This window comes from Hypanus sabinus, chromosome 32 (genome assembly GCF_030144855.1).
Source record: "Hypanus sabinus isolate sHypSab1 chromosome 32, sHypSab1.hap1, whole genome shotgun sequence".
Lineage (NCBI taxonomy): Eukaryota > Metazoa > Chordata > Chondrichthyes > Myliobatiformes > Dasyatidae > Hypanus > Hypanus sabinus.
In genome coordinates, this window is record NC_082737.1 from 977,138 (window position 1) to 1,121,316 (window position 144,179).

The 144,179-nt window shown below is 46.7% G+C and overlaps 1 long non-coding RNA gene across 1 annotated transcript; it reads left to right on the forward strand.

The window, feature by feature from the left end:
* Positions 1–37,192: 37,192 nt before the first annotated feature.
* Positions 37,193–110,916, forward strand: LOC132384398 (uncharacterized). Its single transcript, XR_009508868.1, has 3 exons — positions 37,193–37,272; positions 37,656–37,712; positions 108,769–110,916. It is a non-coding gene; the product is annotated as an uncharacterized LOC132384398 (long non-coding RNA).
* The last annotated feature ends 33,263 nt before the right edge of the window (positions 110,917–144,179 follow it).

Here is a 144,179-nt window from a genome sequence, read left to right on the forward strand (position 1 = left end):
CTTCCCCACACGAGGCCAGCACCAGGACCTTCCCCACACGAGGCCAGCACAGGACCTTCCCCACACGAGGCCAGCACAGGACCTTCCCCACACGAGGCCAGCACAGGACCTTCCCCACACGAGGCCAGCACAGGACCTTCTGTTCGCCCCACACGAGGCCAGCACAGGACCTTCCCCGCACGAGGCCAGCACAGGACCTTCCCCGCACGAGGCCAGCACAGGACCTTCCCCGCACGAGGCCAGCACAGGACCTTCCCCACACGAGGCCAGCACAGGACCTTCCCCGCACGAGGCCAGCACAGGACCTTCCCCACACGAGGCCAGCGCCAGGACTTTCCCCACACGAGGCCAGCACAGGACCTTCCCCACACGAGGCCAGCACAGGACCTTCCCCACACGAGGCCAGCACAGGACCTTCCCCGCACGAGGCCAGCACAGGACCTTCCCCGCACGAGGCCAGCACAGGTCCTTCCCCACACGAGGCCAGCACAGGACCTTCCCCACACGAGGCCAGCACAGGACCTTCCCCACACGAGGCCAGCACAGGACCTTCTGTTTGCCCCGCACGAGGCCAGCACAGGACCTTCCCCGCACGAGGCCAGCACAGGACCTTCCCCACACCAGGCCAGCACAGGACCTTTCCCACACGAGGCCAGCACAGGACCTTCCCCGGACGAGGCCAGCACAGGACCTACTGTTCGCCCCACACGAGGCCAGCACAGGACCTACTGTTCGCCCCACACGAGGCCAGCACAGGACCTTCCGCACACGAGGCCAGCACAGGACCTTCCCCGCACGAGGCCAGCACAGGACCTTCTGTTCGCCCCACACGAGGCCAGCACAGGACCTTCCCCGCACGAGGCCAGCACAGGACCTTCCCCGCACGAGGCCAGCACAGGACCTTCCCCACACGAGGCCAGCACAGGACCTTCCCCGCACGAGGCCAGCACAGGACCTTCCCCACACGAGGCCAGCACAGGACCTTCCCCGCACGAGGCCAGCACAGGACCTTCCCCGCACGAGGCCAGCACAGGACCTTCCCCACACGAGGCCAGCACAGGACCTTCCCCACACGAGGCCAGCACAGGACCTTCCCCACACGAGGCCAGCACAGGACCTTCCCCACACGAGGCCAGCACAGGACCTTCCCCGCACGAGGCCAGCACAGGACCTTCTGTTCGCCCCGCACGAGGCCAGCACAGGACCTTCCCCGCACGAGGCCAGCACAGGACCTTCCCCACACGAGGCCAGCACAGGACCTTCCCCGCACGAGGCCAGCACAGGACCTACTGTTCGCCCCACACGAGGCCAGCACAGGACCTTCCGCACACGAGGCCAGCACAGGACCTTCCCCACACGAGGCCAGCACAGGAGCTTCCCCACACGAGGCCAGCACAGGAGCTTCCCCGCACGAGGCCAGCACAGGACCCTCTGTTCGCCCCACACGAGGCCAGCACAGGACCTTCCCCACACGAGGCCAGCACAGTACCTTCCCCGCACGAGGCCAGCACAGGACCTTCCCCGCACGAGGCCAGCACAGGACCTTCCCCACACGAGGCCAGCACAGGACCTTCCCCGCACGAGGCCAGCACAGGACCTTCCCCGCACGAGGCCAGCACAGGACCTTCCCCGCACGAGGCCAGCACAGGACCTTCTGTTCGCCCCACACGAGGCCAGCACAGGACCTTCCCCACACGAGGCCAGCACAGGACCTTCCCCACACGAGGCCAGCACAGGACCTTCCCCACACGAGGCCAGCACAGGACCTTCTGTTCGCCCCGCACGAGGCCAGCACAGGACCTTCCCCACACGAGGCCAGCACAGGACCTTCCCCGCACGAGGCCAGCACAGGACCTTCTGTTCGCCCCATACGAGGCCAGCACAGGACCTTCCCCACACGAGGCCAGCACAGGACCTTCTGTTCGCCCCACACGAGGCCAGCACAGGACCTTCCCCACACGAGGCCAGCACAGGACCTTCTGTTCGCCCCGCACGAGGCCAGCACAGGACCTTCCCCGCACGAGGCCAGCACAGGACCTTCCCCGCACGAGGCCAGCACAGGACCTTCTGTTCGCCCCACACGAGGCCAGCACAGGACCTTCCCCACACGAGGCCAGCACAGGACCTTCCCCACACGAGGCCAGCACAGGACCTTCCGCACACGAGGCCAGCACAGGACCTTCCCCACACGAGGCCAGCACAGGACATTCCCCACACGAGGCCAGCACAGGACCTTCCCCACATGAGGCCAGCACAGGACCTTCCCCACACGAGGCCAGCACAGGACCTTCCCCACACGAGGCCAGCACAGGACCTTCCCCGCATGAGGCCAGCACAGGACCTTCCCCACACGAGGCCAGCACAGGACCTTCCCCACACGAGGCCAGCACAGGACCTTCCCCACACGAGGCCAGCACCAGGACCTTCCCCACACGAGGCCAGCACAGGACCTTCCCCACACGAGGCCAGCACAGGACCTTCCCCACACGAGGCCAGCACAGGACCTTCTGTTCGCCCCACACGAGGCCAGCACAGGACCTTCCCCGCACGAGGCCAGCACAGGACCTTCCCCGCACGAGGCCAGCACAGGACCTTCCCCACACGAGGCCAGCACAGGACCTTCTGTTCGCCCCACACGAGGCCAGCACAGGACCTTCCCCGCACGAGGCCAGCACAGGACCTTCCCCGCACGAGGCCAGCACAGGACCTTCCCCACACGAGGCCAGCACAGGACCTTCCCCACACGTGGCCAGCACAGGACCTTCCCCACACGAGGCCAGCACAGGACCTTCCCCACACGAGGCCAGCACAGGACCTTCTGTTCGCCCCGCACGAGGCCAGCACAGGACCTTCCCCGCACGAGGCCAGCACAGGACCTTCCCCACACGAGGCCAGCGCCAGGACTTTCCCCACACGAGGCCAGCACAGGACCTTCCCCACACGAGGCCAGCACAGGACCTTCCCCACACGAAGCCAGCACAGGACCTTCCCCGCACGAGGCCAGCACAGGACCTTCCCCGCACGAGGCCAGCACAGGACCTTCCCCACACGAGGCCAGCACAGGACCTTCCCCACACGAGGCCAGCACAGGACCTTCCCCACACGAGGCCAGCACAGGACCTTCTGTTCGCCCCGCACGAGGCCAGCACAGGACCTTCTGTTCGCCCCGCACGAGGCCAGCACAGGACCTTCCCCGCACGAGGCCAGCACAGGACCTTCCCCACACGAGGCCAGCACAGGACCTACTGTTCGCCCCACACGAGGCCAGCACAGGACCTACTGTTCGCCCCACACGAGGCCAGCACAGGACCTTCCGCACACGAGGCCAGCACAGGACCTTCCCCACACGAGGCCAGCACAGGACCTTCCCCGCACGAGGCCAGCACAGGACCTTCCCCGCACGAGGCCAGCACAGGACCTTCCCCACACGAGGCCAGCACAGGACCTTCCCCGCACGAGGCCAGCACAGGACCTTCCCCACACGAGGCCAGCACAGGACCTTCCCCGCACGAGGCCAGCACAGGACCTTCGCCGCACGAGGCCAGCACAGGACCTTCCCCACACGAGGCCAGCACTGGACCTTCCCCACACGAGGCCAGCACAGGACCTTCCCCACACGAGGCCAGCACAGGACCTTCCCCGCACGAGGCCAGCACAGGACCTTCTGTTCGCCCCGCACGAGGCCAGCACAGGACCTTCCCCGCACGAGGCCAGCACAGGACCTTCCCCACACGAGGCAAGCACAGGACCTTCCCCGCACGAGGCCAGCACAGGACCTACTGTTCGCCCCACACGAGGCCAGCACAGGACCTTCCGCACACGAGGCCAGCACAGGACCTTCCCCACACGAGGCCAGCACAGGACCTTCCCCGCACGAGGCCAGCACAGGACCTTCTGTTCGCCCCACACGAGGCCAGCACAGGACCTTCCCCACACGAGGCCAGCACAGGACCTTCCCCGCACGAGGCCAGCACAGGATCTTCCCCGCACGAGGCCAGCACAGGACCTTCCCCACACGAGGCCAGCACAGGACCTTCCCCACACGAGGCCAGCACAGGACCTTCCCCGCACGAGGCCAGCACAGGACCTTCTGTTCGCCCCACACGAGGCCAGCACAGGACCTTCCCCGCACGAGGCCAGCACAGGACCTTCCCCACACGAGGCCAGCACAGGACCTTCCCCGCACGAGGCCAGCACAGGACCTTCTGTTCGCCCCACACGAGGCCAGCACAGGACCTTCCCCACACGAGGCCAGCACAGGACCTTCCCCGCACGAGGCCAGCACAGGATCTTCCCCGCACGAGGCCAGCACAGGACCTTCCCCACACGAGGCCAGCACAGGACCTTCCCCACACGAGGCCAGCACAGGACCTTCCCCGCACGAGGCCAGCCAAGGACCTTCCCCACACGAGGCCAGCACAGGACCTTCCCCGCACGAGGCCAGCCAAGGACCTTCCCCACACGAGGCCAGCACAGGACCTTCCCCGCACGATGCCAGCACAGGACATTCCCCACACGAGGCCAGCACAGGACCTTCCCCACACGAGGCCAGCACAGGACCTTCCCCGCACGAGGCCAGCACAGGACCTTCCCCACAAGAGGCCAGCACAGGACCTTCCCCACACGAGGCCAGCACAGGACCTTCCCCACACGAGGGCAGCACAGGACCTTCCCCGCACGAGGCCAGCACAGGACCTTCCCCACACGAGGCCAGCACACGACCTTCCCCACACGAGGCCAGCACAGGACCTTCTGTTCGCCCCACACGAGGCCAGCACAGGACGTTCTGTTCGCCCCACACGAGGCCAGCACAGGACCTTCCCCACACGAGGCCAGCACAGGACCTTCCCCACACGAGGCCAGCACAGGACCTTCCCCACACGAGGCCAGCACAGGACCTTCCCCACACGAGGCCAGCACAGGACCTTCCCCACATGAGGCCAGCACAGGACCTTCCCCACACGTGGCCAGCACAGGACCTTCCCCACACGAGGCCAGCACAGGACCTTCCCCACATGAGGCCAGCACAGGACCTTCCCCACATGAGGCCAGCACAGGACCTTCCCCACACGAGGCCAGCACAGGACCTTCCCCACACGAGGCCAGCACAGGACCTTCCCCACACGAGGCCAGCACAGGACCTTCCCCACACGAGGCCAGCACAGGACCTTCCCCAAATGAGGCCAGCACAGGACCTTCCCCACACGAGGCCAGCACAGGACCTTCTGTTCGCCCCACACGAGGCCAGCACAGGACCTTCCCCGCACGAGGCCAGCACAGGACCTTCCCCACACGAGGCCAGCACAGGACCTTCCCCACACGAGGCCAGCACAGGACCTTCCCCGCACGAGGCCAGCACAGGACCTTCTGTTCGCCCCACACGAGGCCAGCACAGGACCTTCCCCATACGAGGCCAGCACAGGACCTTCCCCACACGAGGCCAGCACAGGACCTTCCGCACACGAGGCCAGCACAGGACCTTCCGCACACGAGGCCAGCACAGGACCTTCCCAACACGAGGCCAGCACAGGACCTTCCCCACACGAGGCCAGCACAGGACCTTCCCCACATGAGGCCAGCACAGGACCTTCCCCACACGAGGGCAGCGCCAGGACTTTCCCCATACGAGGCCAGCACAGGACCTTCCCCACACGAGGCCAGCACAGGACCTTCCCCGCACGAGGCCAGCACAGGATCTTCCCCGCACGAGGCCAGCACAGGACCTTCCCCACATGAGGCCAGCACAGGACCTTCCCCACACGAGGCCAGCACAGGACCTTCACCACACGAGGCCAGCACAGGACCTTCCCCGCACGAGGCCAGCACAGGACATTCCCCACATGAGGCCAGCACAGGACCTTCCCCACACGAGGCCAGCACAGGACCTTCCCCGCACGAGGCCAGCACAGGACATTCCCCACATGAGGCCAGCACAGGACCTTCTGTTCGCCCCACGCGTTGCCCTTACCATCGCTGGTTCAATGACACCCGCTCCTTTGTTTTGCTAATGCACACATCACGAGTGTGAGGAAGTGGGTGTAAAACATTGCAAATCCTCCTCCCCATAGGGAACAATGTTCACTGGCAGTAAATTCCAGGAGGATTTGCAATATTCCCGCCTTTCCTGATGTGTATGTGCTCCTGGATTACTTAGTAATATAGCATTCTGCCAGACCTGTTTAACCTGCTTAGAAATGAAGGGAATGCCTTCATTTCAGAGACTGGCCGCATTAGGTTAGATGTCATGCTTAGACATGAAGTAACAAGGTCAAGCCCTGATCCTTGAGTGGGTTATATGAACTCATTTGTTTCTGAAGATGGCAGACACTGGCCATTCACCGCCGATTTATTTTATAACTGCTCATCACTTTTCCAAACCCTCTGGTGAGATTTGAACCTGTGTTGTGCTTGAGGTCTATGGAACTGCACAGCCAAAACAACACCACTGTATCCCCTATGTAAAACTCTTCACATCTCTCTTCTCCTTTCAGCTGTATTTTACTCCTTTGACCCAAGTTTCTCCCTGGTCCTAATGTGCCTGGATATCAAAAAGCTGCCAGTCCTCGGACGATGTTTCTCAACACAAGTAGAGCTTGACCAACAGCAGTAACAAACCTGCGTATTTCCAACATAACCTCTCCGTAAACATGACTATCACCACCATTACCTCTGTCCCTTAAAAGCCATCTAAAGACCAGTTGGCTGTGTGTCTGATAGCTACAGGATCACAGGTCTCCACAAAGGATTGGTTCAAGAGGCTTCGCAAGGAGACCTGTGGTCTTGAACCAATCCCAGGGTACTGAAAGAAATGGCAGAGGTTATAGTAGCGGCTTTGGTGATAATTTACCAAAATTCTCTGGTCTCCGGGGAGCTCCCGGCAGATTGGAAAATGGCAAATGTCACGTCACTGTTCAAAAAAGAAGGATGTAGGCAAAAGGTAGGTAACTATAGGCCAGGTAGTTTAACATCTGTAGTGGGGAAAATGCTTGATGCTTGGGAAAATGTATCTAAAGAAGAAATAGCGAGGCATCTGGTAAGAAATCGATCCATTCAGGCAGATGGAGCATGGAATCAGTAAAGGCAGGACCTGTTTGACAAACTTACTGGAGTTCGTTGAGCACATAACAGGTGCAGGGGAACAGATGGATGTTATTTATGTGAATTTCCAGAAGGCATTCGATAAGGTGCCACATAAAAGACTTACCCATAACATAAGGATGCATAGAGTTGGGGGTGATGTATTGGCATGGATAGAGGATTGATTAACCAATAGAAAGCAGAGAGTTGGGACACATGGGTGTTACCCTCATTGGCAATCAGTGGTGAGTTGCAGAGGTCAATACTGGGACCACAACTGTTCATGATATACATTAACGATCTGGAAGTGCGGACCGACTGTAGTGTAACTAAGTTTGCTGATGATACCAAATTGAGTAGAAAAGCAATTCATGCAGAACATACAGAGAGCCTGCAGAGAGACAGGTTAAGTGACTAGTTGGACAGATGGAGTACAATACTGGTAAATGAAGGCCATCCACTCGGAAGGAAAACTGAAAGAGCAGATTATTATATAACTGGTTAAAAAATTGCAGCATGCTGCTGTACGGAGGGACTCGGGAGTGCTGGTGCAGCAATCACAACAGGTTGGTTTGCAGTTGCAGTAGGCTATCAAGGTGGCAAATGGGATGTTGGTCTTCATTGCTGGAGGGATTGAACTTAAGAGCAGGAGGATTTGCTGCAATTATACAGGGTACTGGTGGGGCCGCACCTGGTGTACTGTCTGCAGTTCTTGCCTCCTTACTTGAAGAAGGACCATAAGATGGAGACTGGAACGATGTTTCCACTGGTAGATGAGACGAGAACTAGGGGACATAGCCTCAAGATTCGGGGGAGTAGATTTGGGACGGAACTGAGGAGGAACTGCTTTTCCCAGAGAGTAGTGAATCTGTGGAATTCCCTGCACAATGCAGCAGTGGAGACCACCTCAGAAAACACATTTAAGACAAAGCTGGAGAGTTTATTGCTAAATAGGGGAATCAAGGATTATGGGGATAAGTCAGGTAGGTGGAGATCGGCAATGATCTTAATGAATGGCAGAACAGGCTCGACGGGCCAGATGGCCAGCTCCTGCTCCTATTTCATACGTTCTTTGTTTCTCTGCAGTGTTGCTCTTCCACCCTGAGGGAGTCTCATCCTGTCAGTGGAGGAGGCTGTGGACAGTCATGTCAGACTGGAAATGGGAAATAGAGTTACAATGAGTAGCCACCAGAACAACAAGTTTACAAAGAGGTCGTTCATTTGAAAAGAAACCAAAACCATCCAACTTAAGTAATCTGTCTCCCAAAACTTTTAGAACCAGACACTTCCCTCAGACAAAGCCCAGATGAATATTGAGTACTAAAGGAGGGAAAAATTGTCTCTCAAATCCGTCTCCTCGCATCTGCCCCCTCAGCATTCACTGTCTGCATCACTCTCTTGTTGTTCTCCCCTTCCTTCTCTCCAGTATGAGCATCACTCTGCCCAACTCTCCGTACAGTCGTCAGTCTCTCTTCATTCGTTACATTACTCCAACTCCAGCATTCCACCTCACTCCAGCTCTCTCCCGTGTGTTTTCACAAAGTTCATTCTGGCCACATACTGAATTACTCCAATCTCTCTTCGATGCCTCATCAGTCACCATGTGTGTCCGCACAGCCAATCCTCCCTTCTGAGTTCTCCGTTCTCACCGTTCTCCGTTCTCACCTCCATCACTCTCTCCTGTCACTCTCAGTCACTCCACCCCTCTCTGCACATTTCTCCCACCGAAACCTATCATTCACTCTACCCACAATGCACTGTACATCCAGTAGGTCAACTGGTCCATGGGAGGTTCAACCCCACAGAGTGAGAGAGACTGAATGAACACAGAGAGACATGCGTCTTGGTACCTGTGGATATGTCTCCTGCTGGGACAGAGTGCAGTTTCTGTTCTCCAATAGAATCTCCTTCAGACTGTTTCACTGTGGGACTCTCCAGGCCTGGGACAAAGTAACGGAGACATGAAAGATTGTCAGACATTAAGCAACACAACACAACACGGACAATTATTCAGAAAGACAGGAGATTCTGTAGATGCTGGAAACCCAGAGCAACACAGTCAAAATGCTGGAGGAACTCGGCAGCTCAGGCAGCATCTGTGGAGGGGAATAAAGAGTTAATGTTGTGGGCCAAATCACTTCACCAGGACTGGAAGGCAAGTAAACAAGAGGCAGAATAAGAAGGTGGGGAGAGTACAAGCTGACAGTCACAGATGAAGCCAGGCGAGTGAAAAGATGTCTGAGTGAGCGAGTGAGATGACACGAGAAGCTGGGAGGTATATGTATTAAAGCTAAAGGGCTGAAGAAGAAGAAATCCATTGAGACAAAGAAGAGACCATGGATTAAATAGATGGAGGAGTGGGTCCAGTTGAGAAGAGGAGAAGGGCGAAGATGGGAGCCAGAATGGGAATAGAAAAAGAGAGAAGTGCAAGGAAGCACAAACTACCAGAATTTGGAGAAATCAATAAAAATGACGTCAGGTTTATTGATTGATTTTATTGAGACACAGCCTGGAGTAGGCCCTTCTGATGCAGTGGAATATTTTCAAAGATATTTTTCACTGTGCTCAACAAAAGTATATGCCAGTTAAAAACCCAGAGAGCAAGGGTGGGCAGAGCCAGCCTTGGAAAACCAAGGTTGCAAAATAAGTCATCAAACTAAAAGTGTGTGCATGTGTCCAAGTGGAAAACTGAAAGACTGGGAAACTTCAAAAGCAACGAAGAACCACTAAGCAAGCAAATAAGAAAGGAAAGCTGGATGATGAAAATAAACTAGCAGAAAATATAAAAATGTAGGTCCCTTGGAGGACGAGAAGGGGGAATTGACAGTGAGTAATGAGGAAATGATAGAAATACTGAAAGATTATTCTTGTGTCATTCTTCATGGTGGAGGACATGCCTAACATGTCAAAGTGAGATGTTATGGATGCAATGGGAAGTGTGGACCCAGCAGCAATCCTGGAAGTACACCAGGTACAGGCCTCCAGTCATAACTAGCCATCTACTATCACTATCTGGCTTCTCCCACACATCCAGTGTAAAATCCATTTTGAATGCCAAGTGGCTGAACCTTCTTGGCTCATCTCCCGTGAGATGAAAAAAGGCCAAAATCCAAGTGGAAAACTTTCGGTGCCTTTCTTTCATCAACTTTCCTCGTTCTTCCTCAAACAACTCTATAAAACTGGATAGAAAGGACACACCCCCACACAGCCACGTTGTCCATCCTGAATCAATCCATTTCTATCAAAATTCCAACGCTTAGAATACCTTTCAATAACTTACCCCATACTGATGTCACCACCACCATCCTATAATGTCTCAGATTACTTTTAAAGCCTTCACAAACAAAGGAGTAACATCGTGGACCCCACAGTAGCGCGACACCATTGCTGCTTAGGGTGTAGCAGCTTGGAGCCCAGTTACGGTGTCCTCTGTGAGCAAATGTGTACTTTTCTACCCGTGTGGGCATGGGTTTCCTCCAGTTCCTTCCCAGTCCAAAGACGTACCCGTAGCTGGTTTAATTGATCATTGTAAATTGCCCCGTGATTGGGTTCGGGTTAAGTCAATGAGTTACTGGTGGCTCAATGTACCTGAACACACTTGAGAAACTCTATCCCATCCAGCCCTTTTACAGCACGGGAATCCCAGTCAATGTTGTCAAACCCTCTCAACTAGTGCCTGCGCTTAACATACAGGTGTTAACTCTCTCTTGCTCAGCCCTTGCTTCTTTCCTCTATGTTTGTGAAAACCACGCCAAGGTATTAAATATGGAGCTGATGTCAATTCAAAATTTATGCTTGACAGTATTCTGGGGTTTACAACATGTGGGCTGTCTGCTGTAAACAGAGTGGGAGTCCGTTGATAATCATCAAAAGGAAAACACCGCTTTGTGATCTGCCGGTTCCTCATCTGCAAAACTACCCTCGGTTGGTGGGGGACAGAGACAGGCCCCTCAGCCCATCATGCACGTACTGACCATTCAATTACTTTCCATTTGTACAATTCCTGCAACGCCTTGGTGATTCTGTTACACATCAGAATCAAATCAGGTATAATATCACCGGCATATGTCACAAAATTGGTAACTGCGACAGCAGAAGAATGCAATATATAATAATAGAGTAAAAAAATCTGAATTACAGAGGTAGTCACACCAAAAAATCAGGAGGTAGGCAAATGGGTGACAGTCAAGAGAGGCAGGGGGAGCAGACAGAGAGAGCAGAGCACCCCTGTGGCCATTCCCATCAACAATAATTATACCGTTTTGGATACTGTTGGTGGGGATGACCCACCAGGAACAAGCTGTAGTGGTCCTGTCTCTGGCACTGAGGTTGGACCCTCGACTAAGAAGGAGAGGAGGGAAGAGAAGAGAGTGGTAGTGATGGGGGATTCTATAGTCGGGGGACGGATAGGAGATTTTGTGGGAAGATTGGGAGTCTCAGATGGTATGTTGCTTCCCTGGTGCCGGGATCTGAGACATCTCAGATTGGGTGCAGGTTATTCTCGCGAGGGAGGGCAAGAACCCAGATGTTGTGGTCCATGTAGGGACCAACGATGTGGGTAGGATGAGTGAGGGGGTCCTGCGTAGCGAGTTCAGGGAGTTAGGTGCGAAGCTAAAGAGCAGGACCTCCAGGCTAACAATCTCAGGATTGCTACCTGTGCCACGTGCGAGTGAGGCAAGGAACAGAAAGATTATACAGATTAATACGTGGCTGAGAGGATGGTGCAGGAGGGAGGGCTTCAGGATTTTAGATAATTGGGCTTTGTTCCAGGGAAGGTGGGATCTGTTCCGAAGGGATGGTTTACACCTGAACTGGAGCGGTACTAACATTCTTGCAGGGAAGTTTGCTAGTGCTTCTTGGGGGGTTTAAACTAAATTTGCAGGGGGCGGAGATCCAGAATGTGAGAGAGGATAGCGAGATGAAGAATAAAGGACCGGTGGGGACTATACGGTTCCGGAATATTAAGTGTGTATAGAGAAAGGTGAGGCGGAACAAGTGATAAGGAGGACACATGTACAGAGGGATGGTCTGATGGAACATGGAGTTAAATGTGCAGAAAGAATAAATAAATTTAGGAAGGACAACAAAATTCTAGGGGCGTATAGCCTGATGGGAGTTCGGGGAGCTGGGTTAAGCACAATTGGCAGCGATTCAAACAGAGAGGGGAGAAATGGGCTAAAAATTCTATATCTGAATGCACGGTGTCAGAAATAAGGCAGATAAGCTTGAAGCTCAGGTGCGAATGGGTAACTATGATGTTGTTGGGATAACGGAGACATGGCTGCAGGGAGATCAGACCTGGGAAATGAATGTACAAGGGTATACGTGGTATCGTAGGGACAGAAATGTGGGTAGAGGGGGTGGGATGGCCCTGTTGGTGAGGAATGAGGTTCAGTCCTTTGCAAGGGGGGGACATAGGATCAGGAGAAGTGGAGCCTGTGTGGATAGAACTGAGGAACAGTAAGGGCAAAAGGACCCATATGGGCGTTGTCTACAGGCCACCAAACAGTAGCATGGATATTGGATGCAAGTTGAATAGGGAGTTAACATTGGCATGTGGCAAAGGTAATGTCGCAGTAGTTATGGGGGATTTCAACTTGCAGGTGAACTGGGAGAATCAGGTTGGTGCTGGACCCCAGGGTAGGGAGTTTGTAGAGTGCCGAAGGGATGCATTCTTGGAACAGCTTGTACGAGAGCCGACCAGCGACAAGGCTATTCTGGAATTAGTGTTATGTAATGAACAGGATTTGATAAGCGATCTTGAAGTAAAGGAGCCATTAGGAGGTAGTGATCATAATATGATAAGTTTTTATCTGCAATTTGAGAAGGATAAGGACAGATCGGAGGTGTCAGTGTTGCAGATGAACAGGGGAAACCATGGAGCCATGAGGGAGGAGCTGGATAAAGATAACTGGATGGATAGCTTAGCAGAAAAGACAGTGGAACAGCAATGGCAGGTATTCTTGGGAATAATGCACAAGGTGCAAAATCAGTTCATCCCCCGGAGAAGGAAGGATTCAAAGGGGGGGAAAAGGGGTCACAGTGGTTGACAAAGGAAGTCAGAGATTGCATAGCATTAAAAAAAAGGAAGTATGACAGAGCTAAGGTGAGTGGGAGGACAGATAATTGGAAAATTTTTAAGGAACAACAGAACTTAACTAAAAAGGCAATACGTGGAGAAAAAAAGGTACGAACGCAAGCTAGCCAGGAATATAAAGGAGGATAGCAAAAGCTTTTTTAGGTATGTGAAGAGAAAGAAGATAGTTAAGAACAATGTTGGGCCCTTGAAGAATGAATTGGGTGAAATTGTTATGGGAAACAGAAAAATGGCAGAAGAATTTAATAAGTACTTTAGATCTGTCTTCACTAAGGAAGACACAAGCAATCTCCCAGATGTATGGATGGGCCATACAGAGGAAATGAAACATCTTGACATTAGGAAGGAAACGGTGTTGAGTAGACTGATGGGACTGAAGGCTGACAAATCCCCAGGTCCAGATGGTCTGCATCCTAGGGCACTAAAGGAGGTGGCCCTGGAAATTTGCAGATGCATTGGTAATCATTTTCCAATGTTCCTTAGATTCAGGATCAGTTCCTGAGGATTGGAGAGTGGCTAATGTTATCCCACTTTTTAAGAAAGGAGGGAGGGAGGGAGGGAGAAAACAGAGAACTATCGACCTGTCAGCCTAACATCAGTAGTGGGGAAGATGCTAGAGTCCATTATTAAAGATGAAATAGTGGCATATCTAGAAGGCAGTGATAGGATTGGGCCGAGCCAGCATGGATTTACCAAGGGTAAATCATGCTTGACTAATCTATTGGAGTTTTTCGAGGATGTAACCAGGAAGTTAGAGAAGGGAGATCCAGTGGATGTAGTGTACCTCGATTTTCAGAAGGCATTTGATAAGGCCCCACATAGGAGATTCGTGGGGAAAATCAAAGCTCAGGGCATCGGGGGGAAGACATTGACATGGATAGAAAACTGGTTGGCAGATAGAAAGCAAAGGGTAATGGTGAATGAGTGTTTCTCAGAATGGCAGGTGGTGACTAGTGGGGTGCCACAGGGCTCGGTATTAGGACCACAGCTGTTTACAATTTACATCAACGATTTCAATGAAGGCATTGAGAATAACATCAGCAAGTTTGCTGATGATACTAAGCTGGGTGGCAGTGTGACATGTGATGAGGATGTTAGGAGAATTCAGGGTGACTTGGATAGGCTGGGTGAGTGGGTAGATACTTGGCAGATGATGTTTAATGTGAATAAGTGTGAGGTTATCCACTTTGGGAGTAAGAACAGGAAGGCAGATTATTATCTGAATGGTGTAGAGTTAGGTAAGGGAGAAATACAAAGAGATGTCGGTGTCCTTGTTCATCAGTCACTGAAGGTGAATGAGCAAGTGCAGCAGGCTAATGGAATGTTGGCCTTTATTACAAAGGGAATTGAATACAAGAGCAAGGAAATCCTCTTGCATTTGTACAAGGCCCTGGTGAGACCACACCTGGAGTATTGAGTACAGTTTTGGTCTCCAGGGTTAAAGAAGGACGTCCTGGCTGTAGAGGAAGTGCAGCGTAGATTCACAAGGTTAATTCCTGGGATGTCCGGACTATCTTAGGCAGAGAAGTTAGAGAGACTGGGCTTGTACACGCTGGAATTAAGGAGATTAAGAGGGGATCTGATTGCAACATATAAAATTATTAAGGGATTGGACAAGATAGAGGCAGGAAATATTTTCCAGATGCTGGGAGAGTCCAGTACCAGAGGGCATGGTTTGAGAATAAGGGGTAGGTTATTTAGGACAGAGTTAAGGAAAAACTTCTTCTCCCAGAGAGTTGTGGGGGGTTTGGAATGCACTGCCTCGGAAGGCAGTGGAGGCCAATTCTCTGGATGCTTTCAAGAAGGAGCTAGATAGGTATCTTATGGATAGGGGAATCAAGGGATATGGGGACAAGGCAGGAACCGGCTATTGAAAGTAGATAATTAGCCATGATCTCAAAATGGCGGTGCAGGCTCGAAGGGCCGAATGGTCTACTTCTGCACCTATTGTCTATTAATATATAGTAGTTTAATTAAATAAGTAGAGCAAAAATATAAATAAAATGTGAGTGAAGTGGTGTTCCTGGGTTCAATGTACTTTCAGAAATCGGATGGAAGAGGGGAAGTACCCATTCTGAATAGATGAGTGTGTGCCTTCAAGCTTCTGTTCCTCCTTCCTGATCCTAACAACGTGAAGAGGGCATGATCTGGGCGACGGGAATCCTTAATGCTTGAGGCTGCATTTTTGAAGATGTCTTGGCTGCTGCTGAGGCTATTGCCCATGATGGAGCTGACAAGATTACAACTTTCTGCTGCTGACTTTAGTTTTGCAGAGTAGCAACACCCCTCAATTCACCCACCCATCCATACCAGATGGTGATGCAGTCATTTAGAATGCTCTGCACAGTACATCTGCAGAAAATCCAGAGTGGTTTTGATAACATCCCACATCTACTCGAGCACCCAATGAAATGTAGCCACTGTCTTGCCTTCTTTATGGCCGCATCGATACATTGGGTTCAGGTTAGGCCCTCAGAGATACTGACACCCAGGAACTTGAAGCTGCTCACTCTCTCCACTTCTGATCCCTTTATGAGGACTGGTATGTGTTCCCTCATCTCACCCTTCCTGAAGTCCACAATCAGTTCATTGGTCTTACTGACATTGAGTGCAAGGTTGTTACTACGACACCAGTCAACTAGCTGGTACTTCTCGTTCCTGTATGCCCTCCCAACAGCAACTAAAATTCTACCAACAATAGTTGCATTGTCAGCAAACTTACTTATGGCATTGAGCTATCCCTCGCCACACAGGAAGTAGAGCGTTGGGCTAAGGCAGCGTTGATTGTCAGCAAAGTGGAGGTGTTATTTCCACTCTGCACAGATCGTGGTCTTCCGATTAGGAAGTCGAGGATCTAGTTACAAAGGGGGATACCAAGACCCAGGTTCTGGAGCTTTTTGATTAGCGGGTGTAGGAATGGTGATGTTAAATGCTGAGCTATAGTCAATGAACAGCAACTGAAAGGCATTTGAAATGTGCAGATGATCCGGGGCTACGTGGAAAAGCAATGAGATTGCTTCGGCCGTAGACCTATTTTGGCGACAGTCAAATTGCAGTGTGCACTGGTCTTCAGGCGGATGTTGATTCTAGCCATAACTAACCACTGAACGAACTTCTTCACCGTAGATGTGAATGCTGCTGGATGATAGCCGTTAGGGCAGCTCACCCTGCTCTTCTTGGGCACTGGTATAATTGCTGTCTTCTTCAAGCAGGTGGGATCTTCCAACTGTGGCAATGAGAGATTAAAAATGTCTTTGAACCCTTCTGCCAGTTTGTTGGCGCAGGTTTTCAGAGCCTTACCAGGTACTCCATCGGGGCCTGTCGCCCATGCCATTACTTCTCAAAAGCAGAGGGGGACATTTCATCCCCATTGGCCTTTCTGATTGCAGCAACCCTCTGCATAGTTTTTCCCCTCAAGCCCTTTCTAAACATTTTCCCCATCACTCTAAACGAGGGCTTCAGGACCTTTCAATGCAATGGGAACACTGCCTTTAACTGAGGGGTCTATGGACCCTAAGTTTTGGATCCCCTGCTCTAAACCCATGCACTTTGCTCGGTCCCATTGCTGTTCCCAAAATGGCTATCACCAGGTATCTTGCAACGAATACCCGAGAACTACGAGAGATTTACGTTCGGACCTGTCTGAGGAACAGGCTGCTTGTGTCAGTTTCTGCCCAGTGTGACAAGCCGAGAGAGGTCTGCCCCGACCTGTCCTGTACTCGTGGTCCCTTTCAACCACCTTCTGTTGGACTTCCCAGGGCACATCAGTAATTGCATCTCCCAGGACCCCACCCTACACGCTTGGTGTAACGTTACACTCACAGGCGCCACTCCCTGGGTCTCACAACGTCTTATTCCGGGCACCCTACCTTCACCGTGCCACCGACCGTCCCATCCCTCGTGACCCCACCCTCTCGGGGTCGTGCACTGTCCCAATTCTGTGACATCACCTCCCTCAGGTCAAACACTTCACACAATGATAATTGCACCACAGCTGGGAGAGTGCCTGCAATTCCACTTGCCACTCACTGCGGAGGATGCAACCGGCCTGGACAGGGTGCAAGATCCACTGTGAAATGACAAATGGATTTTAATGCAGCCGATTTTTTCAGATTTGTTTATAAGGGATTGTTTAATGTCTTTCACTCAGTTAACAGGTAAATATTTATCTAATGCACACTTTTTTTTTAGATGTTTACAAATTAGCAATCTTTACATACTTTGATTCCAAATTAACCCTCTGCTTATCCACCTAATATGATAGACACCCTTTTTCAGGTTAAACCACTTCAAAAAGGATTGATAGCTACAATTTATAAATGGTTATTGAATTTATGAATGAGATCTAATGATAACATTAAAGGTGCTCAGGAATTGGAATTTCAAGAGTTACTTTCGGATAATCAATGGAGTAAAATTTTTCATTTGGTAAATACTTCATCTATTTGTGCCCGTCATTCATTCATACAGTTCAAGGTAGTGCATGGGGCACATATGTCAAAGGATAAATTAGCCTGTATTTTTCCCAATATCAATCCTATTTACGATGGATGTAATACTGAGGTGGCCACTTTAACTCACGTGTTTTGGTCTTGCATAAAGGTGAATGAATTTTGGAAAGATGTCTTTAAAACTTTATCAGAAGTCTTGGATCTGGACCTACAACCAAATTTACTTACAGCAATTTTTGGGATTATTCCATTGGAAGCAGGATTTATTCCTGTTTCCGCTCAGCGGATGATAGCCTTTTCAACTTTATTGGCGAGGAGAGCTATTCTACTTAAATGGAAGGATCCTAATCCACCTACTGTTCTTAATTGGCTTAGTTCCATTCTGTCCTGTTTAAGTTTAGAGAAAATAAGCAGCTGGACATTTGATACATCCGTTAAATTTGGGGAAACTTGGCGACCTTTTATCCAATATTTTCATATGCTTTGAATTATGGCTCTTTCAGTTACCTTCTCTAAGTGTTGGATTTGTTCAGAAAGTTTTTCCTTTTTCTTGCTTTCACTCTCAGTTTGAGCTGCCCAGTTCGTTTTCCTTTTGAGTTGGCGTCACAGGTAGACAGTAAACATAGCTTTTCGCACATCGATCAACGTATTGAGAGCAGAAGTTGGTGTGTCATTTTGAAGTGGTGAGGCCTAACTTGGAGCAGTGTGTGAGCCAGTTGTCAATACGATTGAAAGAGAGCAGAGGAAATTTACAATGCTGCTACCTGGACTTGAGTTATGGGGAAAATAGTGTAGGGCACTAGATCGGGGCGGCATGGTGTTGTACAGCCCCAGTGACCTGCATTCAGACCCCGCCTCTGTCTACGTTACTCTGGTGACCACAGGTGTTTCTGGTCTCCCACATTCCAAGAGTGTTTGAGCTACGAGGGTAATTCCGCACATGCGTATATTTGGTGGCACCATCTTGTTGCGGCGTACTGTATGACCGAGGGAACGGAGGGAGGAGCACATTGTGTGATATGTCCAGCGGCTCCTCCTCATCTTGTTCATCAAACATGCCTGCTTGTGGCTAACGTGTCCACACATTATTTTATCTTCTCAAAAATTGCAGGGTAATTGCAGAATTACGAATGGTGATTGATAAGTTTGTGGCCTGCGGTAGAAGGAGATGAGTTATACAGCTCGTTACATGTACATGCAGTTCAACTCTTTGAGTGACCATGAAGAAAGTTTGAAGTTAATAACTTTTGTGGTATTTCTGTTTCAGATAACTGAACACAAAAATACAACTGCAGATGCTGTAGATCAAAAGGATACGTACACAACGCTGGAAGAACTCAGCAGGTCAGGCAGCATCCGTGAGAAAAGAGCAGCCAACGTTTTGGGCCGAGACTCTTTATCAGGAATGGGAACGAATCAAAACACAAAAATACAACTGCAGATGCTGTGGATCAAAAGGAAACGTACACAACGCTGGAAGAACTCACTGTCTGAGAAAATGGACCACAGGCCACGAACTTATCAATCACCCACGTAGTCAGAGTTCTTAATTAACATTTGACAAAGTATAACCTACAACCACTTGCAATCGACTAACCTGCTTCATGTTTAAAGGGTCCAGATGGTTCCGAGACATCATCTCTGTCAGGAGGTTCTTGGTGAGAAATTGCGCCTCCTTTCAATGGATCAAGGTCCAGAAGATTTCTTTGTTCACTGTCACTCGCTGTTGTGGCGTGATCAGCTTCCCTATCTGGCAACTGTTCAGACTGAGTTTTGCGGCATGAGCATATTCCTCCCATTTCAGTTGCTTCACTATCTGCAAAATGCAAATCCAGGTTAAAGAGCAATGAAGCAGGCGACCGACGCTAGTTAGAATCTGTTTGAGAACAGACTTCTGTCCCAATTAAGTGGAATAGTGCCCCAAAGAAATGAAGGAAGTTCCAGTTACTTTCTTGATTCGTTTCTGTTCCTTAAATGATGTCCCACCAAAGAAAAAGCGGCTGCAGCGATTAGTCGATGACTCGCTTAACCGGTTTTGACTATAGAGAGCCATGAAAAGGTGTGCCCCAACCCTACCGTCTGATCAATTTAACTGAGAGCTTTTACTTGTGGCATGAAAAGTATTTTGTTTTAAAACAGTACAGCACAAAAACCCCCCAGAAATTGTAAAGCATGAGAAACCAAATATTCAAAAATTGAAATGTCAGCAGTTCAGAAGCATCCATTCCCCTTTGCTCTGTGGTCAGGTGAAACACCTCTTTTAGCTATTACAGCTAGTTGTCTTTTGCATAAGCCTCTGTTGGCTTTGTACAATGCGATGGAGCATGATTTGCCCATTCCTCCTTGTGACGTTGCTCGAGCTGTGTCAGGTGGGTAGGGGAGTAGCAGTGCACTTGGCAGAGATTTTCAGCTGGGTGCGTATATATAATCAATGTCCATGTTCATCTGTGATTTCCCCAAACTGCTTAAGACACAAATCTTTTTTTTTCTTCAGCTGGTCATGATAGGACAAAGCTTGGTACATCCCTCTTGGACTGCTTTCAGTGCTGGTACATCCTTGTTTAAATCATTAGCCCAGAATACATCGCGGCAAACTGAATGTGGATGTTACGAGGATATTTTTTCCTCCTGGGGCATCTGCAGTAATGAAGGTCAGTTTGAGGAAAAGGGATCAATTTTAAGTTCTTCCCCGTCGTGACTCCAGGCCGGATTGTTTCCTACAGGAAGCCAAAACACATTCAGAGCAGAGATGGCCAGACACTGGAAACTTGGTTAAATCAAGGGAAAGAGCCATCAGGCCAAGTGCCAGCATTTGTGATCTTAATAAATGGTGCAAGAGACTCAGCATAAAATGTGGCACAAAGTTGCGTATCCTCCAGCAAACCTGGGTCCATGAGCCATCGGTTAATGGTTGCAATCCATGGCATGGAAAAGACTAAAAACCCCTGTCCTACAGCCACGGTCTCTGCCACCGAGGATAACAGGTGCAAAGGTGGTGGAAAAGCAGCACTGCTGGCAGGCAGCCCTCTGTGTCAAACACCACTTCCAGAAGTAGCCTTTCCACCCACTTGAGCGTCAAAATCATGGAACACGGAAACACTGAATTGTACAGCACAGAAACAGACTACTCGGCCCACAGTGTTCTTTGGAGCTAGCTAAAAAGCAAATAAAAGCACAGAAACGCTCATCCCTCCTACCTACACCATGTTCATATCCGCCCATCTTCCTTATATCCATGAGCCTATCCAAACCTGTCTTAAAATCCTCTATTGCATTTGTTTCTATCACACTACAATGCAGCATATCCCAGGCATGCACCACTTAATCCTTACTTTCTCCTTCCTGCTTCAATGCAAGCCCTCTGACATTTCAACCCTGGGAAATCAGATGCCCTCTGTCCACTCTATCTATGCCTCTGATAATCTTGTAAACCTCTGTCGGATCTCCCCTCAGCCTCCAACACTCCAGAGGAAACAACCCAAGTTGATCCAGTGTCCTGTGATAGCACATGCCCTCTAAACCAGGTAAATCCTTTCTGCAAAGCCTCGACATCCTTCCTATAGTAGGTGACCAGAATTGTACGCAATACTGCAGATGTGGCCGAACCAGAGTTTTATAACTTTACGTCATAATCTCTTGACGAATAAAAGCAACCATTCCATAAGCCTTCTTAACCAGCCGTATCAACCTGCGTAGCCACTTTCAAGGAGTTATGAACTTGGATCCCACGATCTCTCTGCTCAACAACACTGTTAATGATCTCACCCTTAACAGCATACTGTCTCCTTGCAGTTACCCTACTGTGATGCACTATCTGACATTCATCTTTGTTAAATTCCATTTCTCAGCCCATGTGTTCCACTAATCTATATCGTGCTGTACTATTTTCCAGTGTTCTACACTGTCCACGACTCCACCAATCTTGCTACTATCCGCAAATTTACTGATCCACCCATCTACATTTTCATCCGGGGCATTTGTGCACATCACAAACAGCAGGGGTCCCAATGTAGATCCCGGCAGAAACTTACTGATCACAAACATCCAGACTCAAATAAGTCCCTTCAACCACTACCCCCTTTCTTCTATGCGCAAGCCAGTTCTGAATCCAAACTGCCAATTCGTCAGGGACTCCATGCATCTTAATCTTTGTGAATACCCTTTGGTTATCCCGATCAGTGAAAAACTGGAACAACCAGGAAATACTGTTCTTGTCTTCACTAAAGAATACATGGGTTCACAAATTTATGACCTGTGTGCAAACCCACAAGGACTCCCTGAACCTCCACGAAGACAGAGGTTATTACCCAGGAAAAGAGTCTACGCTGATGAGACGTACCTCATGCATGGAATCCCATCTCCATATATCGGTGAGATCCTCATATTAGCATGATTGGTCTCCAGCAGTTAAAGAGTTGTTGCTGCCAATGCACCTGAAGCATCTACTTTTATTTTCATTCCCTACAAGTTGAAATGTTACGTTCAGTGCTGTTAGCTATGGGTCATCAGACTAATCTTTCACACCATCTTATTGGCTCTGATTCAAGTCACCATCTACTTCTTGTTCGCCTTCTGCAAGTGACATCGAATAACTTATGGCTGTTTGCTCTCTTTGACTCTGACTGGTTCAAAGCAGTCCAACCAGAAGAAGTTCTTTTTTGCAAACCTGTCATTGTACACAACACACAGCTTATCCAAGAAAAATCTCTAGTTTAGCAGATTACCTGGAGCTTCACTGTGTCGACTTTAAAACATGAACTTAGCCAAGCAATTTCAGCTCACAAAATGAAGGATGCAGGGCAGCTTCACAAAATGGCAGCCCCCATCTCCTTCAATCACATGGCAAGAACAAAGGCAACTGGATTGTCTCCTTCCACTGCTGTGATTCATTCCAATTCGCTGATTTGTAGATTGTGGTTCTTTCTGGCCAATGTCTCCTTCCTCTTGAGCCAAAGATATTTATTTTAGAACTATTATCCTCTCTTTCAGTGAACTACTCATAGGACTGCCATGAACCTGCAGAAGCTGTGTGGCACTGAGGTTTTATAAATTTAAATGTAGCATTTACTTAGTAAAATCACACATTCTTTATTCTGGCAATTGTCTTTACTGAATTACAAAACTATCATCCTCTCTACCTTTTGCACAAACTTCAGTCTTCCACCTTCTAAGATGATCCTCACCCACTGATGTATTTCAACATTTGATCCCCAATTGCAAAACTTATCCCAAGAGTGTGAGTCATCCAATATTTCATTTGCTTTATCAGCTATATCAGCATGAGGAATAGAGAGCGTGTCTGTAGGGTTAGTACTTTGCTCTGGGTGTCTGATCAATGGTCCGACAGTCCAACTTAATGTCAGAGAAGATACAATATACATCCTGAAATGCGTTTTCTTCACAAACATCCCCGAGAACAGAGAAATGCCCCAAAGGATGAATGAGAGTTAAACACAAAAACCCCAAAGTCCCCCTCAGCTCCCCCTCCCACGTGTAGGCGGCAGCAAGCAACGATGCCTCCTCCACCCACCGGGTGACTGTCAGGGAGGGGATGGGAAGAGCTCAGATAGTAGAGAACACCCCTGTGGCCACCCCCCTCAGTAATCACCATCTTGTTTTGGATGCCGTTGAGGGGGGGTGACCTGACAGAGGACGACCACGGCGATCGGGTCTCTGGCACTGAGCCTGGTTCCATGGTGCAGAAGGGAGAGAAGAAGATGAGGAATGCGGTAGGGGAACACACAGGAGTTTCTGTCAGCCCGAAAGGGATACCCACATGGTGTGCAGCATCCCAGGTGCAGGGTACGGGATGTTTCTGATCAGATGCAGAGTATTCTGAAGGCAGAGGATGAGCAGCCAGGAGGCTTGGTACACATCGGTACCAATGACATAGGTAGTGAAAAGGAGGAGGTCCTGAAGAGAGAATTCAGGGAGTTGGGTAGGAAGCTGAAAAGCAGGACCACCACAGTAGTAATTTTAAGATTGCTGCCTGTGCCACGTGCTAACGAGTGCACGATCAGGCATATTCATGTGTGACTGAGAGACTAGTGTAAGGGGCAGGGCTTCGGGTTCCTGGATAATTGGGGCCTCTCCTGGGGGTGGTGGGGGGGTACGACCTGTACAAGTAGGACGGGTTATACCTGAACCAAAAGAGGTCCTATATCCTAGCAGGCAGGTTTATAGAGCTGTTATGGAGGGCAAGTATGATGTTGATGCCATTTCTGAAACTTGACTAAAGGGTGACTGCCATTGGGAGCTGATCGTCCAAGGATATACGGTGTCTCAGAAAGACAGGTTAGTAGGCAGTGCAGGTGGCGTGGCTCTGTGTATAAGAAATAATATTACATCATTAGAAAGGGTTGACATAGGATCGGAAGGTGTAGAGTCTCTATGGGTTGAGTTAAGAAATGGCAAGGGTAAAAGGACCCTAATGGCAGTTGTATACAGGCCTCCAAACAGCAGCCGGGATGTGGATTACAAATTACAGCAGGAGATAGAAAAGGCGAGACAGAAGGGCAATGTCTTGATAATCATTGGTGATTTTAACGTGAAAGTGGATTGGGAAAACCAGGTCAGTACCAGACCTTAAGAGAGAAAATTTGTAGGATGTCTAAAGGATGGCTTTTTAGAACAGCTTGTTGTTGAGCCCACTAGGGGATCAGCTGTGCTGGATTGGGTGTTGTGCAATGATCCGGAGGTGATAGGAGAGGTTAAGGAACCCTTAGGGAAGAGTGATCACAATATGATCAAGTTCACTTCGAAATCTGAGAAGGAGAAACTAAATACAAATGTGTCGGTTTTTCAGTGGAATAAAGGAAATTACAATGGCACGAGAGAGGAACTGGCCAAGGTCGAGCGGAAAGGGTCACTAGCAGGAAGGATGGCAGAGCAGCAATGGCTGGAGTTTCTGCAAAAAATGAGGGAAGTGTAAGACAGATATATTCCAAATAAGAAGAACATTTTGAATGGAAGAAGGACAGAACCTTGAGTGACAAGTGAAGTCAGAGCCAAAGTAAAAGCAAAAGAGAGGGCTTACAAGGAAGTCAAAGCTAGGGGGCAGATAGAGGATTGGGAAGATCTTAAAAACTTGCAGAAGGAAACTAAGAAGGTGTGATTAGGAAGGAAAAGATGAATTATGAAAGGAAGCTGGCGACTAATATCAAAGAAGATACTAAAAGCTTTTTTAAGTACTTAAAGGGTAAAAGAGAGCTGAGAATAGATATAGGACCAATAGAAAATGATGCTGGAGATATTGTAATGAGAAATGCAGTGATGGCAGAGGAACTGAATGTATATTTTGCATCAGTCTTCACAGTGGAAGACATCTGCAGTATACCGGACATTCCAGAGTGTCAGGGAAGTGAACATTATGACTGAGAAGGTGCTCAGGAAGCTTAGTGGTCTGAGGGTGGATAAATCTCCTGAACCCTGATGGAATGCACCTTTGGATTCTGAGGAAGTAGCTGGAGAGACTGCAGAGGCATTAACAATGATCTTTCAAGAATTGATATTTCCTGGCATTGTATCGGATGACTGGAAAATTGAAAATGTCACTCCACCATTTAAGAAGGGTGGGAGTCAGCAGAAGGGAAACTATAGACCTGTTAGCCTGACATTAGTGTTTGGGAAGTTGTTGGAATCGATTTTTAAGAATGAGATTATGGAGTACCTGGAGGCACATGACAAGACAGGCCAAAGACGGCATGGTTTTCTGAAAGGAAAATCCTGCCTGACTAAGGTACTGCAATTTTTTGAGGAAATTACAAGCAGAGCAGACAAAGGACTTGGAGTAGATGTGGTGTACTTGGATTTTCAGAAGGCCTTTGACAAAGTGCTGCACATGAGGCTGCTTAGCAAGACAAGAGCCCATAGAATTACAGAGGAGTTACGAGCATGGGTGGAGCATTGGCAGTTCGGCAGAAAACAGAGAGTGGGAATAAAGGGATCCTATTCTGGCTGGCTTCCGGTTACCAGTGGAGTTCCACAGAGGTCGTGTTGGGACCGCTGCTTTTTACGATGTATATTAATGATTTGGACTATGAGATTAATGGATTTGTGTTTAAATTTGCTGATGATTCAAAGATAGGTGGAAGGGCAGGTAGTGTTAAGGAAACAGAGAGCCTGCAGAGAGACTTAATAGTCTAAGGAAATGTTTGAAGAAGTGGCAAATGAAATGCAATGTCAGAAACTGTATGTTCATGCACTTTGGTGGAAGAAATAAACAAGCAGACTATTACTTAGATGGGGAGAGAATTCAAAATACAGAGATGTAAAGGGACTTTGGAGTCCTTGCATAGGATACCCTAAAGGTTAACCTCCAGGTTGAGTTGGGAAGAAGGCGAATGTAGTTTTGGTATTCATTTCTAGAGGTATAGAATTTGAGCAGGGATGTGATGTTGAGGTTCTATAAGGCACTCGTGAGACCACACGGAGTATTGTGTGCAGTCCTGGGCACCCTTATTATAGAAAGGATATACTGACATTGGAGAGGGTTCAGAGAAACTTCACGAGAATGATTCCAGGAATGAAAGGGTTACCATATGAGGAACATCTGGCAGCTCTTGAGCTGTATTCCCTGGAGATTAGGAGAATGAGGGGCAATCTCACAGTAACAGATTAGATATGGCAAAGTCATCTCCCATGGTAGAGGAGTCTTGGACAATAGGACACGACTTCAGGACTGAAGGATATCCATTTAGAACAGAGACATGGAGAAATCACTTCAGTAAAGTAAGTCTGTGGAATTTGTTGTCACGAGTGGCTGTGGAGGCCGTCATTGGGTGTATTTAAGGCAGAGATAGATAGGTTCTCGATTAGCCAGAGCATCAGAGGGTATTTGGAGAAGGCAGGGGAGTGGAGATGACTGGAAGAATTAGATCAGCCCATGAATGATGGCAGAGCAGTCTTGATGGGCTGAATGGCCTACTTCTGCTCCAATGTTTACTATCTTCCTTGACTCTTCCACAACTCTTGTTCAGTCTGTGGTCAATTGAGAAATCGGTTGTTAACTCAGTGACAATATAGTCCCACAAATATCCACTCGTATCAGTTTTTTTGGATTGCGATATTTGAACTCTTCCCAAGGGGTAGGTTAAATTATTTTCCTATGGAATAGTGCACCTGGATAATTCATTAGATTACCATCACCACAGGTACCCAGTACTTTTGTAGGTTTTTGTAGGCTAAAAGGCATGAGTCATTTAAAGTTTAAGGAAAACCGTAACAAGTCAGAAACAGGAAAGGGGCGATAACACTACTGGGTGTTTCTTATAGACACCCAATAGTAACAGGGAATCTGCCTCCCTATCCGAGGAGTAGGTAGAGAGGCAGATTCTGGGAATGGTGCAATGATAACAGGGTTGTTGTGATGGGGGATTTTAACTCTCCTAATATTGATTACCATCTCCTTTGCGCAAGGGGTTTAGATGGGGTGGAGTTTGCTAGGTGCGTTCAGGAAAGTTTTCTGACAAAACCTGTAGATAAGCCAACTAGAGGAGAGGCTGTACCTGTTCTGGTGTTGGGAAATAAGCCTGGTCAGGTATCAGACTCTTTTGGAGGCAGTGAGCACAACTCTTATCTCCTTCACCATAGCACTGGAAAGCAATAGGAGCAGAAAATACGAGAAAACATTTAATTGGAGCTGGGGAAATATGATACTATTAGGTAGGAACGTGGGAGCATAAATTGGGAGCAGATGTTCTCAGGGAAATGCATGTCAGAAATGTGGGAAATGTTCAAGGAACGTTTGCATGGTGTTGTGCACAGGTATGTTCCATTGAGGCTAGAAAAGGATGGTAGAGTTAAAGACCCATGGTGTACAAAGTATATAGGAAATCCAGTTGAGAAGAAAAGAAACACTTATGAAAGGTTCAGTAAATTAAGTACTGTTAGAGCTCTAGAAAATTGCTAGGAAGTTAAGAATGGAATTAGGAGAGCCAGAAGGGGCCATGAGAAGGCCTTGGTCAGCAGGAATAAGGAAAATCCCAAGGTATTCTACAAGTATGTGAAGAGGAAGAGGGTGAACCATGTGAGAACGGGACCAAACAGGCGTGACAGTGGAAACCTGTTCATAGAGTTGGAGGAGGTAGCAGCGGGTGCTTCAGTATTCATCAGGGAAAAAGACCTTGGAAATGTGGGGATGACTTACAGTGGACTGAAACGCTTGTGTATATGGACATTAAGAAAGAGGATGTGCTAGAGCTTTTGAAAAGCATTAAGTTAGATAAGTCACCGGGATGTACCCCAGGCTACAGTGGGGGGGGGGGAAGATTGCTGAGCTGCTTGCGATGATCTTTGCATCATCAATAGGGACAGGAGAGGTACTGGAGGATTGGAGGTTTGCAAATGTTGTTACAAGAAAGGGAGTAGAGATAACCCAGGAAATCATAGATCGGTGAGTCTGACTTTAGTGATGGGAAAGCTGTTGGAGAAGGTATTGAGAGGCAGGATTTTAATGAGCATTTGGAGAGACATAATTTGATTAGGGACAGTCAGCACGGCTTTGTCAAGGGCAGGTCGTGCCTTATGAGCCTGATCGAATTCTTTGAGGATGTAACACAACACATTGATGAAGGAACAGCAGTGGATGTAATGTGTTTGGATTTCAGCAAGGCATTTGATACGGTTCCCCATGCAAGGCTCCTTCAGTAAGTAAGAAGGCATGGGGTCCAAGGGGACCTTGCTTTGTGGATCCAGAATTGGCTTGCCCACAGAAGGAAAAGTGTGGTTGTAGACGGGTCATATTTTGCATGGATGTGGGTGACCAGTGAAAGGGCGACAAGGAAACTGAACATTGACGTGGAGCAGCGTCCCGGAAGGTGCGAATACTCTGTTTAACTTTCCTCATCAGCGAGAACAGGCCGAATGGCCGCTTCCCCGTCCTGGAATTATGTAAAACAATTATCGACTCCGGGTAGATCCTAGCGAAGTTTGGTTCCGTAACCGGGCCGGGTGATGGAGGTTAAAGTTCCCCAAGTACAAATCATCAGGTGTGTAGTCCTGGTACCACTCCCTCATTCAGCTTACAGGGCCAGAACACCAGGGGCTGAGCGGCGGCTCACCTCAGGGGGTTCGCCGTGGAGTTCGCACAACCCGGACAGACCCGGGCAGGTTCTATCTAGGAAGCCGGGCGAGGCTGACAGATGGAGAAAGTTATTGGAACTCACTGCCCAGCATCAGACCTCCTCGCTCGGGACTGGCCTCAAGATAGCTAAATAGATACTTTATTCATCCCAAAGGAAATTACTCAGTCACGGTAGTATTACAAGTGCACAGATATTGAAGAGAAGTAAAAAATAATTTAAAAAAAGTTACCTCCAACAGTCTGATATCACTTCCCCGGCTCATTGTGGAGCGTCATGGACGAGGGTAAGAGTGACCTGATACAGCGTTCTTTGGGGCAGGCAGTTGTCTTCGTCTGTTACTAAAAATTCTCCTCTGTTCAGCGAAGAGAGGGGGAAACAATGTCTGGAACTGCCCGGACTATCCGTAGGCTCAGTGTGTCCAGTTTGACTCCTATCGCAGAGCCAGCCTTCCCAATCAGGCTATTGGTCCTGTGGGCATCAGCCGTGTTGATGTCAATACTCACCGAATGGAAAAGGGGATCGCGTCCCGCCGACTCCCTCTCCCGGCTCCAATCCCGCCGACGAACGACCAACACCGTCCATCCCGGGACGGAGCATGCGTACTGTGATGGTCTCGGCATCGGAGCGGGAGAGGGGCCGCCCATCCCGGGGCTGCGCATGCGCAATGTGAGGGGTCTGGCATGGGAGCCGGGGAGGGGAGGGGCCTCGAAAACAAACCCGCGGATCGGCCGTAAATCGGATCACGTGACCGGTGGGCGCACCTTCCATATGACAACAGAATCAGGTTTAATATCACCAGCAAATGTCATGAAATTCGTTGTCTTTACAGCAGCAGTACAATATAATGCATAATAATGTTACAAAAAACTGAATTATAGTAACTTTAATTAAATAAGCAGTGCAAAATTAAAATAAAGGACTAATAAACCAATTCCTTGGCTTGATTGCGAGGAAATAGTTGACAGCCGAGTTGCTGCTTTGGAACTACTGGAGGGAGCCCTAACTGAAGTGTACAATTTTTTGAGAACCTCAGCTCCTGAGTTTGGTCAGCTCCTGTTGAAGTTATTGCCAAGTGCGCAAGTGCGGGAAGTTGAAGGGACTGAGAAGCACCGACCTGTAGCAGCACCACAGGCAAGTACATTCAGATAACACACCGCACATAAATCATACAATTCTCTGTCATTAACAATATATACATATGGATTTTGTGTTAAATTTGGTCCCTCAGCCAAACTGTTGACTGAGAGAATCAGCCCTATACTGTCCACTCCTCACTGTCAATGGGCTCCAACCCGGTCACCCACTGGGACAGCCATCCTCTCAGACGCTATCCTGTCCGGCCCCTCTGACACAACTTTATCCTCTCTCGTTCTTCCGCCACAATCCCTCCCCGGTGAGCCGGCTTGAAGCCGATGGGCCAAGCCGTCCCCTCTCACCATACATCGGGCTCCAGCCGTAGGAGACTCTTCACAAGAGCTCCCAACTTCCCTCGCAGGAAAATAGAAACAAATCAAAAAGCGAGACATTTGGGGTTTGTCCGAGTTTGACGTGAATTTCGGGACGGGAGCGGAAGACCAGTTCAGCGGGGTAACGCCCATTCGACTGGTCCACCTCCGCTATTGGGTATAGCCAGTGATTGACATCACTTGGCATCAATGGAAATAGCGTGTCTCGTCGATCCAGCGGGGGTGGGTCACTGACTGTTGGCCCAATCGTTAAATCGTCTCCGCGCTAGCAGCCCGTGTGTGGAGTTGGAGGTGCATGTGTGAATGTGGTTTGGAACTTGTTGAGGGGAAGAGAGTGGGGAAGGAGCGGGAATTGCTGGGAGGGGGTTGCCTGGGTCTGGTAATGGCAGACAAGGTGAGAGGAGGGACTGAGGGAAAGAGAGTGGAGAGGGAGCGGGGTAGGGATTTGGGATCAGAGGTAGGCGGCTGGGGAGAAATGGATTGTTGTGAAGGGAGAAATAAAGGGAATAAGGAGATAGTGAGGGGATGGATGAATGAAAACCGAGTCAAAGGGAATAAAAGAATAAGAAATGACAGTGGAGAGACTTCTGAAAGTGAGGAAGATGAACAAGTTCAGAGAGGAGGTGTTGTCATAATTAGATTTAATGAGAAGGCGCAAGGACACATGAAGAAAATTAACCCGTTTGTGCTAACAACAATTGGCAAATAAGACAGGGGAAATAGTATTTGCAAAAGTCCTTAATGATGGCAATCTGTTGGTAAGATGTGCGAATGAAGAACAACTTGAGAAAACACTCAAGCTAAAAGAGATAGGAAAATGCAAGGTGGAATATACAGGGAGGGCGGGACCACGAAATGGTGGTTGTAAAGGAGTGATCACGGGTGCACCAATGAGTATAAACATGGAGGAGTTAAAGAGGAATATCAAAGGGGGGAAAGTAATTAATGTCCTAAGTGAAAACAACAAAGGAGGGAATGAAAAAGGAAAGTGAATCAGTATTGATTAAATTTGAAGAAGAAAGAGTGCCAAGGAAAGTGTTCCTGGGTTTAATGAGTTATCCAGTAAGGGTATATGTGCCAAAGCCATTGAGGTGCTATAACTATCAAAGGTTTGGACACCTAGCTAAAAACTGTAAAAGGCAGAGGAGATGTGCTAGATGTGGGGATGATCATGAATATGGAAAGTGCGGAACAGGAGTGCAACCAAAATGCTGTAATTATGGAGGAGCTCATAATGTGGCATATAGTGAGTTATGAGACGGGAGAATAAAATTCAAGAAAGAAGATTGAAAAAAAAAGATCACTTATGCAGAAGCTGTAAGAATGTCAAGAGAACAGAATAATGGTCCTAATGAACAGGGAGCAATAGGTATGCGAGAGATGCAGCAAAGAAGAAATGACAGGATTTATATAGACAAAAAGGCTCTGGTAACATTCATTGCAGGAATGATTAATAGTACAGCTGAGGTAAAGTCAAAAAGTGACAAAATTCAGCTGGTGGTCAAAGCAGCAGTAAACCATTTAGGGTTTAGGGATTGACATGGGAAGAAGTGAGGGAGAACCTCACTAATCAGTCAAGCCAGGAAGTGTCATAGGTTGGTTAGTACTCATTATCGTGATTCTTTTGCAATGGAATATAAGGAGCTTACTGGTCAATGGCCAGGAATTTAAGGAATTTATTAAGGAAATGGTTGTAAAACTGGATGTAGTGTGTATCCAGGAAACTTGGCTGAAAGCAGTTTTAGAATTTGTAGTATATGGGTATACAATGTTAAGGAAAGATAGAAATCTAGGGGGAGGAGAGGGTTGTGCTATGTTAATCAAGCAAGACCATATAGGGTACTGGAAAAAGGAGATGATCAGGAACACATAGTGGTGGAAATGTGGGAGAGAAGGGAGGGAGTGGTTATAATTAACTACTACAATCCATGTAAAAGGTTGGATTTGGACAGCCTATTAAGGATACAAGGACAAAACAGACATAAAGTAGTGTGGTGTGCAGATTTCAATGCTCACAGCACAATATGGGGGATCCGATTCAAACGGAAAGGTAATTGAAGATTTGATGGAAGAAAGGGAGTTGGTGTGTATGAATGATGGCAGAGGAACAAGGATAAACACAACAGCAGGAACTGAAATTACGTAAGTGTCTAATGTCTTGGCTGTCATTAGTAACTGGGGAGTCTGGACTGCTTCAACAGTCAGCAGTGATCACTACCCAGTTTTATGTTCAGTGGGTGAAAGAGTTGAAGTAAGACCAGGTGGGGGAATCCCAAAGAGGGTGTTTGGAAAAGCAGATTGGGGTAAGTTCCAGAAGTTAAGTGAAGAAGCATTGACAAAGATCGACATTTCTGCAGATATAGATGAATTAAACAGTCAGGTGACTTCAGCAATTATTATGGCAGCGAAAGGATCTATACCCAGGAGTAAAAATAGGATGAATAGAAAACTGGTACCATGGTGGACAGAAGAATGTTGTCAGGCTGTAAAAAACAGAAACAGAGCATTCTGAGCTAGTTAAAAGAACCCATAATATGCAACATTTGATTCAATATAAGAAGGCACAGGCAGTGGTGAGAAGAACTATACGTCAAGCTAAAAGGGCAAGTTGGAGGAGTTTTTGCAACAAAATAGGAAGAACATCGCCTGTGGGAGAGGTATGGGGAATGATTAAGAGGATGGGGGGAGATAGAAGGTATTGGGAGTATCCAGTAATGATATCTGAGGAGGAAACAGCAGTCTCCAGCAGGGATAAGGCTGAGATCATGGCCAAGTCATTTGTAAAGATACATAGTTCAGAAAATTTGTCTGAAGAAAGGAGAAGGAGAAGGGAAAAAACAATGAGTCAATACCCAGGTGTGTTAAACAGGAGGGAAGAAACAGGTGATATAATTGATGATCCATTTACTTTGGCAGAAATGGTGAGAGCAATAAAGAGATCGAGACCAACCTCCCCAGGGAAGGATCTAATATGCTATGTTATGCTAAAAAATCTAGGAGGAGGAACACTCTTGAAGTTACTACATTTTTACAACAGAGTGTGGGAGGAGGGAAGATTACCAAGTGCATGGAAAGAAGCAGTAGTCATTCCAATAAGGAAACCTGGCAAGGATCCATCAAAACCCACTAGCTACAGGTCAATAGCACTAACATCAAATATATGTAAGGTAACGGAAAGGATGATAACAGAAAGGTTATCGTATGATCTTGAGAAGAGAGGAATGCTGGCAAGTTATCAGTGGTTTTAGGAAGGGAAGGAATTCCATGGACTCAGTGAGAAGGTTAGAGACTGAAATAAGAAAGGCCCAGGCAAATAAAGAATCAGTAGTTGCAGTGTTTTTTGACATTGAAAAAGCCTATGGCATGATGTGGAAGGAAGGATTATTAATTAAACTGCACAAGATGGGGGTTGGGGGGAGAGTTTTTAATTGGATTAAAGATTTTTTGTTTGGTAGAAAAATTCAAGTTTGGATTGGATCAGAATTATCAAAGCAGTACACAGTGGGACATGGCACACCTCAGGGTAGTGTGATTAGCCCGTTACTTTTCATCATTATGATCAATGATGTCTTCACAAAGATACCAGTGGATATAGGTAGGTTACTGTTTGCAGATGATGGGGCCTCGTGGAAAAGAGGCAGGAACATGGAGCATATTATCAGGAAACTACAAGGAGCAATTGATGAAGTGGTAGAGAGGGGTTATGATTGGGCATGCAGATTTTCAGTGAAAAAAACTCAAACTGTATTTTTCACCAGGAAAAGAATTGAGATAGGGAAGAAGTTAAGGATGTATGGGATTGAATTAGAAAGGGTTGGATCATCTAAATTTCTGGGAGTTGTATTTGATTCACGATTAACATGGGCAGACCATATCAGGAAGGTTGAGGAGAAATGTAAAAAAGTAATAAACACGATGAGATGTTTGACTGGTAGGAAATGGGGAGCAAGTTGTTCAGCAATGAAGAGAATGTGTGTGACTTTAGTTGTGTTGGATTATGGAAGTGTAGCACATGGATCAGCAGCTAGGTCTCTTATAAGGAAACTGGACGTGATTCAGGCTCAGGTTTTGAGAGTGTGCAGTGGGGCTTTTAAAACATCACCAGTATCAGCCCTGCAGGTAGAAATGGGAATAATGCCTTTGGAATTAAGAAGGATGCAATTAATGGTAAACTACTGAGTTAATTTGCAGGGACACAATGATTCTCACCCTGCTAAAGGAGTATTGCAGGAGTCCTGGGAAAATGGGAGTTTTCAGAGGGAAAACTTTAGTCAGGTAGGGAATGATGTTGCTGGATCATGTGGAGTGTTTGATCTAAGGATAAGTCCTTCAGTATTTTATCCGGTTGTAGCTCCATGGAAGCTGGTATGGCCTGACGTAGACTGGCATTAAGTGCATTTAACTGTCATGTGATGGAAAAGTATAGTGATTATACTCAGGTCTATACAGATGATGCTAAGGAACCTGAGACAGGAATGACAGGGTTTGGGGTGGATATACCAGCAAAAGCAATTGCAATCAGCAGAAGAACATCTGATAAGTTAGCGGTGTATACAGTGGAGATGATGGCAGTGTTGGTTGCGTTGCGTTGGGTGGAGAAAACTAAACTAGTGAAAGCGTTGCTTAAACTAGCAAGTTTAAGGTCTTCTCACTCAAACAGACGGCAAGATGTACTTCATGAAGTCCTTCAGTCAGTCACAGAAGTTGCAAATCAGGGAGGTCAGGTTAAATTTCTATGGGTTCCAGCTCATGTAGGGGTGAAGGGCAATGAAAGGGTGGATGAGTTGGCAAAGAGGGCAATAAAGAAAGAAAATATAGAAACGCACATTAGTATTAGTAAAGCAGAGGTTAAGTGTGTAATCTGGGAAAAAATTAACCAAATGTGGCAAGAAAGATGGGACAGGGAGGGGAAAGGGAGGCATTTATATCAAATACAAAAAAGTGTTGCACGTTTTAGGGTAGGTAGTAGATACAGAAGAGAGGAAATTGTGCGGACTAGGTTAAGGCTGGGGCATTGTGCACTAAACAAAACACTGAAATTGATAGGGAAACACCAGAGGAATGTCAGGAAGAGGAGTCAGTAGATCATGTAGTTCTGAGTTGCAGGAAATATGGGATACAGAGAGAGATGATGAGAATTAATCAAAGGGAATTGGGGGTGCAGGAATTCACATTAAAAGGGTTGCTGGGCATGGGTGAGAGAACACAGGTCAGGGTATTTTTAACTTTCTTAAGGGGTACAGGGTTTTTTTTAATAGGATATGATGGATAAACAGAAATAGAGTACTAGGATGGGGAGGATAAAGTGTAGGTTAGAGTATGTGTATGTGTGCGATTGGGTGAAGGGATTTAGAATGAGTCCATCGCATACTCCGGAGCAGAGGGTGGCGGTAATGCTGGGTGCCAACCACCATAAAACAAGACGGAGAGAGAGGGAGAGAGGGAGAGGGAGAGGGAGAGGGAGAGGGAGAGGGAGAGAGAGAGAGACCCCTTGTGTGACTACAAAGTACACTGCAGATGCTCCAATTTCCGGTAATTCCCTCCCTCTCCCTTCCCCCATCCCAATTTCACTCTGCCTCCTCTTCCAGCTGCCGATCATCCCTCTCATGATTCTGTCTTCTTCTACTACCCATAGTACTTTCCCCTTACATCCCTTCTTCACCTTTCCTGCCTATCCCCTCCCCTACTCCCTGATCTTTCCCCTTCCTTGTTTTTCACCTGGTACCTACCAGCCTTCTCCTTCCCACCCTCCCCCTACCTTCTTTATAGGGCCCCTGCCCCCTCCCTCTTCAGTCCTGACGAAGGGCCTCGGCCCGAAACGTTGACCGCTCGTTTCTGCGGATGCTGCCCGACCTGCTGAGTTCCTGCAGCTTGTAGCCCGTGTGTGAGTCAGATCCCGGTGCGGAGAACCCATGCGTGATGGCCAATTCCTCCACAACAGATGACAGGGGAAGATCCACTGAAGAGCAGCTTCGGGGAACACCTAACCATCTCCACAGGTGCTTGTTGGTTTTCCTCTCGATGTCCTCCCAATTCCTCTCGATGTCCTCCCAATTCCTCTCGATGTCCTCCCAATTCCTCCACAACAGATGACAGGGGAAGATCCACTGAAGAGCAGCTTCGGGGAACACCTAACCATCTCCTCTCGATGTCCTCTACGGCGGTCATGGGGAACTCGTCAAGTGTGAAGAGCCCGAGAAGCCTGGGCAGAAGGCTGTATTGGTACACCCAGGTCTTGAATTTACTGGGAAGTCCGGATTTCTCGATCTTCTTCAGCCATTCGTCTGTCTGCTTCACAGCAATGGCGACATTGGCCCCATCTGTCAGTGACGCATTAAACCACTTCCCCAAGCATTTTATCGTGTTATCTTCCACGGAAGGGATGACCTCACCCTAAACTTGGAGTCTAAACCTGCCAGTTACTTTGCCCTTTCTGATCACCATACACCTGGACTTCTTGGCCATGAAGGACATCCTCGCTCAAGCGGCTACTTTGTCCCGGGTTTCCAATACCCATCTTGCTTGGACATGTGTCACAGCTGTTACAGTGATATCGTCCATGAACCCTCCTAGAGACGGCTGGGCAATGCCCGACTCCAGAGTAGGGCCACGGATTACGTCTTCTGCTGCTGATATTAGGAGGTTCGTCCCATAATAAATAGGGTGGGGGAGATGGCGCACCCTGTTGGAATCCCCTTCCGGAGGTCCTGCCAACTCGTTGTGAATTGCGCTGATGTAAATCTGAGTTTGAATCCTCACCAGGTAGCTGGTGATCATGTCTCGGATAGCTGCAAAATTACCTCTCGGCTCCTAGATTCAATTCCACGATTGATGAAGGCCAATACACCGTAGCCTTCTTAACCAGAGTCAACCTGCGCAGCTGCTTTGAGTGTCCTATGATGTGGAGGTCGACGGCGTCCTAGTGAAAGCGGCAGGCGTTCTTTCTCCGGCCGCGGGATGTGGCGCTATGGGGACCTCCGGCCACGGGTGGCGCTGTGGACGCCTCTGACCAAGCGTGGCGCCGCGGGTTCCCTTCCTGACGCGCAAGCGCGGTGCTGTTCCTGTTCGGGCGGCCTTGAGGACGGGGGTGATTTCGGGTCAGTGTTAATACGGGACCGGTTGCAGTGGGACGGGGCCGGCGTTGAGCTCTGCCGGAGCCTTCGGGCAGCCCCGGTTTTAGTTTTTGCACTCGTGCCGGGGCTGTGGGATCGGTTAGTTGTGTTTCCCTGAGCTGGGAGAGAGAGAGGGCGAAAATGATCATTGTCTGTGAGCAGGGAGAGGTTAAGGTGTGGGTGGGGGTGTGGCCGGAGTGGGAGGGAGGATGGCAAAAAGTGGGGCACGGTGACCCGGGGAGAATGGGTCCCGGCATTAATTAAAGTTGTAAACAAGGGAGGATTTGATCCCGTGGATCAGGAAGCAACGATTCTCCCTTCGTCTCAATTACTGTCTAATCTTGCTGTTAACATTGTGTTTGTTACAGAGCCCCAGAGTCTGGGAACAACTGTCATCTTCAGGGCTGCGAGTGCAGATTGGGAAGGTAGGGTGTGTGGGGGGCGGGGAGGTCAGTGAAAGACTCGCGTTTGTACAACCTTTTGTGAGATCAAATTTCCTTAGAGTGGATTCAGATCTCGTGTTACATCTGGAGTTGACAAAGCAAATGGGCAGAGGGCTGTGGAGAGACATAGTTTTAAATGGGGAAGCTTGTTCAGGGGTGAAGGGGTACAGGAGCTCTCTAAAAGACCATATGAACCTGCTTCACTTTGTCCTCACAAAAGTCAAGATCCCTCTCAGTCAGCAGTTCCCAACCTTTAACCGAGAGGTCTGTGAGCCCCACGTTGTGAATCGTGAAGTAAAAGCTTCTTTAAGGACCGGACGTACCTCCCCCAACTCCAGAAACATGTTTTCTATCGCTGACTGGTTCTCCCCTCACTCTGCCTGTCCTCTTCTTCTCTGCATACATCCAGAACACTCTGGGGCTTTAAGGCCCGCCTAATTCTGCTCTTTAGTTCCATCCTGCCTACCTTATAACTCTTCACAAGTCCTCTTCGACCCTTGCTTCCTGAATCAGCTTCTTTCTTCCTCTTCACTACATGTTCACTACGGTTCCTTCACCCTACCATCCTTTCTCAGCCCTAATTGGGCAAACCTATCCAGAACCCCACGCAAGTGCTGCTGAAAATGCCTCCACATTTCTGTTTGGGGACTGACACGAGACTCTGGGATCAGTTTGGGGACAGACACGAGACTGTGGGATTAGTTTGGGGACAGACACGAGGTTGTGGGATGAGTTTGGGGACTGTCACAAGAGTGTGGGATGAGTTTGGGGACTGACACAAGAGTGTGGGATGAGTTTGGGGACTGACACAAGAGTGTGGGATGAGTTTGGGGACTGACACAAGAGTGGGATGAGTTTGGGGACTGTCACAAGAGTGTGTGATGAGTTTGGGGACTGACACAAGAGTGTGGGATTAGTTTGGGGACTGACACAAGAGTGTGGGATGAGTTTGGGGACTGTCACAAGAGTGTGGGATGAGTTTGGGGACTGTCACAAGAGTGTGGGATGAGTTTGGGGACTGTCACAAGAGTGTGGGATGATTTTGGGGACTGACACAAGTGTGTGGGACTAATTTGGGGACTGACACAAGGCAGTGGGATCTGTTTGGGGACTGACATGGGACTGAATGATTAGTTTGTGGACTGACACGAGAATGTGGGATTTGTTTGGGGACTGACCCGAGAGTGTAAGATTAAGTTTATGACGCACACGAGACTGCGGGTGTAGTTTAGGGACGGAGAATGGACTGTCGGATTAATTTGAGGACTGACACGAGACTGTGGGAGTAGTTTGGGGACAGACAAGAGAGTGACGGATTAGTTTGGGGATTGACACGAGAGTCTGGGAATACTATGGGGTCTGACACGTGACTGGTAGATTGGGGACTGAGACGGTGAATGTCGTATCATTTTGAGGACTGACACAAGAGTGTGGGATTAGTTTGGGGACTAACACAAGGCTGTGGGAGTAGTTTGGGGACAGACAAGAGAGTGACGGATTAGCTTGGGGACTGACACGCGACTCTTGGATCAGTTAGGTGATTTTCACAAGACTGAGATTAGTTTTGGGACTGACATGAAGCTGATGGAGTAGTTTGGGGACAGATACAAGACTAGGAGTAGTTTTGGGATGGAGAATGGACTGTTGGATTAATTTGAGGACTAACACGAGACAGAGGGATCAGTTTGGGGACTTACACGAGAGTGTGAGATTAGTTTTGTGATAGACACAAGACCGTGAAATCTGTTTGGGGACTGATACGAGACCATGAGATCAGTTTGGAGACAGACACGAGACTGACAGATTAGTTTGTGGACTGAAAGTAGAGTCTGGTAAATCTGTGGAGACAGACAGGAGACTGTGGGATTAGTTTGAGGACTGACATGACACTGTTGGATTTGTTTGGAGACTGAAACGAGACTGTCGGATTAGTTTGGGGACTGACACGAGACTCTGGGGTCAGTTAAGGGATTGACACGAGACTGACAGAACAGTTTGGGGACTGACATTAGAATGTGGGATTTGTGTGGGGATTGACAGGAAAATATGCGATTAGTTTGGTGACTGACATGAGAGTCTGGGAATACTATGGGGTCTGACACGAGACTGTAGGATTAGTTTGGGGACTGACACGAGGCTGTGGGAGTAGTTTGGGGACAGACACAAGACGTTGAGTTTAGTTTTGGGACTGGCATGAGACTGAGGGATCAGTATGGCGATTTACACGAGAATGTGAGATTAGTTTCGTGATGGACATGAGAATGTGAGATGTGTTTGGGGACTGACACAAGAGTGTGGGATGAGTTTGGGGACTGTCACAAGAGTGTGGGATGATTTTGGGGAGTGACACAAGAGTGTGGGATGAGTTTGGGGACTGTCACAAGAGTGTGGGATGAGTTTGGGGACTGTCACAAGAGTGTGGGATGAGTTTGGGGACTGTCACAAGAGTGTGGGATGAGTTTGGGGACTGTCACAAGAGTGTGGGATGAGTTTGGGGACTGTCACAAGAGTATGGGATCAGTTCGGGGACTGACACGAGACTGTATGATTAGTTTGGGGACTGACACAAGAGTGTGGGATGAGTTTGGGGACTGTCACAAGAGTGTGGGATGATTTTGGGGACTGACACAAGAGTGTGGGATGAGTTTGGGGACTGTCACAAGAGTGTGGGATGAGTTTGGGGACTGTCACAAGAGTGTGGGATGAGTTTGAGGACTGACACGAGGCTGTGTGATTAGTTTGGGGACTGACACAAGAGTGTGGGATGAGTTTGGGGACTGACACGAGAGTGTGAGATGAGTGTGCGGACTGTCACAAGAGTGTGGGATGAGTTTGGGGACTGACACGAGGTTGTGGGATGAGTTTGGGGAATGACACAAGAGTGTGGGATGAGTTTGGGGACTGTCACAAGAGTGTGGGATGAGTTTGGGGACTGACACAAGTGTGTGGGATGAGTTTGGGGACTGACACGAGGTTGTGGGATGAGTTTGGGGACTGTCACAAGAGTGTGGGATGTGTTTGGGGACTGACACGAGGTTGTGGGATGAGTTTGGGGACTGACACAAGAGTGTGGGATGAGTTTGGGGACTGTCACAAGAGTGTGGGATGAGTTTGGGGACTGACACAAGTGTGTGGGACTAATTTGGGGACTGACACAAGGCAGTGGGATCTGTTTGGGGACTGACATGAGACTGAATGATCTGTTTGTGGACTGACACGAGATTGTGGGATTGGTTTGGGGACTGACCCTAGAGTGTGAGATTAATTTTATGACGCACTCGAGACTGCGGGTGTAGTTTAGGGACGGACAATGGACTGTTGGATTAATTTGAGGACTGACACGAGAGTGTGGGATCAGTTTGGGGACTGCCACAAGAGTGTGGGATCAGTTTGGGGACTGACACGAGACTGTGTGATCAGTTTGAGGACTGACTGGAGATTGTGCGATTAGTTTAGGGACTGACACGAGAGTGTGGGACTAGTTTGAGCTCTGACACAACACTGTGGGATTTGTTTGGGGACTGACAGGAAAATGTTGGATGAGTTTGGGGAATGATACGTGAGTGTGAGTCTAGTTTTGTGATGCACGTGAAACTGTGGGAGTAGTTTTGTTACGGACAATGGACAGTGTGATTATTTTGAGGACTGACACGAGGCTGTGTGATTAGTTTGGGGACTGACACAAGAGTGTGGGATGAGTTTGGGGACTGACACGAGAGTGTGAGATGAGTTTGCGGACTGTCACAAGAGTGCGGGATGAGTTTGGGGACTGACACGAGGTTGTGGGATTAGTTTGGTGACTGTCACAAGAGTGTGGGATGAGTTTGGGGACGGACACAAGAGTGTGGGATGAGTTTGGGGACTGCCACAAGAGTGTGGGATCAGTTTGGGGACTGACACGAGACTGTGTGATCAGTTTGAGGACTGACTGGAGATTGTGCGATTAGTTTAGGGACTGACACGAGAGTGTGGGACTAGTTTGAGCTCTGACACAACGCTGTGGGTTTTGTTTGGGGACTGACAGGAAAATGTTGGATGAGTTTGGGGAGTGATACGTGAGTGTGAGTCTAGTTTTGTGATGCACGTGAAACTGTGGGAGTAGTTTTGTTACGGACAATGGACAGTGTGATTATTTTGAGGACTGACACGAGGCTGTGTGATTTGTTTGGGGACTGACACAAGAGTGTGGGATGAGTTTGGGGACCGACACGAGAGTGTGAGATGAGTTTGCGGACTGTCACAAGAGTGTGGGATGAGTTTGGGGACTGACACGAGGTTGTGGGATGAGTTTGGTGACTGTCACAAGAGTGTGGGATGAGTTTGGGGACTGACACGAGGTTGTGGGATGAGTTTGGGGACTGACACAAGAGTGTGGGATGAGTTTGGGGACTGTCACAAGAATGTGGGATGAGGTTGGGGACTGACACGAGGTTGTGGGATGAGATTGGGGACTGTCACAAGAGTGTGGGATGTGTTTGGGGACTGACACGAGGTTGTGGGATGAGTTTGGGGATTGACACAAGAGTGTGGGATGAGTTTGGGGACTGTCACAAGAGTGTGGGATCAGTTTGGGGACTGACACGAGACTGTGATCAGTTTGAGGACTGACTGGAGATTGTGCGATTAGTTTAGGGACTGACACGAGAGTGTGGGACTAGTTTGAGCTCTGACACAACGCTGTGGGTTTTGTTTGGGGACTGACAGGAAAATGTTGGATGAGTTTGGGGAGTGATACGTGAGTGTGAGTCTAGTTTTGTGATGCACGTGAAACTGTGGGAGTAGTTTTGTTACGGACAATGGACAGTGTGATTATTTTGAGGACTGACACGAGGTTGTGTGATTAGTTTGAGGACTGACACAAGAGTGTGGGATGAGTTTGGGGACTGACACGAGAGTGTGAGATGAGTTTGCGGACTGTCACAAGAGTGCGGGATGAGTTTGGGGACTGACACGAGGTTGTGGGATTAGTTTGGGGACTAACACAAGGCTGTGGGATTAGTTTGGGGACAGACACGAGACTGTGGGGTAAGTTTGAGGACTGACACGTGAGTGTGGGATCAGTTTGGGGACTGCCACAAGAGTATGGGATCAGTTTGGGGACTGACACGAGAGTGTGGGATGAGTTTGGGGACTGTCACAAGAGTGTGGGATGAGTTTGGGGACTGTCACAAGAGTGTGGGATGAGTTTGGGGACTGTCACAAGAGTGTGGGATGAGTTTGGGGACTGTCACAAGAGTGTGGGATGAGTTTGGGGACTGTCACAAGAGTATGGGATCAGTTCGGGGACTGACACGAGACTGTATGATTAGTTTGGGGACTGACACAAGAGTGTGGGATGAGTTTGGGGACTGTCACAAGAGTGTGGGATGATTTTGGGGACTGACACAAGAGTGTGGGATGAGTTTGGGGACTGTCACAAGAGTGTGGGATGAGTTTGGGGACTGTCACAAGAGTGTGGGATGAGTTTGAGGACTGACACGAGGCTGTGTGATTAGTTTGGGGACTGACACAAGAGTGTGGGATGAGTTTGGGGACTGACACGAGAGTGTGAGATGAGTGCGGACTGTCACAAGAGTGTGGGATGAGTTTGGGGACTGACACGAGGTTGTGGGATGAGTTTGGGGAATGACACAAGAGTGTGGGATGAGTTTGGGGACTGTCACAAGAGTGTGGGATGAGTTTGGGGACTGACACAAGTGTGTGGGATGAGTTTGGGGACTGACACGAGGTTGTGGGATGAGTTTGGGGACTGTCACAAGAGTGTGGGATGTGTTTGGGGACTGACACGAGGTTGTGGGATGAGTTTGGGGACTGACACAAGAGTGTGGGATGAGTTTGGGGACTGTCACAAGAGTGTGGGATGAGTTTGGGGACTGACACAAGTGTGTGGGACTAATTTGGGGACTGACACAAGGCAGTGGGATCTGTTTGGGGACTGACATGAGACTGAATGATCTGTTTGTGGACTGACACGAGATTGTGGGATTGGTTTGGGGACTGACCCTAGAGTGTGAGATTAATTTTATGACGCACTCGAGACTGCGGGTGTAGTTTAGGGACGGACAATGGACTGTTGGATTAATTTGAGGACTGACACGAGAGTGTGGGATCAGTTTGGGGACTGCCACAAGAGTGTGGGATCAGTTTGGGGACTGACACGAGACTGTGTGATCAGTTTGAGGACTGACTGGAGATTGTGCGATTAGTTTAGGGACTGACACGAGAGTGTGGGACTAGTTTGAGCTCTGACACAACACTGTGGGATTTGTTTGGGGACTGACAGGAAAATGTTGGATGAGTTTGGGGAATGATACGTGAGTGTGAGTCTAGTTTTGTGATGCACGTGAAACTGTGGGAGTAGTTTTGTTACGGACAATGGACAGTGTGATTATTTTGAGGACTGACACGAGGCTGTGTGATTAGTTTGGGGACTGACACAAGAGCGTGGGATGAGTTTGGGGACTGACACGAGAGTGTGAGATGAGTTTGCGGACTGTCACAAGAGTGCGGGATGAGTTTGGGGACTGACACGAGGTTGTGGGATTAGTTTGGGGACTAACACAAGGCTGTGGGATTAGTTTGGGGACAGACACGAGACTGTGGGGTATGTTTGAGGACTGACACGAGAGTGTGGGATCAGTTTGGGGACTGCCACAAGAGTGTGGGATCAGTTTGGGGACTGACACGAGACTGTGTGATCAGTTTGAGGACTGACTGGAGATTGTGCGATTAGTTTAGGGACTGACACGAGAGTGCGGGATCAGTTTGTGGACTGCCACAGGAGTGTGGGATCAGTTTGGGGACTGACACGAGGCTGTGTGATTAGTTTGGGGACTGACACAAGAGTGTGGTATGAGTTTGGGGACTGACACGAGAGTGTGAGATGAGTTTGCGGACTGTCACAAGAGTGTGGGATGAGTTTGGGGACTGTCACAAGAGTGTGGGATGAGTTTGGGGACTGACACGAGGTTGTGGGATGAGTTTCGGGACTGACACAAGAGTGTGGGATGAGTTTGGGGACTGACACAAGTGTGTGGGACTAATTTGGGGACTGACACAAGGCAGTGGGATCTGTTTGGGGACTGACATGAGACTGAATGATCTGTTTGTGGACTGACACGAGATTGTGGGATTGGTTTGGGGAGTGACCCTAGAGTCTGAGATTAATTTTATGACGCACTCGAGACTGCGGGTGTAGTTTAGGGACGGACAATGGACTGTTGGATTAATTTGAGGACTGACACGAGAGTGTGGGATCAGTTTGGGGACTGCCACAAGAGTGTGGGATCAGTTTGGGGACTGACACGAGACTGTGTGATCAGTTTGAGGACTGACTGGAGATTGTGCGATTAGTTTAGGGACTGACACGAGAGTGTGGGACTAGTTTGAGCTCTGACACAACACTGTGGGATTTGTTTGGGGACTGACAGGAAAATGTTGGATGAGTTTTGGGAGTGATACGAGAGTGTGAGTCTAGTTTTGTGATGCACGTGAAACTGTGGGAGTAGTTTTGTTACGGACAATGGACAGTGTGATTATTTTGAGGACTGACACGAGGTTGTGTGATTAGTTTGGGGACTGACACAAGAGTGTGGGATGAGTTTGGGGACTGACACGAGAGTGTGAGATGAGTTTGCGGACTGTCACAAGAGTGCGGGATGAGTTTGGGGACTGACACGAGGTTGTGGGATTAGTTTGGGGACTAACACAAGGCTGTGGGATTAGTTTGGGGACAGACACGAGACTGTGGGGTAAGTTTGAGGACTGACACGAGAGTGTGGGATCAGTTTGGGGACTGCCACAAGAGTATGGGATCAGTTTGGGGACTGACACGAGACTGTGTGATCAGTTTGAGGACTGACTGGAGATTGTGCGATTAGTTTAGGGACTGACACGAGAGTGTGGGACTAGTTTGAGCTCTGACACAACACTGTGGGTTTTGTTTGGGGACTGACAGGAAAATGTTGGATGAGTTTGGGGAGTGATACGTGAGTGTGAGTCTAGTTTTGTGATGCACGTGAAACTGTGGGAGTAGTTTTGTTACGGACAATGGACAGAGTGATTATTTTGAGGACTGACACGAGGCTGTGTGATTAGTTTGGGGACTGACACAAGAGTGTGGGATGAGTTTGGGGACTGACACGAGAGTGTGAGATGAGTTTGCGGACTGTCACAAGAGTGTGGGATGAGTTTGGGGACTGACACGAGGTTGTGGGATGAGTTTGGGGACTGTCACAAGAGTGTGGGATGTGTTTGGGGACTGACACGAGGTTGTGGGATGAGTTTGGGGACTGTCACAAGAGTGTGGGATGAGTTTGGGGACTGACACAAGTGTGTGGGACTAATTTGGGGACTGACACAAGGCAGTGGGATCTGTTTGGGGACTGACATGAGACTGAATGATCTGTTTGTGGACTGACACGAGATTGTGGGATTGGTTTGGGGACTGACCCTAGAGTGTGAGATTAATTTTATGACGCACTCGAGACTGCGGGTGTAGTTTAGGGACGGACAATGGACTGTTGGATTAATTTGAGGACTGACACGAGAGTGTGGGATCAGTTTGGGGACTGCCACAAGAGTGTGGGATCAGTTTGGGGACTGACACGAGACTGTGTGATCAGTTTGAGGACTGACTGGAGATTGTGCGATTAGTTTAGGGACTGACACGAGAGTGTGGGACTAGTTTGAGCTCTGACACAACACTGTGGGATTTGTTTGGGGACTGACAGGAAAATGTTGGATGAGTTTGGGGAATGATAAGTGAGTGTGAGTCTAGTTTTGTGATGCACGTGAAACTGTGGGAGTAGTTTTGTTACGGACAATGGACAGTGTGATTATTTTGAGGACTGACACGAGGCTGTGTGATTAGTTTGGGGACTGACACAAGAGTGTGGGATGAGTTTGGGGACTGACACGAGAGTGTGAGATGAGTTTGCGGACTGTCACAAGAGTGCGGGATGAGTTTGGGGACTGACACGAGGTTGTGGGATTAGTTTGGTGACTGTCACAAGAGTGTGGGATGAGTTTGGGGACGGACACAAGAGTGTGGGATGAGTTTGGGGACTGCCACAAGAGTGTGGGGTCAGTTTGGGGACTGACACGAGACTGTGTGATCAGTTTGAGGACTGACTGGAGATTGTGCGATTAGTTTAGGGACTGACACGAGAGTGTGGGACTAGTTTGAGCTCTGACACAACGCTGTGGGTTTTGTTTGGGGACTGACAGGAAAATGTTGGATGAGTTTGGGGAGTGATACGTGAGTGTGAGTCTAGTTTTGTGATGCACGTGAAACTGTGGGAGTAGTTTTGTTACGGACAATGGACAGTGTGATTATTTTGAGGACTGACACGAGGCTGTGTGATTTGTTTGGGGACTGACACAAGAGTGTGGGATGAGTTTGGGGACCGACACGAGAGTGTGAGATGAGTTTGCGGACTGTCACAAGAGTGTGGGATGAGTTTGGGGACTGACACGAGGTTGTGGGATGAGTTTGGTGACTGTCACAAGAGTGTGGGATGAGTTTGGGGACTGACACGAGGTTGTGGGATGAGTTTGGGGACTGACACAAGAGTGTGGGATGAGTTTGGGGACTGTCACAAGAATGTGGGATGAGTTTGGGGACTGACACGAGGTTGTGGGATGAGTTTGGGGACTGTCACAAGAGTGAGGGATGTGTTTGGGGACTGACACGAGGTTGTGGGATGAGTTTGGGGATTGACACAAGAGTGTGGGATGAGTTTGGGGACTGTCACAAGAGTGTGGGATCAGTTTGGGGACTGACACGAGACTGTGATCAGTTTGAGGACTGACTGGAGATTGTGCGATTAGTTTAGGGACTGACACGAGAGTGTGGGACTAGTTTGAGCTCTGACACAACGCTGTGGGTTTTGTTTGGGGACTGACAGGAAAATGTTGGATGAGTTTGGGGAGTGATACGTGAGTGTGAGTCTAGTTTTGTGATGCACGTGAAACTGTGGGAGTAGTTTTGTTACGGACAATGGACAGTGTGATTATTTTGAGGACTGACACGAGGTTGTGTGATTAGTTTGAGGACTGACACAAGAGTGTGGGATGAGTTTGGGGACTGACACGAGAGTGTGAGATGAGTTTGCGGACTGTCACAAGAGTGCGGGATGAGTTTGGGGACTGACACGAGGTTGTGGGATTAGTTTGGGGACTAACACAAGGCTGTGGGATTAGTTTGGGGACAGACACGAGACTGTGGGGTAAGTTTGAGGACTGACACGTGAGTGTGGGATCAGTTTGGGGACTGCCACAAGAGTATGGGATCAGTTTGGGGACTGACACGAGACTGTGTGATCAGTTTGAGGACTGACTGGAGATTGTGCGATTAGTTTAGGGACTGACACGAGAGTGTGGGACTAGTTTGAGCTCTGACACAACACTGTGGGTTTTGTTTGGGGACTGACAGGAAAATGTTGGATGAGTTTGGGGAGTGATACGTGAGTGTGAGTCTAGTTTTGTGATGCACGTGAAACTGTGGGAGAAGTTTTGTTACGGACAATGGACAGTGTGATTATTTTGAGGACTGACACGAGGCTGTGTGATTAGTTTGGGGACTGACACAAGAGTGTGGGATGAGTTTGGGGACTGACACGAGAGTGTGAGATGAGTTTGCGGACTGTCACAAGAGTGTGGGATGAGTTTGGGCACTGACACGAGGTTGTGGGATGAGTTTGGGGACTGACACGAGGTTGTGGGATGAGTTTGGGGAATGACACAAGAGTGTGGGATGAGTTTGGGGACTGTCACAAGAGTGTGGGATGAGTTTGGGGACTGACACAAGTGTGTGGGACTAATTTGGGGACTGACACAAGGCAGTGGGATCTGTTTGGGGACTGACATGAGACTGAATGATCTGTTTGTGGACTGACACGAGATTGTGGGATTGGTTTGGGGACTGACCCTAGAGTGTGAGATTAATTTTATGACGCACTCGAGACTGCGGGTGTAGTTTAGGGACGGACAATGGACTGTCGGATTAATTTGAGGACTGACACGAGAGTGTGGGATCAGTTTGGGGACTGCCACGAGACTGTGTGATCAGTTTGAGGACTGACTGGAGATTGTGCGATTAGTTTAGGGACTGACACGAGAGTGTGGGACTAGTTTGAGCTCTGACACAACACTGTGGGATTTGTTTGGGGACTGACAGGAAAATGTTGGATGAGTTTGGGGAGTGATACGTGAGTGTGAGTCTAGTTTTGTGATGCACGTGAAACTGTGGGAGTAGTTTTGTTACGGACAATGGACAGTGTGATTATTTTGAGGACTGACACGAGGCTGTGTGATTAGTTTGGGGACTGACACAAGAGTGTGGGATGAGTTTGGGGACCGACACGAGAGTGTGAGATGAGTTTGCGGACTGTCACAAGAGTGTGGGATGTGTTTGGGGACTGACACGAGGTTGTGGGATGAGTTTGGGGACTGACACAAGAGTGTGGGATGAGTTTGGGGACAGTCACAAGAGTGTGGGATGAGTTTGGGGACTGACACAAGTGTGTGGGACTAATTTGGGGACTGACACAAGGCAGTGGGATCTGTTTGGGGACTGACATGAGACTGAATGATCTGTTTGTGGACTGACACGAGATTGTGGGATTGGTTTGGGGACTGACCGTAGAGTGTGAGAGTAATTTTATGACGCACTCGAGACTGCGGGTGTAGTTTAGGGACGGACAATGGACTGTTGGATTAATTTGAGGACTGACACGAGAGTGTGGGATCAGTTTGGGGACTGCCACAAGAGTGTGGGATCAGTTTGGGGACTGACACGAGACTGTGTGATCAGTTTGAGGACTGACTGGAGATTGTGCGATTAGTTTAGGGACTGACACGAGAGTGTGGGACCAGTTTGAGCTCTGACACAACACTGTGGGATTTGTTTGGGGACTGACAGGAAATTGTTGGATGAGTTTGGGGAGTGATACGTGAGTGTGAGTCTAGTTTTGTGATGCACGTGAAACTGTGGGAGTAGTTTTGTTACGGACAATGGACAGTGTGATTATTTTGAGGACTGACACGAGGCTGTGTGATTAGTTTGGGGACTGACACAAGAGTGTGGGATGAGTTTGGGGACCGACACGAGAGTGTGAGATGAGTTTGCGGACTGTCACAAGAGTGTGGGATGAGTTTGGGGACTGACACGAGGTTGTGGGATGAGTTTGGGGACTGTCACAAGAGTGTGGGATGTGTTTGGGAACTGACACGAGGTTGTGGGATGAGTTTGGGGACTGACACAAGAGTGTGGGATGAGTTTTGGGACAGTCACAAGAGTGTGGGATGAGTTTGGGGACTGACACAAGTGTGTGGGACTAATTTGGGGACTGACACAAGGCAGTGGGATCTGTTTGGGGACTGACATGAGACTGAATGATCTGTTTGTGGACTGACACGAGATTGTGGGATTGGTTTGGGGACTGACCGTAGAGTGTGAGAGTAATTTTATGACGCACTCGAGACTGCGGGTGTAGTTTAGGGACGGACAATGGACTGTTGGATTAATTTGAGGACTGACACGAGAGTTTGGGATCAGTTTGGGGACTGCCACAAGAGTGTGGGATCAGTTTGGGGACTGACACGAGACTGTGTGATCAGTTTGAGGACTGACTGGAGATTGTGCGATTAGTTTAGGGACTGACACGAGAGTGTGGGACTAGTTTGAGCTCTGACACAACACTGTGGGATTTGTTTGGGGACTGACAGGAAAATGTTGGATGAGTTTGGGGAATGATACGTGAGTGTGAGTCTCGTTTTGTGATGCACGTGAAACTGTGGGAGTAGTTTTGTTACGGACAATGGACAGTGTGATTATTTTGAGGACTGACACGAGGCTGTGTGATTAGTTTGGGGACTGACACAAGAGTGTGGGATGAGTTTGGGGACTGACACGAGAGTGTGAGATGAGTTTGCGGACTGTCACAAGAGTGCGGGATGAGTTTGGGGACTGACACGATGTTGTGGGATTAGTTTGGGGACTAACACCAGGCTGTGGGATTAGTTTGGGGACAGACACGAGACTGTGGGGTAAGTTTGAGGACTGACACGAGAGTGTGGGATCAGTTTGGGGACTGCCACAAGATTGTGGGATCAGTTTGGGGACTGACACGAGACTGTGTGATCAGTTTGAGGACTGACTGGAGATTGTGCGATTAGTTTAGGGACTGACACGAGAGTGTGGGACTAGTTTGAGCTCTGACAGAACGCTGTGGGTTTTGTTTGGGGACTGACAGGAAAATGTTGGATGAGTTTGGGGAGTGATACGTGAGTGTGAGTCTAGTTTTGTGATGCACGTGAAACTGTGGGAGTAGTTTTGTTACGGACAATGGACAGTGTGATTATTTTGAGGACTGACACGAGGCTGTGTGATTTGTTTGGGGACTGACACAAGAGTGTGCGATGAGTTTGGGGACTGACACGAGAGTGTGAGATGAGTTTGCGGACTGTCACAAGAGTGTGGGATGAGTTTGGGGACTGACACGAGGTTGTGGGATGAGTTTGGGGACTGTCACAAGAGTGTGGGATGAGTTTGGGGACTGACACGAGGTTGTGGGATGAGTTTGGGGACTGACACAAAAGTGTGGGATGAGTTTGGGGACTGTCACAAGAATGTGGGATGAGTTTGGGGACTGACACAAGTGTGTGGGACTAATTTGGGGACTGACACAAGGCAGTGGGATCTGTTTGGGGACTGACATGAGACTGAATGATCTGTTTGTGGACTGACACGAGATTGTGGGATTGGTTTGGGGACTGACCCTAGAGTGTGAGATTAATTTTATGACGCACTCGAGACTGCGGGTGTAGTTTAGGGACGGACAATGGACTGTCGGATTAATTTGAGGACTGACACGAGACTGTGGGATCAGTTTGGGGACTGCCACAAGAGTGTGGGATCAGTTTGGGGACTGACACGAGTCTGTGTGATCAGTTTGAGGACTGACTGGAGATTGTGCGATTAGTTTAGGGACTGACACGAGAGTGTGGGACTAGTTTGAGCTCTGACACAACACTGTGGGTTTTGTTTGGGGACTGACAGGAAAATGTTGGATGAGTTTGGGGAGTGATACGTGAGTGTGAGTCTAGTTTTGTGATGCACGTGAAACTGTGGGAGTAGTTTTGTTACGGACAATGGACAGTGTGATTATTTTGAGGACTGACACGAGGCTGTGTGATTAGTTTGGGGACTGACACAAGAGTGTGGGATGAGTTTGGGGACTGACACGAGAGTGTGAGATGAGTTTGCGGACTGTCACAAGAGTGTGGGATGAGTTTGGGGACTGACACGAGGTTGTGGGATGAGTTTGGGGAATGACACAAGAGTGTGGGATGAGTTTGGGGACTGTCACAAGAGTGTGGAATGAGTTTGGGGACTGACACAAGTGTGTGGGACTAATTTGGGGACTGACACAAGGCAGTGGGATCTGTTTGGGGACTGACATGAGACTGAATGATCTGTTTGTGGACTGACACGAGATTGTGGGATTGGTTTGGGGAGTGACCCTAGAGTGTGAGATTAATTTTATGACGCACTTGAGACTGCGGGTGTAGCTTAGGGACGGACAATGGACTGTCGGATTAATTTGAGGACTGACACGAGAGTGTGGGATCAGTTTGGGGACTGCCACAAGAGTGCGGGATGAGTTTGGGGACTGACACGAGGTTGTGGGATTAGTTTGGTGACTGTCACAAGAGTGTGGGATGAGTTTTGGGACTGACACGAGGTTGTGGGATGAGTTTGGGGACTGACACAAGAGTGTGGGATGAGTTTGGGGACTGCCACAAGAGTGTGGGATCAGTTTGGGGACTGACACGAGACTGTGCGATCAGTTTGAGGACTGACTGGAGATTGTGCGATTAGTTTAGGGACTGACACGAGAGTGTGGGACTAGTTTGAGCTCTGACACAACGTTGTGGGTTTTGTTTGGGAACTGACAGGAAAATGTTGGATGAGTTTGGGGAGTGATACGTGAGTGTGAGTCTAGTTTTGTGATGCACGTGAAACTGTGGGAGTAGTTTTGTTACGGACAATGGACAGTGTGACTATTTTGAGGACTGACACGAGGCTGTGTGATTTGTTTGGGGACTGACAGAAGAGTGTGGGATGAGTTTGGGGACTGACACGAGAGTGTGAGATGAGTTTGCGGACTGTCACAAGAGTGTGGGATGAGTTTGGGGACTGACACGAGGTTGTGGGATGAGTTTGGTGACTGTCACAAGAGTGTGGGATGAGTTTGGGGACAGACACGAGGTTGTGGGATGAGTTTGGGGACTGACACTAGAGTGTGGGATGAGTTTGGGGACTGTCACAAGAATGTGGGATGAGTTTGGGGACTGACACAAGTGTGTGGGACTAATTTGGGGACTGACACAAGGCAGTGGGATCTGTTTGGGGACTGACATGAGACTGAATGATCTGTTTGTGGACTGACACGAGATTGTGGGATTGGTTTGGGGACTGACCCTAGAGTGTGAGATTAATTTTATGACGCACTCGAGACTGCGGGTGTAGTTTAGGGACGGACAATGGACTGTCGGATTAATTTGAGGACTGACACGAGACTGTGCGATCAGTTTGGGGACTGCCACAAGAGTGTGGGATCAGTTTGGGGACAGACACGAGACTGTGGGGTAAGTTTGAGGTCTGACACGTGAGTGTGGGAACAGTTTGGGGACTGCCACAAGAGTATGGGATCAGTTTGGGGACTGACACGAGACTGTGTGATCAGTTTGAGGACTGACACGAGACTGTGTGATCAGTTTGAGGACTGACTGGAGATTGTGCGATTAGTTTAGGGACTGACACGAGAGTGTGGGACTAGTTTGAGCTCTGACACAACACTGTGGGATTTGTTTGGGGACTGACAGGAAAATGTTGGATGAGTTTGGGGAGTGATACGTGAGTGTGAGTCTAGTTTTGTGATGCACGTGAAACTGTGGGAGTAGTTTTGTTACGGACAATGGACAGTGTGATTATTTTGAGGACTGACACGAGGCTGTGTGATTAGTTTGGGGACTGACACAAGAGTGTGGGATGAGTTTGGGGACTGACACGAGAGTGTGAGATGAGTTTGCGGACTGTCACAAGAGTGTGGGATGAGTTTGGGGACTGACACAAGGTTGTGGGATGAGTTTGGGGACTGTCACAAGAGTGTGGGATGTGTTTGGGGACTGACACGAGGTTGTGGGATGAGTTTGGGGACTGACACAAGAGTGTGGGATGAGTTTGGGGACTGTCACAAGAGTGTGGGATCAGTTTGGGGACTGACACGAGACTGTGTGATCAGTTTGAGGACTGACTGGAGATTGTGCGATTAGTTTAGGGACTGACACGAGAGTGTGGGACTAGTTTGAGCTCTTGACACAACGCTGTGGGTTTTGTTTGGGGACTGACAGGAAAATGTTGGATGAGTTTGGGGAGTGATACGTGAGTGTGAGTCTAGTTTTGTGATGCACGTGAAACTGTGGGAGTAGTTTTGTTACGGACAATGGACAGTGTGATTATTTTGAGGACTGACACGAGGCTGTGTGATTTGTTTGGGGACTGACACAAGAGTGTGGGATGAGTTTGGGGACTGACACGAGAGTGTGAGATGAGTTTGCGGACTGTCACAAGAGTGTGGGATGAGTTTGGGGACTGACACGAGGTTGTGGGATGAGTTTGGGGACTGTCACAAGAGTGTGGGATGAGTTTGGGGACTGACACGAGGTTGTGGGATGAGTTTGGGGACTGACACAAGAGTGTGGGATGAGTTTGGGGACTGTCACAAAAATGTGGGATGAGTTTGGGGACTGACACAAGTGTGTGGGACTAATTTGGGGACTGACACAAGGCAGTGGGATCTGTTTGGGGACTGACATGAGACTGAATGATCTGTTTGTGGACTTACACGAGATTGTGGGATTGGTTTGGGGAGTGACCCTAGAGTGTGAGATTAATTTTATGACGCACTCGAGACTGCGGGTGTAGTTTAGGGACGGACAATGGACTGTCGGATTAATTTGAGGACTGACACGAGACTGTGGGATCAGTTTGGGGACTGCCACATGAGTGTGGGATCAGTTTGGGGACTGACACGAGACTGTGTGATCAGTTTGAGGACTGACTGGAGATTGTGCGATTAGTTTAGGGACTGACACGAGAGTGTGGGACTAGTTTGAGCTCTGACACAACACTGTGGGTTTTGTTTGGGGACTGACAGGAAAATGTTGGATGAGTTTGGGGAGTGATACGTGAGTGTGAGTCTAGTTTTGTGATGCACGTGAAACTGTGGGAGTAGTTTTGTTACGGACAATGGACAGTGTGATTATTTTGAGGACTGACACGAGGTTGTGTGATTAGTTTGGGGACTGACACAAGAGTGTGGGATGAGTTTGGGGACTGACACGAGAGTGTGAGATGAGTTTGCGGATGTCACAAGAGTGCGGGATGAGTTTGGGGACTGACACGAGGTTGTGGGATGAGTTTGGGGACTGTCACAAGAGTGTGGGATGAGTTTGGGGACTGACACGAGGTTGTGGGATGAGTTTGGGGACTGACACGAGAGTGTGGGATCAGTTTGGGGACTGCCACAAGATTGTGGGATCAGTTTGGGGACTGACACGAGACTGTGTGATCAGTTTGAGGACTGACTGGAGATTGTGCGATTAGTTTAGGGACTGACACGAGAGTGTGGGACTAGTTTGAGCTCTGACAGAACGCTGTGGGTTTTGTTTGGGGACTGACAGGAAAATGTTGGATGAGTTTGGGGAGTGATACGTGAGTGTGAGTCTAGTTTTGTGATGCACGTGAAACTGTGGGAGTAGTTTTGTTACGGACAATGGACAGTGTGATTATTTTGAGGACTGACACGAGGCTGTGTGATTTGTTTGGGGACTGACACAAGAGTGTGCGATGAGTTTGGGGACTGACACGAGAGTGTGAGATGAGTTTGCGGACTGTCACAAGAGTGTGGGATGAGTTTGGGGACTGACACGAGGTTGTGGGATGAGTTTGGGGACTGTCACAAGAGTGTGGGATGAGTTTGGGGACTGACACGAGGTTGTGGGATGAGTTTGGGGACTGACACAAAAGTGTGGGATGAGTTTGGGGACTGTCACAAGAATGTGGGATGAGTTTGGGGACTGACACAAGTGTGTGGGACTAATTTGGGGACTGACACAAGGCAGTGGGATCTGTTTGGGGACTGACATGAGACTGAATGATCTGTTTGTGGACTGACACGAGATTGTGGGATTGGTTTGGGGACTGACCCTAGAGTGTGAGATTAATTTTATGACGCACTCGAGACTGCGGGTGTAGTTTAGGGACGGACAATGGACTGTCGGATTAATTTGAGGACTGACACGAGACTGTGGGATCAGTTTGGGGACTGCCACAAGAGTGTGGGATCAGTTTGGGGACTGACACGAGTCTGTGTGATCAGTTTGAGGACTGACTGGAGATTGTGCGATTAGTTTAGGGACTGACACGAGAGTGTGGGACTAGTTTGAGCTCTGACACAACACTGTGGGTTTTGTTTGGGGACTGACGGGAAAATGTTGGATGAGTTTGGGGAGTGATACGTGAGTGTGAGTCTAGTTTTGTGATGCACGTGAAACTGTGGGAGTAGTTTTGTTACGGACAATGGACAGTGTGATTATTTTGAGGACTGACACGAGGCTGTGTGATTAGTTTGGGGACTGACACAAGAGTGTGGGATGAGTTTGGGGACTGACACGAGAGTGTGAGATGAGTTTGCGGACTGTCACAAGAGTGTGGGATGAGTTTGGGGACTGACACGAGGTTGTGGGATGAGTTTGGGGAATGACACAAGAGTGTGGGATGAGTTTGGGGACTGTCACAAGAGTGTGGAATGAGTTTGGGGACTGACACAAGTGTGTGGGACTAATTTGGGGACTGACACAAGGCAGTGGGATCTGTTTGGGGACTGACATGAGACTGAATGATCTGTTTGTGGACTGACACGAGATTGTGGGATTGGTTTGGGGAGTGACCCTAGAGTGTGAGATTAATTTTATGACGCACTCGAGACTGCGGGTGTAGCTTAGGGACGGACAATGGACTGTCGGATTAATTTGAGGACTGACACGAGAGTGTGGGATCAGTTTGGGGACTGCCACAAGAGTGTGGGATCAGTTTGGGGACTGACACGAGACTGTGTGATCAGTTTGAGGACTGACTGGAGATTGTGCGATTAGTTTAGGGACTGACACGAGAGTGTGGGACTAGTTTGAGCTCTGACACAACACTGTGGGATTTGTTTGGGGACTGACAGGAAAATGTTGGATGAGTTTGGGGAATGATACGTGAGTGTGAGTCTAGTTTTGTGATGCACGTGAAACTGTGGGAGTAGTTTTGTTACGGACAATGGACAGTGTGATTATTTTGAGGACTGACACGAGGCTGTGTGATTAGTTTGGAGACTGACACAAGAGTGTGGGATGAGTTTGGGGACTGACACGAGAGTGTGAGATGAGTTTGCGGACTGTCACAAGAGTGCGGGATGAGTTTGGGGACTGACACGAGGTTGTGGGATTAGTTTGGTGACTGTCACAAGAGTGTGGGATGAGTTTTGGGACTGACACGAGGTTGTGGGATGAGTTTGGGGACTGACACAAGAGTGTGGGATGAGTTTGGGGACTGCCACAAGAGTGTGGGATCAGTTTGGGGACTGACACGAGACTGTGCGATCAGTTTGAGGACTGACTGGAGATTGTGCGATTAGTTTAGGGACTGACACGAGAGTGTGGGACTAGTTTGAGCTCTGACACAACGTTGTGGGTTTTGTTTGGGAACTGACAGGAAAATGTTGGATGAGTTTGGGGAGTGATACGTGAGTGTGAGTCTAGTTTTGTGATGCACGTGAAACTGTGGGAGTAGTTTTGTTACGGACAATGGACAGTGTGACTATTTTGAGGACTGACACGAGGCTGTGTGATTTGTTTGGGGACTGACAGAAGAGTGTGGGATGAGTTTGGGGACTGACACGAGAGTGTGAGATGAGTTTGCGGACTGTCACAAGAGTGTGGGATGAGTTTGGGGACTGACACGAGGTTGTGGGATGAGTTTGGTGACTGTCACAAGAGTGTGGGATGAGTTTGGGGACAGACACGAGGTTGTGGGATGAGTTTGGGGACTGACACTAGAGTGTGGGATGAGTTTGGGGACTGTCACAAGAATGTGGGATGAGTTTGGGGACTGACACAAGTGTGTGGGACTAATTTGGGGACTGACACAAGGCAGTGGGATCTGTTTGGGGACTGACATGAGACTGAATGATCTGTTTGTGGACTGACACGAGATTGTGGGATTGGTTTGGGGACTGACCCTAGAGTGTGAGATTAATTTTATGACGCACTCGAGACTGCGGGTGTAGTTTAGGGACGGACAATGGACTGTCGGATTAATTTGAGGACTGACACGAGACTGTGCGATCAGTTTGGGGACTGCCACAAGAGTGTGGGATCAGTTTGGGGACAGACACGAGACTGTGGGGTAAGTTTGAGGTCTGACACGTGAGTGTGGGATCAGTTTGGGGACTGCCACAAGAGTATGGGATCAGTTTGGGGACTGACACGAGACTGTGTGATCAGTTTGAGGACTGACACGAGACTGTGTGATCAGTTTGAGGACTGACTGGAGATTGTGCGATTAGTTTAGGGACTGACACGAGAGTGTGGGACTAGTTTGAGCTCTGACACAACACTGTGGGATTTGTTTGGGGACTGACAGGAAAATGTTGGATGAGTTTGGGGAGTGATACGTGAGTGTGAGTCTAGTTTTGTGATGCACGTGAAACTGTGGGAGTAGTTTTGTTACGGACAATGGACAGTGTGATTATTTTGAGGACTGACACGAGGCTGTGTGATTAGTTTGGGGACTGACACAAGAGTGTGGGATGAGTTTGGGGACTGACACGAGAGTGTGAGATGAGTTTGCGGACTGTCACAAGAGTGTGGGATGAGTTTGGGGACTGACACAAGGTTGTGGGATGAGTTTGGGGACTGTCACAAGAGTGTGGGATGTGTTTGGGGACTGACACGAGGTTGTGGGATGAGTTTGGGGACTGACACAAGAGTGTGGGATGAGTTTGGGGACTGTCACAAGAGTGTGGGATCAGTTTGGGGACTGACACGAGACTGTGTGATCAGTTTGAGGACTGACTGGAGATTGTGCGATTAGTTTAGGGACTGACACGAGAGTGTGGGACTAGTTTGAGCTCTTGACACAACGCTGTGGGTTTTGTTTGGGGACTGACAGGAAAATGTTGGATGAGTTTGGGGAGTGATACGTGAGTGTGAGTCTAGTTTTGTGATGCACGTGAAACTGTGGGAGTAGTTTTGTTACGGACAATGGACAGTGTGATTATTTTGAGGACTGACACGAGGCTGTGTGATTTGTTTGGGGACTGACACAAGAGTGTGGGATGAGTTTGGGGACTGACACGAGAGTGTGAGATGAGTTTGCGGACTGTCACAAGAGTGTGGGATGAGTTTGGGGACTGACACGAGGTTGTGGGATGAGTTTGGGGACTGTCACAAGAGTGTGGGATGAGTTTGGGGACTGACACGAGGTTGTGGGATGAGTTTGGGGACTGACACAAGAGTGTGGGATGAGTTTGGGGACTGTCACAAAAATGTGGGATGAGTTTGGGGACTGACACAAGTGTGTGGGACTAATTTGGGGACTGACACAAGGCAGTGGGATCTGTTTGGGGACTGACATGAGACTGAATGATCTGTTTGTGGACTTACACGAGATTGTGGGATTGGTTTGGGGAGTGACCCTAGAGTGTGAGATTAATTTTATGACGCACTCGAGACTGCGGGTGTAGTTTAGGGACGGACAATGGACTGTCGGATTAATTTGAGGACTGACACGAGACTGTGGGATCAGTTTGGGGACTGCCACATGAGTGTGGGATCAGTTTGGGGACTGACACGAGACTGTGTGATCAGTTTGAGGACTGACTGGAGATTGTGCGATTAGTTTAGGGACTGACACGAGAGTGTGGGACTAGTTTGAGCTCTGACACAACACTGTGGGTTTTGTTTGGGGACTGACAGGAAAATGTTGGATGAGTTTGGGGAGTGATACGTGAGTGTGAGTCTAGTTTTGTGATGCACGTGAAACTGTGGGAGTAGTTTTGTTACGGACAATGGACAGTGTGATTATTTTGAGGACTGACACGAGGTTGTGTGATTAGTTTGGGGACTGACACAAGAGTGTGGGATGAGTTTGGGGACTGACACGAGAGTGTGAGATGAGTTTGCGGATGTCACAAGAGTGCGGGATGAGTTTGGGGACTGACACGAGGTTGTGGGATTAGTTTGGGGACTAACACAAGGCTGTGGGATTAGTTTGGGGACAGACACGAGACTGTGGGGTAAGTTTGAGGTCTGACACGTGAGTGTGGGATCAGTTTGGGGACTGCCACAAGAGTATGGGATCAGTTTGGGGACTGACACGAGACTGTGCGATCAGTTTGAGGACTGACTGGAGATTGTGCGATTAGTTTAGGGACTGACACGAGAGTGTGGGACTAGTTTGAGCTCTGACACAACACTGTGGGTTTTGTTTGGGGACTGACAGGAAAATGTTGGATGAGTTTGGGGAGTGATACGTGAGTGTGAGTCTAGTTTTGTGATGCACGTGAAACTGTGGGAGTAGTTTTGTTACAGACAATGGACAGTGTGATTATTTTGAGGACTGACACGAGGCTGTGTGATTAGTTTGGGGACTGACACAAGAGTGTGGGATGAGTTTGGGGACTGACACGAGAGTGTGAGATGAGTTTGCGGACTGTCACAAGAGTGTGGGATGAGTTTGGGGACTGACACGAGGTTGTGGGATGAGTTTGGGGAATGACACAAGAGTGTGGGATGAGTTTGGGGACTGTCACAAGAGTGTGGGATGAGTTTGGGGACTGACACAAGTGTGTGGGACTAATTTGGGGACTGACACAAGGCAGTGGGATCTGTTTGGGGACTGACATGAGACTGAATGATCTGTTTGTGGACTGACACGAGATTGTGGGATTGGTTTGGGGACTGACCCTAGAGTGTGAGATTAATTTTATGATGCACTCGAGACTGCGGGTGTAGTTTAGGGACGGACAATGGACTGTCGGATTAATTTGAGGACTGACACGAGAGTGTGGGATCAGTTTGGGGACTGCCACAAGAGTGTGGGATCAGTTTGGGGACTGACACGAGACTGTGTGATCAGTTTGAGGACTGACTGGAGATTGTGCGATTAGTTTAGGGACTGACACGAGAGTGTGGGACTAGTTTGAGCTCTTGACACAACGCTGTGGGTTTTGTTTGGGGACTGACAGGAAAATGTTGGATGAGTTTGGGGAGTGATACGTGAGTGTGAGTCTAGTTTTGTGATGCACGTGAAACTGTGGGAGTAGTTTTGTTACGGACAATGGACAGTGTGATTATTTTGAGGACTGACACGAGGCTGTGTGATTTGTTTGGGGACTGACACAAGAGTGTGGGATGAGTTTGGGGACTGACACGAGAGTGTGAGATGAGTTTGCGGACTGTCACAAGAGTGTGGGATGAGTTTGGGGACTGACACGAGGTTGTGGGATGAGTTTGGGGACTGTCACAAGAGTGTGGGATGAGTTTGGGGACTGACACGAGGTTGTGGGATGAGTTTGGGGACTGACACAAGAGTGTGGGATGAGTTTGGGGACTGTCACAAAAATGTGGGATGAGTTTGGGGACTGACACAAGTGTGTGGGACTAATTTGGGGACTGACACAAGGCAGTGGGATCTGTTTGGGGACTGACATGAGACTGAATGATCTGTTTGTGGACTGACACGAGATTGTGGGATTGGTTTGGGGAGTGACCCTAGAGTGTGAGATTAATTTTATGACGCACTCGAGACTGCGGGTGTAGTTTAGGGACGGACAATGGACTGTCGGATTAATTTGAGGACTGACACGAGACTGTGGGATCAGTTTGGGGACTGCCACAAGAGTGTGGGATCAGTTTGGGGACTGACACGAGACTGTGTGATCAGTTTGAGGACTGACTGGAGATTGTGCGATTAGTTTAGGGACTGACACGAGAGTGTGGGACTAGTTTGAGCTCTGACACAACACTGTGGGTTTTGTTTGGGGACTGACAGGAAAATGTCGGATGAGTTTGGGGAGTGATACGTGAGTGTGAGTCTAGTTTTGTGATGCACGTGAAACTGTGGGAGTAGTTTTGTTACGGACAATGGACAGTGTGATTATTTTGAGGACTGACACGAGGTTGTGTGATTAGTTTGGGGACTGACACAAGAGTGTGGGATGAGTTTGGGGACTGACACGAGAGTGTGAGATGAGTTTGCGGATGTCACAAGAGTGCGGGATGAGTTTGGGGACTGACACGAGGTTGTGGGATTAGTTTGGGGACTAACACAAGGCTGTGGGATTAGTTTGGGGACAGACACGAGACTGTGGGGTAAGTTTGAGGTCTGACACGTGAGTGTGGGATCAGTTTGGGGACTGCCACAAGAGTATGGGATCAGTTTGGGGACTGACACGAGACTGTGTGATCAGTTTGAGGACTGACTGGAGATTGTGCGATTAGTTTAGGGACTGACACGAGAGTGTGGGACTAGTTTGAGCTCTGACACAACACTGTGGGTTTTGTTTGGGGACTGACAGGAAAATGTTGGATGAGTTTGGGGAGTGATACGTGAGTGTGAGTCTAGTTTTGTGATGCACGTGAAACTGTGGGAGTAGTTTTGTTACGGACAATGGACAGTGTGATTATTTTGAGGACTGACACGAGGCTGTGTGATTAGTTTGGGGACTGACACAAGAGTGGGGGATGAGTTTGGGGACTGACACGAGAGTGTGAGATGAGTTTGCGGACTGTCACAAGAGTGTGGGATGAGTTTGGGGACTGACACGAGGTTGTGGGATGAGTTTGGGGAATGACACAAGAGTGTGGGATGAGTTTGGGGACTGTCACAAGAGTGTGGGATGAGTTTGGGGACTGACACAAGTGTGTGGGACTAATTTGGGGACTGACACAAGGCAGTGGGATCTGTTTGGGGACTGACATGAGACTGAATGATCTGTTTGTGGACTGACACGAGATTGTGGGATTGGTTTGGGGACTGACCCTAGAGTGTGAGATTAATTTTATGATGCACTCGAGACTGCGGGTGTAGTTTAGGGACGGAGAATGGACTGTCGGATTAATTTGAGGACTGACACGAGAGTGTGGGATCAGTTTGGGGACTGCCACAAGAGTGTGGGATCAGTTTGGGGACTGACACGAGACTGTGTGATCAGTTTGAGGACTGACTGGAGATTGTGCGATTAGTTTAGGGACTGACACGAGAGTGTGGGACTAGTTTGAGCTCTGACACAACACTGTGGGATTTGTTTGGGGACTGACAGGAAAATGTTGGATGAGTTTGGGGAGTGATACGTGAGTGTGAGTCTAGTTTTGTGATGCACGTGAAACTGTGGGAGTAGTTTTGTTACGGACAATGGACAGTGTGATTATTTTGAGGACTGACACGAGGCTGTGTGATTAGTTTGGGGACTGACACAAGAGTGTGGGATGAGTTTGGGGACTGACACGAGAGTGTGAGATGAGTTTGCGGACTGTCACAAGAGTGTGGGATGAGTTTGGGGACTGACACGAGGTTGTGGGATGAGTTTGGGGACTGTCACAAGAGTGTGGGATGTGTTTGGGGACTGACACGAGGTTGTGGGATGAGTTTGGGGACTGACACAAGAGTGTGGGATGAGTTTGGGGACTGCCACAAGAGTATGGGATCAGTTTGGGGACTGACACGAGACTGTGTGATCAGTTTGAGGACTGACTGGAGATTGTGCGATTAGTTTAGGGACTGACACGAGAGTGTGGGACTAGTTTGAGCTCTGACACAACGCTGTGGGTTTTGTTTGGGGACTGACAGGAAAATGTTGGATGAGTTTGGGGAGTGATACGTGAGTGTGAGTCTAGTTTTGTGATGCACGTGAAACTGTGGGAGTAGTTTTGTTACGGACAATGGACAGTGTGATTATTTTGACGACTGACACGAGGCTGTGTGATTTGTTTGGGGACTGACACAAGAGTGTGGGATGAGTTTGGGGACTGACACGAGAGTGTGAGATGAGTTTGCGGACTGTCACAAGAGTGTGGGATGAGTTTGGGGACTGACACGAGGTTGTGGGTTGAGTTTGGGGACTGTCACAAGAGTGTGGGATGAGTTTGGGGACTGACACGAGGTTGTGGGATGAGTTTGGGGACTGACACAAGAGTGTGGGATGAGTTTGGGGACTGTCACAAGAATGTGGGATGAGTTTGGGGACTGACACAAGTGTGTGGGACTAATTTGGGGACTGACACAAGGCAGTGGGATCTGTTTGGGGACTGACATGAGACTGAATGATCTGTTTGTGGACTGACACGAGATTGTGGGATTGGTTTGGGGACTGACCCTAGAGTGTGAGATTAATTTTATGACGCACTCGAGACTGCGGGTGTAGTTTAGGGACGGACAATGGACTGTCGGATTAATTTGAGGACTGACACGAGACTGTGGGATCAGTTTGGGGACTGCCACAAGAGTGTGGGATCAGTTTGGGGACTGACACGAGACTGTGTGATCAGTTTGAGGACTGACTGGAGATTGTGCGATTAGTTTAGGGACTGACACGAGAGTGTGGGACTAGTTTGAGCTCTGACACAACACTGTGGGTTTTGTTTGGGGACTGACAGGAAAATGTTGGATGAGTTTGGGGAATGATACGTGAGTGTGAGTCTAGTTTTGTGATGCACGTGAAACTGTGGGAGTAGTTTTGTTACGGACAATGGACAGTGTGATTATTTTGAGGACTGACACGAGGCTGTGTGATTAGTTTGGGGACTGACACAAGAGTGTGGGATGAGTTTGGGGACTGACACGAGAGTGTGAGATGAGTTTGCGGACTGTCACAAGAGTGCGGGATGAGTTTGGGGACTGACACGAGGTTGTGGGATTAGTTTGGTGACTGTCACAAGAGTGTGGGATGAGTTTGGGGACTGACACGAGGTTGTGGGATGAGTTTGGGGACTGACACAAGAGTGTGGGATGAGTTTGGGGACTGCCACAAGAGTGTGGGATCAGTTTGGGGACTGACACGAGACTGTGTGATCAGTTTGAGGACTGACTGGAGATTGTGCGATTAGTTTAGGGACTGACACGAGAGTGTGGGACTAGTTTGAGCTCTGACACAACGCTGTGGGTTTTGTTTGGGGACTGACAGGAAAATGTTGGATGAGTTTGGGGAGTGATACGTGAGTGTGAGTCTAGTTTTGTGATGCACGTGAAACTGTGGGAGTAGTTTTGTTACGGACAATGGACAGTGTGACTATTTTGAGGACTGACACGAGGCTGTGTGATTTGTTTGGGGACTGACACAAGAGTGTGGGATGAGTTTGGGGACTGACACGAGAGTGTGAGATGAGTTTGCGGACTGTCACAAGAGTGTGGGATGAGTTTGGGGTCTGACACGAGGTTGTGGGATGAGTTTGGTGACTGTCACAAGAGTGTGGGATGAGTTTGGGGACTGACACGAGGTTGTGGGATGAGTTTGGGGACTGACACTAGAGTGTGGAATGAGTTTGGGGACTGTCACAAGAATGTGGGATGAGTTTGGGGACTGACACAAGTGTGTGGGACTAATTTGGGGACTGACACAAGGCAGTGGGATCTGTTTGGGGACTGACATGAGACTGAATGATCTGTTTGTGGACTGACACGAGATTGTGGGATTGGTTTGGGGACTGACCCTAGAGTGTGAGATTAATTTTATGACGCACTCGAGACTGCGGGTGTAGTTTAGGGACGGACAATGGACTGTCGGATTAATTTGAGGACTGACACGAGACTGTGGGATCAGTTTGGGGACTGCCACAAGAGTGTGGGATCAGTTTGGGGACTGACACGAGACTGTGTGATCAGTTTGAGGACTGACTGGAGATTGTGCGATTAGTTTAGGGACTGACACGAGAGTGTGGGACTAGTTTGAGCTCTGACACAACACTGTGGGTTTTGTTCGGGGACTGACAGGAAAATGTTGGATGAGTTTGGGGAGTGATACGTGAGTGTGAGTCTAGTTTTGTGATGCACGTGAAACTGTGGGAGTAGTTTTGTTACGGACAATGGACAGTGTGATTATTTTGAGGACTGACACGAGGTTGTGTGATTAGTTTGGGGACTGACACAAGAGTGTGGGATGAGTTTGGGGACTGACACGAGAGTGTGAGATGAGTTTGCGGACTGTCACAAGAGTGCGGGATGAGTTTGGGGACTGACACGAGGTTGTGGGATTAGTTTGGGGACTAACACAAGGCTGTGGGATTAGTTTGGGGACAGACACGAGACTGTGGGGTAAGTTTGAGGACTGACACGTGAGTGTGGGATCAGTTTGGGGACTGCCACAAGAGTATGGGATCAGTTTGGGGACTGACACGAGACTGTGTGATCAGTTTGAGGACTGACTGGAGATTGTGCGATTAGTTTAGGGACTGACACGAGAGTGTGGGACTAGTTTGAGCTCTGACACAACGCTGTGGGTTTTGTTTGGGGACTGACAGGAAAATGTTGGATGAGTTTGGGGAGTGATACGTGAGTGTGAGTCTAGTTTTGTGATGCACGTGAAACTGTGGGAGTAGTTTTGTTACGGACAATGGACAGTGTGATTATTTTGACGACTGACACGAGGCTGTGTGATTAGTTTGGGGACTGACACGAGGTTGTGGGATGAGTTTGGGGAATGACACAAGAGTGTGGGATGAGTTTGGGGACTGTCACAAGAGTGTGGGATGAGTTTGGGGACTGACACAAGTGTGTGGGACTAATTTGGGGACTGACACAAGGCAGTGGGATCTGTTTGGGGACTGACATGAGACTGAATGATCTGTTTGTGGACTGACACGAGATTGTGGGATTGGTTTGGGGAGTGACCCTAGAGTGTGAGATTAATTTTATGACGCACTCGAGACTGCGGGTGTAGTTTAGGGACGGACAATGGACTGTCGGATTAATTTGAGGACTGACACGAGAGTGTGGGATCAGTTTGGGGACTGCCACAAGAGTGTGGGATCAGTTTGGGGACTGACACGAGACTGTGTGATCAGTTTGAGGACTGACTGGAGATTGTGCGATTAGTTTAGGGACTGACACGAGAGTGTGGGACTAGTTTGAGCTCTGACACAACACTGTGGGTTTTGTTTGGGGACTGACAGGAAAATGTTGGATGAGTTTGGGGAATGATACGTGAGTGTGAGTCTAGTTTTGTGATGCACGTGAAACTGTGGGAGTAGTTTTGTTACGGACAATGGACAGTGTGATTATTTTGAGGACTGACACGAGGCTGTGTGATTAGTTTGGGGACTGACACAAGAGTGTGGGATGAGTTTGGGGACTGACACGAGAGTGTGAGATGAGTTTGCGGACTGTCACAAGAGTGCGGGATGAGTTTGGGGACTGACACGAGGTTGTGGGATTAGTTTGGTGACTGTCACAAGAGTGTGGGATGAGTTTGGGGACTGACACGAGGTTGTGGGATGAGTTTGGGGACTGACACAAGAGTGTGGGATGAGTTTGGGGACTGCCACAAGAGTGTGGGATCAGTTTGGGGACTGACACGAGACTGTGTGATCAGTTTGAGGACTGACTGGAGATTGTGCGATTAGTTTAGGGACTGACACGAGAGTGTGGGACTAGTTTGAGCTCTGACACAACGCTGTGGGTTTTGTTTGGGGACTGACAGGAAAATGTTGGATGAGTTTGGGGAGTGATACGTGAGTGTGAGTCTAGTTTTGTGATGCACGTGAAACTGTGGGAGTAGTTTTGTTACGGACAATGGACAGTGTGACTATTTTGAGGACTGACACGAGGCTGTGTGATTTGTTTGGGGACTGACACAAGAGTGTGGGATGAGTTTGGGGACTGACACGAGAGTGTGAGATGAGTTTGCGGACTGTCACAAGAGTGTGGGATGAGTTTGGGGTCTGACACGAGGTTGTGGGATGAGTTTGGTGACTGTCACAAGAGTGTGGGATGAGTTTGGGGACTGACACGAGGTTGTGGGATGAGTTTGGGGACTGACACTAGAGTGTGGAATGAGTTTGGGGACTGTCACAAGAATGTGGGATGAGTTTGGGGACTGACACAAGTGTGTGGGACTAATTTGGGGACTGACACAAGGCAGTGGGATCTGTTTGGGGACTGACATGAGACTGAATGATCTGTTTGTGGACTGACACGAGATTGTGGGATTGGTTTGGGGACTGACCCTAGAGTGTGAGATTAATTTTATGACGCACTCGAGACTGCGGGTGTAGTTTAGGGACGGACAATGGACTGTCGGATTAATTTGAGGACTGACACGAGACTGTGGGATCAGTTTGGGGACTGCCACAAGAGTGTGGGATCAGTTTGGGGACTGACACGAGACTGTGTGATCAGTTTGAGGACTGACTGGAGATTGTGCGATTAGTTTAGGGACTGACACGAGAGTGTGGGACTAGTTTGAGCTCTGACACAACACTGTGGGTTTTGTTCGGGGACTGACAGGAAAATGTTGGATGAGTTTGGGGAGTGATACGTGAGTGTGAGTCTAGTTTTGTGATGCACGTGAAACTGTGGGAGTAGTTTTGTTACGGACAATGGACAGTGTGATTATTTTGAGGACTGACACGAGGTTGTGTGATTAGTTTGGGGACTGACACAAGAGTGTGGGATGAGTTTGGGGACTGACACGAGAGTGTGAGATGAGTTTGCGGACTGTCACAAGAGTGCGGGATGAGTTTGGGGACTGACACGAGGTTGTGGGATTAGTTTGGGGACTAACACAAGGCTGTGGGATTAGTTTGGGGACAGACACGAGACTGTGGGGTAAGTTTGAGGACTGACACGTGAGTGTGGGATCAGTTTGGGGACTGCCACAAGAGTATGGGATCAGTTTGGGGACTGACACGAGACTGTGTGATCAGTTTGAGGACTGACTGGAGATTGTGCGATTAGTTTAGGGACTGACACGAGAGTGTGGGACTAGTTTGAGCTCTGACACAACGCTGTGGGTTTTGTTTGGGGACTGACAGGAAATTGTTGGATGAGTTTGGGGAGTGATACGTGAGTGTGAGTCTAGTTTTGTGATGCACGTGAAACTGTGGGAGTAGTTTTGTTACGGACAATGGACAGTGTGATTATTTTGACGACTGACACGAGGCTGTGTGATTAGTTTGGGGACTGACACGAGGTTGTGGGATGAGTTTGGGGAATGACACAAGAGTGTGGGATGAGTTTGGGGACTGTCACAAGAGTGTGGGATGAGTTTGGGGACTGACACAAGTGTGTGGGACTAATTTGGGGACTGACACAAGGCAGTGGGATCTGTTTGGGGACTGACATGAGACTGAATGATCTGTTTGTGGACTGACACGAGATTGTGGGATTGGTTTGGGGAGTGACCCTAGAGTGTGAGATTAATTTTATGACGCACTCGAGACTGCGGGTGTAGTTTAGGGACGGACAATGGACTGTCGGATTAATTTGAGGACTGACACGAGAGTGTGGGATCAGTTTGGGGACTGCCACAAGAGTGTGGGATCAGTTTGGGGACTGACACGAGACTGTGTGATCAGTTTGAGGACTGACTGGAGATTGTGCGATTAGTTTAGGGACTGACACGAGAGTGTGGGACTAGTTTGAGCTCTGACACAACACTGTGGGATTTGTTTGGGGACTGACAGGAAAATGTTGGATGAGTTTGGGGAATGATACGTGAGTGTGAGTCTAGTTTTGTGATGCACGTGAAACTGTGGGAGTAGTTTTGTTACGGACAATGGACAGTGTGATTATTTTGAGGACTGACACGAGGCTGTGTGATTAGTTTGGGGACTGACACAAGAGTGTGGGATGAGTTTGGGGACTGACACGAGAGTGTGAGATGAGTTTGCGGACTGTCACAAGAGTGCGGGATGAGTTTGGGGACTGACACGAGGTTGTGGGATTAGTTTGGTGACTGTCACAAGAGTGTGGGATGAGTTTGGGGACTGACACGAGGTTGTGGGATGAGTTTGGGGACTGACACAAGAGTGTGGGATGAGTTTGGGGACTGCCACAAGAGTGTGGGATCAGTTTGGGGACTGACACGAGACTGTGTGATCAGTTTGAGGACTGACTGGAGATTGTGCGATTAGTTTAGGGACTGACACGAGAGTGTGGGACTAGTTTGAGCTCTGACACAACGCTGTGGGTTTTGTTTGGGGACTGACAGGAAAATGTTGGATGAGTTTGGGGAGTGATACGTGAGTGTGAGTCTAGTTTTGTGATGCACGTGAAACTGTGGGAGTAGTTTTGTTACGGACAATGGACAGTGTGACTATTTTGAGGACTGACACGAGGCTGTGTGATTTGTTTGGGGACTGACACAAGAGTGTGGGATGAGTTTGGGGACTGACACGAGAGTGTGAGATGAGTTTGCGGACTGTCACAAGAGTGTGGGATGAGTTTGGGGACTGACACGAGGTTGTGGGATGAGTTTGGTGACTGTCACAAGAGTGTGGGATGAGTTTGGGGACTGACACGAGGTTGTGGGATGAGTTTGGGGACTGACACTAGAGTGTGGGATGAGTTTGGGGACTGTCACAAGAATGTTGGATGAGTTTGGGGACTGACACAAGTGTGTGGGACTAATTTGGGGACTGACACAAGGCAGTGGGATCTGTTTGGGGACTGACATGAGACTGAATGATCTGTTTGTGGACTGACACGAGATTGTGGGATTGGTTTGGGGACTGACCCTAGAGTGTGAGATTAATTTTATGACGCACTCGAGACTGCGGGTGTAGTTTAGGGACGGACAATGGACTGTCGGATTAATTTGAGGACTGACACGAGACTGTGGGATCAGTTTGGGGACTGCCACAAGAGTGTGGGATCAGTTTGGGGACTGACACGAGACTGTGTGATCAGTTTGAGGACTGACTGGAGATTGTGCGATTAGTTTAGGGACTGCCACAAGAGTGTGGGATCAGTTTGGGGACTGACACGAGACTGTGTGATCAGTTTGAGGACTGACTGGAGATTGTGCGATTAGTTTAGGGACTGACACGAGAGTGTGGGACTAGTTTGAGCTCTGACACAACGCTGTGGGTTTTGTTTGGGGACTGACAGGAAAATGTTGGATGAGTTTGGGGAGTGATACGTGAGTGTGAGTCTAGTTTTGTGATGCACGTGAAACTGTGGGAGTAGTTTTGTTACGGACAATGGACAGTGTGACTATTTTGAGGACTGACACGAGGCTGTGTGATTTGTTTGGGGACTGACACAAGAGTGTGGGATGAGTTTGGGGACTGACACGAGAGTGTGAGATGAGTTTGCGGACTGTCACAAGAGTGTGGGATGAGTTTGGGGACTGACACGAGGTTGTGGGATGAGTTTGGTGACTGTCACAAGAGTGTGGGATGAGTTTGGGGACTGACACGAGGTTGTGGGATGAGTTTGGGGACTGACACTAGAGTGTGGGATGAGTTTGGGGACTGTCACAAGAATGTGGGATGAGTTTGGGGACTGACACAAGTGTGTGGGACTAATTTGGGGACTGACACAAGGCAGTGGGATCTGTTTGGGGACTGACATGAGACTGAATGATCTGTTTGTGGACTGACACGAGATTGTGGGATTGGTTTGGGGACTGACCCTAGAGTGTGAGATTAATTTTATGACGCACTCGAGACTGCGGGTGTAGTTTAGGGACGGACAATGGACTGTCGGATTAATTTGAGGACTGACACGAGACTGTGGGATCAGTTTGGGGACTGACACGTGAGTGTGGGATCAGTTTGGGGACTGCCACAAGAGTATGGGATCAGTTTGGGGACTGACACGAGACTGTGTGATCAGTTTGAGGACTGACTGGAGATTGTGCGATTAGTTTAGGGACTGACACGAGAGTGTGGGACTAGTTTGAGCTCTGACACAACGCTGTGGGTTTTGTTTGGGGACTGACAGGAAAATGTTGGATGAGTTTGGGGAGTGATACGTGAGTGTGAGTCTAGTTTTGTGATGCACGTGAAACTGTGGGAGTAGTTTTGTTACGGACAATGGACAGTGTGATTATTTTGAGGACTGACACGAGGCTGTGTGATTAGTTTGGGGACTGACACGAGGTTGTGGGATGAGTTTGGGGAATGACACAAGAGTGTGGGATGAGTTTGGGGACTGTCACAAGAGTGTGGGATGAGTTTGGGGACTGACACAAGTGTGTGGGACTAATTTGGGGACTGACACAAGGCAGTGGGATCTGTTTGGGGACTGACATGAGACTGAATGATCTGTTTGTGGACTGACACGAGATTGTGGGATTGGTTTGGGGAGTGACCCTAGAGTGTGAGATTAATTTTATGACGCACTCGAGACTGCGGGTGTAGTTTAGGGACGGACAATGGACTGTCGGATTAATTTGAGGACTGACACGAGAGTGTGGGATCAGTTTGGGGACTGCCACAAGAGTGTGGGATCAGTTTGGGGACTGACACGAGACTGTGTGATCAGTTTGAGGACTGACTGGAGATTGTGCGATTAGTTTAGGGACTGACACGAGAGTGTGGGACTAGTTTGAGCTCTGACACAACACTGTGGGATTTGTTTGGGGACTGACAGGAAAATGTTGGATGAGTTTGGGGAATGATACGTGAGTGTGAGTCTAGTTTTGTGATGCACGTGAAACTGTGGGAGTAGTTTTGTTACGGACAATGGACAGTGTGATTATTTTGAGGACTGACACGAGGCTGTGTGATTAGTTTGGGGACTGACACAAGAGTGTGGGATGAGTTTGGGGACTGACACGAGAGTGTGAGATGAGTTTGCGGACTGTCACAAGAGTGCGGGATGAGTTTGGGGACTGACACGAGGTTGTGGGATTAGTTTGGTGACTGTCACAAGAGTGTGGGATGAGTTTGGGGACTGACACGAGGTTGTGGGATGAGTTTGGGGACTGACACAAGAGTGTGGGATGAGTTTGGGGACTGCCACAAGAGTGTGGGATCAGTTTGGGGACTGACACGAGACTGTGTGATCAGTTTGAGGACTGACTGGAGATTGTGCGATTAGTTTAGGGACTGACACGAGAGTGTGGGACTAGTTTGAGCTCTGACACAACGCTGTGGGTTTTGTTTGGGGACTGACAGGAAAATGTTGGATGAGTTTGGGGAGTGATACGTGAGTGTGAGTCTAGTTTTGTGATGCACGTGAAACTGTGGGAGTAGTTTTGTTACGGACAATGGACAGTGTGACTATTTTGAGGACTGACACGAGGCTGTGTGATTTGTTTGGGGACTGACACGAGAGTGTGAGATGAGTTTGCGGACTGTCACAAGAGTGTGGGATGAGTTTGGGGACTGACACGAGGTTGTGGGATGAGTTTGGTGACTGTCACAAGAGTGTGGGATGAGTTTGGGTACTGACACGAGGTTGTGGGATGAGTTTGGGGACTGACACTAGAGTGTGGGATGAGTTTGGGGACTGTCACAAGAATGTGGGATGAGTTTGGGGACTGACACAAGTGTGTGGGACTAATTTGGGGACTGACACAAGGCAGTGGGATCTGTTTGGGGACTGACATGAGACTGAATGATCTGTTTGTGGACTGACACGAGATTGTGGGATTGGTTTGGGGACTGACCCTAGAGTGTGAGATTAATTTTATGACGCACTCGAGACTGCGGGTGTAGTTTAGGGACGGACAATGGACTGTCGGATTAATTTGAGGACTGACACGAGACTGTGGGATCAGTTTGGGGACTGCCACAAGAGTGTGGGATCAGTTTGGGGACTGACACGAGACTGTGTGATCAGTTTGAGGACTGACTGGAGATTGTGCGATTAGTTTAGGGACTGACACGAGAGTGTGGGACTAGTTTGAGCTCTGACACAACACTGTGGGTTTTGTTCGGGGACTGACAGGAAAATGTTGGATGAGTTTGGGGAGTGATACGTGAGTGTGAGTCTAGTTTTGTGATGCACGTGAAACTGTGGGAGTAGTTTTGTTACGGACAATGGACAGTGTGATTATTTTGAGGACTGACACGAGGTTGTGTGATTAGTTTGGGGACTGACACAAGAGTGTGGGATGAGTTTGGGGACTGACACAAGAGTGTGGGATGAGTTTGGGGACTGACACTAGGTTGTGGGATGAGTTTGGGGACTGTCACAAGAGTGTGGGATGTGTTTGGGGACTGACACGAGGTTGTGGGATGAGTTTGGGGACTGACACAAGAGTGTGGGATGAGTTTGGGGACTGTCACAAGAGTGTGGGATCAGTTTGGGGACTGACACGAGACTGTGTGATCAGTTTGAGGACTGACTGGAGATTGTGCGATTAGTTTAGGGACTGACACGAGAGTGTGGGACTAGTTTGAGCTCTGACACAACGCTGTGGGTTTTGTTTGGGGACTGACAGGAAAATGTTGGATGAGTTTGGGGAGTGATACGTGAGTGTGAGTCTAGTTTTGTGATGCACGTGAAACTGTGGGAGTAGTTTTGTTTCGGACAATGGACAGTGTGATTATTTTGAGGACTGACACGAGGCTGTGTGATTTGTTTGGGGACTGACACAAGAGTGTGGGATGAGTTTGGGGACTGACACGAGAGTGTGAGATGAGTTTGCGGACTGTCACAAGAGTGTGGGATGAGTTTGGGGACTGACACGAGGTTGTGGGATGAGTTTGGGGACTGTCACAAGAGTGTGGGATGAGTTTGGGGACTGACACGAGGTTGTGGGATGAGTTTGGGGACTGACACAAGAGTGTGGGATGAGTTTGGGGACTGTCACAAAAATGTGGGATGAGTTTGGGGACTGACACAAGTGTGTGGGACTAATTTGGGGACTGACACAAGGCAGTGGGATCTGTTTGGGGACTGACATGAGACTGAATGATCTGTTTGTGGACTGACACGAGATTGTGGGATTGGTTTGGGGACTGACCCTAGAGTGTGAGATTAATTTTATGACGCACTCGAGACTGCGGGTGTAGTTTAGGGACGGACAATGGACTGTCGGATTAATTTGAGGACTGACACGAGACTGTGGGATCAGTTTGGGGACTGCCACAAGAGTGTGGGATCAGTTTGGGGACTGACACGAGACTGTGTGATCAGTTTGAGGACTGACTGGAGATTGTGCGATTAGTTTAGGGACTGACAGGAGAGTGTGGGACTAGTTTGAGCTCTGACACAACACTGTGGGTTTTGTTTGGGGACTGACAGGAAAATGTTGGATGAGTTTGGGGAGTGATACGTGAGTGTGAGTCTAGTTTTGTGATGCACGTGAAACTGTGGGAGTAGTTTTGTTACGGACAATGGACAGTGTGATTATTTTGAGAACTGACACGAGGCTGTGTGATTTGTTTGGGGACTGACACAAGAGTGTGAGATGAGTTTGCGGACTGTCACAAGAGTGTGGGATGAGTTTGGGGACTGACACGAGGTTGTGGGATGAGGTTGGGGACTGTCACAAGAGTGTGGGATGAGTTTGGGGACTGACACGAGGTTGTGGGATGAGTTTGCGGACTGTCACAAGAGTGTGGGATGAGTTTGGGGACTGACACGAGGCTGTGGGATGAGTTTGGGGAATGACACAAGAGTGTGGGATGAGTTTGGGGACTGTCACAAGAGTGTGGGATGAGTTTGGGGACTGACACGAGGTTGTGGGATGAGTTTGGGGACTGACACAAGGCAGTGGGATCTGTTTGGGGACTGACATGAGACTGAATGATCTGTTTGTGGACTGACACGAGATTGTGGGATTGGTTTGGGGACTGACCCTAGAGTGTGAGATTAATTTTATGACGCACTCGAGACTGCGGGTGTAGTTTAGGGACGGACACTGGACTGTCGGATTAATTTGAGGACTGACACGAGAGTGTGGGATCAGTTTGGGGACTGCCACAAGAGTGTGGGATCAGTTTGGGGACTGACACGAGACTGTGTGATCAGTTTGAGGACTGACTGGAGATTGTGCGATTAGTTTAGGGACTGACACGAGAGTGTGGGACTAGTTTGAGCTCTGACACAACACTGTGGGTTTTGTTCGGGGACTGACAGGAAAATGTTGGATGAGTTTGGGGAGTGATACGTGAGTGTGAGTCTAGTTTTGTGATGCACGTGAAACTGTGGGAGTAGTTTTGTTACGGACAATGGACAGTGTGATTATTTTGAGGACTGACACGAGGTTGTGTGATTAGTTTGGGGACTGACACAAGAGTGTGGGATGAGTTTGGGGACTGACACGAGAGTGTGAGATGAGTTTGCGGACTGTCACAAGAGTGCGGGATGAGTTTAGGGACTGACACGAGAGTGTGGGACTAGTTTGAGCTCTGACACAACACTGTGGGTTTTGTTCGGGGACTGACAGGAAAATGTTGGATGAGTTTGGGGAGTGATACGTGAGTGTGAGTCTAGTTTTGTGATGCACGTGAAACTGTGGGAGTAGTTTTGTTACGGACAATGGACAGTGTGATTATTTTGAGGACTGACACGAGGTTGTGTGATTAGTTTGGGGACTGACACAAGAGTGTGGGATGAGTTTGGGGACTGACACGAGAGTGTGAGATGAGTTTGCGGACTGTCACAAGAGTGCGGGATGAGTTTGGGGACTGACACGAGGTTGTGGGATTAGTTTGGGGACTAACACAAGGCTGTGGGATTAGTTTGGGGACAGACACGAGACTGTGGGGTAAGTTTGAGGACTGACACGTGAGTGTGGGATCAGTTTGGGGACTGCCACAAGAGTATGGGATCAGTTTGGGGACTGACACGAGACTGTGTGATCAGTTTGAGGACTGACTGGGGATTGTGCGATTAGTTTAGGGACTGACACGAGAGTGTGGGACTAGTTTGAGCTCTGACACAACACTGTGGGTTTTGTTTGGGGACTGACAGGAAAATGTTGGATGAGTTTGGGGAGTGATACGTGAGTGTGAGTCTAGTTTTGTGATGCACGTGAAACTGTGGGAGTAGTTTTGTTACGGACAATGGACAGTGTGATTATTTTGAGGACTGACACGAGGCTGTGTGATTAGTTTGGGGACTGACACAAGAGTGTGGGATGAGTTTGGGGACTGACACGAGAGTGTGAGATGAGTTTGCGGACTGTCACAAGAGTGTGGGATGAGTTTGGGGACTGACACGAGGTTGTGGGATGAGTTTGGGGAATGACACAAGAGTGTGGGATGAGTTTGGGGACTGACACGAGGTTGTGGGATGAGTTTGGGGACTGTCACAAGAGTGTGGGATGTGTTTGGGGACTGACACGAGGTTGTGGGATGAGTTTGGGGACTGACACAAGAGTGTGGGATGAGTTTGGGGACTGTCACAAGAGTGTGGGATCAGTTTGGGGACTGACATGAGACTGAATGATCTGTTTGTGGACTGACACGAGATTGTGGGATTGGTTTGGGGACTGACCCTAGAGTGTGAGATTAATTTTATGACGCACTCGAGACTGCGGGTGTAGTTTAGGGACGGACAATGGACTGTCGGATTAATTTGAGGACTGACACGAGACTGTGGGATCAGTTTGGGGACTGCCACAAGAGTGTGGGATCAGTTTGGGGACTGACACGAGACTGTGTGATCAGTTTGAGGACTGACTGGAGATTGTGCGATTAGTTTAGGGACTGACAGGAGAGTGTGGGACTAGTTTGAGCTCTGACACAACACTGTGGGTTTTGTTTGGGGACTGACAGGAAAATGTTGGATGAGTTTGGGGAGTGATACGTGAGTGTGAGTCTAGTTTTGTGATGCACGTGAAACTGTGGGAGTAGTTTTGTTACGGACAATGGACAGTGTGATTATTTTGAGAACTGACACGAGGCTGTGTGATTTGTTTGGGGACTGACACAAGAGTGTGAGATGAGTTTGCGGACTGTCACAAGAGTGTGGGATGAGTTTGGGGACTGACACGAGGTTGTGGGATGAGGTTGGGGACTGTCACAAGAGTGTGGGATGAGTTTGGGGACTGACACGAGGTTGTGGGATGAGTTTGCGGACTGTCACAAGAGTGTGGGATGAGTTTGGGGACTGACACGAGGCTGTGGGATGAGTTTGGGGAATGACACAAGAGTGTGGGATGAGTTTGGGGACTGTCACAAGAGTGTGGGATGAGTTTGGGGACTGACACGAGGTTGTGGGATGAGTTTGGGGACTGACACAAGGCAGTGGGATCTGTTTGGGGACTGACATGAGACTGAATGATCTGTTTGTGGACTGACACGAGATTGTGGGATTGGTTTGGGGACTGACCCTAGAGTGTGAGATTAATTTTATGACGCACTCGAGACTGCGGGTGTAGTTTAGGGACGGACACTGGACTGTCGGATTAATTTGAGGACTGACACGAGAGTGTGGGATCAGTTTGGGGACTGCCACAAGAGTGTGGGATCAGTTTGGGGACTGACACGAGACTGTGTGATCAGTTTGAGGACTGACTGGAGATTGTGCGATTAGTTTAGGGACTGACACGAGAGTGTGGGACTAGTTTGAGCTCTGACACAACACTGTGGGTTTTGTTCGGGGACTGACAGGAAAATGTTGGATGAGTTTGGGGAGTGATACGTGAGTGTGAGTCTAGTTTTGTGATGCACGTGAAACTGTGGGAGTAGTTTTGTTACGGACAATGGACAGTGTGATTATTTTGAGGACTGACACGAGGTTGTGTGATTAGTTTGGGGACTGACACAAGAGTGTGGGATGAGTTTGGGGACTGACACGAGAGTGTGAGATGAGTTTGCGGACTGTCACAAGAGTGCGGGATGAGTTTAGGGACTGACACGAGAGTGTGGGACTAGTTTGAGCTCTGACACAACACTGTGGGTTTTGTTCGGGGACTGACAGGAAAATGTTGGATGAGTTTGGGGAGTGATACGTGAGTGTGAGTCTAGTTTTGTGATGCACGTGAAACTGTGGGAGTAGTTTTGTTACGGACAATGGACAGTGTGATTATTTTGAGGACTGACACGAGGTTGTGTGATTAGTTTGGGGACTGACACAAGAGTGTGGGATGAGTTTGGGGACTGACACGAGAGTGTGAGATGAGTTTGCGGACTGTCACAAGAGTGCGGGATGAGTTTGGGGACTGACACGAGGTTGTGGGATTAGTTTGGGGACTAACACAAGGCTGTGGGATTAGTTTGGGGACAGACACGAGACTGTGGGGTAAGTTTGAGGACTGACACGTGAGTGTGGGATCAGTTTGGGGACTGCCACAAGAGTATGGGATCAGTTTGGGGACTGACACGAGACTGTGTGATCAGTTTGAGGACTGACTGGGGATTGTGCGATTAGTTTAGGGACTGACACGAGAGTGTGGGACTAGTTTGAGCTCTGACACAACACTGTGGGTTTTGTTTGGGGACTGACAGGAAAATGTTGGATGAGTTTGGGGAGTGATACGTGAGTGTGAGTCTAGTTTTGTGATGCACGTGAAACTGTGGGAGTAGTTTTGTTACGGACAATGGACAGTGTGATTATTTTGAGGACTGACACGAGGCTGTGTGATTAGTTTGGGGACTGACACAAGAGTGTGGGATGAGTTTGGGGACTGACACGAGAGTGTGAGATGAGTTTGCGGACTGTCACAAGAGTGTGGGATGAGTTTGGGGACTGACACAAGAGTGTGGGATGAGTTTGGGGACTGACACGAGAGTGTGAGATGAGTTTGCGGACTGTCACAAGAGTGCGGGATGAGTTTGGGGACTGACACGAGGTTGTGGGATTAGTTTGGGGACTAACACAAGGCTGTGGGATTAGTTTGGGGACAGACACGAGACTGTGGGGTAAGTTTGAGGACTGACACGTGAGTGTGGGATCAGTTTGGGGACTGCCACAAGAGTATGGGATCAGTTTGGGGACTGACACGAGACTGTGTGATCAGTTTGAGGACTGACTGGGGATTGTGCGATTAGTTTAGGGACTGACACGAGAGTGTGGGACTAGTTTGAGCTCTGACACAACACTGTGGGTTTTGTTTGGGGACTGACAGGAAAATGTTGGATGAGTTTGGGGAGTGATACGTGAGTGTGAGTCTAGTTTTGTGATGCACGTGAAACTGTGGGAGTAGTTTTGTTACGGACAATGGACAGTGTGATTATTTTGAGGACTGACACGAGGCTGTGTGATTAGTTTGGGGACTGACACAAGAGTGTGGGATGAGTTTGGGGACTGACACGAGAGTGTGAGATGAGTTTGCGGACTGTCACAAGAGTGTGGGATGAGTTTGGGGACTGACACGAGGTTGTGGGATGAGTTTGGGGAATGACACAAGAGTGTGGGATGAGTTTGGGGACTGACACGAGGTTGTGGGATGAGTTTGGGGACTGTCACAAGAGTGTGGGATGTGTTTGGGGACTGACACGAGGTTGTGGGATGAGTTTGGGGACTGACACAAGAGTGTGGGATGAGTTTGGGGACTGTCACAAGAGTGTGGGATCAGTTTGGGGACTGACACGAGACTGTGTGATCAGTTTGAGGACTGACTGGAGATTGTGCGATTAGTTTAGGGACTGACACGAGAGTGTGGGACTAGTTTGAGCTCTGACACAACACTGTGGGATTTGTTTGGGGACTGACAGGAAAATGTTGGATGAGTTTGGGGAGTGATACGTGAGTGTGAGTCTAGTTTTGTGATGCACGTGAAACTGTGGGAGTAGTTTTGTTACGGACAATGGACAGTGTGATTATTTTGAGGACTGACACGAGGCTGTGTGATTTGTTTGGGGACTGACACAAGAGTGTGGGATGAGTTTGGGGACTGACACGAGAGTGTGAGATGACTTTGCGGACTGTCACAAGAGTGTGGGATGAGTTTGGGGACTGACACGAGGTTGTGGGATGAGTTTGGGGACTGTCACAAGAGTGTGGGATGAGTTTGGGGACTGACACGAGGTTGTGGGATGAGTTTGGGGACTGACACAAGAGTGTGGGATGAGTTTGGGGACTGACACGAGGTTGTGGGATGAGGTTGGGGACTGTCACAAGAGTGTGGGATGAGTTTGGGGACTGACACGAGGTTGTGGGATGAGTTTGCGGACTGTCACAAGAGTGTGGGATGAGTTTGGGGACTGACACGAGGCTGTGGGATGAGTTTGGGGAATGACACAAGAGTGTGGGATGAGTTTGGGGACTGTCACAAGAGTGTGGGATGAGTTTGGGGACTGACACGAGGTTGTGGGATGAGTTTGGGGACTGACACAAGGCAGTGGGATCTGTTTGGGGACTGACATGAGACTGAATGATCTGTTTGTGGACTGACACGAGATTGTGGGATTGGTTTGGGGACTGACCCTAGAGTGTGAGATTAATTTTATGACGCACTCGAGACTGCGGGTGTAGTTTAGGGACGGACACTGGACTGTCGGATTAATTTGAGGACTGACACGAGAGTGTGGGATCAGTTTGGGGACTGCCACAAGAGTGTGGGATCAGTTTGGGGACTGACACGAGACTGTGTGATCAGTTTGAGGACTGACTGGAGATTGTGCGATTAGTTTAGGGACTGACACGAGAGTGTGGGACTAGTTTGAGCTCTGACACAACGCTGTGGGTTTTGTTTGGGGACTGACAGGAAAATGTTGGATGAGTTTGGGGAGTGATACGTGAGTGTGAGTCTAGTTTTGTGATGCACGTGAAACTGTGGGAGTAGTTTTGTTACGGATAATGGACAGTGTGATTATTTTGAGGACTGACAGGAGGCTGTGTGATTAGTTTGGGGACTGACACAAGAGTGTGGGATGAGTTTGGGGACTGACACGAGAGTGTGAGATGAGTTTGCGGACTGTCACAAGAGTGTGGGATGAGTTTGGGGACTGACACGAGGTTGTGGGATTAGTTTGGGGACTAACACAAGGCTGTGGGATTAGTTTGGGGACAGACACGAGACTGTGGGGTAAGTTTGAGGACTGACACGAGAGTGTGGGATCAGTTTGGGGACTGCCACAAGAGTATGGGATCAGTTTGGGGACTGACACGAGACTGTGTGATCAGTTTGAGGACTGACTGGAGATTGTGCGATTGGTTTGGGGACTGACCCTAGAGTGTGAGATTAATTTTATGACGCACTCGAGACTGCGGGTGTAGTTTAGGGACGGACAATGGACTGTTGGATTAATTTGAGGACTGACACGAGAGTGTGGGATCAGTTTGGGGACTGCCACAAGAGTGTGGGATCAGTTTGGGGACTGACATGAGACTGTGTGATCAGTTTGAGGACTGACTGGAGATTGTGCGATTAGTTTAGGGACTGACACGAGAGTGTGGGACTAGTTTGAGCTCTGACACAACACTGTGGGATTTGTTTGGGGACTGACAGGAAAATGTTGGATGAGTTTGGGGAGTGATACGTGAGTGTGAGTCTAGTTTTGTGATGCACGTGAAACTGTGGGAGTAGTTTTGTTACGGACAATGGACAGTGTGATTATTTTGAGGACTGACACGAGGCTGTGTGATTAGTTTGGGGACTGACACAAGAGTGTGGGATGAGTTTGGGGACTGACACGAGAGTGTGAGATGAGTTTGCGGACTGTCACAAGAGTGCAGGATGAGTTTGGGGACTGACACGAGGTTGTGGGATTAGTTTGGGGACTAACACAAGGCTGTGGGATTAGTTTGGGGACAGACACGAGAATGTGGGGTAAGTTTGAGGACTGACACGAGAGTGTGGGATCAGTTTGGGGACTGACACGAGACTGTGTGATCAGTTTGAGGACTGACTGGAGATTGTGCGATTAGTTTAGGGACTGACACGAGAGTGTGGGACTAGCTTGAGCTCTGACACAACACTGTGGGTTTTGTTTGGGGACTGACAGGAAAATGTTGGATGAGTTTGGGAAGTGATACGTGAGTGTGAGTCTAGTTTTGTGATGCACGTGAAACTGTGGGAGTAGTTTTGTTATGGACAATGGACAGTGTGATTATTTTGAGGACTGACACGAGGCTGTGTGATTTGTTTGGGGACTGACACAAGAGTGTGGGATGAGTTTGGGGTCTGACACGAGAGTGTGAGATGAGTTTGCGGACTGTCACAAGAGTGTTGGATGAGTTTGGGGACTGACAGGAGGTTGTGGGATGAGTTTGGGGACTGTCACAAGAGTGTGGGATGAGTTTGGGGACTGACACGAGGTTGTGGGATGAGTTTGGGGACTGACACAAGAGTGTGGGATGAGTTTGGGGACTGTCACAAAAATGTGGGATGAGTTTGGGGACTGACACAAGTGTGTGGGACTAATTTGGGGACTGACACAAGGCAGTGGGATCTGTTTGGGGACTGACATGAGACTGAATGATCTGTTTGTGGACTGACACGAGATTGTGGGATTGGTTTGGGGACTGACCCTAGTGTGTGAGATTAATTTTATGACGCACTCGAGACTGCGGGTGTAGTTTAGGGACGGACAATGGACTGTCGGATTAATTTGAGGACTGACACGAGAGTGTGGGATCAGTTTGGGGACTGCCACAAGAGTGTGGGATCAGTTTGGGGACTGACACGAGACTGTGTGATCAGTTTGAGGACTGACTGGAGATTGTGCGATTAGTTTAGGGACTGACACGAGAGTGTGGGACTAGTTTGAGCTCTGACACAACACTGTGGGATTTGTTTGGGGACTGACAGGAAAATGTTGGATGAGTTTGGGGAGTGATACGTGAGTGTGAGTCTAGTTTTGTGATGCACGTGAAACTGTGGGAGTAGTTTTGTTACGGACAATGGACAGTGTGATTATTTTGAGGACTGACAGGAGGCTGTGTGATTAGTTTGGGGACTGACTGGAGATTGTGCGATTAGTTTAGGGACTGACACGAGAGTGTGGGACTAGTTTGAGCTCTGACACAACACTGTGGGATTTGTTTGGGGACTGACAGGAAAATGTTGGATGAGTTTGGGGAGTGATACGTGAGTGTGAGTCTAGTTTTGTGATGCACGTGAAACTGTGGGAGTAGTTTTGTTACGGACAATGGACAGTGTGATTATTTTGAGGACTGACACGAGGCTGTGTGATTAGTTTGGGGACTGACACAAGAGTGTGGGATGAGTTTGGGGACTGACACGAGAGTGTGAGATGAGTTTGCGGACTGTCACAAGAGTGCAGGATGAGTTTGGGGACTGACACGAGGTTGTGGGATTAGTTTGGGGACTAACACAAGGCTGTGGGATTAGTTTGGGGACAGACACGAGAATGTGGGGTAAGTTTCAGGACTGACACGAGAGTGTGGGATCAGTTTGGGGACTGACACGAGACTGTGTGATCAGTTTGAGGACTGACTGGAGATTGTGCGATTAGTTTAGGGACTGACACGAGAGTGTGGGACTAGCTTGAGCTCTGACACAACACTGTGGGTTTTGTTTGGGGACTGACAGGAAAATGTTGGATGAGTTTGGGAAGTGATACGTGAGTGTGAGTCTAGTTTTGTGATGCACGTGAAACTGTGGGAGTAGTTTTGTTATGGACAATGGACAGTGTGATTATTTTGAGGACTGACACGAGGCTGTGTGATTTGTTTGGGGACTGACACAAGAGTGTGGGATGAGTTTGGGGTCTGACACGAGAGTGTGGGATGAGTTTGCGGACTGTCACAAGAGTGTTGGATGAGTTTGGGGACTGACAGGAGGTTGTGGGATGAGTTTGGGGACTGTCACAAGAGTGTGGGATGAGTTTGGGGACTGACACGAGGTTGTGGGATGAGTTTGGGGACTGACACAAGAGTGTGGGATGAGTTTGGGGACTGTCACAAAAATGTGGGATGAGTTTGGGGACTGACACAAGTGTGTGGGACTAATTTGGGGACTGACACAAGGCAGTGGGATCTGTTTGGGGACTGACATGAGACTGAATGATCTGTTTGTGGACTGACACGAGATTGTGGGATTGGTTTGGGGACTGACCCTAGTGTGTGAGATTAATTTTATGACGCACTCGAGACTGCGGGTGTAGTTTAGGGACGGACAATGGACTGTCGGATTAATTTGAGGACTGACACGAGAGTGTGGGATCAGTTTGGGGACTGCCACAAGAGTGTGGGATCAGTTTGGGGACTGACACGAGACTGTGTGATCAGTTTGAGGACTGACTGGAGATTGCGCGATTAGTTTAGGGACTGACACGAGAGTGTGGGACTAGTTTGAGCTCTGACACAACACTGTGGGATTTGTTTGGGGACTGACAGGAAAATGTTGGATGAGTTTGGGGAGTGATACGTGAGTGTGAGTCTAGTTTTGTGATGCACGTGAAACTGTGGGAGTAGTTTTGTTACGGACAATGGACAGTGTGATTATTTTGAGGACTGACAGGAGGCTGTGTGATTAGTTTGGGGACTGACACAAGAGTGTGGGATGAGTTTGGGGACTGACACGAGGTTGTGGGATTAGTTTGGGGACTAACACAAGGCTGTGGGATTAGTTTGGGGACAGACACGAGACTGTGGGGTAAGTTTGAGGACTGACACGAGAGTGTGGGATCAGTTTGGGGACTGCCACAAGAGTATGGGATCAGTTTGGGGACTGACACGAGACTGTGTGATCAGTTTGAGGACTGACTGGAGATTGTGCGATTGGTTTGGGGACTGACCCTAGAGTGTGAGATTAATTTTATGACGCACTCGAGACTGCGGGTGTAGTTTAGGGACGGACAATGGACTGTTGGATTAATTTGAGGACTGACACGAGAGTGTGGGATCAGTTTGGGGACTGCCACAAGAGTGTGGGGTCAGTTTGGGGACTGACACGAGACTGTGTGATCAGTTTGAGGACTGACTGGAGATTGTGCGATTAGTTTAGGGACTGACACGAGAGTGTGGGACTAGTTTGAGCTCTGACACAACACTGTGGGATTTGTTTGGGGACTGACAGGAAAATGTTGGATGAGTTTGGGGAGTGATACGTGAGTGTGAGTCTAGTTTTGTGATGCACGTGAAACTGTGGGAGTAGTTTTGTTACGGACAATGGACAGTGTGATTATTTTGAGGACTGACACGAGGCTGTGTGATTAGTTTGGGGACTGACACAAGAGTGTGGGATGAGTTTGGGGACTGACACGAGAGTGTGAGATGAGTTTGCGGACTGTCACAAGAGTGCGGGATGAGTTTGGGGACTGACACGAGGTTGTGGGATTAGTTTGGGGACTAACACAAGGCTGTGGGATTAGTTTGGGGACAGACACGAGAATGTGGGGTAAGTTTGAGGACTGACACGAGAGTGTGGGATCAGTTTGGGGACTGCCACAAGAGTATGGGATCAGTTTGGGGACTGACACGAGACTGTGTGATCAGTTTGAGGACTGACTGGAGATTGTGCGATTAGTTTAGGGACTGACACGAGAGTGTGGGACTAGTTTGAGCTCTGACACAACACTGTGGGTTTTGTTTGGGGACTGACAGGAAAATGTTGGATGAGTTTGGGAAGTGATACGTGAGTGTGTCTAGTTTTGTGATGCACGTGAAACTGTGGGAGTAGTTTTGTTATGGACAATGGACAGTGTGATTATTTTGAGGACTGACACGAGGCTGTGTGATTTGTTTGGGGACTGACACAGGAGTGTGGGATGAGTTTGGGGACTGACACGAGTGTGAGATGAGTTTGCGGACTGTCACAAGAGTGTGGGATGAGTTTGGGGACTGACACGAGGTTGTGGGATGAGTTTGGGGACTGACACAAGAGTGTGGGATGAGTTTGGGGACTGTCACAAGAGTGTGGGATGAGTTTGGGGACTGACACAAGTGTGTGGGACTAATTTGGGGACTGACACAAGGCAGTGGGATCTGTTTGGGGACTGACATGAGACTGAATGATCTGTTTGTGGACTGACACGAGATTGTGGGATTGGTTTGGGGACTGACCCTAGAGTGTGAGATTAATTTTATGACGCACTCGAGACTGCGGGTGTAGTTTAGGGACGGACAATGGACTGTTGGATTAATTTGAGGACTGACACGAGAGTGTGGGATCAGTTTGGGGACTGCCACAAGAGTGTGGGATCAGTTTGGGGACTGACACGAGACTGTGTGATCAGTTTGAGGACTGACTGGAGATGGTGCGATTAGTTTAGGGACTGACACGAGAGTGTGGGACTAGTTTGAGCTCTGACACAACACTGTGGGATTTGTTTGGGGACTGACAGGAAAATGTTGGATGAGTTTGGGGACTCTAGTTTTGTGATGCACGTGAAACTGTGGGAGTAGTTTTGTTCCTGACAATGGACAGTGTGATTATTTTGAGGACTGACACGAGGCTGTGTGATTAGTTTGGGGACTGACACAAGAGTGTGGGGTGAGTTTGGGGACTGACACGAGAGTGTGAGATGAGTTTGCGGACTGTCACAAGAGTGTGGGATGAGTTTGGGGACTGACACGAGGTTGTGGGATTAGTTTGGGGACTAACACAAGGCTGTGCGATTAGTTTGGGGACAGACACGAGACTGTGGGGTAAGTTTGAGGACTGACACGAGGTTGTGGGATGAGTTTGGGGACTGACACAAGAGTGTGGGATGAGTTTGGGGACTGACACAAGTGTGTGGGACTAATTTGGGGACTGACACAAGGCAGTGGGATCTGTTTGGGGACTGACATGAGACTGAATGATCTGTTTGTGGACTGACACGAGATTGTGGGATTGGTTTGGGGACTGACCCTAGAGTGTGAGATTAATTTTATGACGCACTCGAGACTGCGGGTGTAGTTTAGGGACGGACAATGGACTGTTGGATTAATTTGAGGACTGACACGAGAGTGTGGGATCAGTTTGGGGACTGCCACAAGAGTGTGGGATCAGTTTGGGGACTGACACGAGACTGTGTGATCAGTTTGAGGACTGACTGGAGATTGTGCGATTAGTTTAGGGACTGACACAAGAGTGTGGGACTAGTTTGAGCTCTGACACAACACTGTGGGATTTGTTTGGGGACTGACAGGAAAATGTTGGATGAGTTTGGGGAGTCTAGTTTTGTGATGCACGTGAAACTGTGGGAGTAGTTTTGTTCCTGACAATGGACAGTGTGATTATTTTGAGGACTGACACGAGGCTGTGTGATTAGTTTGGGGACTGACACAAGAGTGTGGGGTGAGTTTGGGGACTGACACGAGAGTGTGAGATGAGTTTGCGGACTGTCACAAGAGTGTGGGATGAGTTTGGGGACTGACACGAGGTTGTGGGATTAGTTTGGGGACTAACACAAGGCTGTGCGATTAGTTTGGGGACAGACACGAGACTGTGGGGTAAGTTTGAGGACTGACACGAGGTTGTGGGATGAGTTTGGGGACTGACACAAGAGTGTGGGATGAGTTTGGGGACTGTCACAAGAGTGTGGGATGAGTTTGGGGACTGACACAAGTGTGTGGGACTAATTTGGGGACTGATACAAGGCAGTGGGATCTGTTTGGGGACTGACATGAGACTGAATGATCTGTTTGTGGACTGACACGAGATTGTGGGATTGGTTTGGGGACTGACCCTAGAGTGTGAGATTAATTTTATGACGCACTCGAGACTGCGGGTGTAATTTAGGGACGGACAATGGACTGTTGGATTAATTTGAGGACTGACACGAGAGTGTTGGATCAGTTTGGGGACTGCCACAAGAGTGTGGGATCAGTTTGGGGACTGACACGAGACTGTGTGATCAGTTTGAGGACTGACTGGAGATTGTGCGATTAGTTTAGGGACTGACACGAGAGTGTGGGACTAGTTTGAGCTCTGACACAACACTGTGGGATTTGTTTGGGGACTGACAGGAAAATGTTGGATGAGTTTGGGGAGTGATACGTGAGTGTGAGTCTAGTTTTGAGATGCACGTGAAACTGTGGGAGTAGTTTTGTTACGGACAATGGACTGTGTGATTATTTTGAGGACTGACACGAGGCTGTGTGATTAGTTTGGGGACTGACACAAGAGTGTGGGATGAGTTTGGGGACTGACACGAGAGTGTGAGATGAGTTTGCGGACTGTCACAAGAGTGTGGGATGAGTTTGGGGACTGACACGAGGTTGTGGGATGAGTTTGGGGAATGACACAAGAGTGTGGGATGAGATTGGGGACTGTCACAAGAGTGTGGGATGAGTTTGGGGACTGACACAAGTGTGTGGGACTAATTTGGGGACTGACACAAGGTAGTGGGATCTGTTTGGGGACTGACATGAGACTGAATGATCTGTTTGTGGACTGACACGAGATTGTGGGATTGGTTTGGGGACTGACCCTGGAGTGTGAGATTAATTTTATGACGCACTCGAGACTGCGGGTGTAGTTTAGGGACGGACAATGGACTGTTGGATTAATTTGAGGACTGACACGAGAGTGTGGGATCAGTTTGGGGACTGCCACAAGAGTGTGGGATCAGTTTGGGGACTGACACGAGACTGTGTGATCAGTTTGAGGACTGACTGGAGATTGTGCGATTAGTTCAGGGACTGACACGAGAGTGTGGGACTAGTTTGAGCTCTGACACAACACTGTGGGATTTGTTTGGGGACTGACAGGAAAATGTTGGATGAGTTTGGGGAGTGATACGTGAGTGTGAGTCTAGTTTTGTGATGCACGTGAAACTGTGGGAGTAGTTTTGTTACGGACAATGGACAGTGTGATTATTTTGAGGACTGACACGAGGCTGTGTGATTTGTTTGGGGACTGACACAAGAGTGTGGGATGAGTTTGGGGTCTGACACGAGAGTGTGAGATGAGTTTGCGGACTGTCACAAGAGTGTTGGATGAGTTTGGGGACTGACAGGAGGTTGTGGGATGAGTTTGGGGACTGTCACAAGAGTGTGGGTTGAGTTTGGGGACTGACACGAGGTTGTGGGATGAGTTTGGGGACTGACACAAGAGTGTGGGATGAGTTTGGGGACTATCACAAGAGTGTGGGATGAGTTTGGGGACTGACACAAGTGTGTGGGACTAATTTGGGGACTGACACAAGGCAGTGGGATCTGTTTGGGGACTGACATGAGACTGAATGATCTGTTTGTGGACTGACACGAGATTGTGGGATTGGTTTGGGGACTGACCCTAGAGTGTGAGATTAATTTTATGACTCACTCGAGACTGCGGGTGTAGTTTAGGGACGGACAATGGACTGTTGGATTAATTTGAGGACTGACACAAGACTGTGGGATTCGTTTAGGGACTGACATATGACTGTGGGAGTTGTTTGGGGAATGACACGAGACTGTAGGAGTAGTTTGGGGACAGACAAGAGAGTGACGGATTAGTTTGGGGATTGGCACGAGAGTCTGGGAATACTATGGGGTCTGACACGTGACTGGTAGATTGGGGACTGAGACGGTGAATGTCGTATCATTTTGAGGACTGACACAAGAGTGTGGGATTCGTTTGGGGACTAACACAAGGCTGTGGGATTAGTTTGGGGACAGACACGAGGCTGTGGGAGTAGTTTGGGGACAGACAAGAGAGTGACGGTTAGCTTGGGGACTGACACGTGACTCTCGGATCAGTTAGGTGATTTTCACAAGACTGAGATTAGTTTTGGGACTGACATGAAGCTGATGGAGTAGTTTGGGGACAGACACAAGACTAGGAGTAGTTTTGGGATGGAGAATGGACTGTTGGATTAATTTGAGGACTAACACGAGACAGAGGGATCAGTTTGGGGACTTACACGAGAGTGTGAGATTAGTTTTGTGATAGACACGAGACCGTTAAATCTGTTTGGGGACTGATACGAGACTATGAGATCAGTTTGGAGACAGACACGAGACTGATAGATTAGTTTGTGGACTGACAGTAGAGTCTGGTAAATCTGTGGAGACAGTCAGGAGACTGTAGGATTAGTTTGAGGACTGACATGACACTGTTGGATTTGTTTGGGGACTAAAACGAGACTGTCGGATTAGTTTGGGGACTGACACGAGACTCTTGGGTCAGTTAAGGGATTGACACGAGACTGACAGAACAGTTTGAGGACTGACATTTGAATGTGGGATTTGTGTGGGGATTGACAGGAAAACGTGCGATTAGTTTGGTGACTGACACGAGCGTCTGGGAATACTGTGGGGTCTGACACGAGACTCTAGGATTAGTTTGGGGACAGACACGAGACGTTGTGTTTAGTTTTGGAACTGGCATGAGACTGCGGGATCAGTTTAGGGACTGACACAAGACTGAAGGATCAGTTTGGCGATTTACACGAGAGTGTGAGATCAGTTTTGTGATAGACACGAGACCGTGAGATGTGTTTGGGGACTGATACGAGACTGTGAGATCAGTTTGGAGTCAGACTCGAGACTGACGGATTAGTTTGGGGACTGACACGAGAGTCTGGGAATACTATGGGACTGATAGGAATATATGGGACTAGTTTGGGGAATGGCACAAGAGAGTGAGATTAGTTTAGGGACTGACAGTGGACTGAGGGATTAGTTTGGGGACTGACATGAGTCTCTTGGGTCAGTTAAGGGATTGACACGAGACTGAGGGATCAGTTTGGGGACTTACACGAGAGTGTGAGATTAGTTTTGTGATAGACACGAGACCGTGAGATCTATTTGGGGACTGACACGAGACTGTGAGATCAGTTTGGAGTCAGACTCGAGACTGACGGATTAGTTTGGGGACTGACACGAGAGTCTGGGAATACTATGGGACTGATAGGAAAATATGGGACTAGTTTGGGGAATGGCACAAGAGAATGGGATTAGTTTGGGGACTGACGCAAGACTGTGAGATCAGTTTGGAGACAGACACGAGACTGACGGATTAGTTTGCGGATTGACACTAGGGTCTGGTAATTCTGTGGAGACGGACAGGAGACTGTGGGATTAGTTTGAGGACGGTCATGAGGCTGTTGGATTAGTTTGGGGACTGAAACGAGAGTGTGAGATTAGTTTGGGGACGGGCATGAGACAGTAGGAGTATTTTCTGGACAGAAAGTGAACTGTGGGATTAATTTGAAGATTTCTTGAGAATGTGGGATTTGTTTGGTGATTGACAGGAAAATATGCGATTAGTTTGGTGACTGACATGTGAGTCTGGGAAGACTATGGGGTCTGACACGTGACTGGGATTAATTTGTGGACTGAGACGAGATTGGTGTATCATTTTGGGGACTGAGATGAGACTGAAAATTAGTTTGGGGACTGACACGAGGCTGTGGGAGTAGTTTGGGGACAGACACGAGACGTTATGTTTAGTTTTGGAAGTGACACAAGACTGACAGATCAGTTTGTGTACAGATACGATTATATGGGATTTTTTTGGGGACTGTCAGGAAAATATAGGACTAGTTTGGGGAATGGCACAAGAGAGAGATTAGTTTGGGGATTGACACGAGACTGACAGAACAGTTTAGGGACTGACATCAGAATGTGGGATTTGTTTGGGGATTGACAGGAAAACATGCGATTAGTTTGGTGACTGGCACAAAATCCTGGGAATTCTATGGGGCTGACACGTGACTGGGATTAGTTTGGGGACTGAATCGAGAATGTCGTATCATTTTGGGGACTGACACGAGACTGAGGGATCGGTTTGGGGACTGAAACGAGAGTGTGAGATTAGTTTTGTGATGCACACGGGACTGTGGAATCTGTTTGTGGACTGACACGAGACTGTGAGATTTTGGGGACAGACGCCAGACTGAGGGATCAGTTTGGGGACTGACTCAAGAACGTGGGAGTAGTTTCAGCATGGAGAATGGACTGTGGGTTTATATTGAGGACCTGTACTAGACTGTGCGATTAGTTTGGGTACTGACACGAGAGTGTGGGACTAGTTTGGGGACTGAGACGAGACTGAGGGTCAGTTTGGGGACTGACACGAGGCTGTGGGATCTATTTGGGGACTGACACGAGCCTGTGTGATCAGTTTGCGGACTGAGACGGGAGTGTGAGACTAGTTTCGTGATGGACACGTGACTGTGGAATCTGTTTGGGGACTGACAGGAGACTCTGAGTTTAGTTTTGGGACTGACTTGAGACGAGAGGAATTAGTTTGGGGACCGATATGAAACTGAGATCAGTTTGGGCACTGACACGAGAGTGTGGGATTAGTTTAGGGACGGACAACGGACTGTTGGATTAATTTGAGGACTGACACGAGACCGTGGGAGTTGTTTGGGGAATGACACTACACTGGGAGTAGTTTGGGGACAGACGAGGGTGACGGATTAGTTTGGTGACTGACATGAGAGTCTGGGAATACTGTAGGGTCTGACACGTGACTGGGATTAGTTTGGGGACTGAGACGAGAATATCGTATCATTTTGGGGACAGACACGAGAGTGTGGGACTAGTTTGGGGACTGAGACGAGACTGAGGGTCAGTTTGGGGACTAACACGAGACTGAGGGATCAGTTTGAGGACTGACTGGAGATTGTGCGATTAGTTTGTGGACTGACACGAGAGTGGGGGTAATTTGGGGAGTGACACGAGACTGTGGGAGTAGTTTGGGGACAGACACGAGATGTTGAGTTTAGTCTTTGAAGTGACACAAGACTGACGGATCAGTTTGGGTACAGGTACGATTATGTGGGATTTTTTTGGGGACTGACAGGAAAATATGGGACTAGTTTGGGAATGGCACAAGAGACTGAGGGATTAGTTTGTGGACTGAAACGAGAGCGTGAGATTAGTTTTGTGATGGACACAAGACTGTGGGATTAGTTTGGGTTCTGACACGAGGCTGTGTGAGTATTTTGGGGACTGACAGGAAAATATGGGACTAGTTTGGGGAATGAGACGAGAATGTCGTATCATATTGGGGACTGGCACGAGATTGAGGGATCAGTTTGTGGACTGAAACGAGAGTGTGAGATTAGTTTCGTGATGGACACGAGACTGTGGGAGTAGTTTGGGGACAGACATGAGACGTTGAGTTTAGTTTTGGAACTGACATGAGACTGCGGGATTAGTTTAGGGACTGTCACAAGACTGACGGATCAGTTTGGGGACAGATACGATTATATGGGATTTTTTTGGGAACCGACAGGAAAATATAGGACTAGTTTGGGGAGTGGCACAAGAGAGTGAGATTAGTTTGGAGACTGACAGGAGACTGAGGGATTAGTTTTGGCACTGACACGAGACTGGGGTCAGTTAAGGGATTGACACAAGACTGTGAGATTGGTTTGTGGACTGACAGCAGACTGTGAGATCAGTTTGTGGACTGACACGAGAGTGTGAGATTAGTTTTGTGATAGACACGAGACTGTTAGATAAGTTTGTGGACTGACACGACTGTGAGATCAGTTTGGAGACAGACACGAGACTGATGGATTAGTTTGCGGACTGACACTAGTGTCTGGTAATTCTGTGGAGACAGCAGACTGTGGAATTAGATTGAGGACTGTCATGAGGCTGTTGGATTAGTTTGGGGACTGAAATGAGAGTGTGAGATTAGTTTGGGGACGGACACGAGACAGTGGGATCAGTTTTGGGACTGAGACGAGAATGTGAGATTAGTTTAGTGATAGACATATGACTGTGGAATCTTTTTGGGGACTGACACGAGACTGTGAGATCATTCTGGGGACAGATACGAGACTGGGATCCCTTTAGGGACTGAAACGAGACTGTGAGATCTGTTCGGGCACTGACATGAGACTGACGGATCAGTTTGGGGACTAACACGAGAATGTGGGATTTGTTTGGAGAGTGACAGGAAAATGTGGGGTTAGTTTGGGGACTGTCACGAGACTGTGGGAGTAGTTTTGGGATGGGCAATGGACTGTGGGTTTATTTTGAGGTCTCACACGAGACTGTGGGATTAGTTTGGGGACGTACACGAGAGTGTGAGAATAGTTTCCTGATGGACACGAGACTGTGAGATCAGTTTGGGGTCAGACAGGAGACTGTCGGATTAACTTGCAGACTGCAACTGGAGTCTGGGAATTCTGTGAAAAAAGACACGAGACTGTGGGATTAGTTTGAGGACTGACTGGAGATTGTGCGATTAGATTAGGGACTGACACGAGAGTGTTGGACTAGTTTGAGCTCTGACACAACACTGTGGGTTTTGTTTGAGAGGAAAATGTTGGATGAGTTTGGGGAGTGATACGTGAGTGTGAGTCTAGTTTCGTGATGCACATGAAACTGTGGGAGTAGTTTTGGTACGGACAATGGACTGTGTGATTATTTTGAGGACTGACACGAGGATGTGGGATTAGATTGGGCACTGACATGAGACTGAGAGATCAGTCTGGGGACTGACACGAGGCTGTGGGAGTAGTTTTGGCACTGACGTGAGACTGAGAGATCAGTCTGGGGACTGACATGAGGCTGTGGGAGTAGTTTGGGCACTGACGTGAGACTGACAGATCAGTCTGGGGACTGACACGAGGTTGTGGGATTAGTTTGGGCACTGACGTGAGACTGACAGATCAGTCTGGGGACTGACTCGAGGCTGTGGGAGTAGTTTGGTGACTGAGACTAGATTGTGCTATCACTTTGGGGACAGACACGAGACTGACAGATTAGTTTGAAGACTGACTGGAGATTGTGCAATTAGTTTAGGGACAGACACGAGACTGTGGAATTAGTTTAGGGACTGACTCAGACTGTGGGATCCGTTTGGGGAATGACACGAGAATGTGGAATTTGTTTCGGGACTGACAGGAAAATGTTGGATTAGTTTGGTGACTGACACGAGAGTATGAGATTAGTTTTGTGACGCGCATGAGACTGTGGGAGTAGTTTCGGGACAGACAATGGACTGTGGGATTAATTTGAAGACTGACACGAGACTGTGTGATTAGTTTGAGGACTGACTGGAGACTGTGGGATTTGTTTGGGGACTGACACAATGGACTGGGTTTAGTTGGGGGACTGACACGAGGCTGTGGGAGTAGTTTGGGGGCAGAGACGAGAATGTGGTATCACTTTGGGGACTGCCGCGAGAGTCTGGGAATTCGATGGGGACAGATAGAGACTGTGAGATTAGTTTGGGGACGTACACTTGAGTGTGAGAAAGTTTGGGGACAGACACGAGACTGACGAATCAGTTTGGGGACTGACAGGAAAATGTTGGATTAGTTTGGGGTCTTACACGAGAGTGTGGGAGTAGTTTCGGGATGGGCAATGGACTGTGGGATTATTTTGAGGTCTTACACGAGACTGTGGGATTAGTTTGGGGACTTACACGAGAGTGTGAGAATAGTTTCCTGATGGACACGAGACTGTGAGATCAGTTTGGGGTCAGACAGGAGACTATTGGATTAACTTGCAGACTGCAACCAGAGTCTGGGAATTCTGTGGAGAAAGACACGAGAGTGTGGGATTAGTTTGAGGTCTGACTGGAGATTGTGCGATTAGATTAGGGACTGACATGAGAGTGTGGGACTAGTTTGAGGTCTGACTGGAGATTGTGCGATTAGATTAGGGACTGACACGAGAGTGTGGGGCTAGTGTGAGGTCTGACTGGAGATTGTGCGATTAGATTAGGGACTGACATGAGAGTGTGGGACTAGTGTGAGGTCTGACTGGAGATTGTGCGATTAGATTAGGGACTGACACGAGAGTGTGGGACTAGTTTGAGCTCTGACACAACACTGTGGGTTTGGTTTGGGGACTGACAAGAGAGTGTGAGATTAGTTTTGTGACGCACACGAGACTGCGGGTGTAGTTTAGGGTCAGACAACGGAATGTTGGATTAATTTGAGGACTGACACGAGACTGTGGGATTTGTTTGGGGACTGACATGACTGTGGGAATTGTTTGGGGAATGACACGAGACTGTGGGAGTTGTTTGGGGACAGACAAGAGAGTGACGGATTAGTTTGGGGATTGACACGAGAGTCTGAGAATGCCGTAGGGCAGGGGTCAGCAACCTTTACCACTGAAAGAGCCACTTGGACCCGTTTCCCACAGAAAAGAAAACACTGGGAGCTGCAAAACCCGTTTGACATTTAAAATGAAATAACACTGCATACAACGTTTTTTTTGCCTTTATGCTATGTATAAACAAACTATAATGTGTTGCATTTATGAAATTGATGAACTCCTGCAGAGAAAACGAAATTACATTTCTGCATGCAACAAAAACATTTTGAACTCCGAAAAAAAGACGTTGGGTTGAAAGTTACTTTTAAGTAAAATATTCAATGTCTATTTGAGTCCTTCTTGTATTTATGAAAAACGCCGAACTTAAATTTTCCGCCAGCAGCAAACCAAAAATAACGTCAGCCAGCTGTCATCCTGAAAAATGAAAGGACTATTTCACTGAACAATGAAAAAATATGAATATAAGTAAAATAATAGGCAATTAAAATATTTATCATACTTGGTTAATGGGATTTCTGCTCCTGGACCTCAGCGCACAGCGTCTGCACATCAGGGCTGTATGATGTCACCTTCATCTTTACACAGGATCGCAAGCTGTCATCTGTGAGGTTTTCAATATCACTCCATTTGTGTTTCTGAGCAAGAACGGCCTTCTGACGGGCAACATCTTCAAGGTCTGCTGTCAAGCGTCTAAACTTGGACACCCATATGTCTTTGTCGGCTATGACGGCCAGTTCCATCTCAAGATCAGGCTGACTCACACCTGCCAATGCAGTCGTATTCAGTAGGGAAGGATCGATGCTTAAGGGAGTGACCGGGAAGGATAATGTGTTTTTTTCCTCTCTGAACTCACAGAAGCGTTTCCCAAACGATGTTTGCATTGCGATGATTGCAGAATGTAAATACTCCGAAATTATCATGTCGTGACCTTGTTTGAACTCTCTCAAATTGGGGAAGTGAGACAAAGTGCCTTTCTGTAAATCTCTGGCAAGCACTGTCAACTTGCGCTCGAATGCCAAAACATCCTCCAACATGTGCAGGGCTGTACGTCCTTTCCCCTGAAGAGCTGTGTTCAGCGTGTTCAGGTGCGCTGTCATGTCTACCATGAAGTGTAGCTTTTCCAGCCACTCTGGCTGTTCCAGCTCAGGAAAGGTGAGCCCTTTGCTGCCCAGGAAAGTTTTCACTTCTTCCAGACACGCGACAAAGCGTTTCAGCACCTTCCGTCTGGACAGCCAGCGATAAAAACACGTTGTAGCGGTGTCAGTAAACTGCAGTCAAAGATAGCTTTATTTGAACTAAACAGCCTTGCTTTTAAGCCTCCCTCAACCCAGCCCCCATGGACGCAGATGCTGCAAAAGACGCGTACTCACAAACCCCCGTAGGCTATCTCCCTTAGCCGGAATGCTGGCTAATTGTGAGCCGTTTCGGATGTGGCAGGAAATGTGTCGCTACACTTAGGTTGTACAAGATCACCATAATTACATTTCAAAAGCTAACAAACTAACATAAAATACATTTTAATTAAATACTGACCAATTATTTCCCAAAGCCACAGGGAGCCGCAGCATAGAGGTGAAAGAGCCACAAATGGCTCGGGAGCCGCAGGTTGCCGACCCCCGCCGTAGGGTCTGACACGTGACTGGGAGTAGTTTGGGGACTGACACAAAACTGTGGGAGATGTTTGGGGACAGACACGAGACTGATGGATTAGTTTGTGGACTGATACGAGACTCTGTGATCAGTTAGGTGATTTTCACGAGACTGAGTTTAGTTTTGTGACTGACAGGAAGCTGTGGGAGTAGTTTGGAGACAGACGAGAGTGACGGATTAGTTTGGGGTCTGACACAATAGTCTGGGAATACTGTAGTGTCTGACACATGACTGAGATTAGTTTGGGGACTGAGAAGAGAATGTCGTATCAGTTTGGGGATTGAAACGATACTGCAGGATCAGTCTGGGGACTGAAACGAGAGTGTGTGATTAGTTTTATGATGGACATGAGACTGTGGAATCTGTTCGGGCACTGACATGAGACTGACGAATCACTAACACGAGATTGTGGGATTTGTTTGCAGACTGTCAGGAAAATGTGGGGTTAGTTTGGGGACTGTCACGAGACTGTGGGAGTAGTTTCGGGATGGGCAATGGACTGTGGGATTATTTTGAAGTCTTACGCGAGACTGGGATTAGTTTGGGGACTGACACGAGCCTCTAGGGTCAGTTAAGGGATTGACACGAGACTGAGGGATTAGTTTGGGGACTGACACGAGACTCGGGTCAGTTAAGGGATTGACATGAGACTGAGGGATTAGTTTGGGGACTGACACGAGCCTGTGTGATCAGTTTGCGGACTGACACGAGACTCTGGGATCAGTTAGGTGATTTTCACGAGACTCTTGAGTTTAGTTTTGGGACTGAAACGAAGCTGAGAGAGTAGTTTGGGGACAGACAAGAGACTGTGGGAGTAGTTTGGGGACAGACACGAGATGTTGAGTTTAGTTTTGGAAGTGACACAAGACTGACGGATCAGTTTGGGTACAGATACGATTATATGGGATTTTTTTGGGGACTGACAGGAAAATATGGGACTAGTTTGGGGAATGGCACAAGAAAGTGAGATTAGTTTGGGGACTGACAGGAGACTGAGGGATTAGTTTGGGGTCTGACACGAGGCTGTGGGAGTAGTTTGGGCACTGATGTGAGACTGAGAGATCAGTCTGGGGACTGACTCGAGGCTGTGGGAGTAGTTTGGTGACTGAGACGAGATTGTGCTATCACTTTGGGAACAGACACGAGACTGACAGATTAGTTTGAAGACTGACTGGAGATCGTGCAATTAGTTTAGGGACAGACACGAGACTGTGGTATTAGTTTAGGGACTGACTCAGACTGTGGGATCCGTTTGGGGAATGACACGAGACAGTGGGAGTTGTTTGGGGACAGACAAGAGAGTGACGGATTAGTTTGGGGATTGACACGAGAGTCTGAGAATGCCGTAGGGTCTGACACGTGACTGTGAGAGTTTGGGGACTGACACAAAACTGTGGGAGTTGTTTGGGGACAGACACGAGACTGATGGATTAGTTTGTGGACTGACACGAGACTTTGGAATCAGTTAGGTGATTTTCACGAGACTGAGTTTAGTTTTGGGACTGACACGAAGCTGAGGGAGTTGTTTGGGGACAGACACGAGACTGAAGGATTAGTTTGTGGACTGATACGAGACTCTGTGATCAGTTAGGTGATTTTCACGAGACTGAGTTTAGTTTTGTGACTGACAGGAAGCTGAGGGAGTAGTTTGGAGACAGACGAGAGTGACGGATTAGTTTGGGGACTGACACAATAGTCTGGGAATACTGTAGGGTCTGACACATGACTGAGATTAGTTTGGGGACTGAGACGAGAATGTCGTATCAGTTTGGGGATTGAAACGATACTGCAGGATCAGTTTGGGGACTGAAACGAGAGTGTGTGATTAGTTTCATGATGGACACGAGACTGAGATCAGTTTGGGGTCAGACATGAGACTATCGGATTAACTTGCAGACTGCAACTGGAGTCTGGGAATTCTGTGAAAAAAGACACGAGACTGTGGGATTAGTTTGAGGACTGACTGGAGATTGTGCGATTAGATTAGGGACTGACACGAGAGTGTTGGACTAGTTTGAGCTCTGACACAACACTGTGGGTTTTGTTTGAGAGGAAAATGTTGGATGAGTTTGGGGAGTGATACGTGAGTGTGAGTCTAGTTTCGTGATGCACATGAAACTGTGGGAGTAGTTTTGGTACGGACAATGGACTGTGTGATTATTTTGAGGACTGACACGAGGATGTGGGATTAGATTGGGCACTGACATGAGACTGAGAGATCAGTCTGGGGACTGACACGAGGCTGTGGGAGTAGTTTTGGCACTGACGTGAGACTGAGAGATCAGTCTGGGGACTGACATGAGGCTGTGGGAGTAGTTTGGGCACTGACGTGAGACTGACAGATCAGTCTGGGGACTGACACGAGGTTGTGGGATTAGTTTGGGCACTGACGTGAGACTGACAGATCAGTCTGGGGACTGACTCGAGGCTGTGGGAGTAGTTTGGTGACTGAGACTAGATTGTGCTATCACTTTGGGGACAGACACGAGACTGACAGATTAGTTTGAAGACTGACTGGAGATTGTGCAATTAGTTTAGGGACAGACACAAGACTGTGGAATTAGTTTAGGGACTGACTCAGACTGTGGGATCCGTTTGGGGAATGACACGAGAATGTGGAATTTGTTTCGGGACTGACAGGAAAATGTTGGATTAGTTTGGTGACTGACACGAGAGTATGAGATTAGTTTTGTGACGCGCATGAGACTGTGGGAGTAGTTTCGGGACAGACAATGGACTGTGGGATTAATTTGAAGACTGACACGAGACTGTGTGATTAGTTTGAGGACTGACTGGAGACTGTGGGATTTGTTTGGGGACTGACACAATGGACTGGGTTTAGTTGGGGGACTGACACGAGGCTGTGGGAGTAGTTTGGGGGCAGAGACGAGAATGTGGTATCACTTTGGGGACTGCCGCGAGAGTCTGGGAATTCGATGGGGACAGATAGAGACTGTGAGATTAGTTTGGGGACGTACACTTGAGTGTGAGAAAGTTTGGGGACAGACACGAGACTGACGAATCAGTTTGGGGACTGACAGGAAAATGTTGGATTAGTTTGGGGTCTTACACGAGAGTGTGGGAGTAGTTTCGGGATGGGCAATGGACTGTGGGATTATTTTGAGGTCTTACACGAGACTGTGGGATTAGTTTGGGGACTTACACGAGAGTGTGAGAATAGTTTCCTGATGGACACGAGACTGTGAGATCAGTTTGGGGTCAGACAGGAGACTATTGGATTAACTTGCAGACTGCAACCAGAGTCTGGGAATTCTGTGGAGAAAGACACGAGAGTGTGGGATTAGTTTGAGGTCTGACTGGAGATTGTGCGATTAGATTAGGGACTGACATGAGAGTGTGGGACTAGTTTGAGGTCTGACTGGAGATTGTGCGATTAGATTAGGGACTGACACGAGAGTGTGGGGCTAGTGTGAGGTCTGACTGGAGATTGTGCGATTAGATTAGGGACTGACATGAGAGTGTGGGACTAGTGTGAGGTCTGACTGGAGATTGTGCGATTAGATTAGGGACTGACACGAGAGTGTGGGACTAGTTTGAGCTCTGACACAACACTGTGGGTTTGGTTTGGGGACTGACAAGAGAGTGTGTGATTAGTTTTGTGACGCACACGAGACTGCGGGTGTAGTTTAGGGTCAGACAACGGAATGTTGGATTAATTTGAGGACTGACACGAGACTGTGGGATTTGTTTGGGGACTGACATGACTGTGGGAATTGTTTGGGGAATGACACGAGACTGTGGGAGATGTTTGGGGACAGACAAGAGAGTGACGGATTAGTTTGGGGATTGACACGAGAGTCTGAGAATGCCGTAGGGTCTGACACGTGACTGGGAGTAGTTTGGGGACTGACACAAAACTGTGGGAGTTGTTTGGGGACAGACACGAGACTGATGGATTAGTTTGTGGACTGACACGAGACTTTGGAATCAGTTAGGTGATTTTCACGAGACTGAGTTTAGTTTTGGGACTGACACGAAGCTGAGGGAGTTGTTTGGGGACAGACACGAGACTGATGGATTAGTTTGTGGACTGATACGAGACTCTGTGATCAGTTAGGTGATTTTCACGAGACTGAGTTTAGTTTTGTGACTGACAGGAAGCTGAGGGAGTAGTTTGGAGACAGACGAGAGTGACGGATTAGTTTGGGGACTGACACAATAGTCTGGGAATACTGTAGTGTCTGACACATGACTGAGATTAGTTTGGGGACTGAGACGAGAATGTCGTATCAGTTTGGGGATTGAAACGATACTGCAGGATCAGTCTGGGGACTGAAACGAGAGTGTGTGATTAGTTTTATGATGGACATGAGACTGTGGAATCTGTTCGGGCACTGACATGAGACTGACGAATCACTAACACGAGATTGTGGGATTTGTTTGCAGACTGTCAGGAAAATGTGGGGTTAGTTTGGGGACTGTCACGAGACTGTGGGAGTAGTTTCGGGATGGGCAATGGACTGTGGGATTATTTTGAAGTCTTACGCGAGACTGGGATTAGTTTGGGGACTGACACGAGCCTCTAGGGTCAGTTAAGGGATTGACACGAGACTGAGGGATTAGTTTGGGGACTGACACGAGACTCGGGTCAGTTAAGGGATTGACATGAGACTGAGGGATTAGTTTGGGGACTGACACGAGCCTGTGTGATCAGTTTGCGGACTGACACGAGACTCTGGGATCAGTTAGGTGATTTTCACGAGACTCTTGAGTTTAGATTTGGGACTGAAACGAAGCTGAGAGAGTAGTTTGGGGACAGACAAGAGACTGTGGGAGTAGTTTGGGGACAGACACGAGATGTTGAGTTTAGTTTTGGAAGTGACACAAGACTGACGGATCAGTTTGGGTACAGATACGATTATATGGGATTTTTTTGGGGACTGACAGGAAAATATGGGACTAGTTTGGGGAATGGCACAAGAAAGTGAGATTAGTTTGGGGACTGACAGGAGACTGAGGGATTAGTTTGGGGTCTGACACGAGGCTGTGGGAGTAGTTTGGGCACTGATGTGAGACTGAGAGATCAGTCTGGGGACTGACTCGAGGCTGTGGGAGTAGTTTGGTGACTGAGACGAGATTGTGCTCTCACTTTGGGAACAGACACGAGACTGACAGATTAGTTTGAAGACTGACTGGAGATTGTGCAATTAGTTTAGGGACAGACACGAGACTGTGGTATTAGTTTAGGGACTGACTCAGACTGTGGGATCCGTTTGGGGAATGACACGAGACTGTGGGAGTTGTTTGGGGACAGACAAGAGAGTGACGGATTAGTTTGGGGATTGACACGAGAGTCTGAGAATGCCATAGGGTCTGACACGTGACTGTGAGAGTTTGGGGACTGACACAAAACTGTGGGAGTTGTTTGGGGACAGACACGAGACTGATGGATTAGTTTGTGGACTGATACGAGACTCTGTGATCAGTTAGGTGATTTTCACGAGACTGAGTTTAGTTTTGGGACTGACGGGAAGCTGAGGGAGTAGTTTGGAGACAGACGAGAGTGACGGATTAGTTTGGGGACTGACACAATAGTCTGGGAATACTGTAGGGTCTGACACATGACTGAGATTAGTTTGGGGACTGAGACGAGAATGTCGTATCAGTTTGGGGATTGAAACGATACTGCAGGATCAGTTTGGGGACTGAAACGAGAGTGTGTGATTAGTTTCATGATGGACATGAGACTGTGAGATCAGTTTGGGGTCAGACACGAGACTATCGGATTAACTTGCAGACTGCAACTAGAGTCTGGGAATTCTGTGAAGAAAGACACGAGACTGTGGGATTAGTTTGAGGACTGACTGGAGATTGTGCGATTAGATTAGGGACTGACACGAGAGTGTGGGACTAGTTTGAGCTCTGACATGACACTGTGGGTTTGGTTTGGGGACTGAGAGGAAAATGTTGGATGAGTTTGGGGAGTGAAACGTGAGTGTGAGTCTAGTTTCGTGATGCACATGAAACTGTGGGAGTAGTTTTGGTACGGACAATGGACTGTGTGATTATTTTGAGGACTGACACGAGGATGTGGGAGTAGTTTTGGCACTGACAGGAGACTGAGAGATCAGTCTGGGGACTGACACGAGGCTGTGGGAGTAGTTTTGGCACTGACGTGAGACTGAGAGATCAGTCTGGGGACTGACACGAGGTTGTGGGAGTAGTTTTGGCACTGACGTGAGACTGAGAGATCAGTCTGGGGACTGACACGAGGCTGTGGGAGTAGTTTGGGCACTGACGTGAAACTGAGAGATCAGTCTGGGGACTGACACGAGGTTGTGGGATTAGTTTGGGCACTGACGTGAGACTGAGGGATCAGTCTGGGGACTGACTCGAGGCTGTGGGAGTAGTTTGGTGACTGAGACTAGATTGTGCTATCACTTTGGGAACAGACACGAGACTGACAGATTAGTTTGAAGACTGACTGGAGATTGTGCAATTAGTTTTGGGACAGACACGAGACTGTGGAATTAGTTTAGGGACTGACACAGACTGTGGGATCCGTTTGGGGAATGACACGAGAATGTGGAATTTGTTTCGGGACTGACAGGAAAATGTTGGATTAGTTTGGTGACTGACACGAGAGTATGAGATTAGTTTTGTGACGCACATGAGACTGTGGGAGTAGTTTCGGGACAGACAATGGACTGTGGGATTAATTTGAAGACTGACACGAGACTGTGTGATTAGTTTGAGGACTGACTGGAGACTGTGGGATTTGTTTGGGGACTGACACAATGGACTGGGTTTAGTTGGGGGACTGACACGAGGCTGTGGGAGTAGTTTGGGGGCAGAGACGAGAATGTGGTATCACTTTGGGGACTGCCGCGAGAGTCTGGGAATTCGATGGGGACAGATAGAGACTGTGAGATTAGTTTGGGGACGTACACTTGAGTGTGAGAAAGTTTGGGGACAGACACGAGACTGACGAATCAGTTTGGGGACTGACAGGAAAATGTTGGATTAGTTTGGGGTCTTACACGAGAGTGTGGGAGTAGTTTCGGGATGGGCAATGGACTGTGGGATTATTTTGAGGTCTTACACGAGACTGTGGGATTAGTTTGGGGACTTACACGAGAGTGTGAGAATAGTTTCCTGATGGACACGAGACTGTGAGATCAGTTTGGGGTCAGACAGGAGACTATTGGATTAACTTGCAGACTGCAACCAGAGTCTGGGAATTCTGTGGAGAAAGACACGAGAGTGTGGGATTAGTTTGAGGTCTGACTGGAGATTGTGCGATTAGATTAGGGACTGACATGAGAGTGTGGGACTAGTTTGAGGTCTGACTGGAGATTGTGCGATTAGATTAGGGACTGACACGAGAGTGTGGGGCTAGTGTGAGGTCTGACTGGAGATTGTGCGATTAGATTAGGGACTGACATGAGAGTGTGGGACTAGTGTGAGGTCTGACTGGAGATTGTGCGATTAGATTAGGGACTGACACGAGAGTGTGGGACTAGTTTGAGCTCTGACACAACACTGTGGGTTTGGTTTGGGGACTGACAAGAGAGTGTGTGATTAGTTTTGTGACGCACACGAGACTGCGGGTGTAGTTTAGGGTCAGACAACGGAATGTTGGATTAATTTGAGGACTGACACGAGACTGTGGGATTTGTTTGGGGACTGACATGACTGTGGGAATTGTTTGGGGAATGACACGAGACTGTGGGAGATGTTTGGGGACAGACAAGAGAGTGACGGATTAGTTTGGGGACTGACAGGAAAATGTTGGATTAGTTTGGGGACTTACACGAGAGTGTGAGACTAGTTTCGTGATGCACATGAAACTGTGGGAGTAGTTTTGGAATGGACAATGGACTGTGGGATTATTTTGAGGACTGACACGAGGCTGTGGGATTTGTTTGGAGAGTGACAGGAAAATGTGGGGTTAGTTTGGGGACTGTCACAAGACTGTGGGAGTAGTTTCGCGATGGGCAATGGACTGTGGGATTATTTTGAGGTCTTACACGAGACTGTGGGATTAGTTTGGGGACTCACACGAGAGTGTGAGAATAGTTTCCTGATGGACACGAGACTGTGAGATCAGTTTGGGGTCAGACAGGAGACTATTGGATTAACTTGCAGACTGCAACCAGAGTCTGGGAATTCTGTGGAGAAAGACACAAGACTGGGATTAGTTTGAGGTCTGACTGGAGATTGTGCGATTAGATTAGGGACTGACACGAGAGTGTGGGACTAGTTTGAGCTCTGACGCAACACTGTGGGATTGGTTTGGGTACTGACACGAGAGTGAGATTAGTTTTGTGACGCACACGGGTGTAGTTTAGGGACAGACAATGGAATGTTGGATTAATTTGAGGACAGACATGAGACTGTGGGATTCGTTTGGGGACTGACACATGACTGTGGGTCTTGTTTGGGGAATGACAAGAGACTGTGGGAGTAGTTTGGGGACAGACAAGAGAGTGACGGATTAGTTTGGGGATTGACACGAGAGTCTGGGAATACTATGGGGTCTGACTCGTGACTGCGAGTTGTTTGGGGACTGACACAAAACTGTGGGAGTTGTTTGGGGACAGACACGAGACTGATGGATTAGTTTGTGGACTGATACGAGACTCTGTGATCAGGTGATTTTCACGAGACTGAGTTTAGTTTTGGGACTGACACGAAGCTGAGGGAGTAGTTTGGAGACAGACAAGAGAGTGACGGATTAGTTTGGGGACTGACACAATAGTCTGGGAATACTGTAGGGTCTGACACATGACTGAGATCAGTTTGGGGACTGAGACGAGAATGTCGTATCAGTTTGGGGATTGAAACGATACTGCAGGATCAGTCTGGGGACTGACACGAGGCTGTGGGAGTACTTCGGTGACTGAGACGAGATTGTGTTATCACTTTGGGAACAGACACGAGACTGTGTGATTAGTTTGAGGACTGACTGGAGAGTGTGGGATTTGTTTGGGGACTGACACAATGGACTGGGTTTAGTTGGGGGACTGACACGAGGCTGTGGGAGTAGTTTGGGGGCAGAGACGAGAATGTGGTATCACTTTGGGGACTGCCGCGAGAGTCTGGGAATTCGATGGGGACAGATATGAGACTGTGAGATCTGTTTGCGTACGGAGTCGAGACGGTGGGATTAGTTTGGGAACTTACACGTGAGTGTGAGAAAGTTTGGGGACAGACATGAGACTGACGAATCAGTTTGGGGACTGACAGGAAAATGTTGGATGAGTTTGGGGAATGATACGTGAGTGTGAGTCTAGTTTCGTGATGCACATGAAACTGTGGGAGTAGTTTTGGTACGGACAATGGACTGTGGGATTATTTTGAGGACTGACACAAAGCTGTGGGATTAGTTTGGGCACTGACATGAGACCATGGAATTAGTTTGGGGACTGAGATGGGAATGTGGTATCACTTTGGGGACAGTCACGAGACTGTCGTATTAGTTTGGGAACTGACACAAGACTGTCGTATTAGTTTGGGTACTGACAGGAGACTCTGGGATTAGGTTGGGGCTGACGTGGCTGTGGGAATAGTTTGGGCACTGATGTGAGACTGTGTGATTAGTTTGGGGACTGACATGTGGTTGTGAGAGTAGTTTGGGGACTGAGACAAGAATGTGGTACCACTTTGGGGACTGACACGAGAGTCTGGGATTAGTTTGGGGACTGACAGGAGACTCTGGAACTAGTTTGGGGCTGACACGAGGCTGTGGGAATAGTTCGTGGACTGAGACGAAACTCTTTGGGGTTTCCCCACCACTTTCTCTCCAGCAGTGCCTCTCTCCCAAGTCCCTCCCTAGTCTTGCTCTCTGTCTGCACCAACCCGCAGTCTGCCTCTGCAAACCAGATGTCCTCTCTTTGTACACTTGTCTCTCTCTCTCCCCATTCTGCTTCACCCTGCTCGGAATGTCTGCAAGTTCCAATGTCTGCACTAAGAATATTTGTCTTGTCAGCCATTCTGTCTGTGTCAGCATCACGTTGAAAGGGAGGGGTGGTACACTGGAATGTTCGCAGAGAGAGACTCTGCCTTGGGTGTAGGCAGCAAGGGGAGAAGAGAAGTGTGAGTGGCAGAGGGTGGGGTGAGGTGAGTGAGGGGGAGTTGAGGGTGAGAGAGGAAAGGGGAGGGAGAGTAGGGAGGGAGTAAGAGAGAATGGAGGAATGAGGGTTAGAGGATTATGTGGGGATGAGTGAGAGGGCAATGAGTGATGGGTCGGAAGGAGGAGAGTAGAGGGAAGAAGATGGTGAGGGAGTTGCACTCATTCACTCTGGCAGGCGTTTGGGGGGAGTTCCATTCCCTCCGTCCACTCACAGTCAACCTTCTAAGGGTATATTTTCATCAGTAAAAACAGCACTCAGTGAGGGCATCTGCTATTCCTGTCGGAAGTGCACATCACTGAACCTGAAGTAAGGTGCAAACCAGAAATGTGAGGAGATTACGAGGGGTGATTGATAAAGCTCGTGGCCCAAGGTAGCAGCAGATGAGATATACAGCTCATTACATGCACGTGCAGTTCAACTCTTTGGTTGTGCAGAAAGCTTGAAGTTAATAACTTTTGTTTTATTTCTGTTTCAGAAAACTGAAAACTGCAAGTAAGCACTGTCTGAGAAAATGGACAACATCGGCCTTCGTGCAGTCATCCGCTACCTGGGCCTCAAGGGCTTATCAGCCAAGGAGGTCCACGAGGACATGGTGGCAACGCTAGGGGAGGGTGCTCCTCCTTTCAGCATGGTGAAGAAGTGGGTCCCTGAACTCAAACGGGACAGAGAGGGTGTGGAAGACGACCCGTGTCCTAAAAGGGCTGCCACCGTCACCACACAGGAGACCACTGACTCAGCCAATGGGAGAGAGTGACCCTCCATGGACGACCTCCCCACCAACTGAGCGGAAGTGACAATGAAGCGTGGAGCGCCTGGCACAGAGTGGAAGGCCACGTCACAGAAACAGAGTGGTTTGTTCTGACAGTACAGAAACAAGAGGTTAACACAAAAACAATATCAAAAATACCCAACAAAAGACCCATGAATTGAAGAAGACGTGCAGAAAATTCCAACAGAAACAGTGACAATCCAGCACATTACAGGATCCTGCAGCAGTTTAACTCAATCTGATTATGCGCACAGGCACAATCAAGTGGCAAACAGCATTCAATAAAATCTTGCGTTAAAACACAAGCTTATGAACAATATATTATTATAAATACAGAGCTGATCCAGTTTTACAGTCAGATCTATTTTTACAGATAGGACAATAGATAATACGCACCTGGATATAATATTAGAGGTTAAACAAGCAAGAACAACTTACTTAATGCAAACACGTTCCAAACACACACAACATTCTGTATTCAATCCATGAAAAACGCCTGAAATATGCAGACTTGAAAGACAAAATTGAAAGACTGTCGAACGTGGACTGTGTATATATTGACCCTACCTTAACATCTACAACGGGTTTTGTTCCAAAGTCACTACACAGTCACATGAAACAATTGAACCAGGCGATAACACTTCTGTAAGTCTCCAGAAAGCCACAATACGAAACAGCATTGGAACAGTCCGAAAGTCCCTGTCAACTGAGTGTGCTTGTTTATGTCCACAAGTCAAGTTTTATCAAATTTAGCAAATAAATAATAATAATAACCATGCAATTATACTGGAGGAAATGCAGGAGATTCAACAAGTAGTTTGCTAGGATGGAAATTTATCAGAAATCAGGAAGTGAGCTGACATGCTTTCCCTGAGGAAGAGTAGGCATTGGAGTTTCCCGTGGAAGTCTGTATAGCTGGGAATAACGTGCCCGAGTTCTGTAGTGTGAAGCATTTCTCCAAACGCGTTAATCTAACGCGAAGGACAAGTGCAAGGTTTACTGTGAGTTTATTTTGAGTCTGTTGACTTTTCGCTGCATTCTTACCGGAAAGTTTCCAGTGACGAATGAGTTACATTTCCGCCGATTTGGTTTTGAATGCCCCCCCCCCCCCCAACCCCGATCCAGCCCCGCCCTGTCATTACCGATAGTGGGGTGTCGGTGACAAAAGCGGGAATATGGTGAAAAAATAAAAAGAAAAGGTAGGCTGAGTTTAATAATTGGTAGGAGGTGGAGTTCGTAGGCTCTGGGTGCCGAAGTGCCTAGTCCCGTGGTGTATTCTCGGGATGTCAACCTGTTTCACTGCCGCTGCGTTCTCTGATGAACACTGGTTCTGTGGTTTCGGGATGAAGACTGGCCGCCTCTGAGACGAACATCGATATTCTGTTTACTAACTACTTGAATAATTGGCGTGAGCGGATATTTCGCTGTGCTGATGAACCTGGACTGAGTCACCCCATAAATAAACGTGTTTGTGCAGCAGAAAGTCTGAGTATTCAAATATGTATTCTGAAGCGTTGTATTCATTTTGATCCAGTCGAGCAATGGTGTTGTAAAGGAATTCGGAAACATCTGCCGACCACAGGATGATGAAGCTTCCGGGGACGATGAGAAGTTTGCAGACCTCCATCTCCGGCTCAATCCGGTTCCCTGCCTTTCCCTAACCCCTCAGTCCCTTACGGGTGCGACTAGTCACTAAAATGTGTCTGACTTGAAAAGTAGTATGAACAGGATCGGGAGTAATGGCGTTAGAACAGGAGCCAAACATCTAAACCCCACCCACCCGGTATCGGTACAGTAGTTCGGCTTTTGAATACAGTCCCAGGAGTAATATACAAATATATCTACTGCCCCCCCCCCCCCAAAAATCTCACCTGAGATTCGTTTCCTGCATTCCCTTCAAACTTGCATCTATTTAAAATACAGCACAGTACCTTTCAATTTGAATTGAGAACATGTTGCACTATCGATGCGGAATATTGCCAAGTAGCCCGTAGAGGTTCACAGCGCATGGATAATCGGAGTTAATTTTGATAGCGGCTTTCCATTGATAAATCAATACTCCCTGTCATAAGTTCACAGAATGAACCCATCATGCATTCAGCCACAGTAACCATTTCTCCATATCAGGTGCATTGAATAGGTCTCGTGGAAGTGGAAGTTTTAGCAGACGTTAGCGGAAAGTGTTCACTTTGTTTGATTCTGATTTACGGAATTGATGCAGCGATTTGGTGACATACCCACTGACCTAGGCTACTGCACTTCCAGTGTTCACAACGATGTCTCCTCTGCATTAGACAGAAACAAAAGCAACCGTGTTTGGGTGATCGGTCTCTGGAGCACTTGCGTACATTTCACATTTTTGATCCTGTTTAATGTTTATTCGGCTGACAATCGGACTGTCTTCTCTGTCTCCGGCCTTCTCCACTGGCATCGTGACGCAGAGCATAAACGAGAGGAACTGCAGCTCATCTTCCTACTGAGCCACTTGCAATGATTGGGAATGAACGGCAATTGTTATTACACCCTCTCATTTCTGTGGTAATGCCCATGTCACTTTCTTGCCCCGATGCGTCAAAAACCCTAATGAACAGCCGGTATTTCACGCTGCACAGAGTCTGATTTAGGCTCCATATTCTAATTCATCTTTCACAGTTCCACAATCTCCATGCTGGAGATTAGCACACTTACACTCTTGACCCAGGTCCGAGGGTGAAAGTTAATTTGTTTCGCTTTCTACGGTGTCTGTTTCACTGGACGAGTTCTACCAATCTGTCTGGTCCATAATAGAAGGATGAAAAAAGAAATTGGATACAATAGGAATAGTTAAAACAAATTAATTCAACCCAAAAGATTTCCGCAATTGAAACCATATACGTAAAGTGTGTTTGACAATCGGATTGTCAATTCGTTTATGCAATTTAGAAAGAGCAAAGGAAAGAGAAGTCCCTAAAGTAGAACCCAATGAAAATCCTTGTACCGATTTAGTTTCCAGATTTACCCAATGAGGGCTAGGAGATAAATCCAAATCCCTTAACCAACATTTCAAATATCGAATATTAATTACACAATAATAAAATCTAAAATTAGGCAATGCCAATCCACCTTCCTTCCTTGCCTTCTGTAAATATCTTTTACCGAATCTAGGATTTTTTTCTGCCATATATATGAGGAAATTTTTGAATCAACATTGTCAAAAAAGGATTTCAGAATAAAAATTGGTACTGCTTGAAATATATATAAGAACTTGGGTAAAATAATCATTCAATAGCATTAATCCGACCTATCAGAGTTAAAGACAATGGCGACCATTTAGTGAAAAAACATTTAATCTGATCAATTAAGGGTAAAAAATTAACCTTGAATAACTCCTTATGATTTTTTTGTAATTTTAATCCCTAAGTATATAAAAAAATCATTAACTAATTTAAAAGGTAAATTTCCATAAATTGGACCCTGTCTATTTAAGGGGTGCAATTCACTCTTATTAAGATTCAATTTATACCCATAAAAATTACTAAACTGAGCCAACAATGATATAACTGCAGGAATGGATTTCTCAGGATCAGAAATATATACTAACAAGTCATCTGCATATAATGATAACTTATGTATATCCATTCCGCGAGTAATGCAAAAAATGTTAGGTGATTCTCTAATAGCAATTGTCAAAGGTTCTATAGCAATATCAAATAATAATGGACTAAGAGGACAACCTTGCCTAGTACCCCGAAATACACGAAAAAAGGGAGATCTTTGATTGTTAGTAAGAACCGAGGCTACTGGAGTATGATATATCAATTTAATCCAGGATATAAATGTCGTACTAAAATTAAACTTCTCAAGCACAGTAAATAAATATGGCCATTCAACTCTAGCAAATGCTTTCTCCGCATCTAATGAAATGACACATTCTGAGGTGCTGCGTGAAGGAGTATAAACAATATTCAATAATCTCCTAATATTGAGAAAAGAATAGTGATTTTTAATAAAACCAATTTGATCCTCCGAGATAATTTGAGGTAATACCTTTTCCAGCCTGGTCGCCAGTTACTTGGAAAAGATCTTGGAATCTACATTCAATAAGGATATTGGTCTCTAGGATGTGCAATCAGTAGGGTCTTTATCTTTTTTCAATATTAAAGAAATGGAAGCTCTATAAAAAGATTGTGGCAATTTACCTAGTCTAATTGCTTCTTCAAAAACCTTGCATAACCAAGGAGAAAGAGTAGAGGAAAAACACTTAAAACATTCCACTGTATACCCATCTGGACCTGGTGCTTTCCCAGAATTCATAGAGGAAAACACCTTTAATTTCTGCATCCGTAATAGGAGTTTCTAATATTAAAAGTTCTTCTGATGATAATTTTGGAAAATTCAATTTCCCAAGAAAATCATGTATGGTACTATGATCATGAGGAAATTCAGAATGATACAGAGAGGTATAAAGATCTTGAAAAGATTTGTTTATCTCATCATGGTCAACTGTCAGTTCACCATTCTGTTGACGAATCCTAATAATTTGACGTTTAACCGAAGCATTTTTCAATTGGTTTGCCCGATTTATCACTATGTATATAAAAATCAGTTCTGGTTGTTATTAATTGATTTTCAATTGAAGATGTAAGTAATAAACTACGTTCCATTTGAAGCTCAACCCTTTGTTTGTAAAGCTGCTTACTAGGAGCAATCGAATATTTCTTGTCAATTTCTTTAATCTTATCAACCAATAAAAGAGTTTCCTTCTTAATACGTTTTCTCAAACCAACAGAATAGGAGATAATCTGTCCACGTATATATGCTTTAAAAGTGTCCCAAAGTATTCCGCAGGAAATTTCATCCGTGAAATTAATTGAAAAGAAGAAATCGATCTGTTCCTTCATAAATTTAATGAAATCCGGCTCTTGCAGTAAGGTAGAATCAAATCGCCATTGCTTAGTACTAAAAGCGGTGTCCATTAATTTAATAGAAAGTTTCATTGGAGCATGATCAGAGGTGGCTATAATGTCATAATTACAACCAGTTACAGATGGAATAAAACGAGAGTCAATAAAAAATAGTCAATTCTCGGGTAAGAATGATAAACATGTGAGAAAAATGAAAACTGTTTGCCGTTAGGATGCAGAAATCTCTAAATATCGAAAATCCCATTATCAGTCAAAAAAGAATTGATGTAAGCGGCCGACTTATTTGGTAAAGTCTGAATGGATATAGATCTATCCAGCAAAGGATGTAAACAATAGTTAAAGTCACCACCCATTATTAACATGTATTCATTTAGATTAGGTAGAGAAGTAAATAAAGACTTAAAGAAATCAGGATAATCCACATTTGGAGCATAAACATTAACCATAGCAACCTTCTTATTAAAAAGTAACCCAGTAATTAACAAAAATCTACCACTTGGATCCGAAATAATATCGTGTTGGACAAATGTAATAGAAGAGTCAATAAAAATTGAAACTCCTTTTACTTTAGCATTCGATTTCGAATGGTACTGTTGACCCCCCCCAAACCAAAAAAATACGTTGATTATCCTTTTTTCTCACATGAGTTTCTTGTACAAAAATAATATGCGCATTCATTCTTTGGAATACTTAAAAAAAAAATTTCCGTTTAATCGGATGGTTTAAGCCATTAGTATTCCAAGAGACAAAATTAATGGTCTGAGCCATATTTCTAAAATCAACCCTTTGGTATATAAAGAGTTAACCAAAGTATGAACTCATTCACCCGGAAAAGGAACAGAAATAAGGGGAGGACCCGGAAATGACGACACGGCGGACATTTTCGTAGTTTGAAATCAGCCCAAATGAAAAAACTAGAAAAACTAATAAAAAGAGCAGTAGAATTAGAAAGGAAAACCACCCACGGAAAAGAGACCCTCCTGAGCATGAAGAAGGCCAGGAAAAAAAGAAATTGTGAGACTAAATCTACCCCCCTGTCTCCAGAAGGCGACTCCTGATATATAAAGGAGAAAAAAAAGATCCACCCAGAATTCTAAAAAGTAATCAAAACAGACTTCTTAATATAATTGCTAGCAAAAAAAACCCAAGAAGAATATAAACACTGGTAACTTATAAATCGGGTTAAAACCGAACAAATAAAAGTTAGGATGTGATGAGAAAGGCCACAAAAAATGGCGAAATTAATAAAAAAACAAGAAATATTTTAGAGAAGAAACCGCCATCTTAGTTACACAAAAAATGTTAAAGATATATTTCAAAACGTTAAAAAATTCACCTTCAAAGGATTAATAATAATAATAACCAAAAATAAAATACAATGGTTAAAGAAAGTAAATTAAAAAGATTAGTACGTCGATAAAGAAAAACTTTAATTGGAATAGAAAATGGAAAATAAACCTACACCAATAGTCAGATACAAAATCTGGTTTTGGAAAACTATCTTGTAATGATCAAAACCATACATTTATATCCGAAGCAGTAGGATAGTTCTCATCCAAAAAGCTTCGAGCATCAGATGTGGAGAGAAAAAACACGACGTGGTGCATTCAAAGGCGAGGTTCTCAGTTTTGCAGGGTATAAAAGCGCTGGTTTTAGATTTTTCTCATAACATTCGGACATCAAAGGTTTAAAAACGAGTCGCACCTCCATCATCTCTGGGCTGAAATCCTCTACTAGCCGAAACTGGAATTCTCTCAATATAACCATCCCTAAACGCCGAGCCAAATGAATAAGGTGCTCTTTAACATGCACTTAGTGAAATATGACACAGAGCCGGCAGATGATGTTGATTGTTTGGACTTCAGGGAAGGAGGTATATTGGGTATTCAGCTGCTGAACTGGGAAGACCTGCGCAGTGTGGCACAACTGCACGTGCGCAGTAAATCATCGGGTTACACATGGCGAGCTATTCCCGAAACGTGCTGTTCTCCTGTTTAGACAGAGAAGTATGCAGAAGCGGCGGGGGGTGTGGGGGAGGGGGGGAGGGTGTCTTTTATGCTTCATGAAACGGCAGATTACAGAAAGAATACTGCGTCCATTCAGCTACTGTACATTAGCAACACGGTGAAAGGGCGAGTAAAGAGGCAGGCGGAAGAATTGTGCATTCGGAAACCAGTATCAATTACTTGGCTTTCGGCCGTGCAGTGGCTTGTAATTGCAGCTGCTGTAATACCTGTGTGTCCAGGATTTGGGATTAATGGTCTATCAGGAAGCACTCTGGTACCAGTTGTCCAAACACTTTGTCTGTGCATGGGAATAAAGCTGGTTAATTGTGTGCAGCGACCCCCTCCTCGAGGATCTGTGTATCGTGGATTCCATGAGGAGTCCACACAAGGTGTCTCAACCCGCAAGGTCAGCTGTCCATAATCCTCTACAGATACTGCCTGGTATGTTGTTCACAGTCAATCACAGGAGTCCCTGCTCTTACTTAGGTCAGGTCCGGAGCGGCCATATTCAGAAGCTCTTTCCAACTCCCATTTGGACAACATATTGTTTTGCAAATTAATTCCCTAACTCGCGGGCAGGATTTGCACACAAAGTGCGGTAGATACTTCTCCCATTAAAAGGTTATGGGAGAAACGGGAAGAGGCCCGATACTGATGCCACAGGACACCGGTATTGTCCTCATCCCAAGGATGTTGCACCTGGACCCTCCCATTCATGCTGTTATCCAACTTACTTTTAAATGCTGAAATCAAACTGGCACCCATCACTTCCGCTGGAAGCTCGATCCACACCCCCACCTCCCTGTCAAGATGACCCCCACTTATTGCACTTAAATAGTTTACCCTTCAATTCAAACATGTGGACTTTAGTTCTACTCTCAACCAACCTCAGTAGAAAACATCATGTTTGTGTTTATCCTGTCTATACACTTCCTACATTTGTGCATCTCTATCAACCCCCCCCCCCCCCAACTGACCCCGACGATTGAGGGTATCGGTTCCTATTTTTAACCTACGCAAATTTGCAACTAACCCTGATCCTCAAGTCCCGTGATCATCTTTGCAAATGTCGTCTGAACTCTTTCAAAATCATCGATATTGTTCATGCAAGTCGGCACTAGAACACATAGGACACTCCATATTAGGCATTGCTATCGTCTTGTGTAGGTTCAGCATGGCATCATAACTCCTGTACCCATTACACTGATAAACAGTGAGATGGAAAAGTTTGGGCACCACGGTCAAAATTCCTGTTATTGTGCATAGTTAAGTGAATAGAAAATGCACTGATCTCCAAAAATCATAATGTTAGAGATGAAACATTCTTTTCAACATTTTAAACAAGATTAGTGTATTACTTTTGTTTTGTACAATTTTAGAGTGAAAAAAGGAAAGGAGAACCATGCAAAAGTTTGGGCACCCCACGAGATTTGAGCTCTCAAATAACTTTTACCAAGGACTCAGACCTGAATTAGCTTGTTAGGGCTATGGCTTGTTCACAGTCATCGTTAGGAAAGGCCAGGTGATGCAAATTTCAAAGCTTTATAAATACCCTGACTCCTCAAACATTGTACCAACAATCAGCAGCCATGGGCTCCTCTAAGCAGCTGCTTAGCACTCTGTAGATTAAAATAAATGTTGCCCACAAAGCAGGAGAAGGCTATAAGAAGATAGCAAAGCATTTTCAGGTAGCCGTTTCATCAGTTTGTAATGTAATTAAGAAATGGCAGTTAACAAGAACGGTGGAGGTCAAGTTGAGGTCTGGAAGACCAAGAGAAGTTTCCGAAAGAACTGCTCATAGGATTGCTAGAAAGGCAAATCAAAACCCCCGTTCGCCTGCAAAAGACATTCAGGAAGATTCAGCAGACTCTGGTGGTGCACTGTTCTACTTGGCAGCGACACCTGCAGAAATATGATCTTCATGGAAGAGTCATATTCAGAAGAAAACCTTTCATGCATCCTCACCACAGAATTTCTTGAAAAGAACACCTCTCCAACTGTTAAGCACAGGGGTGGATCGATCATGCTTTGGGCTTGTGTTCCAGCCAGCGGCACGGGGAACATTTCACTGGTAGAGAGAAGAATGGATTCAATTAAATACCAGCAGATTCTGGAAGCAAACATCACACCGTCTGTAAAAAAGCTGAAGATGAAAAGAGGATGGCTTCTACAACAGGTTAATGATCCTGAACCCACCTCAAAATCCACAATGGGCTACCTCAAGAGGCGCAAGCTGAAGGTTTTGCCATGGCCCTCACTGTCCCCCCGACCTAACCATCATCGAAAATATGTGGGTAGACCTCAAAAGAGCAGTGCATGCAAGGCGGTCCAAGAGTCTCACAGAACTAGAAGCCTTTTGCCTGTGAAAATCCCCCAAACAAGAATTGAAAGACACTTAGCTGGCTACAGAAGGTGTTTACAAGCTGTGATACTTGCCAAAGTGGGTGTTACTAAATGCTGACCATGCAGGGTGCCCAAACAAAAAGCCCCTTTCCTTTTTTGTTATTTTGAAACTGTAGAAGATGGAAATAAAAGAAGTAATATTGCTTAAAATATTAAAGAAATGTGTCTTCTTTAACTTTATGTCTTTTGGAAATCAAGTCATCTTTTACTGGCTTAGCTAGTCACAGTAACAGAAATTTGCCCAAACTTTTGCATGCCACTGTATGAAGACGGAAGTGCCACAAGTTCCCTATCTACCCGTGAGTCTACGTCCAGTGCATTATCAATCTGAATTTCCAGATCCCTCTGTTACACTGCTCTACACCACTGTGTAAGTCCACCCACGGTTTGTCCCCTCAAAGTGCTACTCCACTCACCTACCTGTATTAAATGCTGTCTACTACTCATCCAATCCTGGTGTCAACCACAAACCAACCGGTGTATCAGATCAGATCGCTGATGTAGATGACAAACACGAGCGGCCCGTTAAGAGCAGGTGCCCGCCAAACTGCACGATGTTGTCTGCAAAGAAGGAACGGCCCATTCCGATGCATTGGTGATCTCCATTGTTCGTATAAGAGACTCAAGATGCTGAGAACGAACACCATGTACAAAATTCCATGTGTCAACTGCGAACAGCATTATACTGACAGACTGGTAGGAAGCTACCCACAACAAACAGGACACATCAAAGACGAACCACGTAGATCATCAACAGTTCATATGAAGTTGCACTGATGACGTTGCCGAGCTGGGTAAGGGAACGTCTGCAAGCTAACAAGCCAGCTCGGTTTGTTTGCTTTTTTTTCATCCACGGGAGTCAAAAGCCACAGAGTCAATTTGTGTGATCACGTCCTCTGGCGCATCAGCTATGAGATACTGAACGAACACGTCAGTAAACTATTGTTGTTTTCTTATTCATTGTATCATTGAGCCACATATTTTATCCCTTAAAGATTATTACAAGCGTTCTTTTTGATGAATGTTTATAACATTTTAAGGATCTTGGAGAACTTGGAGAACCATCTACATGGTTCCCTGTAGTTTCTTTTCTTTACCATGGCTCAGCTGCTTATGATGAACTAGTTTGAGAACGAGTCATGTTTATGACGCCAACAGTCAGCTCCAAACCGGGGCCAGTTCTTACTGTAAGTTCGGCAGACACAGTGCTGTTCTGTTAAAGAACGGAAGTTATGTTTTTTTGGGCAGGGAAGATGTAGTATATGTATACGTCGTCCGAAGGTGGAAGACCCACGTTTCCCTGAGCCGTCAGTAATTTAATGCTGATTGTAGTTGAAGATAATCAGCATTATAGGATCTCCCGGTGGCGCTCATGGTGTGAGATTCATTTTGGCTTCGCTCCATTCCTTTTACTTCTATTACCCGTAGCCACCTTTACTTTCTTCGATTTTTTTTTAACCTACACTAAAGGGTTTATGTTATAGACATATTTCTGGACTTTGACTTTGTTGCTGGAAATGTATACCCGATCACGAGAAGCTAAAAGCGGGAAAGACTCTGACGCTAATGGGAAAAAGGATGGTGATCCGCAATCATCTAAGCAACCTCCTTTAACTTTTGAAACAATGTCGAAACTTTCAGATGAAAAACTTAGTTAAAATTTGCCATGTTTGAAAGAGTTTTTAAGGCGACTGAGGATAATTTTAAATCGTTTAAACGTGAATTTGAACTACAACAAACAAGAATTTCAGAACTTGACGAAGGAGCTCGGCAGAGAGATTGAAGGATTACAACTTTGGAGCAAAATTCATCTTCGATGTCTCAACAGCTGGATCGTTATAAATTCAAAGTTCCCGACCTCGAAAATCGACCCTGAAGACAGAATCTACGGATAATTGGTCTTCCTGAAGACGTTGAGAAGGGTGATCCTAGCAAGTTATTTTCTCAATTTTTATTCGATGTGTTTGGCACAGAAGTTCTGGATGCCGCTCCATTAATCGACCTCGTTCATTGTACTTTACGTCCGAAACCTTCTACTGATTCTAAGCCGAGAACCCGTTATTATTCGTCTCCACTGCGCTCACATCAAGGATCGTTTGATACGTGCTGCTCGGCAGAAAGGTATGATCGAATTTCAAAGTTTCAAATTTCGCTTCGTCGAAGATTTCAGCCCCGAAGTTTTGAAGGAACGAATGACTTTTAAGCCACTGACGTCGGAATTCTTCCGAATGGGTCTCAAACCAGACTTGCTATTTCCTACTCGCCTGAGAATTCTCCTTTCTGATAATTCCCGTTGTCTGGTTAAGTCATTAAATGAAGCTCAAATATTTTTCGATGAACAAAGTTCCTCTGTTGCGGTCTAATTATTGTTCTGCTTTTTATTTTGGTTTTTACTTGCTTTTTTAAGCTACTAACTAGCTTACAGATTTGGTACCTTATAACGCGAGGGTTCTCGATTTTGGTTTGCAGTGTAGTTATTTTTCGTATTTCTAGATTAAACTTTTCTGTACTCTTTTGTGATTCTGCTCCCTTTATTTTTTGAAACTAATTTAGTAGATGATTTGGTGTTTGATTTCCTTTTCTTTGAACGTAGAAGCATTCGCCCTCTATTTTATACATTTTAAAATGTCGCCCTTCTTTCTTCTTCCCATAAGACCTTATTTTCTTGCTGCATCATTTTCCATCGTTTATGTTTGAAAATACCAACAACATGAATTGGCGTTGGTATTTTTTTTGAACTATTAGTATGATGGTACTCTGTTTTATGATTCAATCTCTCTTTTAAATCGCTGTAGTTTTTTTTCCTTTTTCTCTTTTTTGATAATTTTAAAAAAATATCTTTTTCACTATGGATTTAAAAAAAAATCTTTTATCTTTTGGGCTGCCTTCAGGCGAAATAGGGGTAGATTTAGTTCTAGGTTATGTCTTGGCCAGTCTCTGGCCTATTTCCGGGTCTTTGTGGGTGGGGGAAGGGGGTATTTCTCTTTTCAGTTTGGATTTTTTCACCTGGGCTAATTCGAATCTACTAATATATCCGATATATCGTAACTTCAGGTATCTCCTTGAACCTTTTCTCCTCTTTCGGGTTTATGAGTTTGCATTATGGTTAACCCTTTACGTACTATAGGATTGATTCTAAATGATGGATAAGATTATTAATTTTGTTTCTTGGAATACAAACGGTTTAAGCCACCCAAATAAATGGAATTTTTAAAAAAAGGTATCCTATAGAATGGGCTCATACTATCTTTGCACAAGAATCTCATGTGAGGAAAGAGGATAATCAGCGTTTTATTTAGGTTTTGGAAAGACTAACTATAGCATTCGAACTCTCAGGCCAAGGTGAAAGGAGTTCCTATTTTTATAGATTCTTCAATTTCATTTGTCCTCTACGAAACAATTTCGGATCTGAATGGTAGAATTTTGTTAATTACTGGTTTACTCTGTAACAAAAAGTGGTTATGTTTAATGTTTATGCTCCAAATGTTGATTATCCTGAATTTTTGAACACTTATTTACATCCCTTCCTAATTTAAATGATTATATGTATAATCAAATAATGGGTGGAGATTTTAACTGGAGTTTAAATCCTTCGATGGATAGTTCTATGTCTAATCAGGCACTTCTGAACAAATAGGCTACTTTTATTAATTTTATGCTTGATTTTGGAAGTTTGGAAATTTGGAGGTTTTGACATCCAAAGGATAAAGAGTTTTCATTCTTTTCTCATCTATATCACAATTATTCTAGAATTGACTACTTTATTTTTAATTGATTCTCGTTTTATTCCTTCTGTAATTGACCTGCAACTACAATTCCATTGTCATTTCTGACCATACGCCCTGGAAACTTTCTATCAAATTAATGGATGCACCTTCTAGTTTTGGACAATGGCGATTCAATGCTGTTTTACTTCAGGATTCGGAGTTTGTTAATTTTATTAAGGAACAGATTGATTTCTTCTTTTCAACAAACTTTACGGAAGAAATTGACAGCGTATTATGGGATACTTTAAAGCATACATCCGTGGGCAAATTATCTCATAATACTTCTTCCGGACTGAAAAAAAACGAATTAACAAAAAGATTTGTATGTTGGTTGATAAGATGAAAGAAATCGACGAGAAATATTCTATTGCTCCTAGTAAGGAGCTTTGTATAAAGAGGGTCGAACTTCAAATGGAGCATTGTTTACTTTTAACATCCTCGATTGAAAATCGATTAATTAAAACTAGGAGTAAATTTTTTTATCATGGTGATAAATCTGGTATATTATTGGCTAATCAATTGAAATCTGCTTCGGTTAAACGTCAGATTATTAAGATTCGTAAAGGAGTTGGAACTTTGTCAGTCGATCATGATGAAATAAACAAATCATTTCAAGAATTTTATACCTCTTAATATCAACCAGAATTTCTTGATGACCTCACTATAATGCACGAATTTTAAAGAAATTAAATATTTCGAAATTATCACCTAATTAACGTTTAACATTAGATGATTCCTTTACGGAACAAGAAATAAAGGATGCTATTTCCTCGATGAATTCAGGTAAAGCACCTGGTCCGGATGGCTACACAGCAGAATTTTAAAAATTCTTCTCTACTATACTTTCTCCCTGGTTATGTAGAATCTTTAAGGATACATTATTCATAGGTAAATTACCACAATATTTTTACGGTGCCTCTTTTCCCCTAATTCTTAAAAAAGATAAGGATCCCACCTAATGTGCATCATACAAGCCTATATCCTTGTTGAATGTGGACTCTAAGATTTTCTTCTAAAATATTGGTAGCTAGGTTGGAGAATGTATTGCCTCAAATTATTTCTGTCGACCAGACCGGATTTATTAAAAATCGCTATTCGTCTTTAATTTTAGCCCGAAATTTATATCTTGGATTAAATTGATATATCATACCCCTTCGGCTTCGGTGCTTACCAATAATCTAAGATCTCCGTTTTCTCAGTGGTTTCGTGGCACTAGGCAAGGTTGTCCTCTTAGCCCATTGCTACTTGATATAGCCCTGGAACCTTTAGCTATTGCTATTCGCGACTTACCTACTATACTTGGCATTTCCCGTGGGAATGTGATACAAACGTTATCATTATATGCAGATGATTTGTTACCATATATTTCTAACCCTGAGAAATCCATTCCTGCTGTTATATCCCTGCTCGCTCAGTTCAGTAAGTTTTCTGGTTATCAACTAAATCTTAATAAGAGTGAACTTTTCTCTTTAAATATGCAGGTTCCAATTTATAGTACGTTTACCATCCAGATTGGTTACGGACTATTTTACTTATTTGGGTGTTTAAAATACTAAAAAGCATAAGGATTTATTTATCGGCAATATTTTTTACCTTTAATAGACCAGGTTGAACAATTGCTTACTGTCTTTATCATTGATTGGTCGAATTAACGCCATTAAGATGATTATTTTACCTACATTTTTATATCTTTTTTAAGCAGTACCAATCTTTATTTCTAAATCCTTTTTTGATACTATTTACTCCAAAATCTCTTCTTCCATATGGCAGAATAAAAATCCTGGGTTAGATAAAAATATTTGCAGCAATCCAAAATGGATGGCGGTTTGGCACTGCCGAATTTAAGATTTTATTACTGGGCAATTAACATCCGATATTTAATATTTTGGACACCGGGTGTGGATATAATTGTAAGTCCACAATGGGCTAACCTTGAATGTAATTCTGTACAAGGGTTTTCAATGGTTTCCAACTTAGGGACTTCACTTCCCTTTGTTCTTTCAAATTGAACAAACAAATGGTTAATCCGATAAGTAAATATACAATACGAATATGGTTTCAGTTTTGTACATTTTTTGGCTTGAATAAATTTATTCTATCAAGTCCTATTTTATCTATTTTTTTCAACCCTCTGTTATGGATCAAGCCTTTTCGGTATGGAAAATGAAAGGTATAATATGCTTTCGTAATTTATTTTTGGAAAACTGTTTCATGTCTTTTGTACAGTTGTCTAATAAATATAGTTTGCCCAGGTCCCATTTTATTTAGATGTTTACAGATTAGAGATTTTTGGAATGCTATCCTATCTACTTTCCCGAATTCATATCCAACCGATATCACAGAAAAAAACATTTGGGCTTAAACCCTTATCAAAAGGGTTTAATAGCAAACATTTATGATATGATTATGAAAATGCAGTCAGGTATATCTGATAAAATCAAGAGTGAATGGGAAAAGGAACTTCAACTCTCCTTTCCTGTAAAGAAATGGAAGAAAATTTTTCAATTAGTTAACTGTTCGTTTATTTGTGCTAAACATAAGTTGATTCAATTTAAAGTGGTACATAGGGCCCATATGTCTAAAGATAAATTAGCTCGTTTTTACTCTCATTTAAGTCCGATCTGTGATAGATGTCACCTGAGGTAGCTTCTTTGACTCATATGTTTTGGTCTTGCCCTTTTTTGAAAAAAAATATTGGAAAGATATTTTTGATACGATGTCTACAGTTTTGCGTATTGATTTACAACCTCACCCCATTACCACAATTGTTGGTCTACCAATGATGGATTTACCCGTCGGATGATTGCATTTGCTATTTTAATGGCTAGAAGATCCATTTTACTGAATTAGAAAGAGATTAACCCTCCCACTATATCTCAATGGTTTTCCCAAACCATAGCCTGTTTAAACTTAGAAAAAAATATAGAAGTGGTACTTTTGATTTCTCGGTTAAATTTGAAGAAACTTGGAGTCCTCTTATTCAATATTTTCTTAGAACATAACTTGATCCTTTCTGATTCCTTTGCATTAATCTTAAATATAGGCAGAGGGACGGAGTTGACGACATTAATAATTCTATCCAATGTAATAAAATCAGCCCAGCTTTGTTTAGTTTAGTTTAGTTTAGTTTACCTTGTTTTTGATTTTTTAAAATTTTGGTTTTGTTTATCATCTTTTCATTTCTTTATATCATGTTTATATTGAGTGTAGGAGGTTAACTATATTGGTGAAACTTATAGCTTATATTTACATGTGTTAATTACCAATAATGTAAACCCACTCTCTTTGTACTATTACGACTGCTATGTATACGTGTTAAAGTTGATAGAAAGATTGAAAAAGAAAGATATTCAGCGTAATAAATGTTTACAATATTTATTATCTGTAGGAGGTCAACAGATACACGCCGACAATAACAGTAATATTATTCAACGTAGAGACACCACCTGCAGTTTATGGAGAGTTGACAGAGCAACAATTTCTAGCACATGACTTCAACCCGAATCTCCCACAGAAGGACCTGACAAATCTTTCTCCCACGCTGGAAGTTTGGCGCGGTCTCCCAGCATTTTCAGAGAGTGATCACCATTATTTTGCAGGCTCCACTCTTTGGATTTTACCACGAAATTTGCCTGTCCTTCGCTTGACTGAACGAAATGATCTTCCGGAAACGGCTGAGAATTTCTCGAGAGCTATGTCTTACCTTCTAAAGAATTTGCCTTCAGCTCATCCTCCCGCATCACAAGTGGGAAAAGTTTCCTCATGTCTTTCCCTACCACACTACGAACACATCATCTGCTGTAAATTCCTCCGTCTCCAATGGGATCTTACGACGATGCGCGTCCCCTACCCCACTCCCCACTTCCGGCAGGCATCAGTTTCCACATCACTTCCATCTCCACTATCCCTCCCTATTGACCTCTTCCTGGCACTTCAAGTGCACCTGCATCTACACCCCGCCCTTCAGCAAAAACCATTCATGAAAATCTGTCCTTTCATTTCATACTGTCATATCCGGTTCTCCCGGTGTGGCAGACTCCATATTGGTGAGACCCAGTGTAGATTGGGGTACCACATTGTGGATCACCGTCGCTTCACGGTCACCCTCAGAAACCGATGCCTTTTGAATAGCGAATGAACATCTAAACAATTCCCAGTATTCCAATCCAAATGGATCTGTGGCTGGTCTATAAGGATGGAACCTAGTACATCCCAGGTTGATTGGCAAAGTGATGTTCAAATTGACCCGCAACAGGAGGCAGATATTCACGGTGGGGACTTGCTCTGTGACTCGCCAGTTAAAATGTCCTACTTTTGTTCAGACATGGCACGGGACAAGATTATGATGGAATTTTCCCCACTTTACTGGAAAATAAATCCTCAGTAAGTCGGTAGGAATTTGGACGCCATCTGGAAAAGGAATACCGCTTCATCCTATTTCACTGGGCGGTTTGTGCCGTCTGCAGTGCTCGTCCGGGCAGCACCTCCAGCGTCTGCAGCAATGACCACGGCACCTCAGAGTTCCCGTGGGAGTCAGAAACCTGCTCTGCCGGAAACTATATCTTCCTCCATCACTATTAATCGGTCTACCTCTTTCCATTCGCTACTTGACAGGCTGCGATCGTGCACAGGACAAGCCACCGGAGAAGCAACTGGAGACGGATGATAAATGATACTTTGGTAACAACGCACACGGCACAAAGAAATGAATAAAAGCAGCGCGAGCGTGGATGCATGAATCAATTAACCCGATGTGTTGAATAATGGCGCAGTTCGCAATAAAATTGCGGAGTACGAATTGAAATGAACAAAGGGTTATGGATATAAAGCCATTCAGAAAAGCCGAGTCAAACAGTCAGACTCACAAACGGTATTTAAAACGTGGGGGGCGGGGGAGCGTGCGTCAGGGCTGAGAATTTATCAAATGAGTCGAGGGCCACGCATCAGTACGAGTTGCACAATGGATGCAGAGTGGCGGGTGAGCAGATGGGCCGCTCATCGATAGTAGTTCCACAGTGGATCCAGGGAGGCGTGACTTGCTGTGGTCATCCGAAGGCTGCACAATGGTAAGAGTTCCACAATCACAGACAGGTGTGACTGTTCTTTCGACCCAGCCGGGAGCCGCTCACCGGTACGAGTTCCACAATCGTCACGGAGTTGTGCACTGAACGAGCAGAGGCAGTGTGATTGAAAGGTGAGCGTGAAGACATTCGCAGTTCTGCACGTTCTCAGAGTGGCGAGGAAATGGACAATGAGAAGAGACTGAGTGTGAAAATGGGACAGATATCGTCACGGAGTCACAGATTATGACTACAGAGAAAGAGGCTCTTCCGCCCATCCAGGTCAGCCGGCTGTGATCTTCCACCTCCTCACATTTATCTACACCCTCCAAGCGTCTCTCATCCACGTACCTGCACAACCCTTATTTAAACGTAACAATTGAACCCGCATCTACTACTTACCCGGATGGTTCCTTTCACACTCGCTCGACCCTCTTGAGGGAATAATCCCATACCTCTCTTACGTATTTCACCTTTCATGCCATAACCTATGAACTCTAGCTGTAGATTCGCTATTATGATGCGTTCATTCACCCTATCCACAATTCTCAAAACCGTGTATACTTCTGTGAGATGTCCACTCATTTTCCTGCTCTCGGGGTAATAAATTTCTCATCTATTCAAGCGTGTTCTCTAACCCTTGTCCTCAGTTCCCGAACTCTCCCTGTCGCTGCGCACGTTGAAGCTTGTTAGTTGTTGTAACCTGCAGGTAAGTGACCAGAACACTAAACGGTATTCTATCTGCGGCCTCATCAAGGTGTTGTACAGCTTCAACATAACGTCCCAACACCTGTACTCAGAGAATCGATTGTGAAAGCCAATGTGAATGGAACTCTCAATACGAACCAATCTGCCTGTGATGCCGCTTTCCTGGAATTATACATCTGTAATCCCAGATCCCTTTTTAAATATTGCACACTGAAGTCCTACCGTTCAGTATGTGCGTCTTCCTCTGCTGTCTCTTCTCTTCTCTTCTGATGCAGGCCACCTCATTCTTGACTGTGCTGAATTTCGCTGCCATTTTCCAACCGATTTCCCATCACACTGCGGGCTTGGACAGACTTCTTGGCTGCACAGAACAGCCTCACTCTCGTTCGCAAAGTTTCTGATCCAGTTTTTTACGTTGACGTTTAAATCATTGACATAGATGACAAATAACAATGAACCCAACACTTGTCACAGTCAATGAATTAACCACCCACTCTCTGCTAAACCAGATCCACGTTGTTTTGGTTTGATGTCCCTGAATGAAAATTGGGAGACATCCTGTGATATTCACCTGAAAAATAAACTGTAGAGACTCGTCAGTGTTCCGTGAGGATATAATCAACACTTAATAGCCTGGAAATTTTCGGATAGACCGCAGATTTTAGTTTCTACTTTGGCTCAGTCAGGCCGAATATGGATGGAGAAATGCTTGTAGCATTGTGGCAGCTGTGGCTAATGTCTTTGAAGTTAAATGGAATGCAACACTCGTTACGGGTGTGGGATAAAGTGGTCAAGTGTTTCACAAGGAGAGGTTGAGTGCTTGATTCCGAACGTGTGTTCTGGAAAAGAACCTTTATCAATCGGTCCACATATCGCAGTTAATGTCGTATGGGCGGGTACCTTTGATTATCAATATTCCTGGAATATTACTGCTGATCTGTCTGATAAGGCTCAGATGATCATACGTACATTGTGTTTTATTGTGATCCGTGCCATCAGCCGTCACTGTGACTGTCAGCACTCAAATCGCTTGAAATGACCGGAACGAACAGAAGGAAAGAATGAATCAATCTTTCCCCTCAATAAAGAAGTTTACTCCGTTTCACCTGCCAAGCTAAACTCCTGCCCTCAATTTCAGAATCGACTCCACTCCGCCGAATGTGAGGAAATAAATCTGTTTGAAGTTGATTGTTGAAGAAGACAGCCTGTATTAGAAACCACACTGATTGGAATCTGTTCCATTTCAGCAGCTGAAGCCGGGTATCTTGGAAATTAACTAGGTGACGTTCGTTTTATCTTTTGTTTTGAAGTTAGTAACTTGTAACATCCCTTGAGAGGACGAATTTACGGCACGGTGACAGAATGAGAAAAACATTTTATGTGTGTGTTTTTTGTAGCTGTTTGTTCCTAAAGTGACTGAAGTGATAACCACACTGATTGTCTCAGTGGAATTGCTCTCACTCTCATATAACTCTGGAAAACCGATCCCCGGTGCAGATGAGCAGCAGGATCGTTCCGTCCCGCTGAGCGCTGCTCCTGACGGATTATGGGATACCCAGCTGTTTACTACATCGCGGCCGTTTTCTACCCCGCACTTGTAGCGATCGGTGTCCCTGGTAAGATACTGGTGCTGGTTACTGTCTGAATGGTGGCGTTGTCTTGCTTTTGTTCCGCTGCAGTGTTCGGAAGTTTACTGAGCACAAACGGTACCCCCGTCTGAATCGCGTTTCCGCAATGGAGGATTCATTTCCCACATTTTTACGATGTGATTTTTATTTCTTTTGTCAATTACCTTGCAGGCGACACTGACGTAGTCTCATAATTTCATCTGGCTCGGCTTTCTGAAGCGATGCTTGTCTATGCTTTGCTATGCCGGAGTCTCTATCGATACAGACAAATTCAGCCTTAAACCAACAAAGTTTCAGCTTTCTGAAATGACTGGCCAATCTATTATCAACACACAGGTCTCTTTTTCCACAAGTCATTATATGATAAATGATGCTTTAAGTGTCCTTGATTTCATGCGGTTCCCAGTACATATAATCCTTTCAGATGTTTCATCTCTAATATTGGATCTGGTTTTGTTTATGGAGCAATGGACTTCTCACCAGTACGTGAGCCGTGGAAATCAGAAGCCTCGCTCTCAACGGACGGAAAGTCGCCTGCCCACTGCCTCCCCAGTCCATTACTGTTCTCCACCGGAGTGTACCGACGGAGCACACACACCATGGATTCCTGCTTTTCACTTATAAAATAAAACATAAGCTGCATATCATCGGAAGAATGGTGGATATTCAGACAGTTGCAACTGACGATAATTCTGATTATTTTCTCCCAAATTTCTTGCAGTTAATTTAACGGCGATTGTGATCCTCTCTCGGGGAAAATGCGGACTTTCCAAATGCATCACCCGGTACCTGGTTGGAATGGCAACAGCGGATCTGGCGGTGGTTATCGTTGTCGGTTTAGTGGAACAGACCAACTATATCTACATGTATTCCAGATACTTGTTCATCACTCCTGTCTGCGCTCTGATAGTTGTACTTCGGAATGTAACGATGGACTGTTCTGTTTGGTTTACGGTCAGTTTCACCTTCGATCGGTTCATCGCAATATGTTGTCGGAAGCTGCGGGAGCGATACTGCAGTGAGAGAACAGCAACGGTGGTTATCGTGACCGTGGTTATACTGAGCTGCGGGAAATGCGTCCCGTTTTACTTTGCCATTGAACCTTACGCCATCATTGACAACATCCCGTGGCGTTGCGCCTTCACACAGGAATACGCTACTTTACCTGCGTGGAAAATATTCGAAACGTTGGACAGTATTTTAACACCACTGCTACCAATCGGCTTAATTCTTGTCTTCAATGGGTTAACAATAAGGCATATCATTGCGGCAAATCGAGTCCGCAGAGGACTACGGAGCAGCGGTGATAATCAGAAGGACACCGAGGTTGAAAATCGTCGAAAATCGATGATCTTGTTGTTTGCTATATCAGCTAATTTCATACTATTCTGGATGCCCTATGTAGCCCGTTCTCTGAAGTGGCAATCGCAAAACTATTTTTATCAAGACAGATATTTGAGTTCCCCGGTATATATACTACAGCAATTTGGGTACATGTTGCAAATCCTCAGCATGTGCACCAATACCTGTATCTATACACTGACACAGAGGAAATTCAGATCAGAGCTGAAGAATGGAATGAAGTATGTGTTTACATTAAATGGCCGTCTGTGTAGATAACGACCACGTCCAATTGCAATTGAGAAGATTTTTCAAATAAAGCCGTTTTTTAAATGAGTAGTTTTGGCAAATATGCTACAAAGGTAAAGTCATAAAGGGAGTATTCTATACAGATCCCAACCCCACGTCATCATAAACAACAACAGAGACAGCGAGGTACTGATCGGGAAAAAGATGTTAGACAGGAGCCATATTAACAGAGAGGTTATTACAGGCTACTTAAACTTCCCTAGTATTCATTGGCAGTTTTCAGGGTAAGAAGGTTTAGATATGGCAGGATTTCTCAGTTGTGTCCAGGAAGGAGACCAGGCACAATATGCGGACAGGCGGACGGGAAAGCAGTCCATCGTGGACCTAACACTAGAACGTGAAACGGGTCAGGTGACAGATCTCAACGGGGGTCACCATTTCAGAAAGATAGAGGACAGCTCCCTGATATTTACTTTAATCTTACACTGGGATAGGAGCAGAGGTTATGGAGTGTATCGAATTGGTAAGAGCGAAGTATGGAAGTACTAGGCAGGAAGTTGGGAACGTAAATTGGGGATTGACGTACTCACGGAAACGCGCATCATAAATGTGGAGACTGTCTTGGTAGCACTTGCACGGGGGTTCAGCGTAGGCTGGTCTCACTGAGGCGCGGATCTGATGGTAGCGCAAACAAATCCAGGTTGACAGGAGATTTGGAGCACCTCGACGAAAGGAAGAAAGAAATGGCAGGGCTAGGGAAAGTCACAATGCAGTGAGCAAGGAATTTAACAATGGGCTGAGAAGAATTAGAAGGGGACATGAGAGCATTAGAACACGTTCATAAGAAATAGGAGCAGGAGGAGGGGCATGTGGCCTGTCGAGCTTGCTCCGTCATTCACCAAGATCAAGGTTGATCTGATTGTGGAGTCATCTCCACATACCTGCCTTTCCCCCATAACCTTTCATTCCACTATGTAAAAATCTACTCAACCTTGCCATAAATATATCTACCGAGGTAGTCTCCACCGCTTCATTAGTCAGAGAATTCCACAGATCCACAACTCTCTGGGAAAAGCAGTTCGTCCTCATCTCCGTCCCAAAATTATTTCCCCGAATCTTGAGGCCGTGCCCTCAAGTTCTAGTCTCACCTATCAGTGGAAACAATTTCATGCCTCTATCTTATATATCCATTTCATAATTTTATATGTTTCTGTAAGAGCTCCTCTCACTCTTCTGAATTCCAGCGAGTACAGTCCCAGGCGACTCAGTCTCTCCTCATAGTCTAACCCCCTCAGCCCTCGAATCAACCTGGTGAACCTCCTCTGCACCGACTGCAAAGCCAGTCTATCCTTCCTCAAGTAATAAGACCAGAACTGCACGCAGTACTCCAGTGCAGCCTCACCAGTACAGTTGCAGCATAACCTCCCTGCTCTTAAATTCAATCCCACAAGCAATGAAAGTTTTCCATTCCATTTTATTTGCCTTCTTGATAGCCCGCTGCAGCTGCAAACCAACATTTTGTGATTTATACACAGGCACTGCCAAGTCCCTCTGTACAGCAACATGCTGCAATTATTTAGCTTTTAAGCAATAATCTGATCTTCAATTTTTCCTTCCAAAATGGATGACCTGGCATTTAACAATATTGTATTCCATCTGCCAGACCCTTGCCCACTCAGTTAATCTACCTGTGTCACTTTGCACACTCACATTAGCCTCTGCACAATTTACCTTTCCACTCAATTTAGTGTCATCAGCAAACTTAGATATATCACACTCGTTCCCAGTTTCCTGATCGTTAATGTATAATTTGATCAGTTGCGGGCTCAGCACCGACCCCTGTAACACACCGCTCACCACAGATCGCCAACCAGAGAAATACCCATGCACCCGAACTCTCTGCTTTCTATCAATTAACCAATCCTCAATCCTTGCTAATGCATCAACTCCACTGTGTGCATCCTTATCTTATGGGTAAGTATTTTATGCGGCACCTTATCGAACGCCTTCTAGAAATCCACGTAAATAATATCCATCCTTTCCCTTCTGTCCACTGCGCTTGTTATATACAAAAAACAACAACAACTCCAGTACGTTTGTCAAACAGGACTTGTCTTTCCTGAATCCATGCTGCGTTTGCTTGATGGATCCTTTTCTTTCCAAATGCCTCGTTATTTTTTCTTTAATGATAGCTTCAAGCATTTTTCCAGCCCGAGATTTTAACCTGACTTGTCTACGGTTACCTGCGTCTTGCGTCCATCCTTTATTTGAACGTGTATCGTAGGTAAGATAATCGAAACAATAAAAAATGATATTGGGAAAGCAACTGATAAGAGCAGGGATGTTAGCAGAAAGACAACATTGGTTCAGAGAGAGGAAAATCATGATTTCCTGTTCTATGAAGAGGTGTTAACTTTGGAACAGTTGATATTATTTCTAAAGGCTTTTGACAAGGTTTTCCAAAAGAGGTTAATTATCAAGTTACAAGACGTAGGGATTCAGAGTAAGGTCTGCGAAAGGCTGCCGAATTGGTTCAAAAACAGAACGGCGTTTGGTTTTCACACCTAGGAGATGTTGAAAGCGGGGTTCTGCAGGGATCGATTTGGGACGGATATTAATTGACTTTAATGATTTCGATAAGCACATAATGTGTAAGCTAATAACACTTTCCGATGACACCAAATTAGGGACGGGCTGATCACATTTAGGCAGCAGAATCAACACAGTCTGATCCAAACAATATCCAGGTCTGGGCAGATAACTGGCAGGACATTTAATGTAAGTAAATGTGAAGTATTACATCTCGGACGTAGGGATATTAGGTATAGGTATATAATGGGGGTCTTGAGTTCGACAGTGCCCTGTATTAAAAGGATTTGGACATCCTATTAGGATCACCACTATGAACATCTAGACAATGTACAGAAACGATTAGTAAGGCTAGTGGAATATTGGGCTATATAATGCGTTCAGTGGAGTTCTAGTCTAGCGACATCCTTCTTAAGCTGCAAAATGCTTGTGAGGCCGTACCTTGAGTGCTGTGTACACGCTTGATCTCCAAATTGTGTGAGGGATGTGAAAGCACTGGAGACAGTTCAGAGAAGGGCGATGAACTATGCAGAAAGACTGAAATATTTTAATCTTTTTCACTTAGGTGTATGTAAAATGCTAGGAGACATGATAGAAGTGTTCGGAATGATTCAGGGTAGAAGCAAGATGGATAACAGCGGCTATATAAAATTATTCTATCATCAAAGACTCAGGGCCGCAGGTGGAGACTGTTTGGAGGGAGGCTACAAAGTAAAATAAAGAAGCATTTCAGGTAGGGTCTGTACAATCAAAACCGGAGGAATAATTCTCGTTCATGGAATGTGAGGAAAGACGCGAATTCCACTTGCAACATAGATGGGAAGGTGGTGGTTTGGTCAAAGGGATCTCTAATAGCATTTGGCCATTTTACAAACCATATGTTCGTTAATTATGATGGCAGATACAGGTGGGATAAAGGTGGCAAGAGACACTCAGGTTGTAAAATGCAAGTCAAAGCTTTTACAGAAAATCGGACTTATTCGGAATTTCGGAAATATCCGCAGTGCCAAAACACTTTGTTGTGCTCATTGCTCACAATGCTGAGTCCTGTTTTTAGAAAGCGCAAAGGGAATTCTGCTTGATCGCTTTGACACACAATTACCACTTGTGTCTGCTCTTCAGTCCCCATCGCCATCGCATTCTGAGCTCTGACCGTCTGCAGTGTTACAGAGAATTTACATGTGAGGCTGAGTGATAGCATTCTACCACCCGCGTGCGCGGTGCAGTTAAGTTTTTGTGAGTCGTGTTTCAGAAAATCATGGTATCCCTGTTTGTTTGTCCATCTCTATAACCTCACGCTGCTCGGGCTCATCTGCTTTCTTGTCTGTTTCTCTGCATGCGTTTCTGTCAAGCTTCCTCTCACTCTCCCCACCATCTCTCTCGCTCATTTCTCAATTGCGAGGACCTTTCAGTCTATTCTAGTGGTCTTTTAGTATTATGGCCTTCTGAAGATTTACATAGATAGTTCTGTGCAGCCCTAAAAGTAAATTTTAATGCGATTGTGTGATTTCTTTGGGATGATACCATTTGTAGATGTTACTATTGGGGCAATGTACACTCCGTTCATGCTCCATAGTCTATCAATTTCCAATTTTAATTCTGTGTTCACTTGTTGATTTATGTACTTTATGTCCGTTTGGAATGACTATATCTATATCTTGCTCGGTCTATCCTGTATTGTCATATCGGGAAGTTATTATGGATTCTCCTACATGGAATAATGGCTCGATCGCAAGAAAAGTTATGGGATTCTGACTCTAACAACTGGATGAAGCTGTTTGTATGTTAAAGCAGCATTTTATTGAATGGTTGTGTCTGTGTAAGCAATCAGTTCGAGATAAACTGCGGCAAGATCCTGAAATGTGTTGGATTGCTTATTTTTTTCTTAGCATTTTCTTCATTCATTTTCTGGATTTTGTTGATCTTTTATCGAGTATTGTTGATACTTTTCTGCGTTAACGACATGGTGCTGTATTGCCACAAGGAGCTCCTCTGCTTCCGGGAAGAAGTCTCCATTCTCACCTCAGCGTTCCGTACCTCCTTGTGGAAATCTAGTCTGCTCAGATCGTGGGGATGTCTTCCATCGAGAGTCACCCTGATAATCTCTTCATTTTTCTGGGTTGTGCATAATTTAAACCATGCTTCTTACCAGAATTTTAGATGCTCATGTGGACTGTTAATGCTGTTTTAGTTGATGAAAATAATTCCTCAGAAGATTGTTGTGTAGATTTTTAAAGTCTATTATTCCTCTTCCTCCTTCTGTCCAGTGGTAGTGTTAATCTGTTCGCGTTTGAAAGTATGTAACTTTTTCTGAAATTTGTTATATCAGTCCTTAATTTTCTTTGTATATTTCCCAGATGTGTTTTGCACCAAGATACGTCAGGGCAAATGAATACGTTAATATGTGTATAACGGAAGTGTTTATTGCCTTCGTCATATTTCTACTGTAGAGCTCTGTTTGCCAGATGTTCCAGTCTTGAAGTATATTCTACCAAAGTCAATTCCCTTGTCACATTGTGATCTTGCCATTTGATATCCCAGATACTTATATGTTTCCTATTCATCCATCGGTTGTGTTGTATCTGGCTGTTCTGATTTGTTGTCCATTAGTTCTACTGCACCTTTCTTTGTATTTAGTGTATTTAGTTACACAGTCCAAAGTGCATGTGTATAGCTTTCGAAAATGGCTCTGCTCTTTCAATTATTTTCGTTAGATTTACTGATGAAGAGGCAAATAATTCAAAAGGTGTGTCAAACTATAATTCAGTTGGCTGTTTCTGACGTGATGCCCATTTTTATTTTCCAATTGTGAGTATTTTTATAACCACTTTCAGTCTATCCATTGCAAGTACTTGCCTTTCTTCAATCATGAGTTATTTTCCCTCTCTGTATTGTTATCATTTTCATGTTTATCTTTATTTGTTTCAGCTGAAGACGGTAAAACCTGAGGAACTGGCATAGCCAAGGTGCTGATTTCTCAATTCCCGGGATCTTTTGTGCTGTTCCATTGGCGTTAAGTATTATGGCTTTCTGACGACTTACATACATATTACCGTATCGCCCTAATTGTTTAATGCTTTTGTATAGTAACTTTGGAATGATACCAGTTGCAGAAATTGCCAACGGGACAATGTATAACCTGTGTTTGCTCCATAGTCTGTCAATTTCCTCTTTTAACTCAGCATATTTCTGGTGTTTTCACTTGTTGATTTCTGTAAGGAATGTGTGCTTGGAATAGCTGTGTGTATTAAGTATGTTATTCTTGCTTGATTATCCTGCTGTTTTATACTTATCTTGACCCATCTGAGATCACAGACCGGTTGCAATTTAATTTATCGGACTCTGACTTTTAACCACCTGCTGGCTTGTATTAATAAGGTGTCGTTTCTTTTATGAGTTTGCATTTTAAGGCAGTATTTTTTGGTGAATGATGTTTATCATTTTATCGGCACTGTGTAAGTAATCAGATTGACGTAAACTATTGTAGAATCTTGTAATGTGTTGGGTTTTTCATGATTCTGTCCCTGCATTTCCTGCATTAATCGGCTTCAGTTCGTTGGTCTTTTATTTTGTATTGTTGATTATTACTTTCTGTGAACCACTGGGGCTGAATTTCGACGATAAACCCTTCCGTTTCTGGGAAGAGGTTTCCAGATCTGTGCCAGGTGTTCAGCACTTCCTTGTCGACACCTAGTCTGCACAGATGATGGAAATGTCTTCCACGGAGGGTCAAAACCTTTCACTGGTTAACTTATTATTCAATAGTGATAATTTCTTCATTTCTGTGCTCTCATTTAAGTTTATTTTTGTGCACGTCTGATCACAATTGCATATGCTTGCATGTGGCCGTGAATCCTGTTTTCGTTGGAGAAAATATATCATACGATTTCTGAAAGTTGTGCATTTTTTATGTCTATTATTCCTCTTCCCCCTTCTGTTCGAGACATCGGAATCCAAACGCGTTCGTGTGTACATCGTATTTTCCATATTTGCTATTTAGCTTTAGTTCTACGATTTGTGTTAATTGCTTTAATTCAAATCTGATGAAGGAGCGTATAATTCCAAAACGTCCATGTATAGGAGCTATGTCAAGCTGTATTCCATTTGATTATATCTGATGTGATACTCGATTTTCGTCCAGTTCAGTAAGCTAGAGAGCGGGCTTAAAGCTGGACAAAACCACAGTGCTCTCTCTGAAAAAAGTGTCTCCGTCTGATTTGATAATGGTGGCTGTTCTTATTTTGGCTGTCAATAGACGGGATGGTCATAGTCCGCCAATGCTCATGAGATGTAGGAATTTCACAAGTATTATTACTGCTGTAATTTTTAACTTTCCTCAGCTCAGGCTGGGAAAACCTGAGGTGTAGGCATAGCTAAACTCACGCATTTCAAATTTTCCCAGGAGGTTTCGAACGATTCTATTGGTGCTTCATATTGTGGCTTTCTGCAGATTGATTCAAATATTGCCGTCTGCCTACTTGCTCAATGCTATTTTGTAGTAACATCGGGATCGAACCAGTTATAGATATTAAAATGGGACAATGTACCATGTGGTATTATATCAAGACTGGCATTATGTATTCCATGTCTGCAATAATGGATTCGACGAAATATAATTGTATGGAATACTGTTTCCAGTTCTGGTCGACTCAGTATAGGAAGGATGTGGAAGCATTGGAAAGGGTACAGAGGAGATTTACCAGGACGCTGCCTGGTTCAGAGAGTATGGATTATGATCAGAGATTAAGGGAGCTAGGGCTTTACTCTTTGGAGAGAAGGAGGATGAGAGGAGACATGATAGAGGTGTACAAGATATTAAGAGGACTAGACAGAGTGGATAGCCAGCGCCTCTTCTCCAGGGCACGACTGCTTAGTACAAGAGGACATGGCTTTAAGGTAAGGGGAAGGAAGCTCAGGGGGATATGAGAGGATGGTTTTTCACTCAGAGAATGGTTGGTGCGTGAAATGCACTGCCTGAGTCAGTGGTGGAGGCAGATACACTAGTGAGGTTTAAGAGACGACTAGACAGGTATATGGAATTTAAGGTGGGGTGTTATATGGGAGGCAGGGTTTGAGGGTCGGCACAACATTGTGGACCGAAAGGCCTGTAATATGCTGACCTATTCTATGCTCTACGTCTCTGACTCCAAAACAGGATCAGGTTCAGACATATAGTAATTCAAGATCTCTTTCAGGAGTTTGCATTTTTATTTCAGACTTCAGTGAATATGCTTGTCACCTGTGTAGGTAATCAGACTGACTTAATCATTTGAACACCCTGCAATGATCTGGATTGTATCTGGTTTTCTTTGGGCCTTTTCTGCTTTTATCGTCTTGAACGTGTTGGTCCTTTACTGTGTAATTTTGATATTTTTTTGTGTTAACCACCTGGTCCTGTATTGCTAATTTCCTTGAAATACTAAATTTCTTTTAGTATTTGCAGCACACTTTTTGCACACTGGTTGTGAACCCCTAGGGGTGCAGCCCCTCATTGATTCTGCTTTGGTTACTGAATTTCTGGAATCTGTCCGCCATAAAATGTATCTCATTGTTCTACTAATATGGTGACATTAGATTTACTTTGACATTTTAACTTTGCATTTCGTCATCCTTGTTTCTATTGATTCGAGAAGATTAGCTGTTCGTTTTCTCTATGTCTACTCTATATCTACCGATTGACCTACCGTGAAGATCTCGACAGTCAAGCGTGAAACTTTATCCTCACTTTCATCTTCATGAACGCATTCATATCCTGGAAGCCTGAAATGCCGATCATGAGCACACGATCGACCATATCTCCATGGTTAAGTACCGTTTGTCGTTACAATGCACAAGCATCTGCAGCTTTCAGCGGATTCACCGCAAACTGTCACAGCGGTGAAGAGAATAATGTTAGCAGTTTTAATAAATCCACTGACGATCAGGAATTACAATAATATTTCGGAAAGGCGAATGCAAGCCATCACTTTGCCTCAGAATACAATTTGCCAAAAAGGACATCACATTGAAAAGGAGATTTATAATTGAACCGAGATGTTCACAATGTAAATATTACATTCAAGGTAGACAAAGTCACTAACTGCGAGATAGTTAGCGGTGACATTTAATTTTAGACACGGGACATATTTATTTATCTCCTGGGAGGTGTATCGGGATAACAGGCGGAATTTCTAGACCTTGCCCGGTTGAAAGTGTATTCAGGCGTGTATGTGTGTTTCCTCCTCCTGCTTTACTTTCGGATTCTATGAACGAAAACATGCGTTTGATGGAAAGATTTCTGCAGAATTGTTGAACGTACAAATAAAATTTAAGATAAATAATTTACAAACATTGACTTCATTGGAAATTCCATTTATTTGTGTTTATGTGTGTGTGTGTGTGTGTGTGTGTGTGTGTGTGTGTGGGTGTGCGTGTGTGTGTGTGTGTGTGTGTGTCTGTGTGTGTATGTGTGTTTAGGTGTGTGTATGTGTGTGTGTGTTTATGTGTGTCTGTGTGTGTGTGTGTGTGTGTACGTTTATGTGTGTGTGTGTGTGTGTGTGTGTGTTTATGTGTGTGTGTGTGTGTGTGTGTGTTTGCGCGCGCGCACGTGTGTATTAATGAATAATCAATGCTGTCGCGAATTGAGACGGTGCGTCCCAACGTTTATAAGTACGACCACATAGATACAGCAATCACATTAGGTCCTGACATCGGGCCTTGGCTTTGTAGCATCTTCGACGTGCCATAGCCTGTGTTTCACACGGGCCTTCAATCTTCTTCCAAAATTGGAAAGTTCGTGCGATCTGTCAGTCAAGGTTGGTTCGTTCACGTCCACATGTCAGGTTGGTAAACTGACGTCATTCTCATGTCAGAGCATATCTATCTCATTGATGTAGATCCAGTAAGACTGAGGAAATTGCATTTCCAACTCCACTCGATCGAAGTCGCAACAAATCACTCAGCAACACGTAGCAGACAAGGAGGGAGGCAGCAGACGGACAGATTGAACTATGGACAGACAGACACGTGTAAGGACAGACAGTCACATGGACGGATAGACATATAGATACGTTGTACAGAAAGAACTTTCATCTGTAAGTCAGTAAATAGGAATCGGGTACGGGTAGTGGATATGGACAAAATGTGTTTGCTCTTGCCATTCTTATGGTTGCAGGAATGGAGTCTTCCATTTTGTGAGACTGTACTTGCAGCCGCCATTTGGTGAGATGTTTGGCGAACTGGCTCTTGCTCAGGGAAGGCCTAATCAGAGCTAGTGAGCGTGGGCATAATGAGTTCTTTTTAATTCCTGCTGATGATCTGCTAAACTCGAGACCATATTCACACAAGTCATAATGTTAAATTGCAGGCTTCCAGAAGGAAGAGCCTCTGATCTGGTTACCTGGGGCCAGTGCCTGGCTCACCTGATTGGCCGAGTTAGATACATTCTGAGTTGGAAAGGGCAAAAGTAATTATCCGTATCGCAAGTCTGGGAGAGAGAGGCATGAAACAGAGCGCTGGGGCAGATCCAGAGAGAATCTGACACAGGTCAGTCTGACGCGCTTGCCTGAATGGAATCGAAACAACAGATTGATCTGATAAACAAACTGGCACGAATAGAGGCATTCAGGAGAACAGGCAGCGACAGGTCTGGACACCAACCATCGCAGAGGCAGATAATCCCAAACCGGAATTGTGAAGATTACATCTCTATCAAGAGGAAATTATGGCCAGTGTAGAATTTATTCCCCAAGTATTAACTTTCTTATTCCTTGACTGTTCCTTGAGAGTAAGGGGAATCTATTGTGTACACAGAAGTATTTCCTCCAAATGTATTGCACGGCCGGTTTCAACCATGGATATTTGCTCACTCTCATTTTTGAGAAGTGATTTACCTACCATTACATCACGTCAACTAATGCCTCCACCTCATTCGCTTCTATAGATCGACCTGATTTGGCCATAGACATTTGGCAATTTATGATCCAATGTCTCCTCCAGCGTGAGTCCAGTGACAGCCGTTGTTCCCAGTAACATAGATTTGTAGAACTCGTCCGGTGACACAGACTCAGCGGTCAGAGACACCAGTGAACGCTTACCCTCGGAATTTAGTCAAGCGTCTAAGTGTGCCGATTTTCAACGTGGATGTTGTGGGGCCGGGAAAGCTAAATTAGAATATAGAGCATTACTCAATCACCGTGAGCGTGAAATACTGTCTGTTTTTTAGGGGTTTTATCGTACCAGGGTGAAAAGGGGACATGTGCATCTCCATAGAAACAACGAGAGGGCATTTCTGCTCGTTTAAGAAAAAAATTATATTACAGTTCAATTCCTATCGCTGGACGGCGCTCAGTTGGAAGGTAGCTGCCGTTCCTCTCATTAATACTCTGCCTCACGATGCCAGAGGAGAAGGCCACCATCAGAAAGTAAATAAAAAACAGTCTGAATCTCAGTGTACTCAGTATGAACGCGTGAAGAAACAAGGAGCACAGGGTCAAACACGTGACCGTGCGGATGCATTCCGTAGTCTCAGCACCGGAACTCTGTTGCTTTTCACTCCTCTCTCTCTAATACAGTAGAGCCATCAGTGTGAAAACTGAAAGTGCAGCAACCTAGGTCGGTAGGGACATAACTAAATCTCTGCGTCAATTTCTCACATCAAAATGAAACAAAGAAATGTAACACCTTACACTAACTGACGGTAAAACTTACACCACCACCAAACCTACTCCCTTCGTATTAGATACAGCTGATATGGAGAAATAGTTGTTTTTTTTTTTTACCAATCACACGTATGTCGCTAATAATTTTAAATTCTGTATGAAATAACTGTTCCTCCCCCGCTTCCAGGACGGAACGACAGATTCTCGACTGATACCTCAAATGATCCATGTTTGGCAACTCCCTGGTGAAATACCTCTGTATCGGCTCCACTGCAATCACATTCTTTACTGCTGGGGAGCAGAATCGTTACGAATCCCTAATCAGACCAATATTGTACATCATTGCATCATGACCTTTCCGGTCAGTGACGGCAGGTATTCGGAATGTGTTGAGCACCGCATGATCAACCCGCATCCCTCTCTTCATTGAGGTTTGAACTTCCATTTCCTTGCACTTTGCTATATCAGCACTCTCGAGAACGCCGTCACTCTTTGTGCATATCAGAGCCCAATTACCTCAGTATTGACCCCTACCTGCCCTTCGCTGACCGTCCGATAAGATGATCAATTTCATCCCATGACCAACGACCCAGTGGTTTATCACCGGATCGAGTATCAGGACACAGTGACAGGCTCTTCTCTCTTCAGATCAGACCGGTCAATATCGATGCAGCACATCACGAAAGAAATAATAGACAACGTTGTTTTATTTTTACAGTGAACGTGTAGTTCATATTGTCAAATCAGTAAATACGAGTCCCGACCTCAATACCAACAACTCTACCAATTTACTGCAAGTGTTAAACACATGTAACGGATGTACGTGCTCTGTCGGTTTAAGCATTTGCATCAATTCGGGGGTCATGTGCACGGTAATTGAATTACTTTGCTTCATACTGGTGTGAACCTTGATGCAGCTGGTTCAACAACAGCGCTCAATAACTCGACAGGTGAGGTTGAAACGGTTTCGCTACAACGTTCACTGACTCCTCGAATCCTCATTATTTCCTTTTGATATTTTTAAATTTCGCATCAAGCTGTCCATACTCCATCACAATTGAGATTTTACTTCAATGACATCATGTCTATTTTTACCCCAGCGGTTGGAATACTTAGCTGCCACGTGTAGTGTTCAGTAATCAGTATGCTGGAGCGGGTATAAATTAATGACAGGAGACAGTCGTCAGCTCAGAGTTGGTTTTGCTTTCAGCGAGATGCTGGCAGCTGGAAGACGGGCTGAATCTCACACAGCATGCTTGAAACATTTTACGGTGTGAGAAAAACATTTTTCCTGATCATTGCCGTTATTGGTGTTCCTGGTAAGAACTAACGTTGCAGTTCTGTGCGCCGGGTGTCTGGGCTCGTTTAGTTATCGACAGCGTTGTGATGCCGGTGTAGACATCGTGAAAAAACCTTGTGTTCGTTCAGAAGTTCCCTTGTCGTTTAATCTGAGGCCTCGGCTGAAAATAGAGAAAAAATCCCGTAGAAATAGATATAGATTGAAGGATATTGGAAGTGGATTCATTTTTTAGAATTCATGGCCGGCAGTTTTGATTTATGAATGCAGAGCTGCTGTCAAAGTGAATTCCGATAATCGAACGCAGTCGGCAGGTTTACTCGGTATTATTCTTTATTGATCGCGTATCATGCTTGAAACTCGAATTAAAGGTACTGCACTGTATTTTAAGAAATTTGATGCACTCGTTCAAAGCGTCTCCGAACCGCGCTTTCCACCTTTTAAATCTCCAGAAATGACCTGTCCGTGGTCTGTTTGTTCTGAATTTCCAGATTGTCTCTGTATTGGAGACTTACAGAGCGGCAAG